A 119,315-nucleotide genomic window follows, 5' to 3' on the forward strand; every position below is an offset into this window, starting at 1 on the left:
ATATGAGTATAAATCTCAATGAGGGAACTTTTATTTTTCCTTCTTTGGGAGCTCCCACAACTTAAAAATTCCTTGGGTCCTCACCCTGGGAGGAATGTGGTTTTTAGACAGAGCCTGTGAATGTGGACAAGGGTCTGATCACTGTTCCTTTTTGCTCCTCCTCATTATCCATATGAAATGAGAATAAGGAAGGCAATACTCATGGAGTATTTTGATATCCTGGTAGGAACCACATTATCTGTGATGAATCAGTGAAACCCCAATATCACAGATGCCCTTTGGGGGTATCTCCTACCTGATTCCAACAACCCTTAGGTATAAAGGATTTCTTTTGAGTCCTGTGTCCATTTTCATTGTGGGGAACACATCTCAGTATGAGAGAACTTCACCTGATAACTGATCACCATGAAAGGAGAGGCAAGATACATACAGAGGAAACATCTCCTAAATCCTGCCTGGCTTGTCCCTGTGCCTCCGTCAGCAAAATCAGAGCCTCCTAACATGGAGAGAAAGCAACTCCCTTATTGAAACAATCTGGGTCGTCTTTTGAAGGCCAGAGATTATTAAAGAAATGATTCAAAACATGTTGCCACCACACCAATACACTGATATCCCAGGCACTGCCCTTCACAGCTTTTGTACTGAATAACATGGGGAACTTCACGGTTGGATAACACCTCAAAGGATGGCGGTACAAATGGAAAATGGACCAAGAGCACAAGCTTACATTCTCTCCTGAAAGGGATTTGCACACACAGTGCCCTCTGTCTGATGCAGTTCCCTGCTTACAGTCAGGTCCTGCCGGGAATTGTCCTCAGCTACCTCCATTGCCACAAGAACAGATCACTTTTTTTTTTTTAATGGTCCAGGTTGACTGTAAATAACTGTATTCATTTAATTGCTTGGGATTTTCTCTTCAATCGCCCCTTTATTGCAGGAATATATTAAAAATGTATTTTTAAAATTGGCTTCAAAATGTGACCTGTCCTTACATGTATACAATGAAATACTACTCAGCCATTAAAAAAAGGAAAGAATGCCATTTGCAGCAACATGGATGTAACTAGAAATTATCATACTAAGTGAAGTAAGTCAGAAAGAGAAAGACAAATACCATACAAAATCGCTTATATGTGGAATCTAAACGATGACACAAATGAACCTATCTACGAAACAGAAACAGACTCACAGATATAGAGAACAGATTTGTGGTTACCAAGTGGGGGGGGGGGAAGGGATGGACCGGGAGTTTGGGGTTAGTAGATGCAAACTATTACATATAGAATGGATAAACCACAAGGTCCTACTCTATAGCTCAGGGAACTCTATCCAATCTCCTGGGATAAACCTTAATGGAAAAGAATACCAAGAAAAGAATGTATATACGTGTATAACTGAGTCACTTTGCTGTACAGCAGAAATTAACACAACATTGTAAATCAACTATACTTCAGTAAAAAATATCTAAAAACAAAAAATGTGACCTGTCCTTCCCACATCTCCCAATATCACTCACTTTATCACCCCACCCCCAAGCACCCTTTTCACTACTGTGTTTTATGTTCCCAGGCTATGGGCCCAGACAGCATCCTGTCCCTCAAACCTTCAGTCTTTAGATTCTATCCACCTTTCTTTACTAGAGTTGCTGCTTCAGGCACTGTGTCAAACACCTTCCCACCCACTCCTTCATTTGATCCCCAAAGCTTTATGATAAGCAGAATGCCCCCATTTCACAAGCAGCAAAACTCAGGCAGTGGGGGTAACAGAACTTGTAGTGGTTGACCCAGGGCTTACAACTGGGTCTTCTCAAAGTCTCCCATGCTCTGGATTAAATAGAGAACTTCAGCTCCTCTCCCCTCTGCTCTGAGCCATCTCAGCCAGCATCATGAGTTTACTTACTCTCCTCTCTGCAGGAAGTGTCCTCTCTCCTTTCTATCCATGCTTGGAAGTCCAGCCTCTCTGAGCTCCTCCCTCTGTCTCCTTTGCAATCACAGCCAGATTCCTGAAAAACCAACCACACTCTTCTCACTGCTCAATTCCTATCTGCTGCTCACTACCTTGAAATTGCCCACCAAAAAGACAGCTTCATTTCACTGTTGGTCTTTTCCTTTATTTTTACTATGTTCTGATTCCATCCAGATCTCAGCCAAACAAGCATATGCTGATTCACATGCCAAGAGGAGATATACTCAGATACACATTCCTATCCACAAAGTAATTAAAGCAACTTACTAAATATTTTTCTGGGTTTTTTTTTTTCCTTTTAATTGTTAAACAATTCAAGCTACCTAGAAGAAAGAACTATGTCCTCTTGTTTCCAGTAGTGCGCCTCAGGACATGCATGCAATCAAATTAGAATCAAATAGAATTCAAACCACTTCTACAAAACAAAATCAACTGCACTTGTTCTTCAAATACCAAAGCTTCCATAACTTCAGAGAACAAAAGAGTAAGAAAAGTGATGTTACTTAGGAAACAACAATTTTTTGCAAGCTGGCTAAGATTACACAGAAGTCCCACTTTCCATAGATGGAGGAGGGATGGAAAGAAGAAATTGTTAGCTCTGTTAAAAACTTGAGTTAGGGCTTCCCTGGTGGCGCAGTGGTTGAGAATCCACCTGCCGATGCAGGGGACACGGGTTCGAGCCCTCGTCTGGGAAGATCCCACATGCCGCAGAGCAACTAGGCCCGTGAGCCGCAACTACTGAGCCTGCGCGTCTGGAGCCTGTGCTCCGCAACAAGAGAGGTCGCGACAGTGAGAGGCCCGCGCACCGCGATGAAGAGTGGCCCCGCTTGCCGCAACTAGAGAAAGCCCACGCACAGAAACGAAGACCCAACACACCCAAAAGTAATAAATAAATAAATTAATTAATTAAAAAACAAACAAACAAAAAAAACTTGACTTAATTGTGTTACCAGGAATGGGGTGTGGGGGGAAGCACTCTGATGCATTGCTGGTGTGAGTGTAAATTGGTAACACATTTTGGGAGGAAAATGTATTAATATATATCAAAATTAAAAATGCATATACTCTTTGACCCAGTAATTCTACTCTTTTAGAACTAATTCCACAGGTTTACTCATATCTCTGCACAAAGAAAGGTGTGCTGTAACATTGTAGCATTTAAAAACACGAGGCAGCTTAATATCATATGAAATGATCTCCAAGATATGATATGCAAAAAAAGGAATATGCAGAACAACGTGTATAATGTGCTAATGTTTGTGAAGGTAGGATACACACACACACACACGACCTTGCATTTGAAAAGACTATAGACCTATAAACAGACACACATTTGGACTTGAAAAGACTGTCTCTGGCTGCTTGTACCAGAATATTCACTTAGAGCTTGTTTTGGGGAGGGGACTGTAGACCTGGGGTGGGAAGAAAACTTTCTTTCCCTGTAGATTTTTATGTGCTGACTTAAAATTTTTGTTTGTGCAAGCATTAAAGCAAGCATTAAGCTTTTTTTTTTTTAATTTTTAAACAAAAATAAAAATTTTAAAGCTTGGGTTAATTTGAACATCTTTTTTCCCAATTAAGTGTTAAGAATGACTGTAATTTAAACATTTTAAAATGTAATTTAGTGGACTTCCCTGGTGGTCCAGTGGGTAAGACTATGCGCTCCCAATGCAGGGGGCCTGGGTTCGATCCCTGGTCAGGGAATTACGTCCCGCACGCATGCCACAACTTAGAGTCCTCAGGCTGCAACTAAAAGAGATCCTGCGTGCCACAACGAAGAGGCCGCGTGCCACAACTAAGACCCAGTGCAGCCAAACTAAATAAAAAATAATTTTAAAAATGTAATTTAAACATTTTCAGTTAAGTGTGAAGACTTGCTGTAAGATTTGAAAGGCATGAGTGGGCCAGCTCTGAACTGAGGTGTATCAGCCACGGATCTAGGAGGAAAGAGAATTTTCTGTTGCCTCCCACTGGTTTTGAGTCTCACTGTCTTGAGAACTTTTAAATGAAGTGTTGCTATAAAGAAGAGACAAATTACTTAATCCAGACAAAGAGCCAGTCTCATTAGTTCATATTCGTGTCTCCTTGGTCATACAATGGTCATCAGCTGTACGTGGGAGATGTTTCTAGGGACAATCTCATTGTTCCGTGAAATACGTTTCCATCTGCCAGGTTCTGGGTCTCTTTCACCAGCCACTGTCCCGTCTGTCTTTATATAGCAGGTAGAAGGAGGCCTCTTAAGGTCAATAACGCTTAAGTCAATATTACTCCATCATTTCAGCTCTCCCCTCAAGCTCTCTATTCCCAGCACTCAGTTGCTAGTTTATGGCACCAGGACAAGTCCAGACCTTCCATTTCTGGCTCAGAATAACTGCTATCTTCCCTCAGGAGTCCCCCTAATCTGACGTCTTCTCAGCAGTCAACCTCACACCCCAGGAGAGAAGGGGAAATTCTGGAGACAGGATGCCCTGAGCCAGGGATCCCCAGCCCCCAACCCGTCCGCAGCCTGTTAGGAAGTGGGCTGCACAGCAGGAGGGGAGTGGCGGGCAAGCCAGCGAAGCTTCACCTGCCTCTGCCGTCGCTCCCCGTCGCTCACATGACCGCCTGAACCATCCCCCCTGCCGCCCGGTCCGTAGGAAAATTGTCTTCCATGAAACTGGTCCCTTGTGCCAAAAATGTTGGGGACCAATGCCCTGACCCATGTAGGAGGCACCAGAAGACAGCCATGAGCAGACATCCTGGGACCTCAGGCAGTTCTGAGGTCCTCTTAACAGCTACTATTGGAAAGGTGATTTTACAGCAGCCACTGTAGTTGTGTGGAAATAAATTTTTAATAATAAGAATACAGCAGTGGATTGATACTTTGGTTCTTCCGGAACAGCCTTCTAGGGATATTCCAGCCTTAAAGTTGTATCAGTTCAAGCCAAAATTGATGTTTCCACCCCACCGGGGAACACTTCAGCCCTTCTTCTCTTACAAGCAGCACTGGACTTGAGAACAAGTGGCAGGTGAGGGTCTGGCCATTGCCAGGTGGCCTGTGAGCGAGTGACCGCTGAGCGATTGAGAACCTTCTCTGTGTCTCTGTCGCAGTCTTTCTTTACAACTAGTCCTTCTCTACAACAAAGACTAGTCTTTCTTTACAACTTTCCTGTAGGTGTGGTAAATCCAAATGCATAGTTCTCAGAAACTATAACTCACACTTTCTCTGGGCGCCAAGCAATCTTAGAATGTTAAGACACAGCCCACTCTTCCTTCTCAACTTGAGCTTCTACATCGATCAAGAAAAGGAGACAGCCTCATTTGCCCTCGTCAGTCTTGTTCTGTGCCATCAAAACGCACCTATGGTAGCAGAAATACTTGCAAGCACACGATATGAATGTATATCTTTACACATCTGATATACTGACTATGCCTGAATCCTCACGCAGTATGAAAGAGAACATAATGCAAGTAAAACCTGAATTGATTTTAGCCTGATTTTTCCAGAAACAGAGACTTATAAATCACTGTATGTGTCAAACTCTGCTCTTTTTCCCTGATTCGGTAATCATTCTCTTAGTAACTTGGGAGATCTAAACTAGACATTTGTAGCTACCGTGGGCTCTGACTGGGTTATTTACTTAATTCAGGTGAGAATTTGGGGTATTAGGTTCTATTAATTCACTGACAAACTGTTTTAAGTGAATGCTTCAGAGCCAACTTCTTTTTGAGATGTTGAATTTGATATAGGTACAATGCAGTAAGAAGTGATTCTCCACTCTGGCTTAACTTTGTTATTGACCTAACTCTTCACATAAGGAAAAAAAACCCTCAAATGCTCTCAAGTTTCACAGACACATTTTTGTCTGTTTGTTTACTCAGAAAGGCGTCCAAGCCTACAGTTTCATCTTCATATTTTAAATTAACAGCAAGAGGAAGATTCCAAGCCCATCCAAAAATCCCAGTTATTCTGAATTAAAGGTAAAATTATAAAAACTAGTTATAACTACAAATTATATCTGGCTTTTAAACAATCTCTAATGCACAGATATAATTTAGCCACACTTTGTGCCAAAAGAGTTTTAATGGTTTTTAAAAGAAGGTTTGTTTCTTCTTCCTCCCTTTGCTTCAGACTGATGTGTTCAAGTTCCATGGTGCTAAGACCTCGAGTTAAGTGAACTATTGTTATTCATAATGGATTTTCAAAAATTCAAGTGCAAGTGAGAATAAAAAGCTCTCCACTAATGTTTGCCTGTTGAAGGAAGAGGAGAAAAATGAGTAAGCAGACAGAGCTTTATGTTCAAAGCAATGGCTTGTGCTAAATTCTTCATAAAAAGGTAAATTCTCAACGGTCACCTTTCAACCCCAAGACTAGAGGTTGAAACTGTGTATGACTACTCCTAGGATTCTTGATTCCATGACTCAGAAATACCAGCCCATTTCGGGCACATTGCTTCCCCCACCAATATCTATGTCTCCATCTTTAAAAGGCACGAATTTCTTTCCAATTTTACCACTCAACCTCAAATGGCCTCATCTGGTCTGAGCTATGAGATCAACAAAAACTAGTCAGAACTGACTTTTCAGACGTTATATTTTTATTTTCTATCTTTGTGAGAATGCTCTGGTGAAAGTAAAGAACACGTGGCCTCAGAAAACCATTATTGTATAGGGTTTTTAGTGCACTGCTCTCAGAGTGCTCCTTTCACAAAGACGGTCCTCCTCACCCCCCTCCACATGTCCAAGTCCTTCCCACCCTCCAAACCACATTAAGGACTGTTCTAATGACACTTCTTGCCCTAAGACCCAGCAAAGAGCCAGCCCCACATGAGCGCTCAAAGGACTGTGGAAGGGTGATGCCATGCTTTTCTGGTCTTGAGGGAGCTGCAAGTCATAACCTTTCAAGGCTTTCATGTATCCACAGGATGTAGCTCAAGGTAAGGCAGAGGTTAAAAGAGATGACACTTAGGTTAATAACATTTGGCCTAGGACTTCCCTGGTGGTGCAGTGGTTAAGAATCCACCTGCCATTGCAGGGGACACGGGTTCGAGCCGTGGTCCGGGAAGACCCCACATGCCGCGGAGCAACTAAGCCCGTGTGCCACAACTACTGAGCCTGCGCTCTGGAGCCCGCGAGCCACAACTACTGAAGACCGTGCCTAGAGCCCGTGCTCCGCAACATTCTAAAGCCACTGCGAAGAGATGCCTGTGCACCACAACGAAGAGTAACTCCCCGCTCGCCGCAACTAGAGAAAAGCCTGTGCACAGCAACAAAGACACAACACAGCCAAAAATAAATAAATGAAGTATTAACAAACAAACAAAAAAACATCTGGTCTAAAGCTTAGCTGTAACTCTTTTCTGAGGAGGTGTGTCCACTCACACCCTGTGATTAAACACCTTTTCCTGCTCATCCTAAAGGCTACCCACAGGCGTTTCATCCTGGCTTTTTGCAGTAGCTTGAAGAGGAAGTTACTGATCAGCTTCTTTTCCTGAAAGTACAGTCTGTTTCCCGAAACAAAATGTTATTATTAGATAATCAAACATATATGGGTGGAGAAAAAAATTGTAAAAGACTTTGAAATGGTCCCAAACCACTACGGCTTGCCTTCAATGGAAATCTTGGCATTGTGGAAGTGTACACTTCCAGGTTATCTGACTTCACTAGGCCTCTGTGCCTTTCACTGACTGAGCTATTTTTGTAACTCTGTAAGTTGTGGATAACTGATGGTAACGCAAATGATTCTTGTCCATAGACATGCAAACGAATTTTATTCCCTGAAAATACAATTGATTATTCTCTCCTACTGTGGAATGAGCTGGTTTTGCATCTACTTGTAAATTCATTGCCCGGTCTTCGAATTCTCCTACGAACCACTTATAACATCTTACTGGTGCCCTCATTCATTATGTAAAAAGCATCACTAACCCATGTTCATTTTGTATCTGAGATTCATGATGATATTTTATTTTGAAAATTATCCATTAACACAAGGAATCCAGAAGACAGTACAAAACTGTTCTTCACTTTCCTCACTGAGGAATCCACAGTGTGTGTAACACTAACTTCAATTTTCACAAATTACCTCTAAGAAAGAGGGTGGGAAGGAAGGGCCTAAAACTGTGTTCTGCCACTCTGTATTATGTTTCTTTTCCTGTTAAAAAGGTGTGTTGCTGTAATAACTCACAAGGGAAAAGAATCTGAAAAAGAATATATATATTGAGCTGAATCACTTTGCTGTACACCTGAAACTAGCACTACACTGTAAGTCAACTATATCGCAATAAAAATGAGGAAAATAAAGAGATGCTGCTAATTTATCTTGCCACTAATGAAGGTAGTTTCTGTGCATCCACTCTGCTCTTTCATCCTGTTTCTTTCATGGTACTCAACCAGTTCTGTGAAACAGTCATTGCCCATTCGCTCTATGGCAGGCATCATTCTATTTGCTGGACATTCACAGACTTCAAAGGGCTCACAGCTTTGAGAGAATCACCTCCACGTGAATGAAGAGTCACAAAACAAGGCAGCCGTGTGGCATTTAAGAAACCTGTACACTTTCAGGGTGTCTGTCATGAAGACTGAGTGGAACCACTCTAGCCTAAGGTCCTCGTTTTTCTTTTTTAATTTTTATTTTATATTGAAGTATACTTGATTTACAATGTTGTGTTAGTTTCAGGTATACAGCAAAGTGATTCAGTTATACATACACATACATTTATTCTTTTTTAGATTCTTTGAAGCCTAAGATCCTTGATTTCTTTGGCATAAATTTGAATAAACCCAACCATCTCAGACCAGAACCTATCTGAACACAGAGATCAGGTACTTCAGATGGCTAACTATCAAGTTACTACTCACAATCCAGAAAATGCCACTGCTGGGGCTTCCCTGGTGGTCCAGTGGTTAAGAATCCACCTACAAATGCAGGGGACATGGGTTTGATCCCTGGTCGGGGAACTAAGATCCCACATGCCACAGGGCAGCTAAGTCCACACGCCACGACTACTGAGCTCACACTCCTCAGTGAGAGAGCCCACGTGCCACAAACTACAGCGTCCATGAGCCCTGGAGCCCACGCACCACAAGTAGAGAGAGAAAACCCTGCACACCACAACTAGAGGGAAGCCTGCATGCTGCAACACAAGATCCCGCATGCCTCAACGAAGATCTCGCGAGCTGCAACTAAGACAAGACAGTAAAATAAATAAATAAATATATATATATTTTAAAAAGGAAAATGCCACTGCTTAGTTTGCCTTTCAAGGTGACAATTCATGACAATACAGGGTTAAGAAAGCTATCTCGCAGGGCACGTGAGTGATTGGGACACTCTGTATTGAGACTTCACATTTGGGGGGGCAGTTCCGGTTGGGGATGCCTTTCTAAAGTGAGTGGGCAATTTATTCCCCTGACCTCCGAGAAGGTTCCAGAGTTTGTCATGCTTTATGAGTCACTTTTTTTTTTTTAAACATCTTTATTGGAGTATAATTGTTTTACAATAGTGTGTTAGTTTTTCCTTTACAACAAACTGAATCAGTTATACATATACATATGTTCCCATATCTCTTCCCTCTTGCATCACCCTCCCTCCCACCCTCCCTATCCCACCCCTCTAGGTGGTCACAAAGCACAGAGGTGATCTCCCTGTGCTATGCAGCAGCTTCCCACTAGCTATCTAATTTACATTTGATAGTGTATATATGTCCCTGCCACTCTCTCACTTCGTCACAGCCCACCCTTCCCCCTCCCCATATCCTATGAGTCACTTTTAAAGTACATTCTAGACCTCCCTTCCTTTCCAACCACTCAGGCTTCACTAGGCTTTTAAACTTTCTGTTTCATTACAGTACAAACAATTCTACCAGCCAGTCTCCCGCTTCTCCCCTCAGGCTATGCGGAATTATTCATACCCAAGGCCTAAAGAGGAACATCCGCACCAAAGGAAAACAGACTAAGGACTGAAAACAAATTAGTAACCCAAACAGCCCTCTCCCAGCCTGTCACGAGAAGGCCTTTGGTGTCTCCTCCCAGAGTCAAGGGGTTTTCTGAGTTGAAGATTAAAGGATACATTTTCAGGGCTCAGGGAACAGACTCTGTAAAATGTATATTCACCCAAAGCAACCAGAACAAATTACGCATCTGCAGAACCAGGGCCTGTCTTCAGCTCTGCAGGGGTCTCCTCGTCGGATTAGCCTGGCGTGAAAGTTTGGTATTCTGCACCCACCAGGAACAGGCCAAAAAGCACAGTTCATATTTTCCTTCATGCTTGGATAAGAAGAAAGGAAAAACAAGAAAAAAGCTAGATAAGCCAAAGAGAGATAACTCTCTTTGGGTGAGTTGTAAAACCTTATCTTAAAGCAGTAATTCTCAACTGGGGTTTTTTTGCCACACAAGGAAACATTTGACAATGTCTCAAGATATTTTTGATGGTCAAAACTGGGGGTGGGAGGTGCTACTGGCTTCTAGAGGGTAGACAACAAAGAGGACGCAGCTAAACACACTTTAATGCACATGGCTGCCCCCAGCAAGTAGGAATGATCTCATCCGTGTGTCAGTAGTACTGAGGTTGAGAAACTGCCTTAAAGAGACTAAGCAGTGAAAACAGGATTTTTAAAAAGCTTCTCCCTCTGTGTGTGTGGTGTGTGTGTGTGTGTGTGTGCGCGCACACACACACACACACACGCGCGCCTAGAGTCACGAATCTGCAACCCGTGCAGATTCTCAGACCCCCATGCTCAGAAGAGTCCCCGCACTCGATAGAATCCTCTGCTGTTGCCGTCTTGAAATTATTAATAATTTTGAATGAGACTCTGCATTTTCATTTTACCCTGAATCCACAAACTGTGCAGCTAGTACTGGTGCAGATGCACGTCACCTAGGAGAGTCAGTCCTTTACTGCAGCAGAACCACATGTTCTCCACAGCACCCCCTTCTCACCCCCAACATTCCACTTCAACATAGCAGTGCACGTTATTGTTCTGTTTTTAAAACCCCTGTTTGGCATATGGCAGAGCTGAAGCTGGAAAATATACCCATGTCATGGATTTCAAAATGCCTGCAGATTCCCCTGTTTCCCATCAAACTGTCCAGGAAATCCATACAAGGCACCAAGGGGCAGGCAGTGAATTGTGTGACATAAATTCATTTTCTCAAGGAAAAGAAGCTGTAGGGATTAGAGAGGGTGTTCTTTCCTGCAAGGACAGTAGGGCTCTGCTCCAAGAACCCTTGGAGAGAGGACAAAAACTATCCAGGGCAAGCATCTCAATACCTGTAATCAAAATCAGCTTTCACATCTATCTTCTTCTTGTGAGTCATATAACAAACCTTTGAATATGCTTAAAATACCCTATTAAAAACCCCAGTGATATGAGAACCATCGCTTTGCTTCTTATTAATCGCCTTTAGTCTACTCCCTTAGGTCCATGAGCAGCAAATTACTGAGCGGCTGTGAAGGGGATGGAAGATCCTGTCCACAAATAATCTTGTTCACTTTTCCAAATGGATCCTTTTTTTTTTTTTTTTTTTTTTTTTGCGGTACCCGGGCTTCTCACTGTTGTGGCCTCTCCCGTTTCGGAGCGCAGGCTCCGGACGCACAGGATCAGCGGCCACGGCTCAAGGGGGCCTAGCCGCTCCACGGCATGTGGGATCTTCCCGGACCGGGGCACGAACCTGTGTCCCCTGCATCGGCAGGCGGACTCTCAACCACTGCGCCACCAGGGAAGCCCCCAAATGGATCCTTTAAAATGTCCTGTTTGTGGGATTATCTGCAATGCTTACATAAAAAAAAAAAAAAACCCTCAAGAGCAACAACAAATTCAGTTTTTGATACTGGACCAGTCCGAGGAACCCTGCCGAAGAGGTCCGGTTCCCTTCGTAGGGACCTGCACAATGTGTCTCTGCTGCCACCTTCTGATAACACGTCCAACATGCATCTGCTACTCGGGAATCTGCCTGAGCACTTCAGAACTGCACTTGCAGAGGAAATGGGCTTTGAAAAACATATTAAAGCACAAATCACAGTTGCTGCCACATTAGTAAACAGTCGAGACCATCAATAATAATTTCCAGGTTTGCAGGCAGTCTGACTTAAAACCGTACAAACAGCAGAATTCAACTGCGTGGTCTGGGAGCTTGCAGTGGCGGGACTCAGGAGGGACCCTCACGAGGATTGTGGGAAAAGCCTAGGGAGAGTCCACAGGCTCTGATCGTAACAGCCTGAAGTCTTTAGAGGTTTTTTGTTTTTTGTCTGCTCCTATGGAGGAGAAAAGATCAAGATCCATGAACCCAATCTTCCAGGTAAAGTAGAAATATAGTCCATCACCTGAGACACGCCTAGTTCTCCTTTCACCTTCGTACAGAGCAACCCAGACCAGATTTGCAGTAATAGTAATGGTAGTGATGAGGTAGATTCCACAAAGGCACAGACTAGATTCCACTCACTGCTATATTCCCACAACTAGAACAAAGAAATGGTCATAGCTGTCATTTATTGATCATGTATTTTATGCCAAGTCCTTTACCATTCGTATCTCATTTTGTCTTTGTAATAACCTATGAGATATATATTACTATCCCTGTATTATTGATGCAGAATGTGATATTAAGCAGACTTGGTAATAGCCAGACAAAACGGGGGAATATTCATGTTATATTACCGGTGGCCCACTGAGAGGTGCCTGCGTAATAATAATAAAATCAGTTATGAGTAGTTACTTTGTGCCAGGACGGTGCTCAGCATTATTTTCTTTACTCCTAACAACAGCTCAAAGAGGCTCTGCACTTGCTGTTCCCTCTGACGGAACTAGTTGTCCTTCAAATCTTTGCATGACTGGCTGTCACTCATCCTTTAGATCTCAAATGTCCTCTCTCAGAGACGACATCCCTGACTGCGTTATGTAGAGGGGTCTACTTCCGCTCTATCTCATCCCTGTTCATTTTTACAGTTCTTATTGTAATTTGTAGTTACCTTGTTAATTTGTCTACTCTTGTCTTCCCTCTTAGAGACTAGGTTTAATGTTTTCTTTATAATATACTTATAATTAATTAAACATTTGTTTTTAATGAAAGAGTGAATGAAAGCCCAGAGAAATCCCAACATTTTAAGACTAGTTAGGAAGGGATCCAGCAAAGGAGACTGAAAAAGAGCTATATTCCTGAAAACATCTCCAGAAAGAAAAATTAATGGGAAAAATAGGATTATAGGATCCCAGTGAAGCTGTGAAAAACCTGACAATGATTTTTTATATTTTACTGAGCAAAAACAATAACAATAGCACACAAAGCAAAGAGATTATCAATAACGTTTTGCAGAACTGAAATTCATGATATTGGGTATGACATAATTAATTTCCCCACTTGTTATTCTAGTTTGAACTCAATATTTGGGGATTTCCCTCACATAATTCTAGAGAGATGCTTATAAATTTGCTCTGTCTGGTGTAAAGATAATATGAATTAAAGAAGCATTTTTCTTACGGGTGTGGTTCTCCATCCAAAGGTTGGATGGTTTTCTAATATTGACCATCTCAGAGTCCTTGAGTCACTTTTCCCAAGTTATGACTCAGAGAGGCTAGCAATTCACTTATATTCTTCCAAAATTCTTACTGTTGCCAAAAAAAGGAATAGAGTATTGTTTCATCAGTTGCTTGAGGATAGCAATGAGGAAGGTTGTCCATACTTCAATTAAATGAGAGACAAGGAATGAAAGATGGAGGAAAGAAAGTAGTTGGGCAGATGTCCTGGAAGATTCCAATCTACAGCTGCCCAAGTTCCTGTTTTTTATTCCCCCATCGTGCCAAACCACGCGGAACCATACTGTCTCAAGATTCTGACTCGGGAGGTCTTCAGGGAGCTTTAGAGATCTGTACATTTGTAACTCCAAAAACATTCTGACATGCAGTCAAGATTGGAGAAAACCTTTGTAAGCCAGGCACTGTGAAAAAAATCGAGTCACAGAAGTGAAAAGATGACCAGGATTTGGTGCTATCCTAGAGGAATTCCCTTCTGGGAGCAATAGTTTTGTAAACAAGTATTTCAATGCAATACAATAAACATTCTGAGCATGTTGCTATGAAAGTACAGAGGGAGAGCTGTCTCCAAGTCTGAGTCATATTTGTTCTGAAGAATGAGGGAATTTTGAGGACTAATGTGGAGCAAGAGCTCTCCAATGTTGTTTGCAATTTTCTATGTTTCCAAATAACTTTTAGTGATCTGTCTTTTGAGGGAGAACCCTCTTTACCACCCGTCAACAGATCATAGAAAGTTTGAAACTGGTCTTGACTGGCCCATGTACCTTTAGTGCTCAGTTGCTAACATTATAATAATAAGGAAAGGAAGCTAAAAGGACCTGGCAAGTTTGTTCAATGGTATCCCAGACTATACACTATGTGAAGGGAAACCATCTTGCCATGCTTGGCATGTGGGGTTGCCTGGGATTGCTACAGGAGGGATCAGGGACTTTAATAAAAGTAAGGAGTGATCGGTAGTTTGAAGATAGGAGACAATAAGAATTAGCACAGCTTTCATTTAAAAATATTTGGGTTCTGTGAGTGTAGTGAGATCTCCAGGGAAATTCTTACAGGGGTATTTTCAGGTTGGAAATGCAAGCTGGAGAGGACCTTGTACTGTCCTTGACATTGGCAACTTCCAATTGTGTGCCAGTTTATAGCTTCCCAGGGATCACAAGTATACCCTGGTTGTCTTGAATTTTTTTATAGAATAAAATGCTTAAAAATATATACACATTTACAATACACACAGCTATTATAAATCTATCTTTAACTAAATTTAACAGTAAAAGGCTTTTGAAAATGTATATGCAGGGCTGGTCTCCAGAAGAGAATTAGCTATTCAGACATGCATGCAGAAATCAAGTTGAAGAGTACTGTCGTACAAATACTTTGTGGAAATAGAATTGAGTTTGAACCAGACTGTACCATCAATTAGCTGCATCAATCTGAGCAGTTCCCTAGCCTCTCTGATCCTCAATTACACTATCTATAAAATGGAGATAGTAAAACCTGCCTAAGAGGAAGATTAAGGCGATAATTATGTAAAGTTTGGTAGTTTTTAAAGTGATGAGATAGTTCACGGAGTGTGGTTTACTAGTCTTTCTACTTCTGTGGTAAAACTTTTTTTTAAGTGAAGAGTTTTGGGTTTTTTAAGTGAAAAACAAGTAATGGAGACAAAACCATGGAGGCAGTAAAAAAAGATCAGTGGCGGGACTTCCCCGGTGGTTCAGTAGTTAAGAGTCCTGGCTTCCACTGCAGGCGACACAAGTTCGATCCCTGGTTGGGGAATTAAGATGCTGCATGCCTTGAAGGGTGGCAAAAAAGAAAAAAAAAGGCCTAGAAAACTTAACCCTTCCATCAGCCTTCAGCCCCCACCATCCATGAAGCCTCCCATTGACCCATGGTCCTCAGTAAATTCAGCACATGAACATGCTTACAAAAACAAAACAAAACAAAAAACAAAAGGGGCTTCCCTGGTGGCGCAGTGGTTAAGAATCCGCCTGCCAATGCAGGGAACATGGGTTTGAGCCCTGGTCCAGGAAGATCCCACATGCTGTGGAGCAACTAGGCTGGGGCGACACAACTACTGAGCCTGTGCTCTAGAGCCCAAGAGCCACAACTCCTGAGCCCATGTGCCACAACTACTGAAGCCAGCACGCCTAGAGCCCGTGCTCTGCAACGAAACAAGCTACCACAATAAGAAGCCAACACACCGCAACAAAGAGTGGCTCCCGCTCGCTGCAACTGTTAGAGAAAGCCCGCGTGCAGCAACAAAGACCCAACACAGCCAAAAAGAAAGAAAGAGAAAAAAAATTTTTTTAAACACGAAAATCAGTGGTCACCAGTCCTTAGGGAGGAGAGAGGGATAAATAGCACAGAGGCTTTTTAGGGCAGTAAAAGTACTCTGTATGGTACTACAATGGTGGATCCATGTTATTGTAAATTTGTCCAAACGCATAAACTGTACAACACCAAGAGTGAACCCTCATGTAAACTATGGACCTTGGGTGATAACGATGTCAGTGTAGGTTCATCAGTGGTAGCAAAGGTACCGCTCTGGTGGGAGCTACTGATAATGGCGGAGGTCGTGTGTGGTGGGGAGGAGGGAGTGTACCGGAACTCTCTCTACACTCTGCTCTGTTTTGCTGGTGAACCTAAAACTGCTCTAAAAAAATAAAGTCTATGAAGAGAAAAAAGTCCATAATGCCATCCACCACCTGGCCTACTGAGTAATAAAGGCAACCATTAGGCATATATCTGATTATGATATTCAAATAACTGCCAAAGGTGGAAACAATCTGGGATGTCACAGAACTAGATAAAGAAACAAATAGGTTTGAGGAGAACTGGGGTCTCTTTCCCAGCAGAAACTGTTAGATACAAAAATGATTTTGTTTACAAACCCCAAGTGTGAGTTAGCTGACATTCATGTCTCTATCTTTCCATTTTCTGCCAATTGTCAAATGTTCTCTAGAAAAAGACAACCTCTGGAATTTATTTAAAAAAAACAACAACCGCTTAAACAGTCATTAAAAGAGAGGAAAATTAACAGAACTTTGCATATTTACTCAGGCTTTTTTTTTTTTTTCTTTTTTCTTTAATTGCCTCTCCTCACAGAGGCCAGGGGAAATCTTGATGCTAACGGACAGCAGAGTGAGTGAACAGCGGCATCTAGTGTTCAACCCGATTCTTTCTGCAGAGCCTGTGCACGGAGATAGGAGAATCCGTGCATTCATTTAAGATGCAAATCTGTTACTTTTAACCAACTGAGATCATTGAGACCTGAGCATTTACAGTGCTGTTTCTACACATGTTCACAGGGAAAGGACGCAGGTCGTCCTAATTCCAGAGACACCCAACACCTCGAAGCCTACCTCAAGCTCAGGAGTTGGTCCATCCCTTCTGCCTCAGCCTCCTCTCTATCCCACGTTCAAAGACCGGATGGTAAGTCTGAGAGTCCCAGGGGTGAGAGCCCAGGGCGATTGTTTAACAGCCTTCTCTTGGAGTAAATGGAATAGATCTTGTTAACTTTGGGAAATAGTCCTGGTTTTGCATTAACTTTTTCTTGACATCCTGAACTCCTCAATGATTAGCAAATTCTGAGGGGAACGCTTTAACCTATTGCGTTCTATAAATAAGGGGCTATTTTTTATCTATACATGCCAGTGGTTTTCTTTGTTTTTCCAGGTTTATTGAGATATAATTGACATCCAGCACCATATAAGTTTAAGGTGTACAGCATAATGATTTTATTTACATACATCATGAAATGATTACCAGGATAGGTTTAGTAAACGTCTATCATCTCATATAGGTACAACGTTGAAGAAATAGAAAAAAAATATTTTTTTTCCTTGTGATGAGGCCAGTGATTTTCAACATTCTTTTTTTAACTAGCAGTGAAAACCTTTAGGGGAAAAAGTGAAATACTGTTTGGAATGACAATTTATAAAGCATAGATAAATTTAAATAAAACTAGATAAGATATAGCTGCTCCATTTAAAGCAAGGCTAGGTGGAAGAACAGGATCCTCAGTTTTCAGGCTTCCTGAACGCTACCCTTCTCTGACACTCTCTCCACATCCCCTTACTCCAGGCCTACCCCGACCCCAGCTTCTGGGGCTTTTCTGTGGAGCCCTAGATCCTCCCAACACAAGCCCTTTAAACTTGGATCTAAGGGGCTTCCCTGGTGGCGCAGTGGTTGGGAGTCCACCTGCCGATGCAGGGGACGCGGGTTCGTGCCCCGGTCCGGGAAGATCCCACGTGCCGCGGAGCGGCTGGGCCCGTGAGCCATGGCCGCTGAGCCTGCGTGTCCGGAGCCTGTGCTTCGCAAGGGGAGAGGCCACAACAGTGAGAGGCCCGCATATCACAAAAATAAATAAAATAAACTTGGATCTATTTTCCCTAGGTGACAATTGACAGAAAGGTACCTGCAGACCTACACAAAGGCTACAATGTACTTTAATATAGGTAAAGATGGAATTTACTTAACACAGAAAACTATGAAGGAGGCTGGGCTGCTTTTTTTATCAGTTGGAAAGATAAGCTTCCCTTTCTTTCTATATCCATGAAGGTGCCCTACCCTCATCCTCACGCTTTTGCTGATGGCACCACATCTTTGGATGAGGATGCCATCAGATCCATCGAGAAACTCTCCTTCGCCAACCTTCTGGGACATTTTCATACCCTCCTGTTCCGCGCCCCCCGCCCTCAGCCCCACAGCAGGGCTATCTGCCTGTCTTCTCACAGGAGCCAGTAATTAGTGACAACGCAAGCAAAATTCTGAAAGTTTACTGGAAGGAGAGCCAATGGTCAGCGTCCCAAGGACAATTTCCCAGGAGTCACATCCCCCTAATAGACCCATGCTCCAGGCCTGTCTGAGACATATTCCTAAAACTTTGTACCTCGGAGTACATAGTTTCTCTATAATTATCAATTCATTCACTTCTTCATTCACTAAGAAAGTATACTGGAGCATCTTCCAAACCATCCAAATCAAAAGATCAGCATTTTTATGGTTGGGAGTCATTTATTTTTCTTGATAATGAAATTTAAAACATCTTCTAAGCAAGAAACTGACAGCCATATCTTACAACTGAAATGTCATGTGTATGGGTTCATCAGAAAATAAAATGAGGCGCAGTGGTTGAGAGTCCGCCTGCTGATGCAGGGGACACGGGTTCGTGCCCTGGTCTGGGAAGATCCCACATACCGCGGAGCGGCTGGGCCCGTGAGCCATGACCGCTGAGCTGTGCATCCGGAGCCTGTGCTCCGCAACGGGAGAGGCCACAACAGTGAGAGGCCCGCGTACCACAAAAAAATAAATAAATAAATAAAATAAAATGAGAAAAGTTCCTCTTGGTCCTTTTCACCTGGTCAAAATAAGCATGAGCACTTGGTAAACTCTATGTGACAAATGCATTGTCATTTCTACTCAAAGTTTGTTAATGACTGCTGACACTGAGTAATTTCTACAAGACAGGATTTCTTCTCAATACCTTATCTTAGGATTTCTTCTCAATACCTTATCTTAGGATTTCTCAACCTCAGCACAATTGCCATTTTGGACAGTTCTTTGCTGTGCAGGCTGTCCTGTGCATTGCAGGATGTTTAGCAACATCCCTGGCATCTTATCCATTCGATGTCAAATGCACATTGTCTAACTAGGACAACAAAAAATGTCTCCAAACATAGCCAAATATTCCCTGGGGGACAAAATTTCCCCTCTCCCCATTGAGAATCACTGCCTTATATGAATCAATTGCACAATTCTTGCAAAAATCCCTATGAATTAGATAGTCTTACTTCTCCTATTTAACAGGTGAGGAAACCAAAATTTGCATGATTTCCCCAATTTTACACAACCGGACTCAGTTTAGAGCCCAAGAATCCAACTCCAGAGTGCGTGTTCTCATCTACTCTGCTATATCCTCGGCAAAATTCCTAGTCTGCTTCCTGCCCAGGATCAACAAAAATCTTAGGAGAGTTGGTAATTTCCCTGCTGCTGCTGCAATCTTGTGAAGACTTGCTGGCCCTTCTAGAGACCCGTGCAGTGAAAACAAAGACAAAATTTAAATTTGATCACTTTCAGGTTTGCCGTAATGTGTGAAACTATACTCCTCAGGCCTTGTCAGCTTAGAGGTTACTATAAAGTTACAAGAGCAGTCACAAAACAAAATTTCTCTACCTTCATTTCAACTCACTGTGGAATTCCACCATCACCTTTAAATGCCTTCCAGAATCTTCCGGTTCCCCATCCACAGCTGGAGCCGCCACAAGTGAGATCTTAGTAGATGCTGCCTGTGTTGATCACTTTCCCTGCATGAGCTCACTGAAACTCCATAACAAGCATTTTACCTATTTTCTGTAGAGAAAATTGAGGATTAAAGCAGTTCAGTAACTTGTCCAAGGTCATGTACCTTGTTAGTGACAGAGCTAAGATCTGAATGTTAAAGCCTGTGCTTTTAACCCTTAAGATGTGCCTGTCCTATGGTGCCACCTATGGTGTCACCAATCTTTGTGGTGAAATTGCAGCTCTTCCCACCCCCTCCGCCTCTGCGGAAGCCATAACCAACAGGCTAAGACTATGGCCATTGCTGTAGAAGGCACCACCCTTGCATAGAGAGCTCGTTCTTATGCGCTGTCAATGCCACTGGTGCCAACACCGCAAGCATCTCCCAGTGTCTCACGGGGGACACAGAAAATAGCTTGTTTAGTCTTTTCCTCTTCTTTTTGAATCTCTTCACTATAAAATTCAAGTATGATCCCAGAGTGGGAAAGAAGAAGGAAAATGTCAGTGGCAAACAGAGCAAAGCTCAGAATGCCTCCCCTCCATCATTGGTCCTTTGTCCTCGAAACAAAGTCTGTCTGCCTCTTGACTCTCCTCCCTCAGGATACAGCCTTCCTTCATTCATTCTCTCAACCAATATTACTTAATATCTTCCATACACCAGCCACTCTACTAGGCACAGGGAATAGATCAATGAGCAAAGGTAGATGCGGTGCCTACCAGCTTCATGGAGTTAGCAGTTTATGGAGTAGACAACCATTAATCTAATAATCACTTATCCAAATTCAAGATGATGGCTGTGTTAAGGACCATGGAAGAGGGACTTCCCTGGCGGTCCAGTGGTTAAGACTTTGCCTTCCAGTGCAGGGGGGACTGATTTGATCCCTGGTCATGGAGCTCAGATCCCACATGCCTCATGGCCAAAAAACCAAAAACATAAAACAGAAGCAATATTGTAACAAATTCAATAAAGACTTTAAAAATGGTCCACATCAAAAAAATCTTTAAAAAAAACACAAAACCTATAGAAGAAAAGTGCATGCTGCCCTAAAATGATGTATCTTACAATGGGTCTAAGCTAATCTGTGGGCTTGGGGAAGGCTTCGTTGATGAAGTTGTATTGAACTGAAACATGAAGATCTGAAGAATGAATGGAAGGTAGGAGCAGACAAGCTACAAGGGAGATGGAGTGCAGGGAGCTGGAGAGTGTCCCAAATAAAGAACACCACGTGCACAGGCTGAGAAGTGGGAAAAGCGAGCAAAATGGTTCACGCTACTAGAAGGAGGCCATTGTAGCCGGTTTGTAGAGTGAAGCTGCAGAGGCAAGCATGTTTAGGATTTTGAACTTTTTCCAAAGGATATTGCTTTAAGCAGGAGAGGACATGAACCTATTTGCATTTTTAGAAGATCACTTTGCTATGAAAGAATAGAAAAGAAGGATGAAGAAAGGGCATGAACTATTTGCAGATTATAAACACATTTTTGGTGGCAGATTTCCTGAAACAGATACTGCCGATCGCCCACTTAATAGCCGTACTCCCCTTCTTGCTAACTCACAGGATTCTACTTTTGTTCAAGGTGCCCACTTAAAATTACTCACCTCCTCAGACCCCCTTGTATTCATGGCTGACCCAGTGACCCAGTTCTGGACAATCGTATTTTATAAGCAGAACTCTTTTTCAGAGTGACAGGTACAGCTAACATGCCCTTAGTTCCTTTGTTCTTGTACCTTCTCCTTCCCTGGATATAGATGTTAAGTCTGGAGGTAGCAGCCCTCTTGGAGCCATGAGGACTAAAGTCACAAGTTAAGGATGAGGAGCAGGAAGTAAGCCACAGACTACACAGTTGATCCACGGACTGCCCCTCCCCAGACTTCTTGTTGAGTAAGACAAATAAGACCTTATGTGTGGGGTCCTCTATGACTCACAGCTGGAGCATTAGGTAAAAATAAAGGAAATGTGAATAAAGTATGGACTTTAGTTGATAATAATGTATCAGTATTGATTCACTAGATGTGACAAATGTACCATACTCATGTCAGATGTTAATAAAATAGGAAACTGGGAGTGGGGTATATGGAAACTTTCTGCACTATTTTTACAATTTTTCTATAAATCTGAAGCAATTCTAAAATTAAAAGTCTATTAGAATGAATATTCCCAGCCTCCATGCTAATCCTACAGAATCATACTATCATGAGTGGAACTCAGGTACCTTCATACCCTCAAGTGTGAAAACTACTAGTATAGGCCTAATCTAAATCCCTGCTACATTTGAAAGGCAAGACCCTTTAGGCCACCTTCTTGGCTGCCATAAAGAAAGATGCAGACTCTTCAACCGACAGGGGTATTCAGGATATCCAAGAGTAAATGTTCAGCTTCTAGAACAAAGCAGGTAATTCCTTTGTTGTGTGTATTTTATTAACACCAAATGCCTTTGGATGGAAATCACTAGTTCAGTGTTTTGCCCCCAAATTGAATCTGAACCTCTGCAATAATGATGCTAATAGAGTTACATCTAATAAAATATCTGGACTGCATTTTTGTGCTTCTATCATTAATAAAGGAAAGCATTTGGTGACTTAATTTGTCTTACTTCTTTACAAATGACCCAATTTCGTTCCTTTTTATGGCTGAGTAATATTCCATTGTATATATGTACCATATCTTTACCCATTCATCTATCATTGGACATTTAGGTTGTTTCCATGTCCTAGCTATTGTAAATAGTGCTGCAATGAACATTGTGGTACATGTGTCCTTTTGAATTATGGTTTTCTCAGGGTATACGTCCAGTAGTGGGATTGCTGGGTCATATGATAGTTCTATGTTTAGTTTTTGAAGGAACCTCCATACAGTTTTCCACAGTGGCTGTATCAATTTACATTCCCACCAACACTGCAAGAGGGTTCCCTTTTTTCCACCCCGTCTCCAACATTTATTGTTTGTAGATTTTTTAATGATGGCCATTCTGACCGGTGTGAGGTGATACTTCATTGTAGTTTTGATTTGCATTTCTCTAATAATTGGTGATGTTGAGCATCTTTTCATGTGCCTTTGGCCTTCTGTATGTCTTCTTTTGTAAAGCAATTTTACTCCAATAAGAAAAAAGGAAAAGAAATAATTTTTCTTACTTCTTGGCCCCCACTGTTACCACCATAAATCTCTTGGAGTAAACGAGTAACAAAACCAATATTTATAAACGTTTTCCATGGCTCTATGAAAACTTTTCATCAGGCTTGAAAGAGCAAAATATTTTCTGTAATGGATTTCTGATGTGAATATACAGAAGTGCAGTCACTCATTAGTTGAATTCAGATATATCAGGATCAAATTATAATGCAAAATGTAGCAATACATGCAGCAGGAGAGGAAGGCAGCACGGTGAAACAGAAAGAAAATTAAACCAGAGGTTAGAGGCCCAGGTGGTAGACGGTGGTGCAGTTACTTGCTAGCTGTGTGGCTTTGGAGAAGTAATCTGGACTCAATTTCACATTAGCAAAATGAGCAGTTTGGAATGGATGACTTTTAAAACCCCTCTGAGCTCTGGAATTTTGAGTATGGACTCTCAAAGCCAGGAGTTAGTCTTACACCTAATAACACAACATTAAGATTGTATTTATAAATTCAAAATAATTCATAACTAGTAATTCAGAAACCAATCACAAAATATAGGTGTAAAACTTCAACAGTCTTAATCCTTGAGAATTACATCCCACACAATGAACTAAAGAGACACAGTCAGTATCAAAGCCTATTTAAAGATGCCGTTAGGGCTTCCCTGGTGGCGCATTGGTTGAGAGTCTGCCTGCCGATGCAGGGACACGAGTTCGTGCCCCGCTCCGGGAGGATCCCACATGCCGCGGAGCGGCTAGGCCCATGAGCCATGGCCGCTGAGCCTGCACGTCCAGAGCCTGTGCTCCGCAACGGGAGAGGCCACACGGTGAGAGACCCGCATACCACAAAAAATAAAATAAAAATTAAAAAAATAAAGATGCCTTTCCATTCATTTTGCCACTATTGTGGATGCTGCCATGTGAGACAGTGAAAGCCCCCAGAATGAAAGCTGACAAGTAGAGAAAAGAAAAGCCCCATAAAACAGATGTTTTAAACATGAAGCAGGTGTTGGTGTTTATTTATACCTGGTTGCTTCATAGATTGACATTGTTACAATTTCAAAGTAGGAGTTCTCCCCATAGACAAAGGACAAAGGAAACAAATAGACCAGTCACAAAAGAAATAAAAGTGGTAATGCTCACCCTAACTAGTAAACAGACATGCAAATTAAGTCAACAAGGAAGTACCATTTTTCTTTCTTTGCCAATTTTTTCCCGGTATACCCCTGAATGATGAAAAAGATATGGTGAAACTATATTCTCATACATCATTGCTAGAAAGAGCATAAATTGGTACAAACCTTTTGGAAATATTTCATGATGTACATAAAGCATGATTTAGATATTTATGTTTTGATTCTGTAATTCCACTAAGAACACAGGACAAAGCAATGTGCATGAAGATGTTCATTGCAGAGAAAAATTGGAAACAACCCCTAAATGTCCAAAAATAGATGAAAGATTGTAAAATTTGTTACGTCTACTCAATTTAATATGCAGCTTTGTAAAAATGATGCTTCCAGAGGGTACTTAGTAACAGAAAATGGTTATGATCTGTGAAATGTGGTAAACTGTCCTTTCACATATGTATATATCTTTGGCTAACACGATATTTTTAAATTTTAAATTTAGTAACCAGTATTTTTAAATGGATAAAATTTACATAAAAATCATGTTTGTTTGGCTCTTGCCAAAAAATCAGAATAACTGGCAGAACTGAGCCCTTTTGCATGACAACTATCATTTGGAGCTAAGTAATCATTGTTCCCTTTTTTTTTTTTTTTAAAGGTAAGAAGTGGATTTATTTAGAGAGAAACACTCCACAGGGTGTGGGCCATCTCAGAAGGTGAGAGGCTGTAACTGTTCCCTTTAGAGTAAGGAACACATCTCTCTTCGGTCCGCAGTCCCTACCCAGTTACCCTTGGAGGCATTTGAGCTCATGAACCCTGACCTAAATTTAATAATCAGGATAGAAAATTGCATGTACAAATTGAAAATATGCACATAAAAAGTGAACCCTCCCAAAATGTTATGAATGATTATAATAGAATTCTAGTATTATGGTTGTTTTTTTACTATTTTAAAATTTTCTGCATTACTTTTATATTTTTAAAAAAGGATAGTAGTTGACCTAAGTCACTGTGACCTTTCAGCAGATGCCCAGGCTTTTAGTAAATATCAGTGATCTCCAGCAATTACAAGAAGAAGGTGAAGGCCATAGGTTTCATCTCCCATAATCTTGCACCAAGTGAAAGCAAATCTTAGCCCAAATTCTTCTAAACATACAACACTCATTAACCAGGAATTATGCATCTGCTTCCTGTAATCCCAAAGAAGTCCCCCTCTTTCTTTTCTCAGGACCCACAATATTGAAATAAATGTTTGAAAGAAACTTGAGTCAAAGTTTCATTCTTAGGCAGACACAACAGTGTTCTGATAACCAAATCAGACAGCTTGGTGTCAGGCCTTTGAAGTAGGCAGAAAAAAGTGCTCTAGCCCTTCAGCACGGCTGGTTATAAGAGATTCTTAATACCTTCATCCTGCAAAGATGATGGAGGCCAGTCAGTCTTTCTAGCTAACCACCTACCCTGACTACTACTCATTTCATAAATGGAAAATCATTCCTAACACACTTTACACAATTTAATTAATTTTCTGGTGTAGATTTTGATAAAGATGATTGAAATGATTAAACAACCATCTTGGAAAGTAGGTTCCTGATTAGGATACTTCAAATGCTAAATGCACGTCTCTAGGATATATGATCAACTTTACTTACACATTTCACACTACTTATGTGGAAGAGTTTTTAAAGTAAATTGCTACCTAAAAACTGGTTTTTGAAAGAGTACTGATTGATTGGTCTGTGCTTTATTTAGCTCTTATAAATCTCATAATTTTACTTTTGTTCCTTTTATAATATATAATATAGAAATATATATACATATATACAAAATACTGTTCTTTCTAAATTTAATCTCACTAAATACTTAGAATATAGATGAGTAGCAAAATCAGATATATCCCATTTAGTTACTAAATGATTAAAGGATGAGAATCAGTTAAGACTTGGTTCCCTGACTCAGTTCTCTACAGCCCAGCTTTCTAAACCCATAAGCTAAGGGAGATGAAAATTGAAATGCTATATGTCCATTTGTAGTCTGTCAAAGCAAAATATAGAATAATACTCTGGAGGCTAATAATAACACTCTTTGAAACATTGTAAAAGAAAGTTCAAAGTGGCTGGCCGTTTTCACTCTGTACACAGTAGTGATTTGGAAATTGAGTATACTCCGTTCAATGCAACTTACTCAAATTCAAACAGATTTCTTGTGATGTTAGTAATAGAAAGTGATCTGAGAGAATGGATAAATGCATTAATCCAACGGAAAACAAGCCATCTTTGTGCCACGATCCCTCTTTGATCATTGGTGAGTAATCACATAAACTAGTTTCTGCTGCTGTCAATGCGGTCCTCTTCCAGAAGTTACTGACTTTAATTTCTTAGCTAAAGGAAAGTTAACGTTCATGATGATATTTAAAAATGATTTAACCGGGCTTCCCTGGTGGCGCAGTGGTTGAGAGTCCGCCTGCCGATGCAGGGGACACGGGTTCGTGCCCCGGTCTGGGAAGATCCCACGTGCCGCGGAGCGGCTGGGCCCGTGAGCCATGGCCGCTGGGCCTGCGCATCTAGAGCCTGTGCCCCGCAACGGGAGAGGCCACAACAGCGAGAGGCCCGCGTACCGCAAAATAAATAAATAAATAAATAATGATTTAACCACTTATGTTAAATGAATTTACAAATAACAACAACCACCTAATTAACATTTTTTAAATAATGCCCAAATACCAAAGATAAATACATATTTAATATATTTTAATGACTCATAATGAAATAATACATTTCAATAGATAAATGCTCCAGACTATTTATACTAAAACTAATGGAGAATCACTATGAATGTGTTGGCTACAATTGCAGACTTGTGTATTTTATCATTGACTCAAGATACTGTCACAATGGGGTTTCCTGAAGAAAAGACTCTGAAATGGAGATTGGCGTGCAAGAAGTTTATAAGCAAATACCTACGGAGGAGAGAGGAAAGGCAGGGTTGGGAAAATTGTACTGAGATGTCGTCACGATAAAGGCCTCAGTCAATCTAATGGCGAGCTCTAGAGCTAGGATAACTCTTCCTAGCCCTGCAACAACTAACTAGTCAGTAGAGGCAGGATGGCCCTAACAGGGGAGTAGCCTTGGACAAGGCCGCTCTCACTGGTTGATGTCAATTCCTACAGAGAGACCCAGCTGAGATCTCAGACACCAACACTGCCGGAAGCTGCGGGAATGAAGAGTTCAGCCCCAAAGGGGGCAGACCCAAGCAGTGCTCCACAACACCTGCTACAGTGCATCCCTGTGCTGCTTGGATCCACTTGCTTTTTATGCCACATCCTGGGAGAGGATCCTCTGGGAGTCTGGGGCACTTCTTTTCCTGAGGAAAGGCTAATTGAACAACTGACAGCCCCACTGCTACAGCTGGTCTCAAGGCCACAGTAATACTTATCATCTCTCTTCTAGATTCCCTAACAGTACTCCTCTAAACTGTCAAGGTCATCAAAAGCAAGGAAAGTCTGAGAAACTATCACAGCCAAGAGGCACCTAAGAGAACATGATGACTATATGCAATACAGTGACCCAGACAGGATCCTGCAACAGAAAAAGACATTAGGTAAAAACTAAGGTATTGGAATAAACTATGGGCTTTAGTTAATAATAATGCATCAATAGTGGTTCATTAGATGTGACAAATGTACCATTCTACGGTTTGATGTTAATAATAGAAACTTGATATGAGGCATATGGGAATGCTCTGTACAGCCTTTGGAACTTTTCTGTAAATCTAAAACTATTCTAAAATTAATAGTTTATATTAAAAAATAACAGGAAAAAAGTAGATTGTTGCTAGACTTTGCACTCATGCCTTCGTGAGTCTGACAAAAACCCAACTCATGATAAGCAGTTTTTCAAGTAATGTGTAATTATCCCTTGCAAATGGCATGGCCTTACTCCAAGAAGTCTGTGTTGTCATTTTCCTATTGAGTTTTCCATAAATTCCACATAGCAGCTTTTCTTATCACTGACTTTTAATACTAAGGGGTCTGCAGGGTCCTATGATACAAGTGTGAAACCACTTGGCCATAGCCTGGACCTGCTTTGGAGCCCTTTCTTGCCCTGGACCTCATTCAGAGCTGGCAGCTTTTCATGTCACCTGGTTAAATAGGATGGAGCAGTATTTCTAGGTGACAACATAAAGAAGCCTACCAAGCATTCTGCTGGCTCCGTAAAGGTGGGAGGTGTAAGATGAAATAACTCCACCTTTCCTTTGAGGGGATGTTTCAGCATGCCACAGACCAATGGACCCCTGAAAACTTCACCAAAGTGACAGGCCCCTGAGACTCTGTAGAATTTCTCTCATCCTTTGAAGTGCATGTCTTTCCTTAAGGTCTCCAATGCATTTGCCACTTGGTACTCATTGGATCTAAGGTTACCGATATAGTAACCAATGTGATATTCTGCAGAGTCCAGATGGTCCAGATCCTTTGGGGCTATATTACAACAGACGGCAGGAGAGTTTAGATAGCTCTGGAGCAATACCATAAATGTATACTGTTGTCCATCTCAAGTGAATGCAAACACTTTCTGACTTACCTTTCTGATGGGTATGGAAAGAATGCATTTGCCAGATCAATAGTCATATTGTAGCTGAGACCTGTTACTTTATTCTCACAAAGATCCCACCTCTAGTTCAGCAGCTGCAATTAGGGCTATTGCTTGGTTGAATTTTCAATAATTCACTTTCATTCTCCAGTGTCCATCTAGTTTTAGGGCCAGAGTGGTGAATTAAATGGAATTATAATCAGGACCAACACTCCTGCATCCTTTAGGTCTTTAAGGGTACTAATCTCTGTCATCTTTCTGGAGTGCAATATTGATTTTGGTTTACTATCTTGGCCAGTACTTGTACTTGGCCAGTACTTGGCCAGTACTTCTTGGTGAAGCAGTTTCAGAGCCTTTCACTTAGCTTTCTCATTAAGATGGTTTTTAACCCACAGGCCAAAAAATGAATGTTGGTTCTGCCAAGTCCCAAGTATGCTCAGCCCAGTAATTTATTCCAGAACTGGGAAGGTGACCACTGGGTAGATCCATGAACTCAGTGGACCTACTGTGAGTTAGAACTGGGGTAGAACTCCATTTATTATTTGAATTCCATGTACCCTCCTTCTAAATGGCACACTGTAATGATACTCTTGTCCTTGGGTATCAATGTCAACTTGGATCTTGTGTCCCATGTCCTCAGAGTGTTTGTGTATACTCCTTTCCCCAGTGTACAGTTATCTCAGCAAATGACCATAGGTCCTTTAGAGGCAGGACTAGGGGAAGCAGTGCCATATACACTTGCAGTGATGTTTCAAAGTCTTCCTTCTTGGGGATCTAGTCTTTCCTTTAGTCAGTGGTTTCTGGGTCTAGAAAATAGCCAAGGTCTGGAAACTTGGCAAGAAATCATAACTACTTATTATGTGGCTGTGGCTGTGTCCTACCTATCTCCTGATCCTCCATCCTTGAGATCTTTCGATGGTACAGCTTGAGCAATACTCTTATTGGCTACCCATCTATTTTGCCCCTAGGGATGCCATGATCCATCAACCATCTCCAAATCTCTCCGCAGGTACCCCTCGGATCTGGCCATTCGTTATGATAATTGTGTCCCTTGTCTTCCGACAGTGAAGCATTGCCACTGGGCCCCTATTCTTCCATCCCCATTGCTACCAGTGAGCCCACTTCTGGAATACCCTCTGGCCTACAGGGATACTACTGAGTTTTCAGTGATGCTGGTGACTCCTCACCAAAGCATTCTTTATCACTTTGGTTAGTGTATCCACTGTGCCTTCCTGGGGCCTCCTTTAAGAAAACATAAATACTTTATTATCTGTTGCAATAATATTCATGGAATAGGAAATCAGGTGTTCTATCTGCTAATTACAGGGTTTTCCCCCTGGTGCACATTAAAATAAGTAATTATTAATATAAAATTTTCCATCCATCTACCACCTGCAACTGCCCTGCATACACACATGAACCTTTGGATCCTGGCTGTGCTGAGCACCTCGTGACCTGAAGTGGTCATATCAGTCCCCCTCAAGCCTCTCTCATGTACTCATCAATGGACTTGAGCACAGATCTGCCCCTTGACTGGCTTTAGAATGATGGGAGGTCCTTAAGCCCATCTGTCTCTCAGCCTCTTTACCCTTTAATTTAAAGGAATTATGGAAAGAATATCTGTTCCTTCTTAATTCTCAGAAATATGACACACATTCAACTGAAAAGTAAATACAGAAACCTTTTAATTCTTTGCAAGGAAAATTTCCTGGATAATTCCATGAGTTTTTATAATCATAGAGACAATTTTATCCTTACTTATTCATTACCAAAAATAAAGACTATGGTTACAATGTATTCTCCATAGATGCAAACAATCTCATCTATTTTGACAGCAAAAAAAAAGGCAGAAAGACAAAATACAAATTCCAAGGACAAAGATGAAAACAATATGATTTTCAAAGATTTTGGGGGGGGGGGGTTTAATTTATTGTTTGTTTTTGTTTGTTTGTCTCACTGTTTGTATGTTTATCTTGCAAGAGCCTATAGATGTGAGGGAAAATATCTGCAGGCTAATTTTAAACAACATGAGAGAGGTACTAAGTACTAAATAAAACAAAATTAAAAATGTATTTTTTATTTTAAAAAATAAAACTTTTAGTTTACTTATTAAACTAGGAAGAATATTCCTGAAACATGTGAGTTAAATTGGTCTGCAAAGCATTCGTAAAGGGAGAACATGCATCTCCTCTAACAAATATTTTAAACATTGTGTTCACTACCAAAAGAGCTAATCAGGGTAGGGAAATTTTGAAGTCACAATCCCCTGCACAGACTAAATACAAGTTACTTTTTAACTTGAAGTCAGAAAAGTAAAATCTGTAAAAGTGAAAATATTGCCATTGTTCTCAGCAGTCTACTGATAAATCTGACAAGCTCTGGAAGTCTTTTCAATAAAATGAACCCTGATTTCATGGCAAGCTCCTTGCTTAGGTGGCAATTAACTTTTGAAACTGGGCTGCTCAATCTGTGGATAGAAGCAAACTGTATTGACAGAATTGCTCCACTTTGAAAATCATCTTCAGGATGGAAGAAAGTCCGGCAATGACCTTCTTCAATGCAACACTGCCTGCAGAGTTGCTACTGCTGCTGCTGGTGCCTCACGGGACTAAGCCCCAGGCTGGCAGGGGGAACACTGACCCCAGTGCACTGTGACCACGGGCTCTCCGTGCCCACTCTGGGTCCTGGAGCTGAGGCCACGCTGCATGAGAGGTCCCTGGGCAGGTGCAACTCTCAGTCAACAAGCTGGAAACAGGTTAAAGAGAAGACAGTAAAGGTCAAATAGATGCTATCCCAGATAAGATATCAAGGGCTTGTGGACTAGAGCTCGACAATATGTAAAAATGAGGTAACCAGATATCAATAACGTTGAGAATTCAAGATGTCTGTACCACAGCTGAAGACACAGCTTTTCACATGTAGCTGCAGGAAGTTCTGCTTGGGAGCATTCTATCTAGGATTCACTTCTGAGCAGCACTCCTAGATAGTTCTCTTACTTGGTACATCTAAACTTCTGAATAATCTCAAAATGATGCCTCAAACACCTCCAAGGTTCTGTAGGTGCTTCCAAATCAAAGAAAGGTCTTGTCATGCCTGGTATTATTTTGGTGTTAGCCTATATTATATAACAATTATTTTAAAATTGGTAATCCATATTTGGGCTCAATGATAGCTCTATTAATCTTATTTTATTAACTAGAACATCCTATTCTCCCAATAGGATTAGTGGCTAGAGCTTATTGTACAACCAAAAGCAAAATGGTGGCAATGGGTTCTTGGAATCTAATCACCCATGATGAAATATCCCACTGACCAACTCTCTGATGCAAGATCACCAGGGCGTTTCAACGCAGCCTCAACTTTCATATAGTCAAGTCCTCATGGTGACCAGATATCCAAATGCTTAGATTTTTGTAGGACTTCAGAATCCTTCTTCTCTTAGCTAGCCCTCTTCTTCTTCTTCTTCTTTTTTTTTTTTTTTTTTTTTGTGGTATGCAGGCCTCTCACTGTTGTGGCCTCTCCCGTTGTGGAGCACAGGCTCCGGACGCGCAGGCTCAGTAGTTGTGGCTCATGGGCCCAGCCGCTCCTCGGCATGTGGGATCTTCCCAGACCGGGGCACGAACCCACGTCCCCTGCATCGGCAGGCGGACTCTCAACTACTGCGCCACCAGGGAAGCCCTCTAGCCCTCTTCTTGCTCATTCTCTTTTACACGCATCTGTCCAGCTTTGGTAGGCTGTTGAGTACCAGTGGAAGAAATCCCATTCTGCCTCGTAGCCTCTCCCTTAGGGACTTGGAAAGGGAAGGTAGTGCAGTTCTTTCTGGCCATCTGACTGGCATGGGACCCCAGGCTTCTTGGGGTACGTCTGACTGGCAATTTTAAAGAATTCTTCTGCAGCATCGAGTGCAATGAGACGGTCCTGCCAAAATATTAAAAATACAAATGTTGTCAAGATGGGAACCAAGCCATGTTGGCGGGAAAACCAATCTAAAAACTACAATATCTACCCTAGAAATAATGATGAGTGAGTAAAACATTTATTAAATTTTTCCCAACAAATTGAGAGACACCTCTTAGCCCTTACTTACATTATCCAAGAAACATTCCACTGCTCTTAGAGTCCTTTCAAATCACTTTTCAATCTTAGGTTATACACACAATATTTCTCACATCTCTTTGACCTAGAAATGATTCTGAAAGCTGACTGCACAGCAAAATTGGCTGAAAAATACAGATAGATTCTCGAGCCACAATGCAAGTTTCATCTGGTCTAATTGCAATCCAGAAACCTGAATTTTCTTTTAAATTTATTTATTTAGTTAGTTAGTTTTGGCTGTGTTGGGTCTTCGTTTCTGTGCAAGGGCTCTCTCTAGCTGTGGCAAGCAGGGGCCACTCTTCATTGCGGTGCGCGGGCCTCTCACTATCGCGGCCCCTCTTGTTGCGGAGCGCAGGCTCCAGACGCGCAGGCTCAGTAGTTGTGGCTCACGGGCCCAGTTGCTCCATGGCATGTGGCATCTTCCCAGACCAGGGCTCGAACCCGTGTCCCCCGCATTGGCAGGCGGATTCTCAACCACTGCGCCACCAGGGAAGCCCCAGAAACCTGAATTTTTAAAGCCTTCCAAGTGATTATGATGTGCTGGCCACTGGGTACCGATGTATAAGACGCCAGAATCATCTGCCATACCTCTTACCATGGTGGAGCTGGTGGTGTGAGAATGCTGAGAATATGGACTAACAGAGAAGCAAAACTTTAAAGCAAAATCAGAGCAGGTGGACAAAGACATCCACTTACCACAACAAAGAGATATCTCTCCGAAAGCTCCCAACTGGTTGGGAAAATATTGGTCTCTTCAGCCAGTCTCAGCAATATCTCCTGAGCTTTCCTTGTGTTTTTAGAATCACTGATGGTGCTGAGTTTTGTCACTGACAACAAAGAGTCTGCTTCCTTTTGAAAACCTAAGGTAACGAGATTGAACCCTCACGTAAATTAGTCACAAGGAAATGATGGTCCTGCAGGAGATTAAGGGACCCAACAGTGCATTAGGAAAAAATATGAGAAAACTGAAGCCCAAGGCACCACTCCCTGTGCTGCTTCCCAGCACAGTGAGGTTGGTGGGGTCTTTATTAAAATTCCTTTGCGATTTCTTCTTACCAGATTTTCTTTGTTAACGTTTTCCTCCGAGTTAAGCCTCAGAAACTCATCCACTGACTGCCTGCTGCCCCTTTTTTTTGGTTTGGAAACCCTCCTCCCACTCCCTACTCTTCACCTCCTCCCCTGTTTCCTGAATTCCTACTTCCCCTGCAACCTGCACAATGGTCACCTTCAGGCCCCCACTTCTCCAAGCCCAGATTCCCTTCCCCGGGGCAATATGGCTGACCGGTTAAATTACTTATGCAAAGGTCTGAAAGACTCATAGATTTACCCTTCCTGGGATAACTTACATCATAAAGAGGAGACTATTAAGTCAGAACAATACTGGGTAAGTAAAGAGGGCAGAGTTCCACCCCACCCCATCATATCCCAACTAAAGCAAGAGCGGCTAGCAACTTGGTACCCCACTTTTGAAAGGTTATGATGCCAAGGTGTCAAGTTCTCTTTCAAAGCAGAAGGACTGAGGACTTCAAAATGATATAAATTCATTATTTTAAAACATGAAAACAAGCTTACTTTATAATGTGAGGACCATGTTTATTGTATCACAACCCTGGCAGATTTAAGAAAAATCAATACCCAATATCTACTCTAATACCACAGGTATTTTTCTGTCTCTCTTACAAATAATATTTCTCCCAATCTGCCTTACCTTATAAAGCTATGATTAACTGGCCAATCACTCCCATCTAATGCAATCAATGTACAGTGCCCAAAAAGTCAATGGTGGTGCCCATATGATTCCACTGTCCCGTGCTACTTGATACTGAGGACAGATGGAGTAACACATGGCAAAATATGTCCTCAAGACAGGGTCTGGTGATAACAGAAACATCAGATGTTTATCTGAGGATACAGGGAGGACGGGATTGGGAAAATAATTAGTACACAGTGGCCTTAATCAGTCAGTTACTGACATTCCTTTCATAAAAACCATGCTGGAGAAAGTGACGAGGAATGATCACAACTGGTTATTTTTACCATTTCATAATCACTTTCAGACTCACCTAAATCTTCTAAAATGCGTTTCCATCTATTTCTCACTTCCCTTCGAATCTGTCGCAGGGTGTAGATATCATAGTTGAGTTTTTGCCACTCCTGTAGGAAAATAAAAATTCAGTTTTATTTTTACATTTTGGCCTAAATCCCTAATTCCCAAAGTTAAGCTGTTTAAGCCTGTGGTTCTCCTCTTCACTAATCTTCAAAACAAATCCCAAAAGAAGAGAAGGAGAAGAAGGAAGGTGAAGTCAACAGGAATACATCAGCTCCATGTCTGGAGAATCTGCTGTGTACCAGATGATATGACACATTACATAAATTATCCTAATTAAACTCTTTACGTTACCTATTCTTTCAACTGCAGTGATAACATCTGTAAAGTAGGGATAACAAGAGTGAACATTCCACTTAAGATAGTTATAAAGAGAAAAGGTATTTTTAAAACCCTTTATATATAAAATACCTGCACACAGTGAGCACCTAATAAAATCTATGTATTACTGAAGCCATTTTACAGATAATGAAACTGAGGCCCGGAAAGGTTAACTGGCTAATCCAGTATCATCCAGCTAACGGGTATCAGAATTGGTGTTTGAATTCAGATCTCACTCCAAAGTTCATGAGAAAAATGACACACAGAGACTTCCCTGGTGGTCCAGCAGTTTAAAAATGATCCACATCAAAAAAAAAAAAAAATCTTTAAAAAAAAGAAAAATGACACACAAAGAATTTGTGTCTTTCTTTGTTATCAGAATAAAGCAGACCTAAGTAGATCCCAAGTTTCTTGATTTCCAGCCAATGTTTCTTTCACCGTATCTCAGCATTGCTCTCATTCATTTATGTTCCCATGATAGGATGAATCTTTCAAGCATTCAGCAGAACTATTAAAAGATTATCATTCTGAAAACTTCAATCTTATGAGTAGTAGGCCATCATGTTGGTCCCCAAACAGAACTTGAATCTTTCAGGAGCATTAGAATCTTTACTGAGCTAGGCATTTGTTTTAAATGCCATGGAAATTTTGTTTTCAAGGAGCCTTCTCTAGATAGAAATTTGTTTTCAAGGAGCCTTCTCTATATAGAAGGCTATATATAGCCTTCTCTATATACTCTATTTTATAGAGTATACCTTTTCCTCTTGGCAAGAACATTAACCACACAGCTATCCTAAAGCACAGCTTAAAAGAACATCATTCTAAATGCTCAATTTAAGACTCAAGTTATATGATATTTTGACTCCACTAACCGGAAATGTTTCAATGGTGCCATTATTTCCCTACCAAGATCTTTTCAAGGCTTGCCTTGCTCATCTCTAATCAACTTTCATGACTGGTTAAGAGAAATCAATTTAGCTGCCATTCCCAAACATTTATAGATACCACTTTGAGAAAGAAAAGCTAGCCAAATAAAGCGCGTTTTGTTATGATTGCATTTTAGATCTTGTATCTGAAGATACAAAGGCATCAAAAAGTCATGGATTTCACAAAACTATAATTCACAAGGATATATGCACCCCTATGTTCATAGCAGCACTATACACAATAGCCAAGACACGGAAACAACCTAAATGTCCATCAACAGACGACTGGATAAAGAGGATGTGGTAAATACATACAATGGAATACTCCTCAGCCATAAAAAGAATGAAATAATGCCATTTGCAGCAACATGGATGGACCTAGAGATTATCACACTAAGTGAAGTAAGTCAGAAAGAGAAAGACAAATACCATATGATATCACTTATATGTGGAATCTAAAATATGACACAAATGAACTTACCTATGAAACAGAAACAGACTCACAGACAGAGAACAGACTTGTGATTACCAAGGGGGAGGAGAGAAGGAGGAGGGAAGGATTGGGAGTTTGGGATTAGCAGATGCAAACTATTATATAGAGAATGGATAAACAACAAGGTCCTACTACATAGCACAGGGAACTATATTCAATATCCTGTGATAAACCAAAATGGTAAAGAATATGAAAAAGAATGTATATATATATGTATAAATGAATCACTTTGCTGTACAGCGGAAATTAACACAACATTGTAAATCAACTATACCTCAATAAAATAAATTTTTTATAAAAAGGTCATGGATTCCAGCCATTTTCTAGAAATCAGGAAGTGGTGAATCTGAGTACTCTTTCCTGGTCCTCTGTTTTTGACCAAAGGTGTGTATACACATGTGTTTGCGTAAGTGTGCAGTGACTGGGGTCAGGGATGACGTCTGTGACACTGGAAGGCAACGCTGACTGGGTCATCTCAGAAATATGCAATGCTGACCTCATCTTCAGCACCATGTGAAAGCACTCCTCTCTAAAGCCCCACAGACTGTGTAAGTGTTCAATACAATATTGCCATTTTCACTGGATGGAAATGAAAATGTTCATTTTCATTTCAAATTTTCATTTGCTCATTTCATTGGCTCATTTCAAATGCTCATTTTCATTTCAAATGAAAAAGAGCATGGTGTTAGAGCCAGACTTCCCAGGTTTGAATCTCAGCTCCATTATTGATTAACAGCCTAACTTCGGGCAAGTTCATAACCTCACTGTGTGTCAGTGGCCTCATCTGTAATACGGAGATAGTAACACTACCTACCTCTCAGGCTTCTTGTGAGGATTAAATGCGTTAATGCAAGCCCTGAAAATGGAGTTTGGTGCACATTCTCCTCCAAAGCAGTGTAGGCACAGTTAAGAAACAATCTTCCAAGACTCAGGATGGTTTCTATTATGAGGATTGAGGACATTATACATGACAGAGGACCTCCAGAAGAAAAATTTCTCTACTCTTGACATTAGGTAGGATTTCACTTTTCCTAAAAAATGTTTCACTGTTCTGAACATTGTGAATTTTATAACTGATCAGTTTCCACGCTTACTTGAAAATGTAGAGTCCTTTCATGGAAAACATATACGATTTTGAAAGCATTTTTGAATTATCAAAATTTTTACTACTTTTTATATCTTTATGTTTTTTCTCTTTTCTCATCTTCTGCTAGTTTGTGCTCTCATTGTATTTTCATGTACGTTACCTTAAGTCCTTTTTGATTAAAAAAAGACTATCAATAAACAAAAGATTACACAGAGCAGCACTGCGCTTATTCTCAGTGAAACTGACTCTCCTTGCTGGACTAAATGAAAAGAGATCAGGCTTTGACTCACACTTGATTAGAGACCCACACAGTCAAGCCACAGATGAGAGGCTTTACATATTCACACAACCTTAAATGATGTAACAAACCATCAGGTGGCTTCATTAACTTGCCATTAAAGGTCTCTGCTAATTTTTCTTTTAGCTCCTTAGGCTGATGCCTCAGAACTTCTGTCCTGAAGGAAGTGTAGCCAAATCTCTATTTTTCGGAGACCCATTCATCACTGGGTAATCCGGGCTTCAGACTTTTTTAAAAATCTTTCTTTTCTTGCTGTCCATCTATCAGTTATTTTGCTATTCCTAAATACTAACACGGAATGTTATACAAATCCATTCAGTTTCAGTGTCTGTTCCTCTGATAAACTGTTAGATGGTGAAGCAATGATGTAACATTTTAAAATCCGCTAAGGATGGATCCACACACGATGCATGTGATAAGTACCTGTTAGGATTAACAGAATAAAACGCTGCATTTCATAAATCCATATTATTACTGTCTTCTTTTGACAGAATAGTCATGGGTAATCATATATGAAAGTATTTGAAAGTTCTGTGCAAAATTTAAAGCTCTAAAACCAGAAGACACTTGGGCAGAGTTTTAAGTAAGTACTGGCTTTTGAAAAAATAAATAAGAGGTGAATTTGAACTCCTCTTTAACATACGATCCCAAAGGACAGAATCTAAATGTAGCAAATGAGAAACGGTGCTGAACAAAATCTTACCCACAACTAAAGAAACTCATTTATTCCCTGGTATTAGAGAAAAACAAGTCTTATGACGTCCTTCTACATTTTAAAAATTGTACCAATTTTCTTTAGCAAACAATTTGAAATTAACAAGTTAAATATTCTTCACAAGTGACTTGATGTCAAATCTATTAGACATCAAAAGTTAAACTCTTATTTTTAAAAAATCTTTGTTTACTCATAATTTCTGAAGTAATACATTATGGTCTTTGTGATGCTGTGGCCCAAAACTTTAACAATGAATACATTGGCAGAGGTGTAATAAAAGAAATCATGCAGATTTAATTTCATAAGGTATCTGGGAAACCAGGTACTTGGGAACCAAGTCAAACTGAAAAAATTTGATTGCAAACAAGTAACTGAAGATGCTTGGCTTAATTTTTGAGGTTTTTCTCCTCCCTAGTTGTTGGCCAAATCAGATGAGGGTTGCTAGAAAGAAGGATGAGGCCAAACATGAAAGGAGAACAAAGCTCAATCTCCTGCCACCATCAGTAGGCTAGGTCTCCTGCTGCTCTCGATCCCATGAGCTTGCCTTGACCTTGAGTTCTGATTTAAGCTCCTGGGATCATTTTCTCATGCATAAAATTAAAACATTTTATTCATACCTACACTGTGTTACTGTGAGGTTGTGGAAACATAGCACAATTAAAAAGTAATCTTACTTCTTGTTTAAAAAGGTGATTTATACATTTAAAGAAATATACTCTAACAATAGGTGACATATATTTTAAAATCATCTTATACTCTTAGGACGAACTTCAAAAGAGATTAATTTAGGGCATCCCTGGTGGCGCAGTGGTTGAGAATCCACCTGCCGATGCAGGGGACGCGGGTTCGTGCCCCGGTTCCGGAAGATCCCACATGCCGCGAAGCGGCTGGGCCCGTGAGCCATGGCCGCTGAGCCTGCGCGTCCGGAGCCTGTGCTCCGCAACGGGAGAGGCCACAACAGTGAGAGGCCCGCGTGCCACAAAAAAAAAAAAAAAAAAGAGATTAATTTAATTTTAATTATAAAAATAATATAATCACATAGAAATAAAAATTCAAAGAGGACAGAGGGTGTAAAATGAAAACTAAAAGTTTACTTTCTCATCCTCTTTTTTTGCCTTATTCCTCAGAAGTAGCTACATCTGAACATTTTTTTTCTTCCTCCTTCCCTCCCTCTTTCTTCTTCCTCCTCCTTCTCCTTTCTTTTCTTCTTCTTCTCTGGTAGCTACTTCCATAACTCCTCCAAATATTAAGTTTACACTTCCAATCTCATATGCATTGACTTTAAAATTTCTTTGTGCTCTCTGCTATGGACAAAGAGAGCAATTTAGCTCCTTCTCTCTCTCTCTCTCTCTCTCTCTCTCATTGCAATGGAGACAAGACAAGTGAGGACACAGATTCTCATTAGTATTTGGACAAATCACGATCTATCCCCTGGGGCTGGCACACTGTGGCCCCAAACAAAATCTGGGTTCTAGTAGCAAAAAAGAAAGATGTGATACAGACACTGGGGCAACTGATCTGTCTGCCACAAGCAGACATTTGACGTTTGCTTCTCCAGGATATATTTTCCCCTTCTCTCATCAGTCTGTCAAGTTTACCCCAGTTTTCCTTTAGAGAACAGTTATATTCTCAGCTCTAAGACTGAACACTGATTGGCTTAAGCTAATAAACTCAACCCTGGCAACATATTAGAACCAACAGGGAATATTTTAAAATACCAATGCATGGGATCCACCTCCCAGAGCAATGAAATCAGAATTCTTTGAAGGGGTTCCAGGCTTGAAATTCAATAACTTAAGCCAATCAGCATATCCCATTCGCTCAGGTATGGGCATAGTACCCAATTCAAGCCAAGGAGATACAACAAAATCCATGGGGCTTCTGGGATGATCAGGAGTGGTATTCTCTCTTCCCCTGGAGGATGGGGTGTGAGGGTACAAAACCTAGAAATGGTCCCATCACTTTTACTACACTGAGAAGAGCCAGCTTAAAGAAAATCAATATTCAGAAGAGGACAAAGACGAAAGTATCACATAGAGGTAGAGCCTAAGGCCATCCTGGGCCTCAGGATCAAACTTCATCTGAAGTCAGTCCTGTTTCTGGAACTCTGTTACCTAAGCTAATTCCATTCTGGTTTAGACAACTGGAGTTCTCTTTCTGGTCCTTTCATCTGAAAGATTCACGTTATAGAGCCCACTCATTGAATACATACACAAAAAGGTAATTATAAATACAGCACAAAATATTAACCTCATATTTTCCTACCTCTAACCCCTAGGGAAAAATGTTCAGCATATCGAGCTGTTTAGCTGGGAATGGATATGGCTTACAGAGAATGCAGTATTAATGGCTCTACCTAGGGTTCAACCTTTCTGTCCCAGGAATGACTTAGGCAATGACACAGATATAACAACAGTCCTTTTCTGCATCCAGGGATTGCTTTATGGTGCTTCCCCTGAATTCTGTCCACCAGAGCAGAGCTTCTCAACTCTCACGAGACTGTTGCTATAACAGGGGAAAGGAGATGGCTTATACCTCATTGGCTAATTTCTTCCAAAAATCCGGAGGAGAAGGGTCTAACTATCATTTGCTTAACCATTCAATTTCCTTAATTGCAAAGACACGTTGAACCCTTTTGGCTGGATATAATGATCCATTCAAAGTTAACTTTTGATTCATAATAACTTTCAGCCACAAAATCTATTCACCACCTGGAACCCAAGCATTAAGATGATCATGTCTTTTGTCTTTCTTGGAGAGTGAAAAGCCATCTTCAGAGGAAGATGCTCATATCCAGGCTTAAATCTGCTTCATCTCCTTTATTTCATATGCTCAAATCAGATAATCACAAACTGAAGTTTAAGAAATGGTCCTTATTATATTTGATCTGCATAAAAACCCAGACAAGAAGGTCTTTCCCAAATTTTACATGAAGTGAGGTAACTTTCCCTATGTTCAACTGCCAGCAGCAGCCAAGCCAGAATTCAAATCTAAGTGCATCTAATTCCAAAACCCATACACCCTCAGTAAAAGGAAATAAAAAATAATAACGACTTATTGTTGCTTCCCTGATCCAGCTTCTTTTTCCTTATGCATTTATTGTTTGTTTATTTAAGTTAGGTAATACAGTCATATGATTCACAATTCAAAATGCACTAAAGACTGTTCCTCAGCCACCAGTGTCCTCTCCACAAGTAATAAATGTTACCAATTTCTCCTGTATCCTTCCATTTTTTCTCATAAATGGTAGCAAACCATACCCTGTACTTTTCACTTAATAATATATTTTAGCAATCATTCTGTACCAGAATAGAAGGTTCCAGATACTTCTTTTTTTTTTTTTTTTTTTTTTTTTTGCGGTATGCGGGCCTCTCACTGCTGTGGCCTCTCCCGTTGCGCAGCACAGGCTCCGGACGCGCAGGCCTAGCGGCCATGGCTCACGGGCTTGGTTGCTCCGCAGCATGTGGGATCTTCCCGGACCAGGGCACGAACCCGTGTCTCCTGCATCGGCAGGCGGATTCTCAACCACTGCGCCACCAGGGAAGCCCCAGATACTTCTTTAACTTGACTTTTTGACCATCTGGTATAGACGGAAACATAATTAGAATAAACGTATGTCTATACATTTTATAGAAAATGGTCTCCTAAAAAAAATTACAATATTTTCCTAAATGTGCTTTAAAAGTAGAAAAGGCCTTAAGACGTTTTACTTCCTAGTCATTCTTTCTAACATCACCATCAAAAAGTACCAAGTAGGGACTTCCCTGGCAGTCCAGTGGTTAAGACTCTGTACTTCCACTGCAGGGGACACAGGTTCGATCCCTGGTTGGGGAACTAAGATCCCGCATGCCATGTGGCACAGCCAAAAAAAAAAAAGTACCAAGTACCCACATGTATCATACACTGTATACATCCGTTTGGGAATTTCCACTTCAACTCAACACTGACATTAAAAGAAGACTCCATACAATTTTGGCTATAGTAACACTGTATTGCAAAAATTAAACATCTAAACCAGGGAACTGCAAAATGAAGAGTAGCCAAATACTTTCACTTGAAAGTGATAGCTTTTTGGTACAATGAATTATTTGAACATTGTAACTGTTATCTATTCCCTTTCAACTTTCACTAATTCATATCGTCTTATGCTACTTTCTATTTAAAATGAAGAGAGAGTCTCTAAAAGATAAAAAATCATATTGACTTCTTCTCCCATTTTGCTTTCTACTTTCCATTCTGCCTACAGCTTTCTTTCAGTTTGTAGGTACTGGGAAATTTCAGGTAAGTAAGAGAAAGACATGTACTACATGGGAGGGTGGGAGGTATATCTGGATTTTAACAGGCCCCTAACAGGTTCTCTCATGTTTGCTTTTCATAGAGAAATGTGAAATGGATAACGCAGGCTCGGGTAGTTTTGCAGCTACTGAAGAGTACTCAAAACTGTTGATGTCAGCCTGGAGGAAGGTTTTTAATAATGCAGGAAAGGGCTCAGTTTCCGTTTCAGGGCCTAGTCATTTTTATCAGTGACTTTGTGAGGTCAAAGGTCACAAAAGCAGCAGAGATAACTAACACGGAATGTGAGAATCAAGGTTTGAAACATATAACAAATAAGGCCTATGACATAAAAACTGTTGGTCGAAATTTATTAGCAGCAGTTCATGTGAAAGACACATCTTTGCATCTGGTCCTTTGGCTATGTTGACATTTTTCAACCTAAGAATCGGATGTATTTTTATTTGCTCCTAATAACAAGAACTAATAACTTCATTTATTCCTAAGTCTGCTAAGCCTTGCTAGTGTTAGTAGAGCCACAGAAAGAAGATCAATGTTTGAAGGAACGCTCTATCCAGAATGAAGGTTTTGTAAGATGATGAGCTCTCCATCACTGGGACTCTAAGCTATAATTTCTATACTTTGGTAGAAATGTATAATGTATATTTCATAACTTCTAGAAATTTATAATTTATATTTTATAACTATATAATTTATAACTTCTAGAAATATAATTTCTATAGGCTCTTTCAACACAATATATTCTTTCTGTGTCACCTGGAAAAATCTAAAAAGGATCTGAAGGCATTTACAACAAAAGAGAGAGAGAGAGAGAGAGAGAGAGAGCACAACAGACAGACAGTAGACAGACAGACAGATAATATTCACAGAGGACTTACTACTTCCCAGATACTGCTCTAAGCTCTTTATATGTATTTACTTAGTTAATTCTCATAATATGACATGTTACTCTATGAGCTGAATATGATTAAAACATCTGAAGAACAAGGAAACGGAGGCTCAGGGAGGTGAAGTACTTGCTCAAGTGTGTACTCCAGTAAGTGAGGAGCTGGGATTTCAGACCCAGGCAGTCTGGTTGTAGGGCCAACACACTTAGCCACTGTCCACACTGCCTCTTCAAACTGGAAGGTGGGGGGGGGGGGTGCGAGCAAGGTAGGAAGCGAGGGAAGGACGAAAGGGCAGATACTTAGAACAGAGACCAACCTGAAGGAGGAACTAAGAAAACACCATTGAAATCTTTGAAGAAAAACGAACTTTTCTAGAAGCAAAGTATTCCCAGGCTCTAGCCAAGACTGCAGCCAAATCCAAGAACGTCCTTCCCGACGGTTGACTCCCCGGGACGTCGTGCTCCGGTCCTTCCTTTGGGGACTTCGGTTCTGTTTCCCCTCCTCGGAACGGGTGGAAGGACCTCAGCCACCTCCCGCTTTCCCCAGCTGCCCCCTCCACATGCCCTCCCATCCATCTGGCTCCAAGTCATCTCCGAGGAGTGAGACAAAGGCAAAGCCAGTCCCTTCGAGATGCGGACAGGGCGGGCAGCTCACTGCCAAGGCCTGAGATTATGAAGACAGAGTTGAAAAGGTGAATGTCTGGAACCGGCTCGTGCTTGTCTGCAACAGAGAGAGCTGCGAAACTGCTCATACGTTTCTGAAACCGAACTTCAGGCTTCAGGACTGAGGAGAACCCTGGATTTCTTAGACTCACCTTCCTACTGGGTGTTTCCTCCACTCCTCCCCTTGAGGCCCCATCGCTCATTCCAGAAGGAGACCAGCCACACCATCTCCCTTCCCTGGAAAAGTCCCCGGAGAGCTGGCGGCCCTCTCCTCCCAGGCTTACAAGATGACAGGGTCACAGGATGCCTAATTCAGAAACCCAGCCAAGGGCCCGACGGCCGATGGGCTCAGGTGACCAGCCGCAGTTGCCCTGGCTCAGGTGACGGGCTTCCACCTTCCAGAGTCAGTCAGCTGGCACCTTTGAACAAACACCCGGAAGCTTGAACCTCAGATGCCCAACCCAGGAAAAAGAATCCTGCGAGAAACTAGCTCTCTCTTCCTGAGAGGACAGCCGGTGTCACTGACACACTAGCCAGGACGCCCTTCCCTTTACCCCCAGGCTTCCTCAAATGCCACGTGGTTCTCCACCCTCCCTTCTCTGCCACGTGGCTTCAAAGGGAGCTTCCACAGCTGTTCTCACTTCCTCCTCATCTCCTTCCTCACCAGTCCCGGGCAACCGGCCTTTCAGATCTGCAACCCATGGCAAGTGCCAGAGTACTATCCCTACCTTCTCAGCTCACTAGTGACTGAACAGGGATGTCCTTTCCTAAAGCACTGAATGCTGACGGCCTCCCCTTCTTCCCGTGTCTCCCCAGGTTTCTGTGGGAGAGGTGAAAAGGAATGAGCGTCTACTAAGTACCCCTCAGGACACTTAGTGGGGTGCACGTTAGCCCCCCCATACTTCGGAGCAAAGGTCTGGGGCTTCCCTGGAGTCAGCCAGCAGGAGGTCTCAGACTCGGACCGTTGCCTCTAACGCACCTCCTCCAGCTCATCTCCCTCACCTTTCTTCTTCCCTTTGCAGGATCCTCTTCTTCCTCTGCCTCCTCTTTTCACGCAGTCCTTTCCCAAGGCTCCGTCTTGGATCTTCTCATCTCCATCTGCCTGGATAATTTCCCCTAACTCCCTAGCTTCTGTTGTCACTCCTTCCCTGCCGGTGACTCCCGAGTCTCCTGTTGCGCTGACCCCAAGCCTCAGCTCCAGGTCTCCAATGCTCCCCTTCTGCCAGACACCTGCACGTGGACGGGAGGCTGACCAGGCCACTCGACAGAGCCCGATCTGACTCCCCACTGGCCTCCGCCACGCCAGCGCCCGCCCTCTGACGCTCCCGACGTGGTCTCACTCCCCTGCCATCCCACCTCCCACGACCACGTTCACTCCCGCCTGCGTTTCACTGCCGTCTAACTCTTACTCACTCTTGCAGGCTCAGCTCAAATGCCACCACCTTGAGAAGCCTTCGCCTCTCTTACCAGTTGAAAGTAACTGTCGCTTCTTTTGAAATTCCTCGGCCCCTTTATGGGAACTGCTGTAGAGTTATAGGCATTTGTCACGTCTCTTTTACTGCTAGACTGGGGGCTCCGTGGACACAAGAACGTGGATTCCTCCATGTTGTATACAGTCCTCTGTGCACAGCCGGCGTCCCGATGGGTTGGCCGAACGCAAATGAATATGACAATTCACAGAAAGGCCACCTTCTGCTGGTGACTGAGTGTCTGTTTTGAATCTAGAAAGCAGCACTAAACTTTATCAGGAAAAGCCACGTGGGTTCTAATCCATGTGTATTCTGAACAAGGCAGGTTTATATAATCAAGATATTTTGATTCCCCATATTTTTGGGAAACAGAATGAATTCAAGAAAGATGAAATAAAACAAAATAATCCATTCACCTCTCCTGCTCCGTGCTGATGAAGCATCTGATGTTTGAAAAGCACTTTTCACATGTCTCTTTAAATAATAATAGATATGGAGGCTGCACTGTGAGGCAGGCACCATCCTGACACCTACATGTGTCCTTCCTTTCATTAGAAAATCCGAAGAGATGGGTTTATGGATCCCTTTCTAGAGACGTGTTAAGTGAGACCCCAGGAGGCTAAACAACTCAGCTGCGACCTCACAGCTATTAAGTGGGGAACCTAAAATTTAACCTCAAGTCTTTCTGACTCCATGACCTGTGCTCTTCCCAGTACCCTAAGCTGCACCAATTAGGCCCAAATTTAGCCCATTCCATTGTCCTTCCCTGTCACCAATGTGGAAACTGGGACACAAAGAAAGAAATGGAACATAACGTGCAGGGACTTTCATTCCAAAAGCAGCTCTGGCACAGCCACTTGGGTCCAGAGGACGGACAGGCCCGCTCTGCTCTCCAGCTGCCCCTGGCCACACACCACTCACTGCCCAGCGACCAGATCCCAGTGCGAGGGGCCGGCGGGGAAAGGAGGAGAGAGGAGATCATGCAGAGGAGGCTCAGAGCTGGTCTGGACAGTGTCAAGGCCACCCACCCTGGAGAGGCGTCCTCTGTCAGGACTACAAAAGCCCATTCTCTCCGTCCTCCACGCACGGCGTATGAGCAGGGAAGATGGGATTGTATCTCACTGTTCCTACACAGCCTCTCCCACCTCGGCCCAAACGGCACAGATCAGATGACAGAAAGAGAAACTCAGCGTATTAGAGGATAAATCACAGACCAGATGAACCCTGCAGGAGGGGGTGGTAGGTAGTGGAGGCCAAGGAGGAGCCAGTGCCTGGAGGTCTGGCACTTGGTCCTCAGGGACTCCAGAATTTGGAGGACACTCCAACTGCTCTCAACGTGGCTTGGCCTTATTGAGACAGGAGGGAAGGGGACAGTGCACGCACGACCTTTAAAAGAATGACATAGCTGTTGAGGAGACGACACAAACTGGTTGGCGCCTACTAGGCCCAAGATGGTGGAAGATTCCACTTCCAGTAGACCTTGAGACACATCATATGCTCATTGTAATACCTCGGCATATGCTGAATGACTCATCCACCGGCACCATGACAGTTCTGAGGTGGACCACAAAAGGCTAAAGAGCGGGTGGTGGCTCATTTCCTGGAAATCTCCACCCCTTCTGCAAAATAGTTGGAATAATCCACCCACTTGTTAGCCTATGAAATTACCCAGCCCCTAAAAACTACCCACCCCCCCACACCCCAGGGCCTCTCGCCTTCTGGGACGGCCCACACTCTGTCTATGGAGCGTGTATCTCCCTAAATAAACCCACTTTCCCACTTAGTTCTCGGGGCAGAGCTCTCTTGCCGGCCCACGTGTATCCTTCACGAGCGTCCTCTGTTAATAAATCTACTTCTTGCCTATCACTCTGTCTCTTGCTGAATTCCTTCTGTGCTGAGACATAAAGAACCTGAGCCCCATTAAGTCCCTGTGACCAGGCTTCCTGTTTCAGCTGGGAGATCGTGGGTTCGAGTCCCTGCCTAAACCAGAGACTGTGGGTTCAAGTCTCATACAGAGGAGTGCAGTTAGAAGATTGTGGGTTTGAGTCCCAACTGAGATGTAACTGGGTTCGAGTCCCAATCTGAGGTGTGTAGTTTCATTATTGCTTCTGCCTGGATATCTCACTACTCTGGAACACTCGCACTACAAAAGGCCTGTCTGTTGGTAACTAGGGCCTACGGAAAGGAGCATTTTCAGTTGGGAAGGTCAAACTCTGCTGTGGTTCTCTCTCCTAGCCTTCTCAGACCCATGAATCCAGTGAGATAAGAACAAGCCTCTGGCTTACATGTTTGCATCTGAGTCTCCTCCTTACTGACCTTCCAGAGCTATTTACTTGCCTTCTCTCTGAATCCCAGGGAAAGCTGGGCCTTAGTGGGGTAAGCCTGCTTCACTGCCCACTAGGCTCTGAGAACCCCACCCCAGATGCTCCAATACTTAAAAGATAATAACGTGAGACTTGACTAAGGTCTAGCAGTTTGGGCAGTTTGACTCAACATACCATGCAGAGCCTCAAACCCCAAATATCATCCTGCAGTTCCTGCTTGAGGCACCTTGGAAAGGCACATCCGCCCCTGGCTGCTAATGCAGCCCCACTGCCCTCTGGGAGCTCCTGTGTTATGACCTAGAACCAGAGCTAGAAGTTTGACCTAGAACAAGTCAAATGTAAATACCAAGTAATGCTTTTCCAACTCTCCCTGCTTATTTTTATTCCACAGCTCTGCTGGAGTTCTGGAAACAGACTGTTTTGCAGCCAGAGGCCCCTGACCTAATTCTTATCTGGTTTAAACCAGATTAAGCCAAGGGATAGCTCGCAGCTCCGGGTGGGGAACTGTGCCAGCAAAGCCACGGAATGGGGCTGTTAAGCAAAGAGATTTCAAGTCAGTTTTGCCGAATCTGGGGGGTTCCAGCCCACATACGGCTTTAGCGATGGGAGAAGAGCCAAACTCGGGCTGTGATTTGGCTGACACTGCCAGTGGGAAGAACTGGGCCTGATGTTCTCCTGTGACACTGTTCTCCCTAATCAACTCGTTGGCGCCCATTCTCAGTTCTGCTGCTCAGGCCACTGCAGGCGAGAGAGACAATTAGTTGTTGTCACTACAGGCAAAGGATAATAAGGTTAGATTCCTGTTCATGGAGAGGAAAGGGGGACTTGAATTTCTGGCAAGATAGAAACAGCCAGTTATTTTAAGTGTGTACCGTCAAGGAAGGCTGCTTCTTCAAAGTACGGAGGCAAGTTTGGACGCAACAATGGATCATCTGAATGCAGAGTCTAGAGGACATCTCAAAGGTCTCTCTATCTCTCAGCATCCAGCCCTGGGCTGTACAATACGGCAGCCACTGGCCACACATGGCAAGTCAGCAGCTCAAGTGTGGCTCGTCCAAACCAAAAAGTGCTGTACAAATGTCAATACACACTGTGGCAAAGTTTGCAAAGGGATGCCTCTTTAGCCAGACCTACCAGAAAACACTCTTGCGTGTGTCCTTAAGGACTACAGGTTCTTTCCAGGTGACAGTGGGGCGGGGAGGAGTCACTGCTCCTATTATAGGTAGTGTGTCTTTCACTGTCTAAAATGCTTTCATATCCATAATCTCATTGAACTGATAGCTACACCAAGACAAATGTATTACTTTTAAAAGACCTCCAAGACAACAGAAAAATATATAATTTGACAAAATAAAACCTGCAACTTTTAGTCATGAAGAAAAAATAATAATAATAAAGAGGCAACCAAAATACTGGAAAAAGGATACAAATATAGCAAGGGGTGAATACAGAAAGAAAAATCATATTAAAGAACAGAACCCATCAAGAGATAATTCACAAAAGGATCAGTTAAGAAATAATACCCACCCTTCAAGAATTCTCAGTGAATATTACTCAGCCCTAAAAAGGAACGAAACTGAGTTATCTGTAGTGAGGTGGATGGACCTAGAGACTGTCATACAGAGTGAAGTAAGTCAGAAAGAGAAAAACAAATACCGTAGGCTAACACATATATATGGAATCTAAAAAAAAAAAAAAAAAGTCATGAAGAACCTAAGGGCAAGATGGGAATAAAGACTCAGACCTACTAGAGAATGGACTTGAGGACACAGGGAGGGGGAAGGGTAAGCTGGGACAAAGTGAGACAGTGGCATGGACATATATACACTCCCAGATGTAAAATAGACAGCTAGTGGGAAGCAGCCACATAGCACAGGGAGATCAGCTCGGTGCTTTGTGTCCACCTAGAGGGGTGGGATAGGGAGGGTGGAAGGGAGGGAGACGCAAGAGGGAGGAGATATGGGAACATATGTATATGTATAACTGATTCACTTTGTTATAAAGCAGAAACTAACACACCATTGTAAAGCAATTATACTCCCATAAAGATGTTAAAAATAAAAAATTCTCAGTGAAACAATGAATATTTTCTTGTTGTCCAGCCAAATTATCTATTAAAAATAAAAGAAAATGAGAACGTCCAGTGCTGGGAAGGGTGTGGTGAAAGGAGGTCTTTTGTATTAAGATTGAGAGTTACAAAATTGGTGTCACTTTTTTTCCTCAGAGATAGTGAAAACTATTTGGCAGTATGTATCAGAATATATAAAAATGGGTAAAATCTTTAATCCATGAATTCCAGTTCTAAGAATCTATCCTAAGGAAATAATCTCAAATGCAAAAAGGTGAATGCAAGTAACGTGCTTTAAAGCATTGATTATAAACACAAAAAGGTGATGAAAAAGACTTAAATGATATATTAGTGATCAGTATTAAAGCAGACTATATACATTTATTACAGCATACATATTTTTGAAATAGTGTGTATATTCACAATGATATATATATACACATAATATACACATATACATACATATAATATATATAATATGTAATAGTGTATATACATATGTATAGTATACCTATGTATATATATTTGTCTCAAAAAAGCAGAAGAAAAATTCAATAAAACAGTATAATAGTTGTTTTTTTCTCCTATACTTTCCAAATTTTCCACAATGGTCATGTACTTCTTTTATCAGAACAGAAACTGTAAAATCCCCAAGAAGGGTTATTTTTAAGGGCTTCCTTTGTTAACCGGACCAAGTATCTAATTACCTCAAAAATAGAAAAGTCTAGTTATGGCTATTACTGTAAATTGAATTTATTTTAAAAAGTATTTACTGTGTTCTGGATGGCCATGCACAGACCTTAGCTCATCTGATTTCAATGAATTCTGTTAAACTGAAAAGCCTGTCAATAAATCTGCAAGTTCCTGTGTATGTCGCAATATTTAGCTGAAAACACTGCTGCTTCTGTGAGGAATTTACTCTGTGTTCAGGATCTCTGCCAGCTTCGAAGCGGAGGAGGACCAGGGAGACAGAGCAAGGACAAGATGATAACCAGGAAGCGGGTGTGGTGCCCTCAATATTCAGCAGAGCTAAGCAGAGAGACACAGGAGAGAGGAAGGAAGGAAAGAAAGTAGGAAGTTATCATTTGCTTTTAAAACTAACTACCCCCCAAATCTGAAAGTTTCCTATTTTTTTAACCAAAACACTTCTTATTCTAGTGATAACGCTTTTTGTAATTACCCTTCCTCCATACTTTATCACCAGGGACCCAAATTATCATTGTTCTTCCTTTATTCGAAAGCTGTCAAGCTGTTTATTTCTGCCTGACCCCGACCAGTCCTTTTCACCTTCACCCCCCTAGTAGGAAGGACTTAAACAGCTAGCCTGTGGTCCATTTACTGACTCTGTGTGTGTGTGTGTGTGTGTGTGTGTGTGTGTGTGTGTGTGTGTGTGTGTGTGTTGGGGGGGGTAGGGGTAGATAAGCCCCCCCACCAAAAAAAAAAAGGAAAGAAGGCAGGTGACCCTATCTAATTTCTTTATCAAGTGAACCTCCAGGTAACTAGACTAACGATATTTGCTAGGAAGAAGCCTTGACTACAGAATGCCCTTAGCAGGATGTCTCTGCCCAAAGGAGGACGTGGACTCAAGACAGCCAACATCTTTGGGGTAGGGCCCCTGGAGAATGCCACATATTCGACAATATAATGAGAAGTATACAACAAGAGCTCTTTCATCATCTGAATGCTTTGCACTGTGTGAGGTAACCCAGTGAACCTCACTGAGACTTATCTAGTATTCTGAGTCAGAGGCGCAGGCCCTGTGGGGACAGGGGCCCTAGGGAGACATTCTCAAGGTCCCAGACCTCTCTCTGCTTCTCCTGAGCCTCTTGATCGTCTGTGTCTTTGAAAGTATTAGTAAAGCTTGATACTGGGTACAATCTGTGACCGATGTGCATCTGATTTGTCAGTCTGTGTCCTGCTCACTCCACCTCTCCCCCAGGAATCACTTGATTCCTACTATCTAATTTTTTGATATTTTCATTGTCTCCTCCAGACCTTCTCTAAATTATCTATATCCTTTTTAAGACACGTACCTGGACACTAAATCACTTCCCTAATCACTCCAAGCACATCTCCAGCATATTATACACCCGCGAACGCAACCCAGAGTCACACTGACCCTTTCAAAAGAGGCACAAGGGACTTCCCTGGTGGTGCAGTGGTTAAGAATCCGCCTGCCACTGCAGGGGACACAGGTATGAGTTCTGGTCCGGGAAGATCCCACATGCCACGGAGCAACTAAGCCCGTGTGCCACAACTACCGAGCCTGCGCTCTAGAGCCCGCGAGCCACAACTACTGAGCCCATGTGCCGCAACTCCTGAAGCCCGCGCACCTAGAGCCCATGCTCCACAACAAAGAGTAGCACCCGCTCGCCACAACTAGAGAAAGCCTGTGTGCAGCAACAAAGACCCAACACAACTAAAAAAAAAAAAGGCACAAAATGCTTACTCTCTCTGTCACCTGTCAATGACAATAGGGTTCCTGTAATAGTTGGAAGTTATTCTTTAGATTCAAGCCTTGTAAAACATTTTCCTCACAATTTCAGCATCTCATTTGCTGTCCACATTTTACTCCCCTACAATCTTCAGTGGAGCCCCCAGATTCCGCCTCCCCCACTCAAGTGTTTGGAGGTTACGCTGACAAAGCCTCAAGCATGATGTAATGCCGCAGCCTCAAGGCAAAATAATTGCTTAAGTGGAAGCAGTCCTGTAATTGCCTGGAAACTCACTGGTTAACACATGGGTTATAATTACCCCAGTCTTTACTGGCTGTTATAGACACATGGATGACCCTTTGCCAAGCCAATTAGGAAGCTGCCTCATGAATACTAAATTCAGCAGCCATTTCCAGTTTTCAAGACCTTTTACCCTGTCAGTCATCTGCCTTTTTTCTTATCAACATGGCAGGCTTTAATTAATTCAAACAAAGCCCCTAAAACAATTCCTCTGCATTTAAAATCCCCGAATGTGAAGGGAAAACAGTGCTGTGGTACCAGTCCATGGTACAGTTAACAAGCTTAGAAACCGCAGTTATTTTTTAAAATTTTGACTAATCTCACATGGTACATAACTGTATAGGCATTTTTCAAAAGAAAAAATCATCAGTAATCGAAAGATGTTTTGTACCCGTAAATGAAAAGGCTAGAAGAGTCTCTCAGTTTCCAAAGAGGATGTCTTCTTCCAGAGTATCATAAAGCAGTGGCTATGGGATGCCCCCCTTAAGTGGGTTGGTTGTGTATCCTTGTTGTATGAAAAATTAAATTCACACAAGCATTTGAGCCAAGTCTACTGAGTGCCAAACCAAAGGCAAAGCATGGCCTCAAGCCAGATACTAAATATTTTAGGGTTTACAAGACATAAGGTCTCTGTCACAACTACTCAACTTTGTCACTGTAGTACCAAAGCATCCAGAAAATACACATAAACAAGTGGGTGTGTCTGTGTTCCAATAAACCTGGATTTGGCCCCTGGGCCACAGCTTGTCTAGACTGTGGAGGGAAATGTGGCGTGGAGGAATCAAAGCCACCCGATTTACTCTCAGAAATGCCCCCATCCCCATTCCCATACTGAGTGCATCTCACTCAAAGGGCGTGAATGAGGTCTGGATCCTTAAAATGCAGACACCCAGGACTACAGCACAATGTTTCTTGGGTTAAAAGCCACATTACTGCTCCATAGTTCACAAGCCTTTAAGTACACAGACTTCTAAGACCATGTCCTCCACATCTCCTTCTGTCAGATGAGAAAACAGGCCCAGAGAAGTTGCGTGGCCTGCTGAAGGTCACACAGCACATTAGCGGGAGAGTTAGGAGACGGTAGTAGAGCTGGGCCCGAACCCCAGGAATCCTTTCTGCGGTGCCCCATTCCTCCCTGGACTCTATGAAATAAGCATCTGCATTCGTGTTGAATACCCACTGTCAGAGCTCCAGATAAGAGTGAAGAAGGTGAGCTTTCAAACTTGTTTCTGTGGGAGAGTCCTTTTTCCAAATGATACCTCACACAGAACCCCACCATAAAAGATATGTGAAAAGGAACAGTGCTCCTCTCTCTCTGCCAGATCCCACTCAAAGCTTCTGAGGCAACTCGAAGGGATAAGGATCAAGGAAACCAAGTAGTTCAAATGTGATGTGATTTATCATCTACTATCTTCTCAACACCTCTGGTTTATAGCATTCTCCCTTACAGCCCTGCCCAAATACCCAGGGTCCACCATTGCAGTGTCCCCCTCTCCTAACTTCCCCCTCCACAGCTTGTAACCGAAACTCAAAAAAACGAATTTGTGCTGACCTATTTATGAGTGGGAAATTAATTTTTTGCTAAGACATAACTGATCTGTCTCTGATAAGAATTAATGTATTATTGCTACCAGATAACAAATTTGAGTTTTAAAAGGGCCTTTAGTAGGTCAGCACAGTGTTTTTGAAATTCTGTTGGGTGGCTTTTCCAAGGATGCCTGGGGGACGTCCTGAGATGGGGAATCTAGGTTCTTGCCTTTACTCAGACCAAGGCAGCTTTAATTTGATCAGTTTTCTGGTAGATTTCATTCGGGGTGGGGTCAGGGTTCCAAAAATAACAGAAAAAAGTTTAAAAACCACACGCATACACCGAAGCACTGACCCAGGTCAAGCTCTCAGTCATGATGCCAACATGAAAGCTGTTTTAAGGGTGTCAAGAATTGTGAAGCCTACGAGATTTGACTAACAAGCTAACAAGCTAATACGGTCTGGTCTCCTGTCACAGTTTCATGGGTGTTGGCAAAAGACATGCGACTCCAGGGTCAGAGACAAAGGACTCGGCAATAGCAGATCAGCATTCTTTAAAAAAAAAAAAAAAAAAAAAATATTTATTTATTTACAGTTTGGCTGCGTTGGGTCTTCGTTGATGCGTTGCAGGCTTTCTCTAGCTGTGGCAAGCAGGGGTTACTCTTCGTTGTGGTGTGCGGGCTTCTCTTGTTCCGGAGCACGGGCTCTAGGTGCGCAGGCTTCAGTAGCTGTGGCGCACAAACTCAGTAGCTGTGGCTCTGGGCTCTAGAGCACAGGCTTGTTAGTTGTGATGCATGGACTTAGTTGCTCCACAGCTTGTGGGATCTTCCCAGACCAGGGCTCGAACCCGTGTCCCCTGCATTGGCAGGCGGATTCTTAACCACTGGGCCACCAGGGAAGTCCCCAGATCAGCATTCTTCATGCCAGATCCCACACGTAATGGGAAGAGGGCCAAATGATGCCTGTACGTGCATCATTTGCACGTGGAACCCTAACTCGGGGGACCTGACCTTTTAAAATGGGACAGGCCTGCCTGCCCTTTGCTCCAGAGGAAGAACTAGCTATACGTCCCAAGGCTGTTCACTGTAACAACACCCTTGAAAAGACAGGGCAGACAGTGCCTCTGTGTGCAGAGACCAAGAGGCCCCTGTATCTCCCAACAGGGAGGGGGAGGCATGATGTAAGGCCGGGCCTGCTCAGGACTCCCAGGGAATGTAAGCTGCCCAGATTAGAAGTAACCGGGGCCAGAGGAGAAGAACAGATCTTGCAAAGGGACAAATAAGCATTTTCTACTTGATTAGTTGGAAAGAACTCCCCACCCCTCTTAGAACAAAATCCCAAACCCTCACTGTGCCTACAGGGCCTTCGTGGTCTGGTCCTCGCCAGTTTGCTCAGGGTCACACAGCACAGCTCCTTCCCTTTTGCTCTCTCTGCGGCAGCCATGCTGGCCTCCTTGCTGTCCCCGGCACATACCACGCTCGTTCCTGCCTCAGAGCCTCCACGCGTGCTGTTTCCTCTGCTTGGGAGGCCCTTCATAAGGCTCATTTCCCACCTCATTCAGGTCTCTGCTCCCCAGCCCAAAGTCACTTTCTGTCCCTTCATATTATCTTATTTTTCTTCGAAGTGCTTATCACAGTCGAAAGGGAGCAGGTTTTGTTACCCCAAAATACGTATCTTCGGCATAAGGATTATTTTGAGCTAAAGGCAATCAAAACCCAGCAGATTCAGGAAAAGCTCTTTACCTCCCCCTCAACTGCCTAAATTTATATTGGAAAGGGGGCCTGTAACCATAATCATTTTTTATCTCGGAAACTTATCTGCATAACAGGGAAACTTTTGTTTTTCAAACATCTCCTCTGCCTTTCCTTGAATGGCTTTCCTCCCCTTTGTACCCCTGGACGCCTACCCCTTTTCTTAACTCAGGATGTTACAGAAGCCTCAATTATGTCTTCACATCTTTATGGGAATCCTGTATATACATAATTAAGTTTGTTTTTCTCCTGTTGATCTGTCTTATATCAATTTAATTATTAGACCAGCCGAAGAACCTAGAAAAAAGGGAGACTTTTTCTGCCCCATAAGACCTACATTATAGTTATTTGTTGTCCGTCTCCCTTCAATAGAATGTAAGCTCCCTGAGGGGAGACTCTTTGAACACACTACACCCACAGGGTCTACATCTGACCACCAAACAAAGTAAGTATTTTTAATCCTATCAATGGCGTGCCTACAATTATGGGTTGACTTGTGTCCCCCCAAAGTGTATATGCTGATGTCCGGTGCCTCAGGATGGGAGACCTTATTGGGAGACAGTGTCTTTACAGAAGTAACCAAAATCATTAGTCATGATCACTAGGGTGAGCCCTAATCCAATATGACTGGTGACCTTTTAAAAAGAGGATGTTTGCCAGAAGCACAGCGTCAGCTGCCATGATTGGTTAAAAAAGCAAGACTGCCAACTGCAGCCCACACAACAGAAAACCATCACTCTGAAACATTTCAGTACGTGCCTTTTGCTATATAGTCAAAGGTGCTTTCTATCCCCCAAACATCCATCACTTTAAAGCAGGCAAAAGATACCTACCATGTCAGGGATTAAAATATGAAAGTGAGGACTGAAGCATCAATGAAATGCTGTGTTTTTGAACATTCAGCAATCAAAAGCCTAGATACATTTGGACCTGAGCGAGTTCCTCTCAGTGACTAAATCTTACCCAGCATCGGCTGAGACGTTCACTTTAAAGACAAGCACAGACAGAGGTGAAAATATGAGCAAGCAAAACGGAGAAAAGCATGGACGAAAAAGCAGGTTCTGCTTGTTTCCCCACCTGGGTGTTTTACAAAGCCCTGCCCTCGGCTGAAAGAAGAGTCAGGAGCAGGAGACACAGGAGAGGAAGAGAAGACCTTTCCAAACTAGGGCAGAGGAACGGGAAGAGCGAGTGGTAAGGACGGCAGCCAGTGTTTCAACATCAGCAGAGGATCTGCCAGCTCGAAGGGGGGCTGTTTCTCAAATGCCCCCCCTTTGCCTGCCCTCAGATTGCTAAGCCATCCAGGCACCCCCGGCTCGTTGTCCACATTCGTGTGCAACTCAGGGGTGTTCTTGTTGTGCTGGATGCTGACGGCCAGCTCATGCCAAGGTCCACCCCTTTCAACACTTCAGGCCTTGGGCCCCACAAAATCCTTTGGGACAGGAGGCAGTCTGGCTCATCCAGTGCCTTGGCCTCCACCCTCAGGGCCCTCCTGCAGGACCCTGTCCCCATCCCAGGACTCTCACGTGGCCAAGTTTCTGGCAGTGCTTCCAACATGAGGGGGCTGCTCCAACCCCAATTCAGGAAAGACCGGAAATCACAGTGACGATACGCATGAGTACGTCTGGAAGGCCCGCAGGAAACCGCTGAGCTGAACTGCCCTCTCTGCTCAGAAAACCTCTCCTCTTCCTCAGGTTTCACCAATGATGATGAGTTTGGGTTCCCAAGTGCCTCCTTAAATCATGCATACCACTCACTGAATTCCTCTGGTTTTTTTTTTTTTTTTTTTTTTTTTTTTTTTTTTTTTTTGCGGTATACGGGCCTCGGACCTCTCACGGCTGTGGCCTCTCCCGTTGCGGAGCACAGGCTCCGGACGCGCAGGCTCAGCGGCCATGGCCCACGGGCCCAGCCGCTCCGCGGCACGCGGGATCTTCCCGGACCGGGGCACGAACCCGCGTCCCCTGCATCGGCAGGCGGACTCTCAACCACTGCGCCACCAGGGAAGCCCCTGGTTTTGAACTAACACCTGCTTCTTTTTAACTTCCAGTTAAGCTGAGCCTACACAGAGTAAATGGACATTTAATTGGCTGGAAAGATGGGAGAGAAAATGTCAGTGACGGGATACTTGGAGAGGGCTGGGGCAGGCTTGAGGAGCAGCCAACAAAGGGGACATAGCCATAGGGTAACGTGAGAAGAATCCTGGGACGGGGGCCCCCCAGAAGTCAATGGGGGCCCGCGAAGGGTTCTGCAACCTTCTATCCATCTTGCGGGTGACAATACATCCTTGGGTAGCTCGGTCCTACACCAGACAGTCCACCGCATCCTGACACATTACCCCTTCCCTCCAGACGTCTGCCTAGAGAAGCAAATGGATGATGGCTTAAAAGCATGGCCTACAGTCATTTCCCAGTAGAAAAAATACGGAAACCTCGCTGACTTTAGATAAGACAGATGACAGTCTACGCAGTACAAGACGCCAGAGGGCATTTTTAAACGTATTTTCGCCGATTGTCAAGGCGGGGCTGGAAGAGCAGGTACCCTGACCAGTCCTTGGTCAGAAGGTCTCTCTTCTTACAAGCTGTTGTCATTCCCACTCATAGCTTTCCTCAGAGTCCTTCTGTGCTGGCAAAGGGACAGGGACCAACGGGTAAAAGCTCACATCCCTGAGCATGTCCTGTGTTTAACAACAAACTCAACGGCAGGGGGGTTTTATCTCCTCCCCTTGTACCTGGTTTCAAAACTTCCTGGTAAACTCACCAAGGCTGGCCAAAAAAGTAAGAATAAAAATCAGTGCCAAGGGCTTCCCCGGTGGCGCAGTGGTTGAGAGTCCGCCTGCCGATGCAGGGGACACGGGTTCGTGCCCCGGTCCGGGAGGATCCCACATGCCGCGGAGCGCCTGGGCCCGTGAGCCATGGCCGCTGAGCCTGCGCGTCCGGAGCCTGTGCTCCGCGACGGGAGAGGCCACAGCAGCGAGAGGCCCGCATACCGCAAAAAATAAAAAAAAAATCAGTGCCAAGAGACAAGTACATTTGGCTGCACAATGAAACAAAAAGTATCTATGAGGACTTCCTCCTGCTCGCCCCTCCCTGATGACTGCCCAGCCTCTGGCCCCGGGGAAGCAGCACCAGCGCCTGGATCTTCCGGTTCTTGGAGCCACAGCCACGGGACTGACAACACGGGGTCCAAACACACACTGCCCACCTGTGTGTGGCCTCCTTCCGCAAACTGCATCCGTGTAGAAGGAATGAAGTGAGCTGTGACTCAGGTCCACTGAACCTGGCTCCAAGTTGTTTATGTTTTTAAGCTTTGTCTACGCTTACTTTATTTTTTTTAACATTTTAATTTTATTGGAGTATAACTGATTTACAATGTTGTGTTAGTTTCAGGTGTACAGCAAAGTGATTCAGTTATACATATACATATATTCATTCTTTTTTAGATGCTTTTCTCATATAGGTTATCACAGAATATTGGGTAGCGTTCCCTGTGCTCTACAGTAGGTCCCCGTCAGTCATCTATCTTATATATAGCAGTGTGTGTGCGCTCCTCCCAAGCTCCTGATTTATTCCCCCCACCCCACATTTCCCCTTTGGTACCCATAAGTTTGTTTTTGATATCCGTTAAGTCTGCTTCTGTTTCATAAATAAGTTCATCTGTATCTTTTTTAAAATTAGATTCCACATATGAGTGATATCATATGGTAACTTGTCTTTCTCTGTCTGACTCACTTCACTTAGTATGATAATCGCTAGGTCCAGGCTCCAAATTACTTAATAATAACAATGATAACAGCAACGTGGTAAACAAACAAGCTTGGATGTGACTTTACCTCACCTCTTTTCTAATTAAACAGGACGATTATTTCAAGAGGGTAGACTCAGTTTGTATTCATAAGCCACCTGACCTGCCTCGACTATTGCAAAACCATCAAAGAGCACAGCTCTCTCCAGGACGGTAAACAGCGTGGTGTACTGATTATGTGACAACAGGTACCCAGGGACTGGGTACCTAAATGGAAGGGTGGTTTCATATCAAGAAAAATACAGTCTCCTTCCAGAACACTGCGGCGATTTTAGGACTGAGAAGCCACAGATCTGGGCCCCCCTCAGAACCGGGCAGGTGCTCCATTCCCCCTCAGCATCCACTCAAAACCAAAAAGCTGTACTTATGGAGGACTCCTCATAAGCCTTCAGAGATTCCCCAGCTGAGCACATTCGCGCCGTGGAGACCCAGCGCACCAGTATCCAGGGCTCTCGTGGGCTCTGTGCAATTAGGAGCCATTTTCAGTTATTCTAAGAGGAGCAAGACCAATCAAAGAAAGAGGCGGGGGCAGGGTGGTGGGGAGGGCGGGGAAGAATCCGACAAACACGTCTCTGTTAATTACCATGTGAATTCACGGGCAGCTGGAGGGGAGGCGAGCTTCAGAGAAAGAGCCTGATCTATTAGATGAATCTTATACTGTTAAAAAGATAGATACCAACTGACTGCTTCACGCACATTCTCTCATTCAGTCCATCTAGGCAGGCTTCTTCAAAGTGTGCTCCAGTCCTCCTACACTCTCATTTTCTCTCTCTTAATCTCTCTTTTTCTGTCTCTCTTCCTCCCTCCCTCCTTCCACCCCTTCCCCTTTCTCCAACATACCCACACTAAAACAAGACAGATCAGAAAGACCTAAGGAAACAGCCGCCACAAAGTGTGCTGTGAAATAATTATTTTATACGAAGTATATGTACACAGAAGCAATACACACATATAGTCTAAAATGGCTTTCAAACAGTACAGAAGACCATAAAGTTAAAAGAAAGTAAAAGTATCCCTTTCTCCATCCACTTCTACTCCCCAGTGGTCACCAAGGCTAAAAAAAAGTTCATAGGTAACCTTCCTACGAAGAAATTTTATTGCTATATATTAGCATACATATGCTTTTATGCAAATGGGATCTCTTTCTACACAAATGGGATAATATTATACATGCCCACTTAGCAATAGATCATAACTGTCTTTCCAAGCCAGTATCTATAAATCCTACCCTGTTATTTTTTAACCAGTACCTTCATCAAATATTTTTATTTCCAGATTTTTACTTTTCAAATCACTACCGCAGAGAATGCATATCTTTGTTCAACTGTGTGAGAATATCCATAGGATGAACTGCAAACACCGGAACTGCCGGATGAGTTGATATAACTTAGATTCAATATTTAGGCTACTCCAGGGACTTCCGTGGTGGTCCAGTGGCTAAGACTCCGCGCTCCCAATGCAGGGAGCCCGGGTTTGATCCCTGATCAGGGAACTAGAGGTCACATGCCGCAACTAACACCCGGCACAGCCAAGTACATAAATAAATATTTAAAATATATATTTAGGTTGCTCCACCTTAAAAGAATTTCAAACCAGTGAATGGAGCCAAAACAACTGTTGGGGAAGCAAAGGAGGTATTTTGATCACAAGGGATACCACTCTGAGGCCACCACTTCCCCTGGGCTCTCTTGTGTCTCAGCCAAGAGGAAAATGTAGAACTGTACTGAATGCTGCCTCAGTCTGGGCAGAGATTCCTCAAAGCTCAATAGCCTCATCAGTTTCTATGCCTTCAGTCCAGCTTTATATATTAAATAATAAATCAAGAAATTAACGTGCCTTCAACTGGAGCGGTGTAGCTGTCCATGGGCAACAGAGCATCATTATTCGATTGGGGAAATAGTCAAGAGGTTCCACGGGAGAAAATGGGATAGTAGGACTTGCCGAGCCTTGGCAATGCATTAAATTCTACTGCAATAATCTACATAGATTATTTCACTCGGACTGAAATGTCTAGAGATCCCTATCTTCCACTGCTAATCTGCTGGCTCTGTTTGGGTAACTGCCTAGCCCCTTCAATTTGAGCCTTTATTCGAAATATCTCCCTTGGTCTCAGTCGCAGATTCGCCTAATATTACACGGTTCTGGATTTCCCTTGATTCCATATTCTGCTGCCTGCCCTCCCGAATCCCTGCCTGTGTCCAGTTCCTGAAGCTACAGTTCACCTGGGGGTGATGTTCAGAAACCTCAATCTACCACCATCAAGGGGCAGGGTGTCCTAACCAAATCACAGGAATAGCTTTATACTGGAGATGAAAGCACCAGGCTATCACATCTGGAGGCCAATAGCAGTTAACACTGTATATGTAACATACTTAGACCAGCATCGGGTACACAGTAAGTGTTCCATAGATGGCAGCTGCCATCGATCTCTGATCCCTCTTTCCCAGTCACCTTCTAGTGTGGTCACTAGTTTCCTTTACATATAACATTACAGGGGAGAGGCTGGACGGACCAGTCAAGTTTATGGCCCATCAAATGGTTATGTGCGTTTGGGTTTATACGGCAGTCTCTTGCAAATCTGATTAGCATTAGTAAAATCCACTATGATGGTTCATTTTATGTTCCAACTTGGCTGGGCCACAGTGCCCAGATATTTGGTCAGTCATTATTCTGGATGTTTCTGTGAAGGTGTTCTGTGGATGAGATTAATATTTAAATTAGTACACTCCAAGTAAAGCAGATTACTCTCTATAATGTGGGTGGACCCTACCTAATCACTCGAAGGCGCTAATAAAACAAAGATTGGCCTCCTCTCTGCAGGAAGGAATTCTACCTTTGAACTTGAATTGCAACTATTCCCTAAGTCTCCAGCCTGCTGGCCTCCCCCATCAGATTCTGGATTCACCAAGCCTCCACAACTGTGTGAGCCAATGCCTTTAAAAAAAGGTAAATAGACAGATGATAAATAGATAGATAGATAGATAGATAGGGATGACAGAATGATAGAGATAGATAAGACAGAGAAATTGAGAGAGATAGATATAGGTATAAGTATAAAGAGCTATAGAGATAGATACACACACACAGCCCAGCCTGTTGGATCTGTTTCTCTAATACACTCCCTAAGTTCAAGTAGCTCTATGTGCCCTGAGAAAATCAAGTTCAGAGACCTGTAAAGCTGATTACTAGATCTGGGGCAGAAGTGACACACCCATAGTATCACAAGCCTGTGAGCTTTGCATGAACAACGAACCAGGCTCCCTCACGCACATGCACATTGTGATGACCTAAGAATAGTTGTGAAACTGAAAGTGGGTCCTTACTTTGATGAAACCAGAAATTCTAACTTAATGGCAATGGAAATCAGTTCGTCCTCCTATTGAGGTGAGAGGCAGGGGATGTAGGAAGAACAGAAAAGAGTTTTCTACACTGTTGACCCTAAATTAACATCAAGACTAAAAAATATTAGACTCTCAGGGATACATAGAACTGAAAACACTCATTTCAAACCAAGCCTGCCTAATTGAACATTAGACACATTGTTTTTAATAAAATTAACCAATAAATAGACACACCAGAAGAATTTGAACTTTTGTTGAAACAAATCCTGTATATAAAATAGCACAGATACATTTGAAAAGACAATCACACACTGGTGTTTTCTAAAGAGGGAAGTAAGTTGGAAAGTGCCTTTTTTTTTTTTTCTATAGAGTTCTAGGCCTATAAGCTTCTTTTACCACATGATTATTCCTGCTCACATTTAAAATAAAGGACAAAGAAAATCATTCAGCTAGCTGCCCTAAATCCTCAGATCCTTCTAGCTTTCCTTCTCCACCCCAAAGGGGAGGCATCGAACCCTGAGTCAGAAGCCCATTTCTGGACACTACCAAGAAGAGGAAACCTCTTCGGGTCTCTCTCTCACTCTCTTTTTAATAAATAACTCATCTACATCAAAAGACTGCTGTGTGGGCTTCCCTGGTGGCTCAGTGGTTGGAGTCCGCCTGCCGATGCAGGGGGCACGGGTTCGTTCCCCTGTCTGGGAGGGTCCCACGTGCCGCGGAGCGGCTGGGCCCGTGAGCCATGGCCGCTGAGCCTGCGCGTCCGGAGCCTGTGCTCCGCAACGGGAGAGGCCACAACAGTGAGAGGCCCGCGTGCAGCAAAAAAAACAAAAAACAAAAAACAAAACACCTGCTGTGGAAATCCAGGCAATGCATGGAGGAGGCACCCTGACTCTACGACAGGCAGGCATTTCTGATGATCTCACTTGTTCTAGAAAAAGCCAAAGCCATCACTGAGGTAGGTCACTGGAGGCTTAACTTGGTATTCATCCCTGTGTTTCAAATTTACAACTAGTCAACTATAGCTTAAAAAAAATACAACTCTTTTTTTTTTTTTTTTTTTTTTTTGTGGTATGCGGGCCTCTCACTGTTGTGGCCTCTCCCGTTGCGGGGCACAGGCTCCGGATGCGCAGGCCCAGCGGCCATGGCTCACGGGCCCAGCCGCTCCGCGGCATGTGGGATCTTCCCGGACCGGGGCACGAACCCGTATCCCCTGCATTGGCAGGCGGATTCTCAACCACTGCGCCACCAGGGAAGCCCAAAATACAACTCTTGAAGCAGCTTTATGGTTTCTTCTCAGGCCCAACTGGTTTATGCAAGTTGTAGAAAAAACTAATGGAGAGATAGAATTCTTTATCAGTGAATTATCCTGCATATGCAAGCCAATAAACATGTGGTCTGCCTTCTGGAAATTCAGCATCACAAGCACAATAACTCAGAAAACCCAGAGGTGCAGCAACCTGTTACTGCAACAGTGAACTTCTAGTAATGGAAAGAGATGGCCAGCTCCCTGCCCTTCTCCTACAGGCACTGCATCTTCCTGGAGGTCCCAAATGCGTTGTACACCCTGTCACTGACCTGTCAGTACTCCCAAGGTGTACTATCTGCTATCTTTATGGGGCTCCAGGGGAAGAGGGCCAATAAGGACAGAATCTAAAGAGCAGTAAAAGAACCAGGGCCTGGCCATTACATTTTAGTATATGGATGCTTGGAAAAAACAGAATTCAGGTACAAGGAGCTCCCCCAGTTCTCTGACCTGTCTAATTCCCTTCCATGGACAGGCAGCTCAGAGGGAGGCTCTGTCAAGATATCAGCCTCTTCCGGGTTTACATCCCTAATGCTGATATTCAGTGGTGGTGACTGGCCCACTGTTTCAACTGTCTCTACGCTATGTGGATGTGAAAACTGATCAATATGAAGTCATCAGCTGTTTTATTGATCCGTTTAGAGGTTAAGAAAGGTGACCTGAATAACAAGTGTTGGTGAGGATGTGGATAAATGAGAACTCTCACGCCTTGCTGTTGGGAATGTAAAATGGTGCAGACATTGTGGAAAACAGCATGGCGGTTCCTCAAAACATTAAACACAGAATTACCATATGATCCAGCAATGCCACTTCTGGGTATATACCCCAAAGAATTTAAATCAGGGACTCAAACAAATATTTGTACACCCACGTGCATAGCAGCATTGCTCACGTTGGCCAAAAGTTGGAAGCAACCCAAGTGCCTGGTGACAGAAGAATGAGTAAACGAAATGTGGTTTATACATACAATAGAATATTATTCAGCTTTTAAAAGGAAGGAAATTCTAACACATGCTACAACATGGATGAACCTTGAGGACATTTTGCTAAGTGAAGTGAGCCAGTCACAAAAAGACAAATATTGTATGATTCCACTAACATGCGGTACCTAAAGTAGTCTACTTCAGAGACAGAAAGTAGAAAGGTGGTTTCCAGGGACTGGGGGAAGGGTTTATAGGGAGTTATCGTTCAATGGGTATGGAGTCTTAGTTTGGGAAGATGCAGAGCCCTGGAGATGGATGGTGGTGACGGCTGCTCATCAATGTGAACGTACTTAACGCCACTGATCTGACACTACAACATGGTTTAAATGCCAAATTTTATGTTATTTCTATTTTACCACAATTTTTTATTTTATTTATTTATTTTTTTTTTTTTCAAAAAAAATCAATGTTTAATACCAACTTTAACTATAAATAAAAAGAATATTGTCATCCCTCCTGTTTTTGCTTCAACATTTATGTCTTCTGCTCTTTGCCTTTTGGAGAAAATATTGCATTGTAAGGCTGCCGTCTTTTTGGACGAGGACAAGGATCAAGATCTTCTTTAATGTAACCTCTTTCCATACAAGTCTGAGTGGAAGGAAAACCAACTTCCCAGAAATTTACCACAATTTTTTAAAAAGGTGATCATATATCCCAGCTTGTCTAGGGCAGCCCCAATGTATACCTTTGGCCTGGCACACTCAATATTGGCACCCCCCTTTCTTCTTAGTTAAGACCTTGTGACTGTGTCCCAAACGGGACAATAAATAATAATGATCTCCCCGAGTTTAAATGACTATTCAGTGTCATCTTAGGACACGACAGAGGTACGACTCTCATCCCCAACTGTCGAATTCCAAAAGGCATGTTTTTCAGCACCTCACATGCTACTGAATATCTAATGATTTTCCCCTTGCCTGTACCGTTTTCTAATATTTGTTGTCTCAACTCTATTGGCTTACACAGAGCTTTGATGCGCTACCTACTTGGTAAGAAACATGGATTACCTTAATGTTAATATCCAAAATGCTTAGATACTTGTTTAAAGTTGGGGGTGGGCAAAGAATAGAAAAGAACCTCACAGACAGACAAACAATGTCTTCTGGTGGAGTCCAATAGATTTTTGTACCCAGAATGGTGCCCAAGGCGTTAAAAATTCCCAAGCAGCATCACCTAGAGGATGTTACATGCACTGCCCAATACAGGTCGATACTAAATAAATACTAAAGTCGTCCACTGGGTGATTCAGTTGGTGCAGGGTGAGTAATGGTTGACAAATACACAGACCAGAGTGGCTGCTCGGCACGAAGTTAACACCCATTTGGTAACTTTGTCTTTGACCAAAAAGATTCCACTGAGGCTCTTTCTAAGCTCAATAGAGAGACGGGGGCAGCGTTTCCCATCATACAGCCTTCCAGGTCATACAGACTGAACTACGATCCCAATTTCCCCACTCCAACACCTTGGACAGATGACCAAAAGCCTCTGATCTTATGTGTCAAAATCCCTCTTTCACGGGCTTCCCTGGTGGCGCAGTGGTTGCGAGTCCGCCTGCCAATGCAGGGGACGCGGGTTCGTGCCCCGGTCCAGGAAGATCCCACATGTCGCGGAGCGGCTGGGCCCGTGAGCCACGGCCGCTGAGCCTGCGCATCCGGAGCCTGTGCTCCGCAACAGGAGAGGCCACAGCAATGAGAGGCCCACGTACCACACACACACACACACAAATCCCTCTTTCACAGGGGTACTGGGAGGCTTCGGTTCTTGCCTGGAACACACGCATTAAGCAGCACGCTACTGCTTAGTAGCATAATCCTCCATAAATATTATTACCTAGAACACAGGGGGTAGGTAAGAAGGCTTGACTCTCAGATCCTAATGAGTGTTTTTATTCTCTCCCCCTCTAACCCAAACAGTCACTAGCAAAGTCAAATAAAGAATGGTAGCATTCAACAATCCGGATCATCTGGACCCCAAACAAAAAGGCCTTTTGAGAAGCCCAGAATGATCTAGAGAACTGCTTCAATTTTCAACTGTTATTTTGCTCTTTCACCCTTGGCGTGAAACTTGCAGTTCTATCGCCAACCATAGCCCGTGTTCACCCACTTATAGAGAAGTCAGATGGCCTGACCAGAGCGAGCCTCGTCCAGCAAGTGGAGACTTGCTACGACGGAGCCGTGCAGAGCCCAACCGGAACATCCCACCGCCAAGCGCTGCGGAGCGATGTGGCTGGTACCCACCCTCTCTCCCACCGCCTCACATCCTCCAACCAAACATTCCAGTTAACTCTGTTTTACCCTTTCTTTTAGTACCAGGGATATGACAGGCTAAGCCTATAATCCAGACATTGCAAACAAACCCCTGGGAACTTCTGTTGCTATCTTAAACATTGTATAGGAACTGTTTACAGTGCCTGACAATACTATGCCAGCAGGGAGTCCTGACACACAGGAAGAGCAAACAAATTGTAAACCAGGAACATTTTATGGTTTTGCCTCCATAGTTTTAAAAAATAATAACATGTAGCTGTTCCCAGGGGTTCAGCAGAGGGAGGTTTTCAGGTTTTCACAGGATGGCTTGAGCCACACAAGCAACTGGTGTTCACATGGTTCCTGCCAGTGTATAAACACTGCTTTGCTCAGAGACAGGCACTCATCATCAGAACGACGTACATTTCCGAGCATGCAATTACTTAACAGCTTTAAAAATAAGCCTAGAATTTCTATCACCGATTATGTCACACAAACATCACCTATTTTGAACCAGCATGGTCCTTAAAAGTGTTTATGAAAACGATCTGATTTTCAGCACTTACATTCTTAATTTTATTTATTTTTGGCTGCATTGGGTCTTCACTTCTGTGGGCGGGCTTTCTCTAGTTGAAGCCAGTGGGGGGCTACTCTTCGTTGAGGTGCGTGGGCTTCTCATCGCCGTGCCTTCTCTTGTTGCGCAGCACAGGCTCTAGGCACGCGGGCTTCGGTAGTTGTGGCTCCTGGGCTCTAGAGCACAGGCTCACTAGTTGTGGCTCATGGGCTTAGTTGTTCCGAGGCAAGTGGGATCTTCCCGGACCAGGGCTCGAACCCATGTCCCCTGCATTGTCAGGCGGATTCTTAACCACTGTGCCACCAGGGAAGCCCAGTACTTACATTCTTAATCAAAAATGTAAAAGCCTTCTTGAACAGAGTAAAAATCTTGAAGCCATGCACGAACTCCTAGAAGAACTATTACTGAACCTTCAGAAGAGGCACCAAATAACACATCAGAGAACACTGAACAAAGAGACGAAGGGATGGAAAGAAACATGATGAAATATCTTGAGGCTAATAAAACTGAAACCCTGGGTTGCAGTCTCAACCAGCTGTACTCACTGTGTAAATGCATAATTTGGGAAAAGTGCATTATGACAGGGACCACTTCCTGAACTGCAATCACGACCCCCAAACCAAACATAGTTCTCATCCCACGGATGTGAGAGTCCCTTTCATATCATTGCTTTCAAAAAGTCACAGAAATAGGCTTTGGACAGATTCTGCTCATGCATTTTGAGATCTACGTGGAATCACAGACAATATCTCGTCCCCTCTAACAATTTCAATCGTGGGGCTCATTATATATTTTGTCTCTGGATTCATAAAGCCCAGATTCAAATCCTGACTCCGTACCTTCAACTGTGTGGCCTTGGACAAGTTGCTTCAAATAGAAGTAATAACGGCACCCACTGTTATTGTGGGTTGTGTACAGGACTTAATTAATCTATGTCAAGTGGTTGAACAGTGCTTGGCACTGTTTTCATTATTATCTTGGAGGACAAGATCGTTGAGTGTGATTAGAATTATTTATACAAAATAAGTAAATAAGGTACAGTGATATTTCATTAACCATTATTAAGCTCCCTAGAACAGAGTGTTATATGAAGTACAACTACGTTAGTGAAAATGAACATAAGGATAATGATTTAGTGACATGATTTTGAGGTTGTTTACTATTTCTTAAACATAAAGTTGTTTTTTTTGTGTGTGTATGATATGCAGGCCTCTCACCGCTGTGGCCTCTTCTGTTGCGGAGCACAGCCTCTGGACACGCAGGCCCAGCGGCCATGGCTCACGGGCCCAGCCACTCCGCGGCATGTGGGATCTTCCCGGACCGGGGCACGAACCCGTGTCCCCTGCATCGGCAGGCAGATTCTCAACCACTCCGCCACCAGGGAAGCCCAAACATAAAGTATTTTACCAAGTCAAAGACAAGAACAAAATTTTTCCACTACTTGGAGATCTGTAAATGCATCAGTTATTCTGCTAACAGTCTTCAAGCTTCTGAAGACTTGTGTAAATCAAAGTGGATTATATTAGAATTAAATAATGTTACTGTTTTATTTTCTGACACTGCAAGTAATTTTAAGTTCATGCCTTTGCTTCATTATTTGCTCTCCTATATATCTTCTTTTCTGATTTTTTTTCCAATTTGGGACAACACAGCAAATGTAGCTTTAACTATATTTGCAGCCCTTCCTCTACCAGCTCCAGATTCAGAAAGGGAATGTAGGCGGTGCATACACTGTTTTGAAATTACTCTTCATTTGTCAGAGAATTCCAAATATGGACGTTCCTGGGTCTTTCACGCTATTGCTACTCAAGAAAAAACATAATGTTCAGTTTTCCTGAACGCCTCGCTTGAGCTTCAAAATTGTATCATGCAAAAATATCTAGGGTTTCTTGTTCCTTAGTAGGTGGAATTTGTTTTTCCCTCAAAACTAAAATCCTCCGTTTTATTAAAATTTGTACCAATTTTACCCTGTGTGAAAAACAAAATAAGCAACATGAATGTTCAAACTTAAAACAACCCCAGCTTCCCCCTTCTACCTTTCAAATCAATGGTGAGTTCATTTTTCAATCATACTGAACAAAATAACAATAATATTAAGTAGTAGTAGTCCTTATTGTAAATGTTCCCTATATATCAGTAGCCCATAAACGTATTTTGTTTAGCTGACACATTTTTTTAATGTGAGCTATCATTCAAAAATCTGGACATTTTATATGTAAGTTTGGATTTTTAGCTTCTCTTAAAAATCCAAAGTTCTGGCAATTCCACCCTCAGCATGACAAACAGCTATCTGGAGCTTAGCAGCTGCTCCTTTTAATCACTGTATGAACTCCCAACGCTAGTGAGTTTTGCACCCTGAAGCGTTTTTCCGAGGTTCCCCCAAGAAGGAAGCACTGTGACAATTGCAACATTTTAAATACACACATACTCTTTGATCCAGCAATTCTACTCCTAAAAAAATTATGGCAGGGCATACATGTGGATGCCCAATGTAGCATTGCTTCTGTTCCTAATAGCAAAAAAGCTGAATCCCTGGTGGCGCAGTGGTTGAGAGCCTCCTGCCGATGCAGAGGACACGGGTTCGTGCCCCGATCCGGGAAGATCCCACGTGCCGCGGAGCGGCTGGGCCCGTGAGCCATGGCCGCTGAGCCTGCGCGTCCGGAGCCTGTGCTCCGCAACGGGAGAGACCACAACAGTGAGAAGCCCGCGTACCACAAAAAAACCAAAACCAAAACAAAAAAAACCTGAATCAACCTAAATATTAATAGGGACTGGCTCAACAAATGATAGTGAATTCATGCAAGAGAATACAAGAGAGCCCCCAAAACCACTAAGGTAAATCTACACATGTTGAAGTGAAAATATGTCCAAAATATATTATTAAGTGGAAAAAAAGCAGGGTTCAGAATGATATGTAATGTATGATCCAATCTGTGGGAAAATGAATAGATATATTAATATATGATTTTATATGCATTTCAAATTTTTGGAAGAAAATATAAGAAACATTTTTTAACCATGTATATATATTATGAATGTATGTGTACATACATACCTTAAAATATATATTTTATATATACCTTGCGTATGTGTATGTATTTTTTTTACACCTGAAAGAAAAAAGGAAGCACCAAGAACAGAGACATTTCACATCATTTCATGTAAAATCATCATCATCACATCTTCATGTTATGGACCTGATGGCCTGTCCTGGTTGCAGAGTTCCTCTAGAGTTAAACTTGACTTCATTTCTTAGGCAAGGAGAAGAAAAAGCCTTCGGGGCGGGGGAGGTGGGATGGATTGGGAGATTGGGATTGACATGTATATACTAATATGTATAAAATAGATAGCTAATAAGAACCTGCTGTATAAAAAAATTTTTTTAATTCAAAAAAAAAATCTCGGGCTTCCCTGGTGGCGCAGTGGTTGAGAGTCCACCTGCCGATGCAGGGAACACGGGTTCGTGCCCCGGTCCGGGAAGATCCCACATGCCGCGGAGCGGCTGGGCCCGTGAGCCATGGCCGCTGAGCCTGCGCGTCCGGAGCCTGTGCTCCGCAACGGGAGAGGCCACAACAGTGAGAGGCCCGCGTATCGCAAAAAAAAAAAAAAATCTCTGGGGATGGGGTCCAGTAAACTTATTTTCAAAGTAATTCTTATATACACTCAAGTTTGAGAATCACTGTTATAAAAAGTTCCGGAAAATGGGAGCTGTAGCCATTTAAAGTAGAGGTAAAGTGTAAGACAGAGACATGATCTATGCCACTGAGAAGTTTACCAGTCAAACTAAGTACCAAACATTTCTACATCTGGAACTCACTCATCGTACACTACTCCATTAAATATGAATGTGAGGTGCTGTATATACATGTTACACAACATTAAATGGCCTAGATGACAAAGTAGTGGTGTCCTTGTATTCAAATCAAGAAGAGGTTTTTTCCAACATATTGAGGAAAACATAGGAGAAAAGACATTGCTTCTATTCTTATTTATTTCTTCTGTACCTGAATAATAAAGGATTGAATTTCAGCTAATAAGAAAAAAAAAACAACAACAAAAGCAAAAGCCTTCTGGAAGGCCCTTCACACAGGTCCAAGAGCAGCACAGAAATGACACAGTGGCCGCTTTGGAAGCTGTGCTTATTCAGAGCGCTTTGCAGCTCGTGTTGCCTCCTCTACTGCCTTTTCAAAAGTAAAGACAAACAGGGCAGAGAGACAGGAGCTCCTCCAGAGAGAGCTGCCAGGCTCAGTGCAAACACCCTTCAAGCCCCTTTCACATCTGGCATGAGGCCCTGGGGAGACAGAGAAAGGTGTGCTATATATATCACTTCCCTACTGCTGTCACAGCTTTGCACAAAGTGGAGAAAGAAGAGGAAGAAAAGAGAAGAACTAGTTCCATTCTCACCAGCAGAAACCCTAACTGGTTAGCCCAATACAGCAGAGTAAGGATTAGCACTTCCCATTAAAAGGAAAACAAGGTCGTGCAAGAATGCCTGTCCATATGCTCAGGAAGGGCAGCCAGGATGGCTATTCCTGGCCTGAGCAGCCTTTATGATGTCCGGTGGAGGAAGGGATAGCAGGGGGGAAGCCAGGGGTAGCGCAGTGCATGGCCACTAATATGCTGTGCCTCTGAGTTAAGCGCTGTGATGGATATCTAGCAGAAGTTGTCCCTACCACCATTCCACACTCAAGAAAGGATGCTCATCAAAGCCACTGCGGGACTCTCCAGCCTACTCTTCCCCCAGGCCTCAAGAATCAGAGGCAAGGGCTTCCCTGGTGGCGCAGTGGTTGAGAATCTGCCTGCTAATGCAGGGGACATGGGTTCGAGCCCTAGTCTGGGAGGATCCCACATGCTGCGGAGCAACTAGGCCCGTGAGCCACAGCTACTGAGCCTGCGCGTCTGGAGCCTGTGCTCCGCAACAAGAGAGGCCGCGATAGTGAGAGGCCCGCGCACCGCGATGAAGAGTGGCCCCCGCTTGCCACAACTAGAGAAAGCCCTCACACAGAAATGAAGACCCAAACACAGCAAAAATAAATAAATTAATTAATAAACTCCTACCCCCAACATCTTAAAAAATAAAAAATCAGAGGCAACTGTCATTCCCCACCTCTCAGCCCACCTCCAACCCCCCAAAGGCATCCCAAGTCACACCAGAATAAAAGGACTGGGACACATGACTCTTCTAAAGTCATCATCTCCTGCTAAAGCATGTTTTCAGAGGAAAAACAGTTAACAATTAATTAGCAGAAATAAAGAAACCTAGATAAGGAACAGGCAGCCCCCCCTGCAATAACCCTGCTCCCATACATACACACACTGGTGCTTTTCTTCATATCCTAAGCCTGAGGTTTTAAATGTCTCTGTTCTTCTCAATTACTATACGATACAAAGGAAAACATAAAGTCATATCTAATACAGGCATCTACTCAGAACTAACAGATGAACACAGAAGTTAGAAAACTTAGGTTGTATTACTTGGAAAATGATACACATAATATTATATTGTATTATGTATAGTACTATAATACTACTTTTGGAATAAAGGAGAAAATAAAACATCATCCCTTTTGCTGTTTTCTCTTCATTTATGAAGTTGTCTCCTTTTCAATATTCTGGTGTTCCCATATCAATGACTTTGATTAAAAGTCCATCAAGAGTGGTTTCAAGCCTTATCACAAAAATCACCTCAAGTATGGCAGAAACGCTGTTTGATCCATAAGCACAATTTAAGAAGATACAAACAGAAAAAAAAAAAACCCAATTCAGGCCCCATTTATTCAGAAGTAGTGATGATGCAAAGTACCCCCCAACCTTCAGTCTGAATCTTTAATGGTGGCTTGCTAAACAGTTGGAAAGATTAGAGATGGACGGGTTAAGCCATTTAAGACCATAAAGTATCTTCACGATCTGAACAGCACTGCCTTGCTGTTTCCCTACTGCTGTAATTTGTATCATTAAAGTAACAATTAGAAAGCAGGCTTATCTGTGTATTAAACAGGTGTACCAAGACCAGCTAAAATTAGCAACTAGATGCTGCTAAAAGACCTGCCCTACGTTTCACACATCTCATCCTTCATTCTTTTCGCTATTCTAAGCTGATCTTCTCTGTTACTGCTGGACATTATCACCTGCACACAGCAAGATCTCAAAAGGTGCTTACCTCTGAATCTTTGGCCTGTTGATTACGAACAATGATCAAATTGTAGAGGATCCTGTCGTCATCTGCCTCTGTGTGGGACACATCGTGAGGCACACTCCACAGATTCTTTTCATCATCCCTCGCCAGGGTGGCTCCAAAGGAAGAATATGGATTGTTATCACTATGGGATAAAAAAGGGGGTATAAGGGCTTTGTAATATGTAATAATATGTAATATGTAATAATATGTAATAATATGTAATAATATGTAATAATATGTAATATTACATATGTAATATGATGTATATGATATATACATCATATGTAGCTAATATATAATATAAATAAAAATGTATATTATACAACATATAAATATATATATATTCCTAACAAAATAATCTGAATTTTCATTAATAATTAAGCATAAGCCAATAGAACAACAAAGAAATCACTTTAAAAACAACAGAGGGACTTCCCTGGTGGCGTAGTGGTTAAGAATCCGCCTGCCACTGCAGGGGACACAGGTTCGAGCCCTGGTCCAGGAAGATCCCACATGCCGTGGAGCAACTAAGCCCGTGCACCACAACTACTCAGCCTGCGCTCTAGAGCCTGCGAGCCACAACTACTGAAGCCCGTGTGCCTAGAGCCCGTGCTCCACAACAAGAGAAGCCACGGCAATGACAAGCCCGTGCACCACAAGGAAGAGTAGCCCCTGCTCGCCGCAACGAGAGAAAGCCCGCGCACAGCAATGAAGACCCAAAGCAGCCAAAAACAAATAAATAAATAATGAAAACAACGGAGGACAGATACAACAGGATACCTGGGCAGAGGTATTTTTACTATGTTAAGCATGAAATTTAGCACAGAGTACCCCAGCAGCTAAGAAAAAAAAAAAGAAATCCAATGGGGAATAGAATTCTCATGTGATTAAAAGAAGAAAACAACATGAAGAGATGAACTTTTTTTTTTTTTTTTTTGCGGTATGCGGGCCTCTCACTGCTGTGGCCTCTCCCGCTGCGGAGCACAGGCTCTGGACGCGCAGGCCCAGCGGCCACGGCTCACAGGTTCAGTCGCTCCGCGGCATGTGGGATCCTCCCGGACCAGGGCACGAACCCGTGTCTCCTGCATTGGCAGGCGGATTCTCAACCACTGAGCCACCAGGGAAGCCCAAGAGATGAACTTTTTACTGGCTCTGAATTCAAGGAAATGCAGTAAAAGTAGAGTGCAATGGTATGTAGAATCTGTCAAATTCCCTACAACAAGAAAACTGAGTAATAAATATGCACATCCAAATACTTTCAATAAACAACATGGGATGTTGAGTAAGGATTTCAGGAGCCCCATGTTGTACATTTGTTTCATGGTTTACCTTCTATGAGGCAGTATCTGTGCTTGGGCTTATGAGGAGCTGAGTGTCAGAGCACCGTCCCTAGGACATGCTTATACACAGACCTGGTTAACTTCTGTGGGACTGGTCAGGTAGGATCATGCTGGTGTTATCCCCCCATCATCTAATAATACGTATGAGGCACTGACTCCATGTTAATCACAGGGCTCGATAAAATTGTGAGCAACATGGGCATGGTCCCTGTCCTTGGACCTCACTAGAGGGAAACACGGTAATGAATGGTCATGTGACTATATAATTAAAAACCGTGATGAGTTCTATAAAGGAGGAGTTCAGGGAGCTGTGAGAGCTGGTGAGGGTTGCAACAGGTAGGCATTATGGAAAAGGGGTGCTTGAGCTTTAAGCTGAAAGACAAGAACAGAGTTCCAAACAAAGGGAATGGCATGTGCAAAGGCCCTGGGGTGGTAGGAAGCAGGATGTATCCATGAGAAGAAGGGGGATGTTGGCTAGTGAGTGAAAAAGAAGCTGAGGAGGCCGTTGGGGCCAGATACCCCTGGATTTGTAGGCCATGTTTTCTAACATTCTTCAGAAATGTGGTCTTTATTGCTAAGAACGAGGTAAGAGGAGGAAGGATTTTAAGCAGGACTGTGATGTGACATGAACAGTATTACATCCTGAAAGATCTTTCTGGCTAAAGTGTGGAGAATGCTACAGAGGGGTGAAGAGTGGACCCGGGGGATTCATTCAGATGCAGCTGAGGTAACTCGGGTGAGACAGGATCGGTATAAAGATCAGAATGACGGTGTGCAGCTGAAGAAAAGTGCATATCCGGGAGCAGGAGAGGGTAGAAGCTCTCTGCCTTTTCACCTGTATGGTGAGTGATGCCCTTTGTCTGAGGCAGAGCTAGGATGCCCCATGGCCAAGGGGTGGCAAACACACCTGCGGGTGTGACATGAGTGAACAGCAAATGAGGACAGACAGTGGACACCAGATAAGCAGACAGCACCTGGGAAGAAGGGATGAGAGTAACTGACGGCTGGACTGCAGGTAAATGTTAAGGTTTAAACAAACATGAAATACTCAGAAGTTGGCACTAAGGAGATCTTGTCACGGAAAGCAAAGTCCTGGTCACGACACTGGGGGTCAGCACAGGAACCCTCCCATCAAGGGAAGGGCTCCAGGGCTTCCCTAGTGGCGCAGTGGTTGAGAGTCCGCCTGCCGATGCAGGGGACACAGATTCGTGCCCCGGTCCGGGAAGATCCCACGTGCCGCGGAGCGGCTGGTCCCGTGAGCCGTGGCCGCTGAGCCTGCGCGTCCAGAGCCTGTGCTCCGCAGCGGGAGAGGCCACAACAGTGAGAGGTCTGCGTAATGCAAAAAAAAGGGAAGGGCTCCAGTGCTTGAGTGATGGGGTACAGGTTAGGCTTGAGAGAGCCAGGCCGGCAGGAGGCCAGCTACCTAAACGGATGCTGGAAAGTGCCCTTTAAATCCCTCTAGCTGAGGTTCAGAAGTGTAGGGTCTGAGACTGGGCGGAGTGATCAGAATTATGGAGAAGGAGCGACTTACACAGAACCAGACACAGCTCGGCCACCGTGTTCTCAGAACTGCCCTGTTTTCCCTTAGCTGCCTGGCACCGCAAAGGCTGAAGTACAGAGAGACCCGCTTCTCTTAAGAATGATGAGCCAATGAAAGAGGAGGCGAATGATGCCTTGGTGCCCACGTGGGCTTTAACGAGCATGTCAAACTCATTCATTCATTCATTCACTTGTTTGTTGATTCCACAAGCGTACACTGGTGCCGGGCTGAGTGCTCTGCGGACTCGAAAATAAAGAGGACATTGTCCCTGCTGCTGGTGTGACTATAACGCCAGGAGGTAAGTTGTTTTTTTTTTTTAAGTGCAAATAGAAACTTGTAGGCACAGGGAAGGAGTGACACATTACGTTTGATGAGAAGGAAGTTCGAGAAAGGTTCGTGGAGGCGAAGACATCTAACCCAGACCTCAGGGGCACCCAGTCTTTCCTCAGGAAGAGAAGCAAGGGGAAAGGTGTTCCTGGCAGAGGAGATAGGACCAGCAGTATGCAGCCTTAAAGTGCCTGCAGGGCTGGGGAATTCCAAGTGTTTCTGCAGGCCCCACCACACAGGCCCAGAGGGAGGGAAGCAAAGGTGATTTGAGGTCAGGCTGAGGATCTGCTGGAGTTCAGGTTTTGTTCTGTGAATGGTGACCAGTTATCGAGGTGGTTTTGAGCCTTGTCAGGTCTGGGTTTTACAGAAACAACCCTGGACGAAGAAGGAACCGAGAGATAGCTTAGGAGGCTGTCACAATCAACTGTCACAAGAGGGTAGGTGTGGCTTTCCTGCCATGTTCTTTGAGTTCCTAGTGTCAGGGGTCCTCGGGGCCACTGCTGGGGAGGAGGGGGCAGGAGATGGGCAGGGCTCCCCGGGGCAGAGAGAGAAAGAAGCCGCTCTGTTTCAACCGCATTTGTTAGAGTTACAAGGAAGATTTCTTTGGGGCGTAGGAAAGGTGGAGTTCTATTGCTAAATAAGTACATGTTTAATTTCTAAACGTTTCGAAATACTGGTTGGGGTGAGAGTGACTGAGGGTGTGGGCTCGAGAATGAGAGGGGGGAATAGCTGCGAGAGGATGAGTTGCAGCAGCATCAGAGACTCTCAGACGTGGCCGCCCTGGTGACTGGTGATGGGTGGCACAGAGGTGGGAGGAGAGGACTCAGTGCTGACCGTGTGAGGGCGATGCCTTTACCTGGGACGGCTCGGAGGAAGCCAAGGCCGACCTGCATGCCTTCAGGACGTGCAGACAGCGATCGGGATCTGGGCTTAGCAGTGAGGACAGGGCGGTAGACCTAGACTTGGGAGAAACGCTCGTGCATCTCCATTACTGCAGAAGCCAGCCGGGGGATCAGAGGAAGCATCTGGGAACAAGCAGGGAAAGACCACAGGGGAACGGCTGACCTAGGGAGCAGGGGTGGAGGGCACACTGGAGAGACCAGGGGAGCTCAGAGAGAGAGAGAGAGAACACCGGGACAAGAGCAGGCAGCACTGCGGTGTCAGAGCGTGAAGAGTATTAACTCCAGCTTCTTTTCGCCTAAATAGATTTTGCAGCCAGTGATAAACCACACGGTGCTCTACCCAAGGGTCTCCACGCTCCACATCCCTCCTGTTGTACAACCATCTGAGGTCAGAAGCATGGATGACGCTATCCCACTTTGCAGGCAGGGACAAGCCTAACGAGTTGTTTGACTTCTCCCGAGACAGGCAGCCAGCAGACAGTCCCCCCGCCCCGCAACACGAGGTCCTCGATGGGGCGTCTCCAAGCAGCCACGGTCATGAGACTGAATCCAAGTACTGTGATGGGGATACACCCACAAATGCAGCGGCTCAGGTAACGACTGACTACATGTGTTTGCCGTGCAAACCGGCAAATTCGCCTGGGGCTTCTCGTCAAGGCATCCAGACCCCGGGGGCACAGCTTTCACCAGGAGCTGCAGCCACTGGCTGCTGACACCACAGCACACATCCCTCCTGGGTCCTAAAACTCGAGTACGTTCCAAAACCGGTCTTTTTATTTTTCCCTAAGTTTGTTTCATTTGTATGAGTCTAGTCTCTTCATCGAGGTGATACGTTCCTCTAGGGCAGGGATTGTACCCAGTATTTCTTTCACATCCCACATCACCTGGCGGGGGTGGGCACAGAGCAGTTGCATTAAAAGTATTAAGTATCTAATACTTAAATGGAACAAACTGAGCTGTGATCCCAATGTGCTAAAGGAAATCCCGGACATAGCTCAGTAAAACTTCCCTAGAGCAGGAGGTTTAGACATTGGCCGGTACCCCCCTGAATAATCAGTCATAGATGACATTTGACCAAGAATAAGCTAGTCCCTATTTGCTTGATAACCCACAGTTTCTTTGCATGCTTTGAGAAGACAGCCGCCTCCCTGGCCAGTTGCTCCTATCCTCTCACAACCAATCAATCTCAATCAATCTCTCTGTCTTCTTTTTCTCTCTTCTCCCCCTACCACCCCCTCACACGTGTGACTCCAGCCAATGTCAAACCGCAGCCTCTCATCCTTAACTTACAATCCCTGTAGGCAGGTCAGCATCGGGCCCATGTGGATGTCTCCTGACAGTTAGTGCCTCCCCAGCTCCCCTGAATTAGGAGCAGTGCTCCCCTGACGTCCTGTGAGCCTCAGACTCTGCCTTGTCACTAATCCGCCCGCCCCCAGGGGATGATATAAAACAGGGAAGAGAACCAAGGGCTTCTGCCCCTGGGAGAGCAGTGACTCTCACCCAGGGTGATGCTCTCAAGTTCAGGGTCAAGGCTGCTCTCCTCTGCAGTGCAGCCCCTCCTCCGCTTGGCTGCCTATCTCACCTGGACCTCGCTCCCACCACCTTCTCAACCGTTAGAGTTACAAGTCAGGTTTCTTTGGGGGCACAGACATGGTTGGGATCATTGCTAAATAAATCAATAATTTCACCAAAACACCGGTAAAGGTGAAAGTGAATGAGGGAAGGACCTGTCAGACCAGCCTGGCTCCTGGGATCCCTGGTCTCCATTCCTTTCGTCCTCACCATCCAGTCAAGGCAGCATCCACTTTGCTGGGGTTTTTTTCTTTTTTTTTTTTTTTGAATTTTATTTAATTAATTTTTTTTATACAGCAGGTTCTTACTAGTTATCTATTTTACACATATTGGTGTATATATGTCAATCCCAATCTCCCAATTTATCCCACCACCACCACTGCCCCCCTCCCCACCACTTTCCCCCCTTGGTGTCCATACGTTTGTTCTCTACATGTGTCTCTATTTTGAACCTTTAGGATGAAGAAGAGACCAGAGCAAAGAAAGGCCTAAAGTAAACAACTAAAGAAGCGCCTTGGGAACCTCTGTGCTCCTGAAACTGTGAAGGACCATGGGACCTGTGTAAAGAAAACTCCATGCAAAGGCCCTGGGGTCTGAGCCAGAAGCCCGGGGAGGACAGAGGCGGGGGAAGAGGGCACTGAATCGGAGCTTCACTTTCCCTCCCTCCCCCATATAATGACCTCTAAAAGGTTCTGAGGAAAGTGAGAGTGGCCGTTTTGCCCCCGGCCACCATCTGCTGAAGATAAATATTTTATTAACCACGGGCATTTGAGAAGTGGCTCTGAAGTTACACACAAGCGAAGCAGAGGCTGCTTTTACTCCCAAAAGGTAGGATGAGCAAAGTCTCAGGTTCCACCCCCAATCCCACCTAGGGCGCTGGACCAAATCACTTGGGAATCTTTTCTTTCAATACCATCTAGGGCTAAAAGGAGACTCCAGGCTTAGAAACACTGGACTCCGTGCCCGGGGACTGCAAGCTAAGTGCCACTTAGCATTACAGCTGCTCACAAGGGTTTCCCGTGGGTCCTCACTACCAGCAAAGGACCGTGTGTGAAAGCTTCTGGAAAGCCCCACAAAACACACACACACAGGTCGGCTGCTGAGGCCAGTGGTTCCAGTGACTTTACTGCCCTCCCCACAGACAGGCTGGACATCAGCCCTCACTGGTCCAAGACTGAAGCTCTGACAGGGAAGAGAGAACATCTCCAGTAAACAGCAAACGAAGGTCTCAAAAAACAGACCCCAAAAGGCTGTTTAGTGCGACCCCCTTGACTACCTAAGGCCTCCTGTCTGATTCCTCACTAGGAACTGGCCTGCCTCTTTGGCCCTGGCTTCCAGACTTTTCCCTTCCTCCTCCTGTGGTGACTTCCTGGTGAAGGAACGAAGGTCCTTACGCTCTCCCTCTTTTCCTCCTTCCCTCTCTCCCTTCCTCCCTTCCTTCTTCTCCTCCCTTCCTCCCTCCCTCCCTCCCTCCCTTGTTCTTTCCTTCCTTCCTTCACTGCTTCCAAGACAGATACTCTGACCAAGTTAATTCAATGTCTAAACATTATTTAACCCCAAGTCTAAACATCGGTCCATAGATTCTGGAGCTTTTCTCATTGTTTAACTACCAAGGCTCATGACTTCCTTCAACACCAGAGGTATCAACCTTCCCAAAGTACAGGAAGAAAAACTCTGGGTACTTTTCTGGGCCCCGCTCCCTGACATGTTCCCACCATTCGGGCCTTCTCATCCCAAGGCTGAAACAGAGCACCGTGTGATCATGTCTTTCATTCATTGCTTTAAGCGCTTTAAAGCCTTGAAGATGGTCCTGACAAGAAGTCTGTGAAGTGGGAAGGGGAAACATGATTTTTATGTCTCCCAGCAGAGGAAACGCTGGGGCTCAGGAAGATTAGACTCAGCCCTTGGTCTCTTCCCTGTTTATATTCACTCCCGGTCATGTCATACCAGTCTCCTGGTTTTAAATACCATCTCCTTGAGGAAGATTCTCAAACCCATACCTGTAGCCCCAGCTCAGACCTCGCCCCCAAGTCCCAGACTCCTGCATCTACCTGTCTTCTTCCCATGTCCATATGGATGGCTAGTGGACAGCTCAAGCTCAACATGGCGGACCAAGCCCCTGACCTTCCCTCCAAACCTCCCCACCAGCAGCCTCCCCACCCAGATGATGGGAAATCCAACCTTCTGATAGCTCAGGCCAAAATCCTTCAAGACGTCCTTGGTTCTCTCATCTCCAACATCTAATCCAACAGAAAATCCTACTAATAATACATGAAACAAATACCCACCTCTACCACTACCCCTTCCCAAGCCAAGGCACCTCTGTCTTGCAAAAGAATTCCTGCAATTTTTTTTTCACTGATCTACCTCTTTCTACCATTGCCTCCACCGATGTGCAGCTCTTAACACAATCAAAGGGATCCTTTAAATATGTAAATCAGATCATGTCACCCCCTTCCTCAAAACCCTCCAGTGACTCCTATTTGACTTAGAATATAAGCCAAGGTCATACAATGGTCTATAATCCCCTCGTGACACACCAGCCACTCTGGCCTCTTTGTTGTTCCCTGAACCCACCAGTCACACTGCCATTTCGGGGCCCTTGCACTGGCTGCTTCTTCTACCTGTAATATTTTCCCCCAGAAATCCATATGCCTCACTCCCTCCCCTCCTTCAAATCGCTGTTTAAACATCCCCTCCTCGATGAGGCCTACTCAGACCAACCTATTTAAAATAGCAAGCATGCTCCCCTGCCCCTGCTCTACCTCCACATCCATGAGTTCTGTATCCCTGGGTTGGGGGAGGTGGGGGCGATGAACCCCCTGCAGATACTGAGGGACAACTGGACTTATTTATCCTCTAATTTACTTATTATGTTTATCCTCTAATTTACTTATTATGTTTACTGCTTATTGTGCCACCACCACCCCCCGACACACACACACTACAATAAAAGCACCCTGAGGACAGGATCTGTATCTCTTTTGCTCAGTGGTGTATGTGGAGTACTTAGAATAGGACCTGGCGCTTAGTAGATGCTCAATTTGCTGAATGAATGAACTGCAATTTCCCAACTTCACAGGGCTCTGAATGGTAGAAATGAGGCTGGAATCCACTCTCCAGACAAGTTCTTAACATGTTTGAGCTGCTTACATTCATGAAGGTGGGGCTTAAGACTCTTCCAGAGGAAGCAGACAGTAAGCACATATGTTTACATCTGGTGGTGTTCAGGGCTCTTAAGGAATACACGGTGACTAAGGGACAGAGCGAGGGCAAAGAGTACTGTTTTAAAGACGGTGGTCAAGGAAGAATTTTCTGATAAAATGACTTTGAGCAGAGACCTGAATCAAGTGAGGGAGTTTCCCAGACAGGTAAGTGGAGAAAGAACATTCTAGGCAGGGAGGACTCTGAGACAGTGCATGGTGTATTTGAGGACCCAGGAGAAGGCTAGTATGGCTAAAAGATGAACAATTTCCCCTTATGTGCTGACTTTAAAATCGAAACCATGCATAATAGCCCCAAACTGGTAACCACCCAAAAGTCCACCAACAGAAGAATGGGTGAACCAAAGGAAATATACCATAAAGCAGTGAGAACCACCAACTACATGCAACAACTTGGGTGGCGAAAACATACACAGTTTGATCCTATGTATGTAAATTTTAAAGCAGGCAAAAGTAAAGAACATTTTTAAGGTGCACACATAGGTGGTAAAGCTATAAAGAAAAGCAAGGAGATGACTATCACAAAAGTCTAGATACAATCAGGGGTGAGAGATACCGGGCTGCTGATAGCTATCTCTTGCCTTGGGAGGTGGTTACAGGAATATCCACTTTATAGTTGTTCTTTACACTGTACATTTGTTTGTATGTTTTTAGTCTCTGATATACAAACACAAAACCTTAAAAGTTAAGGAAAAAAAAATAAGTGAGAGACAATTCAGTAAACTCTTATTCCTTTCCAGGGAGTACAGGGGTTCTTTAGATACATACTGTCTCACCAAAATTATTTCCTAAAAAAGACACCAAAGAATAGAGTGCACAGCATATTATTGGCACAAAACAAACGTGTATTAACCAGACTGAAAAGGACTTCCACTGACAACATAACAAGCTATTTTACCCAACATTTAAGCAGAATTCACTTTTTAAACAAAGGTGTAGTGGCAAGATCGCTTCAACATATCTAGAGAATAAAAAGGTCCAGGAAACCTAGATCAAAGGATATGTACGAGAAAGAAATATCTTCTCAGGGACTTCCAATGTCACCAAGACTGACTAACACAATACAACTCACAAAAAAGGAAGAAGGATGCTGGGGGTTGCCTGGGAAGCAAATCTTTAAAAAGTCATCCTCAGCTGAATTCTGAGCGGCTGACTTCTTGGTAAAGCGTGTACCTCCTACTTCTTGACCAGAGGCCCAGTTTCTGGGAACAGCATACAGGACCCTCCCCCCTCTCTCCTCTGTCTTTCAAGAAAGTTAAAGTACAACTCTTGGAGTGGATTCTTCCAGCCAGGAGCACCTTTCTGCAACAGGAATCCTTAGTGCCTCTGCAATCACTTCCTAAGAGTCACTGCCTGGCCCAGGGCTACGGGCCTTGTACTGCGGGCAGTGCAGAAAGAACTGGGTGAGTTAGTTGCATCAGCTCAGGTAACCCAGCAGATTACGGGAAAGGAATCAGGCCATCTGGGCCTCAATCTGAGAGATTCCACTGACACTAGCACCTTAGCCAACATTTTTTAAAGCCTTCCAAAGGTAGAAGACAATTTGATCAGCTTGGAGGTCATGTGAGTCCACATGGTGAAATGAAAGATTCTAGACATGCGAAAGATTATTGTCCTAGAGTTGGTGGTGATCACCTCTTAAATGTCTTCAAGCCACCACCCTTCTTTCCCACTGGCCCCTGGCTTCACAGCCTAAGACAGAAAAATAAGCCAGAGTCTCCGGACCCCAAGCTATAACAATTCAGGGCAGGTCTCAGACTTCAAACACCATGTCTAGAACACACCATATAAGCAGCTAGATACACACCTCCCTGCACCCTAGGAGGGCTCTACTCTTTCTATGGAACTGAAGTAGAATAGGACTTGAATTCCACCTTGGCCATGAGTGCCCCTGAGCAAGCTACTGAAGTTCTTGGGCCTCAGTTTCTTCTGCTGTCAAGTAGGGATTACAGATGTAATTACAATCCAGCCTCACTATTCCCAGATTCCATATTTGCAAAATGGCCCACTCACTAAAATGTATCTGTGATTCCCAAATCAATACTCGTGGTGCTTTTGCAGTGTCCGAGGCACAAGTTCTCATGTTTCCACTCTTGTACTGGGAACAAGTGTCCTTTCTGTGGTCTGTCAGTGCCACAATTTTTTTGCATTTTTGTGCTTTTTGTTGGTGATTTCACTGTTTAGCTCCCAAGCATAGTGCTAATGTGCTAAAAAAACATGTGTTAGATAAGCTTCATTGAGGCATGAATTATAGAGCTATTGGCTGTCAGTTCAATGTTAATGAATCAACAATATATATTTAATAAGGTGTCTTTAAGCAGAAACACACATAAAACAAGGTTATATACTGACGAGTTGATGAATCGGCTCTCAGGGACCTAACCCTGGATTCTCCCCTTGGAGCCATGATTCTTTATTTCAGTATTCACAGTGACCATAGAACGTAACTACTATGACTCACAAGAACTGACCATACCTCATAGGGTTATGGCGAGGATTTAATTAATAGATATAAAGCACTTATGACAATGACTGGTATGGCATAAGTGCTACAGACAACCTATAAAGGATCAGCAGAGACTTTTCCAAAAAGACATTCTGTTTGGCATTTCGGCTAATAAGGGTCTGGGTGCTCTGGCCGGGTGTCAGGCCTGAGCCTCTGAGTGGGAGAGCTGAGTTCAGGACATTGGACCAGAGACCTCCTGGCCTGATGTAATATCAATCGGCAAGAGCTCTCCCAGAAATCTCCATCTCAACGCTAAGCCCCAGCTCCACTCAATGACCAGCAAGGTCCAGTGCTGGACACCCCATGCCAAACAACTAGCAAGACAGGAACACAACCTCACCCATTAACAGAGAGGCTGCCTAAAATCATACCAAGTTCACAGACACCCCAAAACACACCACCGGATGCAGTTCTGACCACCACAAAGAGAAGATCCAGCCTCATCCACCAGAACACAGGCACCAGCCCCCTCCACCAGGAATCCTACACAAGTCACTGAACCAACCTTACCAACTGGGGACAGACACCAAGAACAACAGGAACTACAAACCTGCAGCCTGTGAAAAGGAGACCCCAAACACAGTAAGTTAAGCAAAATGAGAAGACAGAGAAATACGCATCAGATGAAGGAGCAAGGTAAAAATCCACCAGACCAAATAAATGAAGAGGAAATAGGCAGTGTACCTGACAAAGAATTCAGAGTAATGATAGTAAAGATGATCCCAAATCTTGGAAATAGAATGGAGAAAATACAAGAAACATTTAACAAGGACCTAGAAAAACTAAAGAGCAAACAAACAATGATGAGCAACATAATAAATGAAATTTAAAATTCTCTAGAGGGAATCAATAGCAGAATAACTGAGGCAGAAGAACGGATAAGTGACCTGGAAGACAAAATAGTGGAAATAACTACTGCAGAGCAGAATAAAGAAAAAGAAATGAAAGGAATTGAGGACAGTCTCAGAGACCTCTGGGACAACATTAAATGCAGCAACATTCGAATTATAGGGGTCCCAGAAGCAGAAGAGAAATAGAAAGGCTCTGACAAAATATTTGAAGAGATTATAGTTGACAACTTCCCTAATATGGGAAAGGAAATAGTCAATCAAGTCCAGGAAGAGCAGAGAGTCCCATACACGATAAATCCAAGAAGAAACATGCCAAGACACATGTTAATCAAACTATCAAAAATTAAATACAAAGAAAAAAATATTAAAAGCAGCAAAGGAAAAGTGACAAATAACATACAAGGGAATCCCCATATGGTTAAGAACTGATCTTTCAGCAGAAACTCTGCAAGCCAGAGGGAGTGGCAGGACCTATTTAAAGTGATGAAAGGGAAAAACCTACAGCCAAGATTACTCTACCCAGCAAGGATCTCATTCAGGTTTGACATAGAAATTAAAACCTTTACAGACAAGCAAAAGCTAAGAGAATTCAGCATAACCAAACCAGCTTTACAACAAATGCTAAAGGAACTTCTCTAGGCAGGAAACACAAGAGAAGGAAAAGACCTACAACAAAAACCCCCAAACAATTAAGAAAATGGTAACAGAAACATACATATTGATAATTATCTTAAATGCACATGGATTAAATGATCCCACCAAAAGACACAGACTGGCTGAATGGATACAAAAACAAGACCTGTATATATGCTGTCTACAAGAGACCCACTTCAGACCTAGAGACACATACGACTGAAAGTGAGGGAATGGAAAAAGATATTCTATGGAAATGGAAATCAAAAGAAAGCTGAAGTAGCAATTCTTGTATCAGACAAACAGACTTTAAAATAAAGACTATTACAAGAGACAAAGAAGGACACTACATAATGATCAAGTGATCAATGCAAGAGGAAGATATAACAATTGTAAATATTTATGTACCCAAAATAGAAGCACCTCAATACACAAGGCAAATGCTAACAGCCATAAAAAGGGAAATCGATAGTAACACAATAATATTAGGGGACTTTAACACCCCACTTTCACCAACGGACAGATCAACCAAAATGAAAATAAATAAGGAAATTTAAGAAAACTGAAATCGTATCAAGTATCTTTTACGACCACAACTAGATACCAATTACAGGAAACAAATTGTAAAAAATACAAACACATGGAGGCTAAACAATACACTACTAAATAACCAAGAGATCACTGAAGAAATCAAAGAGGAAATCAAAAAATACCTAGAAACAAATGACAATGAAAACACGATGGTCCAAAACCTATGGGATACAGCAAAAGCATTCTAAGAGGGAAGTTTACAGCACTACAATCCTACCTCAAGAAACAAGAAACATCTCTCAAATGAACAACCTAACCTTACACCTAAAGCACTTAAGAGAAAGAAGAACAAAAAAACCCCAAAGTAAGCAGAAGGAAAGAAATCATAAAGATCAGATCAGAAATAAATGAAAAAGAAATGAAGGAAATGATAGCAAAGATCAATAAAACTGAAAGCTGGTTCTTTGAGAAGATAAACAAAATTGATAAACCATTAGCCAGACTCATCAAGAAAAAAAGGGAGAAGACTCAAATCAATAGAGTTAGAAATGAAAAAGGAAAAGTAACAACTGACACTGCAGAAATACAAAGGATCATGAGAGATTACTACAAGCAACTCTATGCTAATAAAATGGACAACCTGGAAGAAATGGACAAATTCTTAGAAAAGCACAACCTTCCAAGACTGAACCAGGAAGAAATAAAAAATATGAACAGACCAACCACAAGCACTGCGATTGAAACTGTGATTAAAAATCTTCCAACAAACAAAAGCCCAGGACCAGATGGCTTCACAGGCAAATTCTATCAAACATTTAGAGAAGAGCTAACACCCATCCTTCTCAAACTCTTCCAAAAAATAGCAGAGGGAGGAACACTTCCAAACTCATTCTACGAGGCCACCATCACCCTGATACCAAAACCAGAAAAAGATGTCAGAAAAAAAGAAAACTACAGACCAATATCACTGATGAATGAAGATGCAAAAATCCTCAACAAAATACTAACAAACAGAATCCAACAGCACACTAAAAGGATCATACACCATGATCAGGTGGGGTTTATCCCAGGAATGCAAGGATTCTTCAGTATATGCAAATCAATCAATGTGATACACCACATTAACAAATAGAAGGATAAAAACCATATGATCATCTCAACAGATGTAGAAAATGCTTTTGACAAAATTCAACACCCATTTATGATAAAAACTCTCCAGAAAGGGCTTCCCTGGTGGCACAGTGGTTGAGAGCCTGCCTGCTGATGCAGGGGACGTGGGTTCGTGCCCTGGTCTGGGAAGATCCCACATGCCATGGAGCAGCTGGGCCCATGAGCCATGGCCACTGAGCCTGCGCGTCCGGAGCCTGTGCTTCACAACGGGAGAGGCCACAACAGTGAGAGGCCCGTGTAATGCAAAAAAAAAAAACTCTCCAGAAAGTAGGCATAGAGGAAGCTTACCTCAAGATAATAAAGGCCATATATGACAAACTCACAGCCAACATCATTCTCAATGGTGAAAAACTGAAACCATTTCCACTAAGATCAGGAACAAGAAAAAGTTGCCCACTCTCACCACTATTATTCAACATAGTTTTGGAAGTTATAGCCACAGCAATCAGAGATGAAAAAGAAATAAAAGAATCCAAATCAGAAAAGTAAAACTGTCATTGTTTGCAGATGACATGATACTATACATAAAGAATCCTAAAGATGCTACCAGAAAACTACTAAAGCTAATCAATGAATTTGGTAAAGTAGTAGGATACAAAATTAATGCACAGAAATCTCTTGTATTCCTATACACTAATGATGAAAAATCTGAAAGAAAAAGCAAACATGCCCATTTACCATTTTTGCAACAAAAAGAATAAAATACCTAGGAATAAACCTACCTAAGGAGACAAAAGACCTGTATGCAGAAAACTATCAGACACTGATGAAAGAAATTAAAGATGATACAAACAGATGGAGAGAAATATCATGTTCTTGGATAGGAAAAAATCAACATTGTGAAAATGACTACACTACACAAAGCAATCTACAGATTCAATGCAATCCCTATCAAAGTACTAATGGCATTTTTCACAGAACTAGAACAAAAGATTTCACATTTTGTATGGAAACACAAAAGACCTCAAATAGCCAAAGCAATCTTGAGAAAGAAAAACAGAGCCTGAGGAATCAGGCTCCCTGACTTCAGACTATACTACAAAGCTACAGTAATCAAGATCATACGGTACTGGCACAAAAACAGAAATATAGATGAATGGAACAGGATAGAAAGCCCAGAGATAAAAACACACACATATGGTCACATTATCTTTGATAAAGCAGGCAAGAACATACAATGGAGAAAAGACAGCCTCTTCAATAAGTGGTGCTGGGAAAACTGGACACCTATATGTAAAAGAATGAAATTAGAACACTCCCTAACACCATACACAAAAATAAACTCTAAACGGATTAAAGACCTAAATATAAGACCAGACACTATAAAACTCTTAGAGGAATACATAGGCAGAACACTCTGACATAAATCACAGCAAGATCCTTTTTGACCCACCTCCTAAAGAAATGGAAATATAAACAAAAATAAACAAATGGGACCTAGTGACACTTAAAAGGTTTTGCACAGCAAAGGAGACCATAAACAAGATGAAAAGACAACTCTCAGAATGGGAGAAAATATTTGCAAATGAAGCAACTAACAAAGGATTAATCTCCAAAATATACAAGCAGCTCATGCAGCTCAATATCAAAAAATAACCCAATCCAAAAATGGGCTGAAGACCTAAACAGACATTTCTCCAAAGAAGATAAACAGATTGCCAATAAACACATGAATGGATACTCAACATCACTAATCATCAGAGAAATGCAAATCAAAACTACAATGAAGTATCACCTCACACCGGTCAGAATGGCCATCATCAAAAAATCTACAGTCATTGCTGGAGAGGGTGTGGAGAAAAGGGAACCCTCTTGCACTGTTGGTGGGAATGTAAATTGATACAGCCACTATGGAGAACAGTATGGAGGTTCCTTAAAAAACTAAAAATAGAACTACCATATGACCCAGCAATCCCACTACTGGCATATACCCTAAGAAAACCATAATTCAAAAAGAGTCATGTACCACAATGTTCATTGCAGCTCTACTTACAACAGCCAGGACATGGAAGCAACCTAAGTGTCCACTGACAGATGAATGGATAAAGGTGATGTGGCACATATATACAATGGAATATTACTCAGCCATAGAAAGAAATGAAATTGAGTTATTTGTAGTGAGGTGGATGGACCTAGAGTCTGTCATACAGAGGGAAGTAAGTCAGAAAGAGAAAAACAAATACTGTATGTTAACACATATATATGGAATCTAAAAAAAAAAAAAAAGTTTCTGAAGAACCTAGGGGCAGGACAGGAATAAAGATGCAGACATAGAGAATGGACTTGAAGGCACAGGGAGGGGGAAGGGTAAGGTGGGTCAAGGTGAGAGAGTGGCATGGACTTATATACAGTACCAAATGTAAAATAGATAGCTAGTGGGAAGCAGCCACATAGCACAGGGAGATCTGCTTGGTGTTTTGTGACCACCTAGAGGGGTGGGATAGGGAAGGTGGGAGGGAGATGCAAGAGAGAAGGGGATATGGGGATATATGTATATGAATAGCTGATTCACTTTGTTATAAAGCAACAACTAACACAACAATGTAAAGCAATTATACTCCAATAAAGATGTTAAAAAAAACAAAAGGATCAGCAGAGCTTGATGGGAAGGCGCACATCACAACTTCTATCTGTCGCCCTCTTCGACATGCTGGAGCAGTATGACTCACGCGGAACCATTCCTTTTTTTTTTTTTTGGCTGCACGGCACGGCGTGTGGGATCTTAGTTTCCAGACCAGGGGTCTAGGGATCGAACCCGCGCCCCCTGCAGTGGAACCGCGGAGTCTTAACCAGTGGACCGCCATGGAAGTCCCGACTGAACCATTTCTTTATCATCAGAAAAATTCAATTCTGTTGCCGACACTCATAGGCCCCGATCAGTTCCTCCTCTGAACAGCCCCCCTTTATGGGCATAAAACAACCATCAAGAGCAAACTGAGGTTTTATTTTCTTTTCCCCAAATGGGAATTCCAGGCACTGTAGAAAAATAAAACACTGACATCGGTTCTCCATTCACTGCCCACAAATGTGTGCATAAATTCTGCTATTAGGAATGGAAGCTGCAGGTGGAAATTGAGAAGGGCAGGGAGTAAAACGGATTTGGAAGATTGTTAGCTTCACTTAGGCAGCTGAAGAGAGAGCCACAAATGAAAACTCAACCATGGTTTGCTCACTCTTTCCCTTTCTTCTTCTGCTTTTGAACAACTGGACATGTGATGCTTATCAGTTATTAATAGCTAATAAATCAGAGAGTAAGAATTATACTTCCCTGAAAAGTTCCAAGTAAGCCTCGTGGAAGATGCTTTAGCGAGTAACATTGACACTGCACTTCTTTCCATTTTAGACTTCTCCAGGCCTCTGATGTCCATATTGGATGGCATCCGGTGATAGACTTTCTAGTGGACAGAGGATGTGGGCATCTCTCTGCTTAAAGGTGACTGCAGCTGCGCCTCCAGAATCACATAAATTCAAGGGGCACAACTCATGCTTAGGTGTGGATTTTTACAAGGCAAGAGAATGCTTTCATCACTGATGGAAGAAAGCTCTGCTATAAAAGTGAAATAAAAACCAATGCTTTGAGCTCAAACATTTTCCCAAAAGTACCTTGCGGTGGTTTAGTGTCCCCCGAAAAGACATCTTTCAGTCCTAATCCCCAGTTCCTATGAATGTGACCTTATTTGGAAATAGAGGCTTTACAGATGTATCAATAGTTAGTTAAGCATCTTGATACAAGATCATCCTGGGTTTAGGGTGGACCCTAAATCCAATGGCTGGTATCCTTATAAGAGAAAAGAAAAGGAGATTTGAGACCAGGAGGAGGACAGAAACATGGAGGACGACGGAGGTAAGGACTGGAGATGTGCTGCCACAAGCCAAGGACACCAGGAGCCACCCAAAGCTACAATCAATAAGGAAGGATTCTCCCGAGAGTGTTCAGAGGGAACATGGCCCTGACAATCCCTTGATTTCAGATTTCTTACTTCCAGAACTGAACGAATACACTTCTGTTGTTTTTAAGCTACCAAATTTGTGGTGATTTGTTGCAGCAGCCCTAGAACCTAATAACACATACCCCAATGTTTCTTTTCATTAGTAACATGAAACCTTGAGCCAAAAGGTCATTCACTATTTTACAGGCAAATAAACAAGAATCTAGACATTCCAAAACAATCCATATGCATTATTAGCCTGTCCTCAGAGCATAATGATATTTTGTTGTCATTTTGATCACTATTTACTCTACTTTAGGAATACAGTCAGTGCAGGGAAGAATGGCATTCAGAACCTCAAACCTTACATAGATGATGGACAAGATGAACATTATATGACTCAGTCCTAAAATTGGGGTGAAGGTGAGATCGAATGAAACCTTTGGCTTTCTTTGTGGCCAAAGCCTGGTGTCAGGCCTTTGGTCATTTCTCCAGGCCCAGACTTGTTCTAAGCTTCCTGGCATTAGAAATGACTATTCACCTATTTGCTAGTGAAGCAAACCTTGGCAGCTAAAGAGTTTGACAAACAGTCATGATTCACACGTCCTGGGCCTTCAGGCTCCTTCCTACATCTACAGACAGCCTCACTGCCCCTGTATTCCATGTTAAATAGAATTTCAGATGACACAAGTCCACAGAAAGAGGACAGTCTGCATCAAGCCTGGAACGGCCGGCCCATCAAGGCTGTATCTTAAAGTTGGATCTCTCCATTGGACAGAAGAAGAAATTAAGGTTCAAGGAAGTTAAGAGAGTTCCCCCAAATCCCACAGCCCGTTAATAGGTGGGACGAGGACTCAGGTCTCCAAACTCCCCCTGGGCTTGGCTCTCAGGGCCAGGTTGCTCCTACAACCAGGTAGAAGAATTATACTAATGAAGGACATGGAAGAAAGGCAGGAGAAAGGGGCCACAATAGGCAGGAGCTAAGGCTAGTGATATCCATCAGAGTCTAATATATAAATATTATCAGTTAATGTTGGACACTGGCATTTTTCTGAATTTTCTGCAATGCAAGGCATGGACTCTAAAGTCACACAGACATGGATTCAAATTCTGGCTCTCCGACTTATCAGTTGTGACTTTGAATTAATTATCTGAATACTAAGCCCTGAGTTCCTTATCTATAAAATGGGGATAAATAACACCTATCTCATTTGGTCATAGCGACAATTAAATGACAGATTGTATGTAAAAAAAAAAAAAAACTACATACAGTATGCACCATTTATATAAAGTTAAGAAGGCCAAACACAGATACAATTTAGAGCTCACCTATGCGGGGCATGGGGTGGGGGGAGCGTGCAGTCACGAAGGGATACATGAGGAGCTTCTACTCTACTGTTAATGCTTTTTTTAAAAAATATTTATTTATTTTTGGCTGTGTTGGGTCTTCGTTTCTGTGAGAGGGCTTTCTCTAGTTGCGGCGAGCGGGGGCCACTCTTCGTCACGGTCGCGGCCTCTCTTGTTGCGCAGCACAAGCTCCAGATGCGCAGGCTCAGTAGTTGTGGCTCATGGGCCTAGTTGCTCCGCGGCATGTGGGATCTTCCCAAACCAGGGCTCGAACCCGTTTCCCCGGTATTGGCAGGCGGATTCTTAACCACTGTGCCACCAGGGAAGCCCAATGTTTTCTTAAGATGGGTGGTGCTGGGTATGTGGGTGCTTATGCTGTTATTCCTCATAACATTTTGTTTTAAATACGTTTCTTAAAATTTACACATAGGGGACTTCCCTGGTGGCGCAGTGGTTGAGAGTCCGCCTGCCGATGCAGGGTACATAAGTTCGTGCCCCGGTCCGGGAGGATCCCACATGCCACGGAGCGGCTGGGCCCGTGAGCCATGGCTGCTGAGCCTGCGCGTCCGGAGCCTGTGCTCCGCAAAGGGAGAGGCCACAACAGCGAGAGGCCCGCATACCGAAAAAAAAAAAAAATTTACACATAGGAAGAAATTAATAAATTAATGGCTATTATAATTTCTATTAGTCCAAAAGTATTTATTCAATTCTAACTCCATGTGGGGGACTGTGAAACACAACAGCGAATGCTAAGGAAAGATTCATGCCCCCGCAATCTAGATTAGAATCTCCATTCTGGCAGCGGTTGCCACACCCACCTTATAAGTGTAATAATACCAGGCAGAATGCAGTAAGTGACCTGAGGGGTAAAAAGAAAGAAAAGAGACACCATAACTGCTTGGAGAGACCTTCTAAGACTTCATCCTACAGGGGGCAACTGAAATGGGCCTTAAAACCCGAGTAGAATCTTCAGCAGTAGAGAAAACAAAAAGATGTCTAGCTAACAATTATGCCATTAACAGAGGCACCAGAATGGAAACCAGAACGATTAGACAGATCACGGGCACAGAGACTAGAGAAAGTGAAATCAGAGGCCAGGGAAAGAGGAAATGAGAAATAAAACCAGGTTGGTCAGCACAGGGGTACTCGTGTACAGCGAGAAAACAAGAGCAGACTTCTTTCTCTTGAAACTTTCAAGAGAACAGTTTTCATGTAATCATGCAGGGGAAGGAGCCAAATCTCAGGATGAGTGGGAGGTAAAGAAGGAGGTAGGGGTACAGCTGACTATGCTTTAAAGACATCTGCACCTGCTGCAAAGGACGGCAGCTAAAGAAAATGGCAATATCGGGATGAATTTTTAGTCAAGGGAGGCGCCAGCATATTTCTAGAGAAAGGGCAAAGAAAGAACTAGTGGGACAGAGAAAAATACAGATGCAAACCAGACAAGCGACCACCATTCTCTTTCAGATACAAGGTTCCAGAAAAAGCAAAAGGAACAAGGTCAGAAACACAAGTAGCAATGTCAGACTGGCAAATGAGCTGAGATTAAAAATCGGTTTTCTTGGGCTTCCCTGGTGGCGCAGTGGTTGAGAGTCCGCCTGCCGATGCAGGGGACACGGGTTCGTGCCCCGGTCCGGGAAGATCCCACATGCCGCGGAGCGGCTGGGCCCGTGAGCCATGGCCGCTGAGCCTGCACGTCTGGAGCCTGTGCTCCACAACGGGAGAGGCCCGCGTACCGCAAAAAAAAGAAAAAAAAATGGTTTTCTTGAACTAACGAGAGTCCCTGGTCCATTTTGGAAAAGGACTACAGGTGATCATGCACACAAATGACAAATGTCTTCCCTTTGACCACACCCCTTCCAGGCACCATTACCTTGGGGTATGAAATAAAACTTGAAAACCACTGTTTTACCATAGAATAAAGGATTTAGCTGGGGGGAGGAGATATCTGTACAAAACCTTTTTCATAAATGAAAAAAAAAATGACATGAAGAATGAAGTTCTTAATAAAAAATAAAGTTAAGACCATCTGACCATATCATTTCACCACATCAAGATTCCAAACCAGCCACTATGGAAAACAGCCTGGCAGCTCCTCAAAACGTTAAATGTAGAATTTACTATATGACCCAGCAATTCCACTTCTAGGTGTATACCCAAGAGAACAGAAAACATATGTCCACACAAAAACTTGTACACCACTGTTTGTAGCAGCATTATTTATAAAAGCCACAAAGTGGAAACCACCCAAATGTCCATCAATTGATAAATAAAATGTAATATATCCATACAATGGACTATTATCCAATGACAAAAAAAAAGAATGAAATGCGGATACGCCCTACAACATGGATGAAACTTGAAAACCTTACGCTAAGTGAAAGAAGTCAGATGCAAAAGGCCACATAATGAATGATTCCATTTGTACAAAATGTCCAGAATAGTCAAATCTCTAAAAACAGAAGGTAGATTAGTGGTTGACTGCAGGGAGCTGGGGGGTGGGGGTCAGTGGGCAGGGAGGGGAGGGCAGCAAGTGACTGCCAATGGATATAGTGCTTCTCTTTGGACTGATGAAAATGTTCCGAGTTAGATAGTGGTTATGATGGCACAGCTTTGTGAATGTATTAAAAAGCACTGAACCTCACACTTGAAAAAAATTTCAAGCTAGACCTTCCAATGACTTGGGCAGGAAAGAACATGCAGGTACACACACACACACACACACACACACACACACGTCACTGCTCCACACACCCATTAATTGGCTGCTCTTCCCAAATATTATATTGAAATGATGCCAGAGTGACACTAAGCCACAAAAGACCAGTCCACTCATATGCACATGCTCAGAAGCATAGCAATGATACTTAATAATAACTAAAATTCATTGACTGTTTACTATGTGTCAGACACTATACCGAGCACTTCACATGGATTAGCTTATTTTGCTTCTCACTTCATCCCTTTGAGGTATTACCATCCCCATTTTACAGATGAGGAAATTAAGGCACAAAAAAAGTTTCATAACGTGTGCCAGGTCACCCAGTTGGAACTTAACCCCAGGCAATCCGAGCCATGAGCTCTCTGCTCTTTTGCCCCAACTGACTCTGTCTTCTTAAACTCACTTGCAAAATTCACTGACTTACAGTGTAAACCAAGGCAGGGGAGGGTTGAGGTTTTAAAACAACCAAAACTATCATCTTAAATAGCAATTCCAGAAAGAATATTGGAAAGACCCAAGGCTCTGAGGATGAGACCAAGCTGAGAGCTGTATTTCATGTTACTATGAATCTTGATAAGTTGACTGTAAAACCCAAGCATGAAGTTCCAGATTGTTACCCACGACTTTTAAGACTCGCGGTAGATTACTGGGTTTCTCCCTGCCCACAACAATCTAATAATCTAAGTGGGAACACCACTGCAAAAGCAAACAAAAACATTGGGTATTGTGTGTATGACTTTATACATAGAATACACACAGGACATGTTTACAGACATGTGTGCTCACTAAACAGTGAGGGGCAGATGGCAAGTTCTAAACCCTATGTTATAGGAGAGAAAGATGAATAAAGGCAAAAAAAAAAATCAAAGAAGACTGCCTGAGGAGACCTTGAGAACTAGCATTTAGGAAGGGACAGAAAGAATAAAGGTCACTACTTGAAGCAAGCTTGGAGGGAATAAGAAGGTTGGATTGTTCCTAGAGCAGTAAGGATGCCTGTCTGATTAAATCAAGGAGTGTACAGTGTGTAACGTACCAGAAAATAATAGTGGACAGGAGGGAAGGGGTTATGTAAGATCTCAAAAATCAAGGTAAAATGTTTGGACTCGATAGAGTAAGAAAAGGTAAATCATGCTTTTAAAAAAGTTGAGAGGGACTTCCCTGGTGGCGCAGTGGTTAAGAATCCACCTGCCCATTCAGGGGACATGGGTTTGAGCCCTGGTCCTTCTCTTCTCTGCAACAAGAGAAGCCACCGCAATGAAAAGCCCGCGTACCGCAACGAAGAGCAGCCTCGTGGCAACTAAAGAAAGCCCTGAAGACCCAACACAGCCAAAAAAAATTTTAAAAGTTGTGAAAGCTTTATCTTATTAGTTGCATACTTCATAACAAACACTGGCTTCCACATTTGCTTACCCAACCCTGGAGTTCTGCCTCATCTACTATTTCCTAATTTCATTTTAAACATTTTGTTTCTATCATATCTACCTCCAAGTCATGCCCTAGTGAAACCTTAATTTCATCAGAGTCAAGATATAAAATAATTGCTTACAAGCACAGCCCTGAACACAGCTGTGTTGGAAGGTGCCTTCACAAAGCCACTTAGCACATCGCTAATGTGCATTAAATTCCTCACATTTCATAGCTTAATCTGTAATGAATCAACGTCCCAGCGAATAAGCTGTCCCTTGAGAAAAATATGTACTTTTTTTTTAATGTGAAAAATATTTCCTTGCACTCAGTCACTGCGATCGTCTTCTTTCAGTAATAAAATTGAATGACAACACATCCAACTTTTTTCCTGGGTGAAACAGAAATTCACAGTTGCCCGTTTCACTGAAACAGAAATAGGCAGTCACGGTTGTATTTAATCGGACCCCAATGCAAACTTCTCTCCCCTACTTCTCTGCGGGGGCACTGCACCCGAATTCTTGCCGTTTTCCACAGGCTTCCACTTGGGTCTCAGGTGCCTCCGAGGATCTGTGCTTTCAGGAAAACATTTTACCCGAGGAACCAAACCCAAGGAGCAGGATCTCCTGTAAGGAACCCAGGGGCTTAGTCTGCGCCTCCGTGTGACCTTAAAGCAAGCGCACGTCCCCAGCTCTGACGAGCACACGAGTATCCGCACTCCGCGGCGCCCGGCAGCGGCCAGGGAGCCCCAGGTCGCGGCCGGGGCGCGCACCCACCTGACCAGGGGCTCCTTCTCGGGCACGGCGGGCTCCTCCAGGCACCTGCACGGGCAGCAGCAGCAGCACACGGTCCTCAGCCAGGCCCTCAGCCCCATGGAGAGCGAGGTGCCCCGCCGGCGCCGGACGACTCCGAGGAAGCCGCGGCGGCGGCGGCGGCGGCGAGCGAGCGCGGCTGCGGCGCGGCCACCGGACCGGCGTCCAGGTGCGGGGACAGTGGCGGCCGGGGCGTCGCGGGCCGGTCCGTGCGCATCACGCTGCGGCCGGGGACGCGGGCAAGGCGGGAGGCGCCTTCACGGCCCCGGGGCTGCAGGGCCGCGCGCTTTCCTCCACTTGGGTTTTGTTTAGGGCGCGGGTTTTGTTGGGGCTTTTCTTCTCTCGCTTTAATTCCCCGGGCGCAAATTGGGGCGCATGCGTTCCCGAGACGCTTCGCTGCTGCCCTCTAAGGAGGAAGCAGGGACTCCAGCCGCCGGACGGCAAAATCCGAGGGCACCGTGGGGGACAGGGCTGGGGGAAGGAGGGGCAAGCCCTCGAGTCATGGAGCACGAGGTTGGGCTGGATCTATTCATACGTTTTATCGGCTTTACTCCCCGAGGAAATAAAAGGTCCTGCTTCCCAGCCCCACCCTTGCTTCTAAAGCGGAGGTTAGGGCATATTTTTAACATGTCAGTCCCACAAAGAGTCAAAGTTAGCGAGAGAATAAGGGTTGACGCATTACAGAAGTGAGTTTTTTTCAGTACTATATTTACAACGAATTTTTAAAATCGTTTTCAAGTCTCCCAGTCCTTGAATAATTCCCTCAAAAAAGGCAACCTCTATCTTCAGTATTTTGCGACTTTCCAGAGCTATTTATGTGTGCGTATATTTACTTACGCTTCTGCACACTTGTAAGTATAGGCACCCATAGCCCTCTCTCCCTTTTTACCCCAACAGTGGCATATACTCCACACATTTCTGTCCCTGGCTTGTTTCACTCCGTTTACCATGGAGACTGTTCCACCCACTACATGTATAACTTCCTCTATCGTTCTTTGCATTTATGCATTTATGTAGTTGCATTTATGTAGTTGATGCCCTTATGTTATTTTCTTTCCCTTATGTTATTTTAACCAGATCCCTATGAATGGACATTTAAGTTCATTCCAGCCTTTTGATATTAAAATAATGCTGCAGTGAATATCCCTTCACTATGTGTTTGGACATGTGTACCCCTTGAATAAATATTTGGCAGCTGACTTTCTGGGTCATAGGTAAGATGCCTTTTAAAATTTTGATGGATCTTGCCAAATTGCCCTCCAAAGAGGTAATTCCAATTTACACTCTTGACTGGCAACATATGAAAGAATGTTTCCCTCAATCTCCACCAATATTATGGAATTTTCATCTTTGTCAATCTTATTTATTCAACAAATATTTACTGAACATCTGTCATGTGCCAGGCATGTTCTAGGCTCTGGAAATACAGCAATAAACAAAAGAAACAAAAATCCATACTTTCTTGGAGCAAAAATCCTAGTAGGGAAGTTCCACAAATGAAACAATACATTATTGAGTGCCTTAGAAAGTGGTATGTACAATGGAGAAAAATAAGGCAGGGAAGGGGATAAGAAGTGCCAAGAAGTTGTGCGTGTGTGTGTGTGTGTGTGTGTGTATGCGTGTGTGCTGGGGAGAGGGGTGGTGGCTGCAGTTTTAAATGGGGTGATCAGGGAAGACCTCCCTATATGGTGACACTTAAGCAAAGACTTAAAGATGATGAACAAGCCAGCCCTGATTTCAAGGGGAAGAGCATTTCAGGGAGAGTGAAAGCCGTGTGCAAAACCCCAGAGAAGAGAGAATAAACAGCAGGGTGCCTGAGAAAGAGCAGGGATTCCAGGGGCCCTAGGGAGGAACAGGCCAGGAGGAAGAGTAATAGGAGATGATAGAATGTGGGACCTTTGGGGACATGGCAAGGACTCTGGATTTTGTTCCATGTGAGCTGAGCAAACCTTTGGAGATTTTCGAGTAGAGGGAGAGAAGTGGTCGACCTAGATGGCCATAGGATCCATTGGTTGCTGTCTTGAGAAGAAATTGGGTGTCAAGCGCTGTTTTAAGGGAGAGGCAAATGGTGGCCATTCTAATGACCCAGATGACCATGATTTGGACCAGGGAGGAAGCAGTTAGAGGTGGGCAGAAATGGCTGGACTCTGAGAGGAATTTGAAGACAGAGCCAACGAGACTGATAACAGATTGGAAGTAAAGTATAAAAGAAAGAGAGGAGGGAGTCCAAGGTTTGGGGCTTACAAACTGTGAAAGTCGAACTGTCACTGACCGTGATAAAGGACGTGGGATAGGCAGGTTTGGAGGGGTGAGGAGGAAGAGCAAGTTTATTTTCAGAAGTGTCAGTTCTCATGGGCAGTATCATGGCAGTGCGTTCATTTAAAAGTGTGTTACAACACATAAGTTTATCCTGTTCTGGCTACATTATGAGGCTGAAGGAACTTATCAAGTGCATATTCATTGAGAGGCTGGCTACTGAGAGTTAGGGAAGGATAAGAGAAGGTCCCCGAGGGCTCTGACTTAGCTTGGGAGACAGGATATGGACCCATCATGAAAAGTTGAGAGGACATGACAGAGTACCAGCTGTTACCAGGCAGCACAGGGCTGTGGTATCAAGCCCAGCACTATGTCATTTATCACTTACAACTGTGCCAGGATGGAGTACTATGTACTATGTTCTGAAATTGGATTTTGGATTTGAGTTCACCTACCTAGGTTCAAGTAGAAAGTGGGCCAAGGGGGCTGCCAGCAAGAAGATGAAAGCTAGGGTCTGACAGCTTCTGTTAACTATTGGAGCTGGATTTGTTGAGAATGGAGAAATTAGAGAAGGCATTCGGCTCCTGGAAAATACAGGTACTCTGCCCCTTTACCAACCTTGATCTTAGACAGGTCACTTAATTTTTCTGAACCTCAGTTTCCTAATTTGTGAAATGGAGAGGATGAGTCGAGCCCTACCGACTAGAAAGTTGTGAGACTCAAATGAGATCATTTGAAAGCCATAAAGTACTATAGAAATAGCAGCATTCAACACAGTTGACTAAATCCAAATAGTACAGGCCTGTTGAGCAAATGTCAGTTTCAGCACTACTTGGCTTACATATGACAGTATTTCTTTTCACGTTTGTACCTCTGCCATGTGTGGGCATCTTTCATGTGGTCGGTTTCAGACAGGATATTTCTGGAAAGCCATAGAACCATGTCTATATAACAAACTTGCTCAGGAGGTTAATGCTCTGTCTTACTAAGGATCACACGTAGTGTTTGCCTGCTCTAACAATTTATTAACATTTTCTTTTTAAATTAATGTTAAGTGTTAAAACTTATAAATGCAACGTTCCTCTAAAAAACTGAAATATTACAATTAAGTTTCCCTCTGATCACAATCCACAGTCCTGTCTCCTTTCTAGCCTCCTCAGGGTAACCGTATGCTACAAACCTTTTTCTGGACACACATACACATATGTGCCCCGTGATGTATACATAGCATCATTGTGTACGTTGTCATTTTTTTCTGGCTGCGCCGCACGGCATGCAGGATCTTAGTTCCCTGACCAGGGATTGAACCATCACCCCCTGCAGTGGAAGCGCAGAGTCTTAACCACTGGACTGCCAGGGGAATCCCGATGTTGTCATTTTGGGTAGTGAGTTTGGTTTTAATATACAAGGTACGCATTCATCTCCCTGCAAGCTTTTTCCACTTAATAATATGTCTTGGAGATCTAGCCTTATTAGTACACATAATACTACCTCATTCTTTTTAACTGATGTGAGTATTCTATTTATTAGTTTTCTAAGGATTATTATATGTGTTTTCAAAGTATTCATCTTCCCAGAAGTTAAATACCGTCATGATTTCTCTGTTTTTTGGAAACTTAAGGAACGACAATGCTACCAAACCCTGCAGCTTTAGCTTGCGGATATCTGAGACCCTATTTTGGCACCCCCATTTCCTGTTTCAGACTTCATTAGCAAGAGCGCAGCAAGCTTTCCTTTTTTTAGAGTGATGCTAGATTGTTTCCTACAGCCTGAGTTGACACCAACACCACCCACTACTGGCAGCAACATCTGACATTTACCAAGAGTCCTTGGGCACCTGATGTCGGGGGAGTGGGCGGTCCCCTGAGGCAACTGGTGACTCACAGACCCATTAGCTGTTTGTTTACAAGGCAGAACTGCCAGCCTATAGTTTCAGATTTCTCCTTGGCAGGGAAAACTCTAGAGTTTGCTTTGAAAACAAGTAGTACACTTTGAAGTCCTCTTTCTTTGAGAACTTACTGATGACTTTGGAGCGTTGGAGGAAAAGGCATACGCAGGATGGGAACAACTAGAAAATCAAAATTCTTAAGTTCCAACACCACATCATTAGTGCATTCCACAGAAAAGCTATGCTTGCAGCAACAAAGCACAAGCTGGTGTCATTCAATTATTCATTCAACATGTATTTACAGAGCCCAGTACTAGGGTACAACGGTGAACCAGAATGTAGGTTCCATTCATGAAGACGGGGACTTTGTTCTTTGCAATATTCCAGCATCTAAAATAGTACAGACTTATCACAGAGACTTAATAAATAGAAAGATACACTGTATCACAAACTTTAGAAAAGATACACTGTATCACCACCTTTAGAACAGTGCAGGCACATGGTAGACACTTAGTAAATGTGTTGAATAAATATGTGTGTGAAAACAGAAAAAGAGCTAGTGGACACAGAGTTTGCATTATGCCAATTTCTGAAGAATCTATTAATGAGCTGCCCAAATCCAGTAGAGAGTTTAAAACCATTGTCTTCCTTAGAGAAAAAGGACATATTCTGAAACAAGCCAGCACCCCAAGCCTAGGCCAGCATTATCACTCTCCCCAAGGGGCCAAGATGGACAGCCCACATGCCTCTCAGGGGACTCCAGAAAGGTCCAGAGACAGGACTGGATGTCTCCAATGTAAAAGCCCACCAAGAGTCCCCGTTGGTCTCTTATTTCTGCCTCTGTAGTATGCCTCAGCCCTCCTTTTGGTAACAGCTCTTTGTTTTCCTTTGAGGAACACCCCCCTCCAATTCCACGAGTTGGGAGTTGGGCAGACAATGAAGGCACTCCCCCTATCCCTCAGCCCCTGACCCCCAACAAGGAATGGGCAGGTGACCAAGATGCACCAGTCCAGATACTCTTCCTGAAATTTGCAACGTAAGGGCAAGGACCCAAAGATGGAAAATGGCTTGAGTTGAGATATGAATTATTTGGGGGACAGCATCTTGAAGAGGAGGTCCAACAGCAATGGGCGTTTTTATACCTGGAGCTTTCCTGTTCCTGTATTTTCCAAAATCTAGTTTGTCTAGCTATTTAGTTTTCCCGCCATTCTGTGGGTTACTCCATAACTTGTTGATCAATACATTTTTTTTTTCTTTTTTTGCTTGAGTAAACGAGAATCAGATTCTGTTGCTTTCAGAACTAAACCCATACAGTCCCACTGCGGGGGTTTACAAGGCAAGAAAAGGGTACTTGTGATGGGGAGGGGAGGGAGAGAGAGGGAGAGAGAGAGAGGGAAAGAGAGAGAGAGAGGGAGGGAGAGAGAGAGGGAGAGAGGAAGGGAGAGAGAGAGGGAAAGAGAGAGAGAGAGGGAGAGAGAATTATGAAAGAAGAGCTCTCTCTCAGGCCAAGCACAACAATCCAGTTTGATTTAATCAGGTGAGATTTTTATTTCTATTTCTCTGCTTGGCTTCTTCCTGAAGAGAACCAGTTATTGTCTGCCATCTGCGAATACTTCAGTTTCATCACTCTGTGGTTTCCCATAATGCAAATACTTTCTAAATTTTCAAACTATTTTTATTTGGTATAGTTTGCTGGTCAATTTCACTTCCTTCCCTCCTCCCAATTGTATACTCTGAGAAAACCTTAATAATCAGTCCTTGTTCCTTCTTTAGTTTTAAGCAACAAACATCCTGTGTCCTCAAAATTTGCTAAATAACTTCATACTCAGGAATGTCTAACCTTTTAAAAGGAGGCCCTTGGAGAGAATAAAAAATAGCTTACATAAAGTAAGCTAGAACAGGTATAAAGCACATGGAGTGGTTCTTCAAGAAAACTGCATTCTTTTTTTAAAGATTTATTTATTATTTACTTATTTATTTTATTTATTTTTGTCTGCATCAGGTCTTAGTTGCGGCACACAGGATCTTCATTGAGGCATGCAGGATCTTTCACTGTGGCGCGTGGGCTTCTCTCTAGTTATGGCACGCAGGCTTCAGAGCACATGGGTCTGTAGTTGTGGCGTACAGGCTGCAAGGTGCGTGGGCTCTGTAGTTTGCAGCACACGGGCTCTCTAGTTGAGGCACGTGAGCTCAGTAGTTGTGGCATGCGGGCTTAGTTACCCCTCGCAGCATGTGGGATCCCAGTTCCCTGACCAGGGATGGAACCCACATCCCCTACATTGTAAGGCAGATACTTTACCACTGGACCACCAGGGAAGTCCCTGAAAACTGGATTCTTATAGTCCCAACATGAAGGGAATCTAACCCTGCTGTGTGTCAACTCTGTATAATACTTTTTTGTCTAGATCTTTGTGACCTCTGTGATAACCCTCTGGGTATTAATCAGCAACTAATTGTGAATGACAAAAACATCACTCAGACTAGTTTAAGTATAAAATGAAATTTACTGGCTCAAGTATCTGGAAAATTCAGGAAGTGGTGCTAGCTTTAAACATAAATGGATCCAGGCACTCAATAAGGGTTGGTCTCTGTTAGAGATGGAATGTTTGTGTCTCTCCCAGATTCACATGTTGAAACCTAATCCCCAATGTGATGGAATTTGAAGGTAAAGCCTTTGGGAGATGATTAGGTCATGAGGATGGAGCCCTCATGAATATGATTAGTGCCCTTATAAAAGAGGCCCCAGGGCTTCCCTGGTGGGGCAGTGGTTGCAAGTCCGCCTGCCGATGCAGGGGACACGGGTTCATGCCCCGGTCCGGGAAGATCCCACATGCCGCGGAGCGGCTGGGCCCGTGAGCCATGGCCGCTGAGCCTGTGCGTCCGGAGCCTGTGCTCCGCAGCGGGAGAGGCCACAACGGTGAGAGGCCCACATACCGTGCAAAAAAAAAAGGCCCCAGAGAGCTCCCTCACCCCTTCTGCCATGTGAGGACACAGTGAGAAGATAGCTGTGTATGAACCAGGAAGCAGGCCCTCACCAGACATTGAATCTACTGGTGCCTTGATCTTGGCCTTCCCAGCCTCTAGAACTGTGAGAAATAAATTTCTGTTGTTTAAAAGCCACCCAGTCTATAGAATGTCTGTTACAGTAGCCCAAACAGACTAAGACACTCTCTTTTCTTCTCTGGGTCTGAGTTGGTGACACTCACAGGCCCCTGGTATCCCTGGATTTCACCATCTTTTCTGCTGATAATCTCAGCAGAAAGAGAACAGCTCCTTCCCAGTTGATCAGCAGGCCTGGGCCCAACTTTAAGTGGCCTGAATTTTCAAAGGGAGAAATATACCTACTGAGTCTCATGTACACTCCTGCAGTGCTCAAGTGAAGAAGAATGGGGGAGACAGAAAAAGTAAGCCAATCGTACTAAGAGTGGGAGAGTTTCCTAAGGAAAATCAGATGGAACAACCAAAAAAAGGGAATGGATGCTGGCAAGGAAAAACAACATATGCCAACTACACTCAGCAGTGGCAGCTGCTGATGCACTGGTCCAAGCATGGTTGTGTGTGCCATATGGAATGGACAGAAAGGGCTGCACAAAGAAGAGCCAATCCACGGTTCCGTCAGGTCCAATGCACAGAAACTCAGAGCATAGGAGCTGTCTGCCAGAGGGACTTCAGTATCCCACTGCAGTCCCTAAAAATGCAGATGGGTTAAGTGATGAGTTCAGCAATTCTACTCCCCAAACCAAAGAGAAAAACAGAAATTACTTTACTGGCTGTAGAGGAACTCTCACATGAGGCTGTGGCACAGGCAGAGTTTCTCAAAGGGTGATCTTAAACTCCTGCATTAGAATCCCTAGGGGGTCCTTACTGAAACTCCAGACTCCTGGACCCTGGCTGAGATCATCTGAATTGTAAGCTCTGGGGTTGGAGCCCCAGAATCTGCCATTTGATCAGGCTGCCAAGCAGGGCTTGGACTAAGGTGCAGCTAATGAGGTGCTTGGGGTGCAGCAGTCAAGGGGGTGCTCACTCTCGGGTCAGACCCTGCACCTGTGCAACACTGAGAGCGAGCAGGTCCTTAAGAGTTCCACCTTAGCGCCTCACTTCCCTCACCCTAGTCCTGGCCCTGCTCCCAAGGCTTGGGAGTTCTGAAGCACACTGTTAGAGACTGAATTATGTCTGCTCCAAATTTCCTTTGTTGAAGTCCTAACCTCTAGTACCTCAGAATGTGGCCGTACTTGAAGATAGGGCCTATGAAGAGGTAATTAAGGTTAAATGAGGGCATTTATCCAACATGATTGGTCTCCTTATAAGAACAGGAGATTAGGACACAGACACAGACTGAAGACCATATGAAGACAACGGGAGAAGACAGCCATCTCCGAGCCAACCTCAGAATAAAATCAACCCTGCTGACACCTTGATCTCGGACTTCTAGCTTCCAGAACTATGAGAAAATATATTTCTGTTGTTTAAGCCACCAGTACGGTATGTGTTATGGCAGCCCCAGCCAACCAATACACATACCATGTTTGAGAACTGGTGGCAAGGCTGTTGAGAGCAGGGGCTCTGCTATCACACTGCCCCGCTGTGGCTGCAGTCAGGATTAGGTGAGATAATCACATAAAGCACTTCTTACAGTTTCATGAAAAATGGGAATCAAGCACCCTGTAAATGCTAGCTATAATCATTGTTGTTAATAAAACATATATACTTTAGTCAGCTTCTAACCCATCACATTACACAGCCAACTGTGACCACCTAAAATTATTCAACTTGGCAAACACTTATTGGGTGTCAACTTTATAAACATAGCACTGTGCTCAACGTCTTCTGGAATCAGAGATGAAAAATAAGCAGTAGTCATCTTCAGGGCACTACCGAGAGTAAAAACTGGAAAACTATGAACTGAAATGTCCACCTGTGCTGCAGTGCACCCATCATTTTGATTCCTGCCACGTGTCCTTCCTTACCTCACTCCTGACTTTCCCATGTTTAACAATACTGCCATGCCTAACTAGGCTGCCATACCTAACGATACTGCCATGCCTAACTCCTATGGGAGTTAGCTATACTCCCATAACTAACTATCCTGTCATACCTTCACTAACTATACCCCCATAGCCAACTATCCTGCTACAACAAACACTTTTCAGATGCCCAGAACAGCCTCAATTCTCACATCTTCAGATGTGATCTGGAATCGGACCTTTTCCCACCTCTGGAAAACCACCGCCCCCTACAATCCCAAGAATTCTGCATTCTCCAAAGTCTCTCTACATTCTATCCAACTAAATTAAACATAAACCCAGACCCATTAATCATGCCACATTTATTCCTAATTCAATTAAACTCACCTTCATAAACATTTAGCAAGCATCTGCTGTACACAGGGTGACACAAAGTTTTAAAATAAAAGACATGCATCAAAAACTATAATAATGGAGAAAACATTACCACCCTTCATATTTGCTATGAAAGGCCCCTAAAGGTTTGTCCCAACTTACACCCAGATCCTACCAATATGAATGTTAATAGACAACAAGAATTATGCCAATGGGTTTTTAATTTCCCACTCATTTATATTACTTCTTTCTCCATAACACTCACAGGGATGCAGAAACAGGTCAAAACCCTGGAAATTTTCCATGCGAGTTCTACAAATGTAAAAGGACCAGGTTGTGCTTCCCTGGTGGCGCAGTGGTTGAGAGTCCTTCTGCCGATGCAGGGGATGCGGGTTCGTGCCCCGGTCTGGGAAGATCCCACATGCCGCGGAGCGGCTGGGCCCGTGAGCCTGCGTGTCTGGAGCCTGTGCTCTGCAACGGAAGAGGCCACAACAGTGAGAGGCCCGTGTACCGCAAAAAAAAAAAAAAAAAAAACAGGTAAATCTTCCCCTATAAACCCTCCTGTAATTCTCCATGCTGCCATCTCATGGGCTTCCGTTGTAAATGAACTGCAGTTTCTTCGGAGATGGGACTAAGGATCTGACACAGGTTAGAAAGCTTTCTTTCACTCAACACAGGGAAAGTTGCTGCAGTGACAAAGCCTGTGCAGACTGAGATCTTAAAGGGCCACTGCAATACTCAAATTGGAGGTTTAAACCGGCTCGAGGCTAAACTCTAAACCTGTCAGGGCGCTCCTAAATTGAGCAGTAAGCCCTCCCTTCTCTTGACTAGCATGGGCCAAACTGCACAATTACTGTCTAACTCTTTCATTTGATCTTATTAAGCATTGCTACTTGATTTATTAGCTTGAAAACCATGGAAAAGAGCAGAGGCCATTACATATATTTCCTGACTTATCTAAAAGGAGTAATTTAAATAAATTATTAAGGGGCTTCCCTGATGGCGCAGTGGTTGAGAGTCCGCCTGCCGATGCAGGGGACGCAGGTTCGTGCCCCGGTCCGTGAAGATCCCACGTGCCGCGGAGCGGCTGGGCCCATGAGCCATGGCCGCTGAGCCTGCGCGTCCGGAGCCTGTGCTCCGCAATGGGAGAGGCCACAACAGTGAGAGGCCCGCGTACCACAAAAAATAATAATAATAATAATAATAAATAAATGATTAAAATGGAAGCGTTTTTGGTTTTACACTTTATTATTTTATTTTGCTTTTTATCGACTTAAATAAATCCATCTTGGAAACAGCTGGATGACATAAATTCGAAGGTGGGCGTGCAATTTCCCAGGGAAAGAACTTAGTTTGGTGAAAGGTGTTGATAGGCCGTTTGGACTGTGTAAAGATTCCCTCTGATAAATGGGGTAGAAGAGGGGGAAAAATGAGAACTACATTGCTCTGCATAATGATGGAGGCCAAGTATGAGTGTGAAGAGCAAGGAATGGGGAAAGCTGGAACAGAGAAGATGGAGCAGGAAGGAGAGAGGCCGGTACCAGAAGAGCACTTGGCAGTGGGTTGTACCTGAAGGAAGGTGGTCCTCCACCCCTCCATCATGCAGTAGCACCACATGCCAGTGCTTAGACTGGGAAAGAGTCAAACTCTCAACAAAGCGATAGATGCTTAATGCTCTACTTGGCCAAAGTTCTGGCTCTTTTAAGTATATGCCAAGAGGGTCCTTTCATTTGACTGTAAAGTTTGCTACTTAGGTCTGTAAACTCCACTCTCCCTTCCCTTGCTAAACCCTGCATTAGCTCTGTCTGAGCTGTTTCCAATCTAGAAAGGCCTTTGTCACTTTGGGTAGGGGTTTTACATGGAGCCACCCTCCTTATCTCTTACATCTTTCCTGTACACCCCATAAGAAGATGAGGTGTCCTGTTTTTTGTCCACAGGCTACTTTGATCATAAGGACTCCTCAGTCCAAGGGAGACCCATCCTTGCCCAGTTCATATTAAACATTGATGGTTTCCTGCCTCTAGAAAATGTATTATAAACGTGAAGAACTGGCATAACAATTTAACCCAAAATTTGAGTATATCCCCTTCATGATTCCTGGAATCAGTGATGTCCTCGACAAGGTGAAAGAACACTTGAACATGCACATCTTGGCCAGATGGGAGAATGATTTCCAGGGGGAAGTAAGACTTGAAAATAAAGGCAAAATCCTTAATTGCTCCCCACCCCCGATACCCAGAAGAGAGGTTGCTTTAAAGACCTTGAGAGGAAAAATATTTTTTAACTTGGAGAGAAGACCTCTGGCACAATAGTAAGTCTCCAGCAGGAAAAAAGCAAAGCTTCTCGGTTTAGAGGAGGTGCAGGCCTTCGTTCCTCCACTGCAACACCTCACGCAACCATGCAAGAAATCTGGAACCATGCATTGGGTTTCCAGGGAAGCAGACTCTGAGATGGAGTGAGCTTACAGAAGGTTAGCAGGAATTATTTGTGGCTTACAGGAGGCCTAGTGGGGAGCACTCAAGGCTTCCAGGAGGTCTAGTGGGGAGCACTCATGGAATCAACACCTGGGGAAGGGAAGGGAAGAAAAGGGAGCAGGGCTGAGCTTCAGCCAGCCCTAGGGGAACTTCATGGCTGAGCTGGTTAGGCTGGTAAGAGAGGGCTGAGCCTTTCTACTCCCATGATAATCAACCTCTGGATGAGGGCCACCTGGGAAGGGAACTTGACCTTGGCTAGGGCAGCTCTCTTCAGCTGAGGTTGTCCAGCAGGGGGCTGACAGATGAGGGCTGTCTGCTGGCAGCACTTCTAGTAGCCGGCCCAGTAACTCCTTTCCTCCTGAGGGAGGATCTGCGTTGCACATCATAGCATCGGCTGCCCAGCAGCCCCTAGACCTAAATCCATCCCTGTGGTTGTTCCACGAGCTCAGAATTTCCTTCCTCTGGAAATGCCAGGAATTCTTTTATCAGATTACTTCAAAATAAGATAGGCTGATCTTTATTTTTCTCCTTCCTTTATCTTACTGGGGTAAAATATATTAAGTCCTCCAGGTATTATCACAGATCATTCTGCTCTTAGGAGGGAACATTCTAGAAAACAAGGCTCAGAGAATTCTGTCCAACAGTGGAGGCAATCCCACCTGTATAAAATTGATTAAAAATACATGCTGCAATTTGGATGAACCTACAAACTTATGGTAGGTCAAAAAGGCCAGACACAAAAGGTCACATGTTGTATGATTCCATTTACATGACATATCCCGAGTGGGTAAATCCATAGGGATAGAACTCCACCTGGTTGTTGCCAGGGCTTCAGGGAGGAGAAATGGGGAGCAACTGATTAATAAATATAGTTTCCCTTTGGGGAATATTTTGGAACTGGAAAAAGATGGTGGTTGCAGAGCACTGTGACATACTAAATGCCACTGAATCGTTCATTTAAAAGTGGTTAATTTTGGGCTTCCCTGGTGGCGCAGTGGTTGAGAATCCGCCTGCCAATGCAGGGGACACGGGTTCGAGCCCTGGTTTGGGAAGATCCCACATGCCGCGGAGCAACTGGGCCCGTGAGCCACAACTACAGAGCCTGCGCGTCTGGAGCCTGTGCTCCGCAACAAGAGAGGCCGTGACAGTGAGAGGCCCGCGCACTGCGATGAAGAGTGGCCCCCACTCGCCGCAACTAGAGAAAGCCCTCGCACAGAAACGAAGACCCAACGCAGCCAAAAATAAATAAATAAATAAATAAAATTTAAAAAAAAAAAAAAAAAGTGGTTAATTTTATATTTTATGTTACATCAATTTCACCTCAGTTTTTTAAAATGAGTTTTTAAAAAAATCCTCTTCTTTGGATGCAGTCTGTTATATTAATATTAACCCTCTACGGGAAATTCCCTGGCCGTCCAGTGGTTAGGACTGCATGCTTTCACTGCCCAGGGCCCGGGTTCAATCCCTGGTTGGGATTGAAAAAAAAAAAAAAGAAAGAAAAAAAATTAACCCTCTACTGTAGGAGCCTCCCGCTTTTGAGTAACTGGATATTATCAAAACATTGTAACTCTGTCCTCAGAGTAAATTTAGATTACATAAGGCAAGTCAGGTAAAACTCTGTATTTAAAATCAAGCATCCCAGTCAAGTAGATACTGAATAGATACAAAATTATGTATAACTATAAGCAACTGATTTAAGCGGGGCAAGTAATTTCTGTTTACAACTAAAGGATATTTTCCTTCAAAAGGAGTTTGGAGTATTGTGATTAATACAGCCTTAAAACTTTTTTGAAATAAAAATAATGTTCAGATATTTCAGGATCTCCAAAATGATTTGGAAAGGCACACTTCAAACAAACATTTTTTTCAATACTTGATGAAAAACATTCATCTTTTACTGGTAAAAACATGAAGAACTGCATCTGAATACTTTGCTTTAATGTGTCTGGTGTTTGGTGACAAGAAAGGTAGAGTAACAGTGTAAATACATTTGTTTGAAGCTAAACGTTATGTGAATTAAGCTGTATTTAAACAAATAACTCCCTTTACCCCTACGACCACTCCAATACCCAGCATAGTCTGAAATTCCATAAGAGAAATTTAACTTTGATGTAAAAGGAACAGTCCAAAAGCCATGAAACAGTTAAAACACCAGGACCTTCAAGTGTCGATTTAAAATATGCCTAACAGGGACTTCCCTGGTGGCGCAGTGGTTAAGAATCCGCCTGCCAATGCAGGGGACATGGGTTTGAGCCCTGGTCTGGGAAGATCCTACATGCTGTGGAGCAACTAAGCCTGCACTCTAGGGCCCGTGAGCCACAACTACTGAAGCCCGAGTGCCATAACTACTGAAGCCCATGTGCCTAGAGCCCATGCTCCCAACAAGAGAAGCCACTGCCATGAGAAGCCCACACACCGCAATGAAGAGTAGCCCCCACTCACCACAACTAGAGAAGCCCATGCGCAGCAGCGAAGACCCAACGCAGACATACATACATACATAAAAATAAATAAAATATGCCTAACAGCAAAAGTCCATGTTCTAGGCAAGTGAGAGTCAAATCAATTATCCTCTCCCCCATCCTCTCTGATAAAAGAACCTTTTATAAATTTCATTGTTTTTCTAAAGCATTCCAAATTTGAAGTTTCTATATAAAATACTTTCTGAATTTCAAAACATATTTAAAACCTATTATATAATGCAATTTAAAATTTTAATGTTTACCTGAATTTTCAAGAATGTAATTTTCTTTTTTTCTCTTCAGTACAGTTACTTCAGACTAAAAATTTTAAATTTGAGACATGGCATTTTTGAATTCCATACAAGAATTTGTATTTCTGCACTAAAACTAACAAGCTAAAGTTTCATGTAAATATGATATAAAACATATGCTTTAAATTGAAATAAACTACATTCGAAGTGTGTTATGTTTGTAAACCAAAGATGTCTTTTAGAAATTGACTCCAAAAAACTTAGACAATCCAAAAATTTATACAAATCAACAGCAAAGTTTCCACTTGATCTTTCCAGGCAGGACTTAAATGTGTCATATCTTGATGTTTTCCCAGTTATAGTGTATTGATTTAATTCTACTTGATCTTGATATATTCTGGATATTTTCTCAAACATACTTGAATTTGGAAAATTTGAATTTGTATAGCATCATGGAAGGTGATATAAAGAAGGACTGAGGCTGCTAAGTTAGGGCAGCCAAGGCAAATGATTAAAACCAGGCAGGAAGTGTAATAAACAATTCCCACTGCCAGGAGGCTGGCGCTTCAGGTCTAGTAACTCAAACCTGTTTGCAGGTGTAGAAACTCAAACTTGTTATCCAGTTGTCCAGAGTTCTCAGAATTCAAGGATGCTGAATTATGTTCACAAACTCACCAGAAATTGAAGGATGTTGTCTAGACTTACATAAAACTCTCAAGCACGGGACTTCCCTGGTGGTATAGTGGTTGGGAATCTGCCTGCCAAGGCAGGGGACATGGGTTCAATCCGTGGTCCAGGAAGATCCCACATGCTGTGGAGCAACTAAGCCCGTGCACCACAACTACTGAAACCTGTGCACTCTAGGGCCTGAGAGCCACAACTACTGAGCCCACGTGCTGCAACTACTGAAGCCTGCACGCCTAGAGCCCATGCTCCGCAATAAGAGAAGCCACCACAACGAGAAGCCCGTGCACCGCAATGAAGAGTAGCCCCTGCTTGCTGCAACTAGAGAAAGCCCGCATGTAGCAACGAAGACCCAATGCAGCCAAAAATAAAATTAATTAATTAATTAATTAATTAAACCCCCAAGCTGGCTGAAAATTCCTATGGGCCAGAGCAGCCCATTAGCTCCCTTTAGCAAAGCTGCCCAGAAAATCAAATTTTTGAATTTATTTTTGGACATGGTTTTGGAGGAAAGGGAGATAGATGGTTTAATGAATTTAGCACTGAGAGTCTGATGCATCCTTCTGCAAAAGAGGGATGTATATGCCAAGCAAAGTGAACATTTGTAGCCCTTGGATGGGGCATGTGCCTTATGGCTAGTGGTAGGTGGGCATTACTGTTGGTGGCCACATGGGTTTTTCTTACGCTACCACGGTGGATGACTTTCCCACTTTTGACAGTGATGTATGTTTTTCTGTTCGCATTAATATTTTCAGTCAGATTAAAATTAACTTTCTGTGAAATGGCAGGACATTTGGAATTTACCCTAAAATACTTAAAAATCAAGTAGGGGAGAAAGACAGATGTGGAAAAATATAGATCATCATTAAAATTGGGCAATGGATATTATTATATTATTCTCTTTACTTTAATGTGTGTTTGAATAGTTCCATTAAAGTTTTTTTTTTTATTATTTCTTGATGTCTTGGTTCTGGTCTTTCTCAGTAGACTGCATTGGTCACAGGCTCTAAAACTAAACTCCTTTAGTTCAAATCCCACTTCTACCATTTGCTAACTGAGATCTTAAACAAGTTACTTGATCTGTTTGTACCAGTTTCCTCATTGTAAAATGCTGGTACTGATGAAATCTACCTCATGTGGTTTTCATAAGGTTAAAAATAAGATCATGCATGAAAGGTGCTTGGCTGTGTCTGGCATATAGTACTAGCTCAATAAATGCTACCTATTATTATCTATCACGTATTGATTCTATAGTTTAACTTTGTGGGCATTGTATTTCTACTCTCCAATATGAGCTCATAAGCCAACTACAAGGCCCATTCCTACACACACACACACACACACACACACACACACACACACACTCACAGACACACTCACACACTTTGCTAGCTCATCAAAATCTGCTCTTCTGTATTCCACTGAAATCTCTGTAGTTTCATTCCTCCAAGTAAAATAGTAAGAACTAATTTAAAAGAATCAGATAAAGGCACCCACCCTCCCAGGTCCTCTAATCTCCATCCCAACAATATAGGAGAAGTTTGCTCCATCTCTTCTCCCTCCCCTCCACAGTCAATCCCACTAACACCAAATCCAGACTCAATGCCTTACAGGTGAATCTTCCTCCAGGAAGAAATAGACTATTCCTCTTGGTTCATCTGAAAACAAGAAGCTGAAGAAATCTAACAAAACAAGCTTTGATACACAGCTCTTACTTCAGAACATTAAAATTACAGGGTAAGGAGTTCTGAATAACATCTACACTGAATCACCCATAGAAATGACTTTTTAAAAATCTTTGCTATTTAAGTCCATGATAATTATTAGCGTTTGAAAGAAGGTGACTCTGTTGAGTCACACTTAGAACTATACACTCTAAATAAATTTGTGCTTCAGTCAGGACAGATGAAAGAAGAAACTGAATGATCCAAAATATGCACGTGAAACCAGGAATATTGTTTTCACTTTGCTGATTTGTTTGAGTTGTTCCACATTTACTGATTGGATATCATCTTCCCATTCAGTACATGAACTCAAGTACATCAATGCTACCAGAATAATTGGACTAGAGTCCATCTCTGGCAAGCCTCCATGTTTACTCAACTGACTTGTGCTGGAGCTGACTAATTGGTAATATTGACTAAGCCAGTGGGGGAGGCTGGCCAGGAGCATATGGGTTTTGTCCAGGGTCTGCAGGGCAGAATTCAGTTTAAGAAGCAATGGCTTTGTACCACTAAATACATATTCCATTTTGAATTTAGGCTTCCAAGCCCTCTGCCACACCTGAGTACTCCCATAAACCTCTGGTTGTCCAGTGCAAATTCCCTCCTGTTTCTCCCAAATAACCTTTAATTATAACCAACTAACTCTTGTCCATGTTACCCTCTACCCAAGTAATTAATTAGACCATTTTTATTTTACAATTTTTTATTTTGGGAATTTCTAAACTTATCCAAAGGTAGAGAGCACAGTAGGATTAGCCATATAACACATAATGTATTTGTCACCTTGCTTAAACAATTATTACCATCCTTCCAATGTGGTTTCACCTGCTTCCCCCCACCACCACCGTTTTTCTCTAAACTGGAGTATTTTAAGGCAAATCCCAATACCAATATTTCTTCCCTAATGGGTAAAGGTATTTTAGAAAAATGTAACTGCCATGCCATTAGCACATCTAACAAAATGACCAGTAATTCTCTGACATTACCTACTAATACCCAATCTATATTCAAATTCCTCAATTGTCTCAAAGCTGTCACAAGAGCAAGTAAGTGGTAGAAGCTGGGATTTGAACCCAGGCAGTTGGGACTCCAGCAGACCCTAAAGTCTATAACTCATGGAAAGAGAGAGTTCACCAAGAGCTCTGCAGGAATGGACAGTAAAGGACAAAATAAGCAGTGGGAGAGGATGCAAGGAAGCAATAAGCAGAAAGGTTGTTGGTAACCTCAGCAAAGTGGCCTCAATCAGAGGGGATTTTCAAGGTGTTTCCTTTTAGAGAACTGACAACGTCCAGGAGAGCAAGTTTGGAGGCTGCAGATGGAACCAGGTGGGAGGACAGAGGAGGAGTCAGGAGACTCCCAGAAATGCAGTGCTGATGCTGACAACATGGGGACTTGGCAGGTCCCCGCAATCTGACCCCCACTAGGGTGAAGTGCAGATGTGCCTCTCACTCAACGGGGCACAGCTGGCCAAAAGCTGACACTAAGCAGCAGATGGCTTTGGTCGCCATACAAATCATAAATAGCACTGACCACAAGATAAGATTCAAAAGATTCCTTTAGAGAACTGGAGATTTAAGTATCCCTTTAGATAACTGTCTCAAAACAAAGGCTGGATAATCCCTAGGTTTTGATCTAATAGGCCTTTTTTGAATATGGTTTCAAATCTTCCTGCTAGTTGGTCTTATTTCAATCAACAGCTACTTGGTGAAGTGAAACCCTTGTAAACTAGGAGTGCAGAAGAAATCCTAAGAGAGGAAACTACAGCTCAAGTTGAAGCTCTGCAGCCAGATCTTGGAAATCCAAGAAGGTGCTGCTCAGACAGGCTGGTGTTCCACAATTAACCACAGGGTGACACTTTTGAGCCAAGGGCCTGATAGTGTTAAAAACAAATGTGGACGGAGGAACCAAGATGGCAGAGTAGAAGGACGTGCTCTCACTCCCTCTTGTGAGAACACCAGAATCACAACTAGCTGCTGGACAATCATCGACAGGAAGACACTGGAACTCACCACAAAAGATACCCCACATCCAAAGACAAAGGAGAAGCCACAGTGAGATGGTAGGAGGGGCGCAATCACAGTAAAATCAAATTCCATAACTGCTGGGTGGGTGACTCACAGACTGGAGAACACTTATACCACAGAAGTCCACCCACTGGAGTGAAGGTTCTGAGCCCCACGTCACGCTCCCCAACCTGGGGGTCCAGCAACGGGAGGAGGAATTCCTACAGAATCAGACTTTGAAGCCTAGTGGGATTTGATTGCAGGACTTCGACAGGACTGGGGGAAACAGAGACCCCACTCTTGGAGGGCATACACAAAGTAGTGTGCACATTAGGACCCAGCGGAAGGAGCAGTGACCCCATAGGGGACTGAGCCTCACCTACCTGCTAGTCTCCTGCAGAGGCGGGGGGTGGCTGTGGCTCACCGTGGGGACAAGGAAACTGGATGAAGTTCTGGGAAGTACTCCTTGGCATGAGCCCTCTCAGAGTCTGCCATTAGCCCCACCAAAGAGCCCACGTAGGCTCCAGTGTTGGGTTGACTCAGGCCAAACAACCAACAAGGAGGGAACCCAGCCCCACCAATCAGCAGTCAAGCAGATTAAAGTTTTACTGAGCTCTGCCCACCAGAGCAACAGTCAGCTCTACCCACCACCAGTCCCTCCCATCAG

The 119,315-nt window shown here is 43.3% G+C and overlaps 1 protein-coding gene across 1 annotated transcript; it reads right to left on the reverse strand.

Annotated features, from left to right (window-relative positions):
* Positions 1 to 30,244: 30,244 nt before the first annotated feature.
* On the reverse strand, positions 30,245 to 99,683 carry MREG (melanoregulin). The gene is made up of 5 exons (XM_059052802.2): positions 99,532 to 99,683; positions 74,740 to 74,899; positions 34,735 to 34,825; positions 33,368 to 33,531; positions 30,245 to 32,494 (listed from the first exon to the last, which is right to left on the reverse strand). The coding sequence occupies exons 1-5, from the start codon at positions 99,627 to 99,629 to the stop codon at positions 32,360 to 32,362; spliced, it is 648 nt and encodes a 215-aa protein (XP_058908785.1). The 5' UTR covers positions 99,630 to 99,683; the 3' UTR covers positions 30,245 to 32,359.
* Positions 99,684 to 119,315: the final 19,632 nt, after the last annotated feature.

Source organism: Kogia breviceps, chromosome 2 (genome assembly GCF_026419965.1).
Source record: "Kogia breviceps isolate mKogBre1 chromosome 2, mKogBre1 haplotype 1, whole genome shotgun sequence".
Taxonomy (NCBI): domain Eukaryota; kingdom Metazoa; phylum Chordata; class Mammalia; order Artiodactyla; family Physeteridae; genus Kogia; species Kogia breviceps.

What these genes read in the sequence shown, in the direction of transcription:
- MREG (XM_059052802.2), bottom strand. Translation starts at nt 99,629, where the DNA reads ATGGGGCTGAGGGCCTGGCTGAGGACCGTGTGCTGCTGCTGCTGCCCG. An exon ending in AACAGGCCAAAGATTCAGAG is followed by an intron (nt 34,826 to 74,739) that starts GTAAGCACCTTT and finishes ATTTTCCTACAG; the next exon opens with GAGTGGCAAAAACTCAACTA. An exon ending in AGAGATATCTCTTTGTTGTG is followed by an intron (nt 32,495 to 33,367) that starts GTAAGTGGATGT and finishes ATATTTTGGCAG; the next exon opens with GACCGTCTCATTGCACTCGA.